At 41.3% G+C, this 135,262-nt stretch overlaps 1 protein-coding gene across 1 annotated transcript; it reads left to right on the top strand.

Moving 5' to 3' along the window:
• The first annotated feature begins 37,583 nt into the window (after nucleotides 1-37,583).
• On the top strand, nucleotides 37,584-125,215 carry RXFP2 (relaxin family peptide receptor 2). Its single transcript, XM_062583008.1, is given in 18 exon segments — nucleotides 37,584-37,672; nucleotides 109,777-109,848; nucleotides 110,857-110,928; nucleotides 112,193-112,212; nucleotides 112,215-112,263; nucleotides 112,358-112,423; nucleotides 115,180-115,187; nucleotides 116,764-116,833; nucleotides 118,789-118,933; nucleotides 118,935-119,019; nucleotides 120,583-120,639; nucleotides 120,642-120,684; nucleotides 120,686-120,712; nucleotides 121,266-121,437; nucleotides 121,439-121,520; nucleotides 123,024-123,198; nucleotides 123,200-123,240; nucleotides 125,037-125,215. Coding segments are annotated over 18 exon segments (1,452 nt in total).
• Nucleotides 125,216-135,262: the final 10,047 nt, after the last annotated feature.

Raw genomic sequence — 135,262 nt, 5'->3', positions numbered from 1 at the left:
AAATTCACAAGTCATCTTTGTAACAGGCAAATTAAAATGGAACTGCTCAGGGTTCCATTTTCCAGGAAGTTCTACAACTGTGATATGAAAAAAATCTGGGAATCATTATGGGCTGTTTAGTGTTGATAACATGGAAAATTAACATGTATTAAGATATTTCTTTCATGGAATTTTCTGGATATTGGGTTGGTTGTTTAATCTGCTTTTAACATCCAAAAAAATTCTTGGAATACTGATGCCTTCAGTATAGTCAGGCATGTAAATGATGAGTAACAGGATATTTGAGCCCCATGATAGAGTGCAATATAATGATGATGGCTATGAATCCAGTTTTTCTTCCTGGAATCTGCAAAGGGCTCAATCATGGAGAACCCAAAAGAACTGAACTTCGTATCTCCTGCTGTAGAAGGAGATTGAACAGACATGAGAGACAGCTTGCCATCTGCATAACTTTTCGTGCAGGACAGCTGTGTTCCAACACTAGCTCTAACGACTGCTTGACTGGAGGGAGGAATCAGAATACGTCATAGCCAGAGGCCCAAGGCTCCGTTCCATTAGATTCCCCAAAACTAAGGACTATCATAATGGGCTACTGTGAAGTGCCTCCAAAGCCAGTAATGCCACATCATTAACAAAGCAAAATAAAACAACAAAAAAAAAGGCACAGAAAATAGCAAGAGGTTAGCTTTCTTGACACTATTACACTCTTGAAGACTACTGTTTACAGGATCCTGTGGTAATAAGAATAATAGAATTAATAGAATTGCTATACAGGTATCTTGTTCAACATAGAACAAATTCACCTCACCAATCACAGTAAGGATGATATCATTAAGTAATCATTTAATTCAGTAAAGAAATAGATGTGATATTAGTTTGTAGGTATCTAATTTTTCTATTTAAATTTGTTTCATGTTGTGTAGGGTACATACAGAGACTAGCTTTATTCATACAGTGATAACTGGCATGGAAGTAGCTACTTGATGATTTAATTTGTCCACTGAGAAAAAAAAAGTTCCCACTTTTCAAATCTCAGACTGTGGTTTAAAGGAAAAGACCTATGGACCTAATGACCCATGGGACCAGAGGAGGTAGAGAAAAGTGAACTCTGTTTTTGCATCTAGGTCCTTATGTTCAGTTCCTTAACTCCCATTTGTTCATTTGTGTCTTTGTTAGTCAGGAGGCAGTACTGCCTCTGCTGAAGCTGGCCAAAGAGATCTCATCAGATTTACTAGAACCTGCATGTAAATGGCAAGAATAGAACAGCTTTGGTGGAGTGTCTGTAGACTGGTTACTCCTGAACACTAGGGAAAAAGATACCTCAGAAATAATGTCTTTAAAGATGGAAAGGTAAGTGGACATAATTCAGTTGTGTACAGAGGCCAAAAGGATTTACTATCAAAAAAGGAAGAAATGTTTTGGAAGACAAGTTATGGAGAGTAGTAAGATATTACATCCACAGAGTGTCATGAAACATTTTCTATGGAATATATGTGGGCATACTGTTTTTTGTAAGATAAGCAAAATAAGTGTTAAGCTATTTCTAGTAAATTAAAATACCAGTGCTAGTTTAAGTCTGAAGGCTTAAGAGCCAACTTTTATGCAGAACAACTCCAAGAATCACACGGAATCTCAGAATTACAGAATGGTTGAGGTTGATCTAGAGATCATCTAGTCCAATCCTACTGCTCAAGCAGGGTCACCTAGAGCACGTTAGACAGGATCGCGTCCAGGTGAGTTTTTAATATCTCTAGAGGAGACTCCACAGCCTCTCTGGGCAACTTGTTCCAGTGCTCTGTCACCCTCACAGTAAACAAGTTCTTCCTCATGTTCAGACGTAACTTCCTGTGGTTCAGTTTGTACCTGTTGTCTATTGTCCTATCACTTGGTGCCACTGAGAAGAGTCTGGCCTCATTCTCTTGACAGCTTTCGTCAGAGGAGAGATGCTCCAGTCCCTTCATCATCTTAGCAGCCTTCCACTGGACTCAGTCCAGTAGTTCCATGTCTCTCTTGTACTGGAGAGCCCAGAATCAGACACAGTATTCCAGATGAGGCCTCACCAGGGCTGAGCTGAGGGGCAGGATCACCCCCCTCAACCTGGCAACACTCGTCCTAGTGCACCCCAGGATATCATCGGCCTTCCTGGCCACGAAAGCACATTGCTGGCTCATGTTAACTTGTTGCCCACCAGAACTCTCAGATTCTTCTCCACAGAGCTGCTTTCCAGCAGGTCAGCCCCCAGCTAGTGCATGGGGTGTTTTCCTCCCTAGGTGCAGGACCCTGCACTTGCCTTTGCTGAACTTCATGATCTTCCTCTCTGCTTGTTGAGGTCACTCTGAATGGCAGCACAGCCCTCAGGTGTGTCAACCACTCCTCCCAGCTTGGGATCATCAGCAAACTTGCTGAGGAGGTGCTCTGTTCCTTCATCCAGGTCACTAATGAGTTAAGCTGAACAAGACTGGCCCCAATACTGAGCCCTGGGGGACACTGCTAGCTACAGGCCTCCAACTAGACTCCACGCCACTGATGATAACGACCCTCTGAGCTCTGCCTTTCAGCCAGTTCTCAAGCCACCTCACTGTCCACTCATCTAACCCGCACTTCCAGAGCTTCTCTAGGAGGATGTTATGGGAGACAGTGTCAAAGGCCTTGCTGAAGTCAAGGTACACAACAACCACTGCTCTCCCCTCATCTACCCAGCCAGTCTTTCCATCAGAGAAGGCTATCAGATTGGTGAAGCATGGTTTCCCCTTGGTGAATCCATGCTGGCTACTCTTGATCACCCTCTTTTCCTCCACGTCTGGAGATGACATCCAGAATGAGCTGTTCCATCACCTTTCCAGGGTTGGAGGTGAGGCTGACTGGCCTATAGTTGCCTGGGTCCTCCTCCTTGCCCTCCTTGAAGGCTGGAGTGACATTGGCTTTCTTCCAGTTCTCAGGCACCTGTCCAGTTCTCCAGGACTTTTCAAAGATGATGGAGAGTGGCCTGGCAACAACATCCGCTAGTCCCCTCAGCCCTCTGGGTGCATCCCATCAGGGCCCATGGATTTATGGGTGTCAAGTTCGCTTAGAAGATTTCTAACCCAATCCTCCTTGACAAGGTAAAATCTTCCATTCTCCAGACTTTCTCTCTTGTCTCCAGTGTCTGGGATTCCTGAGGGCTGGCCTCAGCAGTAAAAACTAAAGCAAAAAAGGCAAAGGAAGTAAAAAGTAATAAATCATTAATATTTTACAGACTTGAATCATAAATATAATAAAAATCTGGAATGTAAGCAGTTTATTAATTGTCAAAATAAAAAGACAGTAAAAATTTTCTACATCAAAAATTATTGTGTATCTTCAATTAGTCTGAGTCTGCTTCTGCTGTATTTTTATCAAACAGCTGCAGCTTTGTAGGAACATCTATTGCTCGTTGCCAAGGGACAAAGTATTAAGATCCTTTTTCTTTTTGTGTGAAAGCAGTTATGGAGTGGGCTGGTAAGTGCTATTGTGTATTTGTATAGTGATATCAAGTCACCATTTACAATTTCTAAAAGTAAAGCAATCAACATGGAGGGTTACCGTAGGCACCATCCATGAGGCTAATGTAAGATTTCGCCTTTACCATATATAGTCACTCAGGACAAAGACATTTTCTTTCATTTCTATCTTTACTCTAAGGTGATTTAAACATGTTTACCTTCTAAGAAGATGCCCTGAAAACTCCCTACACTACAGGACATTGTGGAGTGGGACTTTTCCAGTGTCTTCTCCTGATAGTGTCTGAGTGTCTGCTAGTGGCTACCTAAGCTTTTCACTTAGGAGTATGAACCTTGCAGAGGTGGGAGAATTCAAATCTCTTCTGTGAACATGGTACAGGTAAATGTACCTTTGCTCAGGCTGAATATTCTAATCACTGGTCTATGGAGTAGGAGTAAACTACCATTTCTTTTTCTTCAGAATTTAGTCTAATACTATTATCCAGGACATTTCCTTAGATAGTTTAAAGTAAAATAAATAAAACACTAAAAGCTCATGGATCCCCACCTCTCTCCTCTCAGCTGAGTGTCCTATCATTTCAGAAAGAAAGAAGCTCAGATTACTGCATGCTAAGTGCCTTAATCTCTGTGACTTTACTTGCTGCCTGAACCCAGAGTGGGTTTTGGCAGGACAGACCAGGGCTTGTTTTGGCCTGTGCAATTGAGGCATCTTCAGGTGAAAGACGTGTTTCTCCTGAGTTGCAGGAGAGATAAAGTACAAGTAATTATAAACCCTCTAGTTTTGGAGGCAAATGGAATTACTCAGGTCTAACTGAAAAGCACTTAAATAAATATCTTTATGAGAGAGAAAACTTCAGCCTGTTGCAATGAAAAGATGTAAAAAGCTGAAATAAGACGTCAAAGCTTCTCATAGCCAACGTTATGACTGAAGTTCTCAGCCATCCTTGACAATTATTCCTGAAATTCCTTTTGCAATACAACTGAAGACCATGGTCAAAAACTAAAGGGATGGGCCATATGAGTTTTGGGGGATGCATTGGATGTTTATTGGATTGCAGTCTTGATAGCTTCCAGATGAAGGCCTAATCAGTCTGTTTACACTGAAGTGCGTCCAAGATCCTTGTAGCAGGAACTCATGTGCTAGGTCTAGTTCCACTGGGCCAGGCAGGCACTGCATGCCATCTTCACAGAAGGGTCATATGGCTGTATCTGGCACCTGCTCCCCAAAGCCCAGGAGAATGGCAAGAAATGCAGGACCAGATGGGGGCCTTAAGGAGCTCTTGCTGCTCTTGCTTCAAGTCAGTTAACTGTCTGTTCCCTGGCTAGTAATGTACCAAAATGTTAGTAAGGAATATGATGTTAAGTAGATTTGGGGAATAACTCGTGTTGGGACAAGCTCAACTATAGCTCAGGAGGCATTAATAGCTTTGCTTATTGAGTATTGTTGGTCACAAGTGTTGATGGGCAATATTGGTCATTCACAAGTCATTCGTTCAAATGATTTCTTAAGACTAACAATCTCACATATGTTTTCCTGTTCAAAACCTTGTGTTTGTTAACAAGAATGGTTGTGTTCGTTGCAGATGTTTCTTTCAGGGATCCCTTCACAGAGTTGCCTGGTTCTTTTCTGGAATCACTGGAATGAATTAAGAACTCTGATGCAGCCAACACTGTTACCTCTGCCTCACTCTGCCTAGTCATGTAGCTCCACCGAGAAGCTCTCAGTCTATCGCTTGTCTTATAAGTCAAGTTAATAATTTATTCTTATGCTTTCCATTGTGGTTTGTCTACACTGGAGCTTTCCTATTGATGGATTGTGTGTTAAACAAGATGTTTGTTATCTTACAAAAGTTAGTGCTGGAATAACTTTATGCTTAATAAACAGTGAAATGTATTTTTAACCCATAAAATATGGATAGTCATCCCATAATTACCAAGTTAATATCTTCTTGTGAGAGATTCTGTCAAGTTCATTTCGAAAGCCTGAAAAAGCTTGAAAGTCCTAGTAGAATAAAACATGATTTTGCTTTACAGCAGCTGGCTTGCCTCCATCATGGTTTGCCACCTGGTCAACTAAGTGTTATAATTAGCATTTTAACAATTGCGTGTTTCAGAAGCCTGTAATTGTCCTGCCACTCTTTCAAAAATCAATAAAATATTTGTTGCCCTTCCAACATCCTCATAGTGGCTGGTTATAATTAATGTTTTCATGTTTTTTTGTTAGCAATACAGCCACTTCATTATTAAAATCTTTCAAGCTTCTTGAGTGAATATCTTGTAAAGTCAGGTTGGTTACAATGGACTGCTTAATGTAGTTTATGGCTTTATGGGCAAACATAACAAAAGCACAGCTCTTCTTAGAAAGCGCTACTCAAACACCAAAACACTCCATGCACTGAGAAAAGTAAGCATTTACTGCAGAATAGTCAGATAGAGGGACTGAATAGATCCAAATGAGAGATAAATGTGGCCTGGCTCATTGCATTGTCATTGCCTACCTCATGTATGAAGGGCTAGTGAATAGAAACATTAAATGTAATTAAATGAATCAGATTCCTATGGTCCCTTGAGTCTTGTGCTTGTCAACACTCATTTAAAGAAGAAAATAATAGCTTATTTTCTGTTTTAAAAAAGTAATTTTTACTTTAAAAAGTAAAATTTACAGGGCTCATTTGGTGTTGTTTTTAAAAATAGCAAGAAAGAATATGAAGCATTATAAAGATCAGTAGACCTATGAAGCAGCTTTTGTTCAATGAAAGAATAGGCCAGAATCATCCATCTGAAAAGGCATGAGAGGGAATAGAAATCTGTCTAATTATGAATCATGCAGAAAGCGGGAATGGGGAGTGATCATTCTCTCATAATCAAAGTACTAAGAAATACACAGAAAACTCATCGAAGCATTTTCAAAACAGAGGAAAGTACTTTTTCCACAGCACAAATCTAAACTGTCACCCTTGCTGGTGTAAGCTGTGGAGAGACTGAAAGTATAAAAAGATTTAAAAGGGATTTGTACAAATTCACAGAGGAAAGGTCCACTAATGGCTAATAAAACAATGTTTTTCTAGCCTATGCATTACAAATAGGAGTTATGGTCTGATATCCCAAAGGCCGTATTTGAGGATAGAGTGCTTTGAGGTCAGCCTGCTCCAAAGTATAACTAGAAACGCCAGATAATCTGCTGTAGGGCAGGGTTGAACCTGAATTGTTTCAGTATCTTATATTTCAGAGGAATAATTTATGCCTTTCCCTCACTTGGCTTATTTCCAAGATCCTCAGACGGGGCACCATAACTCCACATGCCTCCACCTGGACAAAACAGTTCTATTTCCCAGATCTGCTGAATGTGGGAGGGAGAAACTCCATTCCCTCCTGCCAGTTGTGCTCACAGAGCATTCAGGGAGGACTCGCAATCCAAACCTGTCCTCCCTCACAGCTTATGAAATATGTTCATCTTTTGTGAGATTCCTAATCAGCAGCTGGCAGAAGCCTGGTAGCCACCGCACACACATACTTAACTGATCTACATTCTCTTCCTGGTGCAGGAAGGTCTAGGTCTCCCTAATGGGACCTTCATCTCCATTCTTTTTTGTTGTCTGCTAGGGCTATAGGACTAATTTCTTTCTGTGGGTGATCTCCGCAGATCATCCTCCATCCTCTTTAAAGGTCCCCCTCATTCCACAGTTCTCATGTTTCAGAGGGGCTGATGTCTGCCATAGCAGCCTACTTTGATCTTCTGGGGTCCTGCTCACTGTCACAGTTATTCATGAAGGTGAACTCCTAGTAGCAACTGTTTCTGCTGAACATACGTTAAAAATGATGGCAGACCATCCCTAGCAATCTTCCTCAGCAGGAATTCACTTCAGACATCTTAGGCTCTTCCCATGTTTATGCCAGATTTTCTTTCAAACTAGGTATTCAGATGACCTGTTATTTTATTTTATTTTTTTTCCCTTAACTTCATGCCATCCAGACTGAGATTCTGCAAACCTTGGATTCCAAGAAAGCTCTATCTTTTAGATCTCTAGGGCCAAACCTCTTAGACATACTCCAGAATTCATTTTGGTAGCCTTTCTAGGCTACATCTTACTTCCAGACATCCTCAGATGAGCTAGCAAGAACTACTGCGTCCTCAAATACTTTGGCAGTTCAGAAGTGTCCAGGAATCATGTTGGGTTTGGCAAAGCTGTGCCAAACTTCCCTGTAAGACTGCAAAGGTCTCCTTTCAGATTGCTAATACAGGAGCAGGCACTGCCTGTTATCATTCAGAGTATAAAGGTTATTCAGATGGTCACCCAAAACCAGAAAAAGAAGTGAGAACAGTTCTTTGAATTGTAAAATTTATAAAGATTCCCTTTCCATTCTTTCATCCCTCTGTGCTTTTTAACACTATGAATTTTCTGGCTTTGCAGGTTGAAAGGAATGGGCACAGGGCACACTTTAGCCTCCATCTCTGGTTGATAGCAAATATTCTTGGACGTCTTTATGCAAACAGCAGCTCAGCACAGCTCTGGCCAATACAGTTTCAGGGCACCTTCTGTGTACCATCTACAGATATCTGTAGAGCAATATTGTTACTGATTCCTAGTCTGGCTGCACACATCCTATAAAACATGAATTTACATGTAAATTATCATTCAGACAATGGCAATAATTTTAAGTGATATCTTCTCCCCAGGACTCTTGGTGACCTTTAATACATTGCAATTCATGCCATAATACAGTTTAAAGCTAGTACTAAAATCACAGAAAACTGGCAGAAATGAGAGAAGCAGCTATGTGGGAATACAGTCAGTATTCCCTTCAGTCAGTACAGTGCTGCGATTATCTAAACACTGCTCTGAGCAACTTGTGGCTTGAAAGCTGAGGCTCTAAGTGGGAAGTATCTTGGTCTTGTCTATAATTTGCAGTGGTCCTGTCTAATTTTCACTTGCATATGGCAGAAACTCTAACTTTGTAGATCCTGCAAAGTCCCTTTAACGATGGAGCCATGTCATTTCTATGTGTTTCTTCTGTGTGAACTGATCCTTCATGTTTTACTCACCTCTTTGGGAGAGTCATGGCTCTTTCTCAAGAGAACAGTACTCAGCATTTTCATAAAATCACAGAATCACAGAGTAGCTGGGGTTGGAAGGGATCTCTGGAGACCATCTAGTCCAACCTCCCTGCTCAAACAGGGCCACCTACAGCATGCTGCCCAGGGCCATGTCCAGTTGGGTTTTGGATATTCTGAAGGGTGGAGGTTCCACAACTTGCCAGTGTGCAATCACCATCACAGTAAAGCAGTGTTGTCTTAAGTTTAAACAGAATTTCCTGTATTTCAGTTTTGGCCCATTGCTTCTTGTCCTGTCCACTAAGAAGACTCTGGCTCTGTCTTCTTTGTACTCTCCCATCAGATTAAATATCTGATAAATATAAACACTGATAAGATCCCCACGGATAAGATCCCCTCTCTGAGAGATCTCTGAAGCTGCCAAGCATTGGTCCAGACCCAGTTTATTTTTACTTATTCTCCAAGTTCTTCTTAACCTTTCAAGATGACCCCATGCTCTTTCCTTACAACCTATTTACACTTTTTAAACAACTCCAGCAGTGCTAGACATTTGCTGCATAGTGAGAAACCAGAGGGAAGAATTAGCATTAAGGGCGATATGTCAGACAATTCAGAGTTAACAGACTACTGGTTTTTTAAAAAATAAGTATGTGTGTCCCAGCAGTTCCTGTCAGAGGCAGCCCAAAACCTTCATGAGCCCCTGGCCTGCAGGGCTCATTCTACCTATTAACATCTCTAGGTCAGATTGTCTGCTGAGATGCCCCATTTCTATTCTCTTTGACGTTGGTGATGGGAACCAAACCAGCCACTTCACCATCCTTGCAGCCTTGCTGCCATTGCTGCATCTTCCAATAAAGCTGGAAGCTGCTGAACTACTCAAGCTCGTTGCTATGCTGGGATCCTGCACCCAGCAGCTTTCCACAGGATGGGTTATCTGTCACCCATTCCCCCACAGGAAGCATCTCAGGCTATCTGCATCATTTACCTCAAATCACTGCTCAGCACATCTCTCCTCTCACCTCACTTCCCTGCTTGCTTTTGCCTCCAGCCACTCTTCCAGCATACCTAGCACTCCAGATCTGTACTTCAGTCTCCCAGGATTGTCAATGAATTACACCGTGCATTCCTTGCATTCCTTTCACTCCACTAGCAACTAATTGGCCAGTTACAGCTGTGATCTGCAGGTTTTACATCTTTTGTTCTGTGAAGGACAGTCTGCTTTCAATTAAAACTCAGTATCTAGCACAAGAATTTTGTTACTTTCTTCGTAGGGATGACATTGCTTGGAGGGTAGAGGAATATTGGAGGGACTCCCTGGCACTCCGGAAGGAAATGATTTCTTCTGGTCTGTGATTTCCATGACACTCCTACCCCATTTCTTCCAGCACACAGGTGATCCATTCATAAACGTGCACACTTCTCTGTTTTGGTTATTTGCTGGTCGGACTGAGACTTCTCCATAATTGAACTTCTTTACAGGCACAAAGAATGGGAGAAAAGGGTTTGCTGGTAAAGGTGAGTACCTTAGGAGTTGGAGCAGACAGTTCAAGGCATCTAAACAGAATCAAAAAGCATACTGTTACAGTCAGACATCTCTCAATATTCACAAGAACCTACTTCCACAATGAAGAAGAAAATGTATTGCTTCAGTAATGATTGCCCAAGATAGGACTGACAGAGCAATTTACTCTTCAGAGCACTTCAGCAGCAGCCAATTAGCTAAATGGCAGCACCACTGCTGAGTGCAGTAAAACCTGCAGAGAGGTCCCTAATTACTGCCCTCTTGAAAGGAGCCACTCTCTAGTGTTGTCTCTCCTGAGCTCCCTGTCAGCCTGCAGAGGATTTACTGATTGCTGATTGTAAGAGACAGGCGTTTTTCAGTTGGGCTGAGCAGAGAAAAGATTCTCACTGGAAGTATTTAAAGAGATAATATAATTATGATTGGTTTTTAGTCAGCTCTCAGGGATATGACCTATGGGTGATAACTCTGAGAAGACAATCTTAAAGCTGTTAGAACTCGTAAGATATGAATATTGTCTTTCTGAGGGTCTTCTGACCTTCATAAAAAAGTCCCATTCTCCATTAAATTCTCCTGACTAGTGAAAAAAAAAGCTATTAACAGCAGATTTCCAGATAACCATGCTATAGTCTCCTCTCCCATCTGCAAATAAATAAAAACTCAAAATTCAGTGGCAGTCTCTATAGCGAGTGAGCCCAGAGAGAATTTATAAATCTGTGTGCTTTCACCCTACCTTTGTATGTTTTACATAGTGGTCACCATTAAGAGTCCTTATTTATAGGTAGCTGCTCCTCAGCATCCCACTACCACTGGAGTGGGAAATAATGGTGCAACATAAGTGAGCATGCAGTTGATTTACACTGTCCCATATAATGTTTTCAGATGTGCTTAATGCCTTTGTTTACCCTAATCGCAAGTCCTCTAATTAGCAAGGCTGAAATTCTCCAAAAGGATCCAGGCATTTAAGTTCAAGGCTTAAACTCCACAACTGCAACTATTTCTATCCAGAGTACTGAGGCACCCAGGTCCCCATTACCAAGAACAACCAGAAGGTCCTCAGCTGTGCAGGTGCAGGGATGGTGCTGCCTTTTAGCCCTCCACTAGGATTTACAGGCAAGGTACTTTTCCATTTACTGATGGTGCTACAATATGCTCATGAACTCTGTCCAGAAAACAAAGCTTTCTCCATGTTACCCAAGAGCATAGTGGTGAGAGCATTACCCAGAAGACAACAAGCATTCTGAGAGCCATCTAAACTCGTGCATATGAGGTGGATTGAGAACTAACTGAACGGCAAAGCTCAGAGGGTCGTCAGTGGTGTGTATTCTAGCTGAAGGCCTGTGGCTAGTGGTGTCCCCCAGGGCTCAGTACTGGGGCCCATCCTGTTCAACTTCTTCATCAGCGACCTGGATGAGGGGATGGAGTGCCTCCTCAGCAAGTTTGCTGACGATGCGAAACTGGGAGGAGTGGCTGAGACACCAGAGGGCTGTGCTGCCAGTCAGAGAGACCTGGACAGGCTGGAGAGTTGGGTGGAGGGGACTCTCATGTAGTTCAGCAAGGGCAAGTGCAGAGTCCTGCACCTAGGGAAAAATAACCCTAGGCACCAGTACAAGCTGGGGGCTGACCTTCTGGAGAGCAGCTCTGCAGAGAAGGACCTGGGAGTGCTGGTGGATGACAAGTTGACCATCAGCCAGCAATGTGCCCTTGTGGCCAGGAAGGCCAATGGTCTCCCGGGGTGCATTAGGAAAAGTGTTGCCAGCAGGTGGAGGGAGGTGATCCTGCCCCTCTACTCAGCCATGGGGAGGCCACATCTCGAGTATCGTGTCCAGTTCTGGGCTCCCCGCTACAAAAGAGACATAGAGCTACTGGAGAGAGTCCAGTGTAGGGCTACCAAGATGATCAGAGGGCTGGAGAATCTGCCCTGTTAGGAACAGCTGCGAGAGCTGGGCCTGTTTAGCCTGGGGAAGAAAAGACTTAGGGGCGATCTTATCAATGTGGGACAAACTCTTTTCGTTGTCCCATGTCCCAGGACAAGAGGCAATGGGCAGAAATTGAAGCACAGGAAGTTCTGCCTGAATGTGAGGGGGAATTTCTTCCCTGTGAGAGTGACGGAGCATTGGCACAGGTTGCCCAGAGAGGTTGTGGAGTCTCCTTCTCTGGAGATCTTCAAGGCCCGCCTGGATGCAACCCTGTGTACCATGCTCTTGGTGACCCTGCAGAGCAGGGGTGTTGGACTAGATGATCTCCAGAGGTCCCTTCCAACTTTACTGATTCTGTGATTCATGTCATTAACCTTTAAGAGGGAACTCTCTGTGCTATCTCGAGCCACTAGAAAACTGTGTTAAATTCTTACAGCAGTTTTGGAGAGTTTGCTATTGAAAATCCCAGCTCTCCCTATCTGCTTGCTGAGCAGCTGCCTGATCTGCTGAGACAAAGAAAGGAAGGAGGTCCACACATAGATGACAATTTTCCTACTCTGATGAAGTTGTTTAGCAGAACTATGTTTGGATTGCTGTGGGCATAGAATATCTCTCTTCTGTAGAGAATCATTTCGTATTACAGTAACCGAAAGACCAAAGTAAAGAAATTAATGTGATGTTCATTTGTGAGTGCCTACATTGTACGCATTGTAAGTAATGTTGCAGGATGATCTCAATTCTGCCTTTATGATTTTTTTTTAAATGCACTTTCTGCAATGCATCTAATGGAAGAACTATTGTATGAACGGGAACAGGTTGTATTAGACAAATACAAATCACATCTGAGCTGACTGAGTCATCTTCCATGATCCCTTGAGGGTACAACTAATTGTTCAAGAAGTGCATACTCAAATTTTGCATAAGTGCCTTCTTCCTACTAAAATTATCAAATATGTTTAAAAATCCATTAAGGAGGATACAAATAGCTTAAAATTACTTTATACATTTTAAATTTAAATATTTTCAAGATAGGTTCAATACAATAATCTGAAAATACTTTATTATTCAAGACTGTACTGCTGCCCTCACAGAAACCAGTGAAAATGTTATTGACTTCTTGGGAGCAGAACTGACCCTTTTGCTGACCAACATACGTCCTTCACAGGCAGCACCAGTCTACTTGCCTTCAGTTAGCACTGCCTTGGGAAGGTGTTCAAGCACCTGGCTGTGCAAGGACCTGTTCCCATGATCACAAGTCACATCAGGTTTTTCCCATATGTCGTAGCACATGCATCTTCCCCACATGTCTCAGTCAGCACAAACAGTTATTTTGGAGCAGTTTTGGGGCATCACAGTAACTCATAGCTGAGTTGTCACAGCTTGATGTGGTTTCACAAACCATTTGCTAAGGTAATTCTGAACAGCAGTGCCTTTAAAACTGTCTGATTGCAGACAAAACCAACATAAAGCATAACTTTAATCGTTTACTAGAAAAGTGTATTGAATAGTAAATTATGACTGTCTGTTTTTCCTAGCAGCACAAAACAGGAATTTCAAATAGTAAGCTATTAAATAATGTGCATTATAATCTTTGCTAGACAAGCACCTCGGATCTTTTTCTTTATAAATAGAGGAGATAAAAAAAAAAAAAAGATTACTCATGGAGAAGATGGCACAACATTTTTTTATTTCTCTGAATATTTGTTGAGGACTGCATGTAAGCCCTGACAGATAGGCAGGGCAAAGTATTCTGTAAACAAAACAGAAGTGAATTAACCTGGTGGGATTTCTTCATAGGTGTGCTACAAATCTCCAGACATTTCATTGGTCCTGCAGGACTAATTGCAAGCCTGTCAACTCCTCCTAAACACTTCTTTAAATTTGCATACCAGCAGGCTCTCAGAACCAGTACTGCTTAATAAAATCCCATGGTGTATAAGACTCTTAGAAGCTCTTTGTCATGTAATCTTATTTGACTTCCCTCCCAAAATAAACTCTATTTTTTCCTTTTTTTTTTCAAAGTTTTTTTCCCCTACAGCTTGTTTTTCACCTAATGAAACTAACATTCAAGCAGAGATTTGCCAGGGAGGTTGAGGAGACCACAGTCACGCATCCCACCTCTGACCAGCCTGGAGTGTGCTTTGTATCAGTAAGTAGGTCACACAGTTGCACAGCCTTCTTACTGAGACCAAGGCTATCTGCGAAGCAGAAAATGCCCAGAGCATCTCTGATCTATTCTCTCACTCTCTCCGCTTGTCACTGTTGCCATTCTTTACTATCCACTCAGATGCCAGCATATTTTACTTCATTTTGCTTCCACCAAGAAAATAGCTGTGCTATCACTTGACAGCAATGAGCTAAAGAAACACCCCAGGTATGCTGAGTATCAGTGCTTCTAGTTGCCCCTGTTGCAAATAATACTCTGAAAAACAAAATGTGATATTTTCTTGCATAAAAGTCATCAGCCATCTTAGCAACACCTTTGCATATCTGCTTTCTATATTTTTAATAGCCACATCCCTTACCTAATGTCGTGGTCCTTGTACATAAGTGCTGAATGCATTTAGAGTTTGGTCTAAGTGTCATGGTGAAGGATTAATTATAAACCCATGGTGAACACACTTGAAGTGGAACAGCTTTATAGGAGAAGGCAGAGTTCAGAGCTATAAAAATTCAGTGAAGAAGAGGATGGTATGCAGCATGTTCAACACCAGCCCACAATTACCATTTTGTCATTAATCAGTTCCTCATATCCCTATCAATAGTGCAGCTGTATTGTGTCTCTATGAAACTGGAAAAAAAAATTCTCCATGGCCAATTTCCTGGGAAATCAGCTTTTTTTCCCTCTTTGCTATGAGTCTCCAGCTGAAGGCACCAAACAACTGTCTTAGGAGTGCTGAAAGGATGGGGAGATCCCCAGGGGTGCTCTGCTCAGGCTCGAGCCTGTGTAAGACCAGCTTTACCTGGTGCCCACACTGAGGAGTGCTGGGACGGAGTGATGAGAAAACTAGGGCTTGCTCCAGCCTTTTGTTCAGACCCCAGCCTGCGCCAACCCTATGCTGGCACGGACAAGCCAACAACCACGATCTGCATCTGCAATAGCCGGGGCAGAGGAGCTGTCTGCTAGGCAGCTCTCAGGAGAAGGCCAAAGCTGTGTGTCACAACGGTAAGTGGGACGCATGCACAGCCTGGACCCCGTATATACATATAGCATCCAGCTACTGGAACCCTATAGCCATTTGTTGGCCCCACGGAGCTGGGTCCAGGGGAATGTTTAGTTTCTACCGGTTCCCTATCCTGTGCCAGCACCACCCATAACGCCCTGAGTATATGAAGTATATCCACTCATTGCTGGATATTTTGGCTTTCCCCATTTTGCTGCACACCCAAAGCAGCACCTGAAGGATTTCAGAGACCCTTTACTAACTGACTTTTGTTACTCAATCATATCACTTTTGAAAAGTGCTTTGCTCCATTTCAGCAGATGATGCTAGAGCAAGTTTCAGATTCCTCACAGTGAGAGGACTCGTTCCCTGTGGGCATGCAAAGCCCCTTTGCCCACATTGAGAGAAGAAATGGATATTTCATTTTTGTTCTTGAATATAAAACCTTCAAAAGCCCCTTTCCAAAAACACCTTCTTTCCCACTCCGATTTTTCTTTCCAGCTCTGTGTATTTCCTTAACTGAGTTTAACTGAAATTTATAGTTCTCTTATTAGGACTGTCACACTTCAGACATGTGAAGAGTTTACCTTCTGTAACTTATTTGTTTTTATCTGCTTAAACAATAAAGATACTAAAGCAATAAGGATACTAAAGCAAGGTTTCCAATTGCCATGAGACATTGAAAATTGGTGTGTTAGTACCTTCTCATCCCTGCTACAGTAGTCCCTCCTTAGAAGTAAGAGGTACTCAAAGGTACTGGAAATTACAGGGTCTTATTATTACAGAAATATGTAGATTGCTTGAAAGTAAGATCATAGATATCTAAAGCTGAACATCAGAAAGCAAAACAATTTTAGTTGAATATGGGTCTCCATTTTATTTTCTGGCCACTGGAGCAATTTGTAGCCTTCGAAAGCTATGTATTTGGTTAATGTAAATTTTATTTCTGCTTGACTACTATATGTGATACATGAGTACTTAGTACTTGTTTGGTACATATATATGTGCATATACATATTAGCATATAATTGCATGGCTCCTGCAAAAAAGCTTTGCAAGAGGCATATTTTACGAAACTCACAGAGAGGCACATTTTATCACAGATGCATTTTGGCTGATAAACATATTTTAAACAGAGCTCCTTACATCAGCTTTGCCAATTCTTATTTGTTAATAAATTTGTCTTTGAGAATTGAAACAAACGAAGTGTAGGTAAATGAAAACCCACATGAAATAAAGTGTCAGCAACTGAGTCATAAAACAATGTACTGAAACCCATTAGTAGTAATTCTAGATATAGCTTTCTGTCCGAAGGGAAGTAGATTAAAATATTTGTAAAGGTTAAAAAAGAAGATATTCCTCTTGATTGAAATTCAAGATTCAAAGCCAAGGTGAATTGCTGCTTTCAAAGGAAAAAAGGAAGATAGATGAATGTTACAGCGGCAGTTGGGCAGAAGACAGGGCTGGTCTTATCTCACATGATTAATGTGAGGTTGTTTGCCACAGACAGCAACATAACTGCCTTGTGGCCTAGGGTAAACTAAAAGCAGATTCTGAAGCTGGGTAAGGCTCCAACAGAAACATCTCTAAGTTCAAGCCTATCATTAGGGCTTTTATTTCAGATCCCAGAAGCACTCTCTGTTTGGCTCTGCTCCTAAAGGCCAATACAAACTAAGCTCTCAGAAATGGAAATGTCTGCAAATGTAGTATTTGAATAACAACTTCCAATTTTTAGCAAGATAAAGGAAATGAACACAGCAATCTGAACTACTTGAGGAAGTATTCCTGAAACCTAGTTTATGCTGTTGAATATCCCTGCTAGCTGGCTTTACTTAAAGCACTTGGAGTTATTTTGTACCAACTCTTTTATCAACTAATGGAAAGCAGAATATGTATGACCTGATGGTTTCAGAGTCCTTTCTCTTTCTGCAGAATATCATTCAGGCTTTGGAAAGTATTATACAGTCCCTTTTATTAACCATTGGGATAGACTTTCATGTGAATGAAGTGGATTTCAGAGCAGTTCCTTGTGTTTTCTCCTCATTTTGATAATCTGAATAAGGGCAAGAGATATTTGCTTAAATACTGTGTTCAGAAAAACTTTCTTACCTTACTTGAAAGTCCAAGCTGGTAAGTATACAGAGATCTCCTTTGCAGGTTGGGCTGGACCAAATCCAAACCTCTAAAGGTCACTGAGCTTTTTGTAGGGTTATCAAATAATCTGTAACTTCTGCATTTTTGTAGTAAAAAGTCTAGTAATGACACCTTGTGCATGGCAGGGTTATAAACATCTGTGCCTCTGGACTCTGACACCATACATCAGTCTGTGCAATTCATGTCAAGATACAGTTCCTCCCAGGGCCCTTCTGGGGACCAATCCTTCCACTGCTTACTGCTTACTTAAGCAATTGTTTAGCCTCAGTGTTGACTGAGAAAATACAACAGAAAGTTACTGATTTTCAGTGAGCCATCAGCCAAAATACAGTGTCTTGGTGTGCAAAACTGAACAGATTGGAACCTTTGTCTTTTTAAAATGAGACCCTGCCCAAAAAGCTCCCTTTGGTAGCTCCACCATTACAGTGTAAGGGTTTTTTCTACAACTTTACATAGTGCTTTCTTGCTGTTTTCTGTCTCTTGATGTGCTTCTGACACGTATTTTGCACTGACACACTATTATGAGCTGCTCAGCTCTGTTTCTGCATTATAATTAGATTCCCAGTGGGAAACTCTTTGACTGAATGCGTTGATACTGCATATGGTCTAGTTCATGAGGTAGAGCGAGGTAGATTTCACTGATAAAAGCCATAACTGGCATTATATTTTGCCCTTGTTAGTCCAAATATATCCAAAATCGTCACTTTCCAATGAGTAGGACTCAGTGAATGTGTAAACACTCTTCTCAAGCAGCCAGAAAACTAAGCCAATCAGGCTAATTATTAGGAGCCAGCCTAGCTCTCAGTGACCAGAGTCACAGGGCTCAAAGAAACAGATGGAGCTGAGTTTTGGACTGTAAAACTATAAAGCCATTGATTTGTATCAGCACATTGCTTAGCTGCACTGAATCCCACTAGGCTCTTGAGATCTTAGGATTACACCTACAGAGACCACAGAATGGTTGAGACTGGAAGGGGCCTCTGGAGATCATCTAGTCCAACACCCCAGCTCAAGCAGGGTCACCTAGGACATATTGCACAGGATCGCGTCCAGGTAGGTTTTGAATATCTCCAGAGAAGGAGACTCCACAACCTCCCTGTGCAACCTGTTCCAATGCTCTGTCACCCTCACAGTAAACAAAGTTTTTCCCCATGTTCAGATGGAATTTCCTGTGTTTCAGCTTGTGCCCATTGCCCCTTGTCCTGTCACTGGGCACCACTGAGAATCCTCTCTACACCCTTCCTTCAGATACATACACAGATCGGTAAGATCCACACTAAGTCTTCTCTTCTCAAGGCTAAACAGGCCCAGTTCTCTCAGTGTTTTCTCAAAGGAGAGATGTTCCAGTCCTGTCATCATCTTCGTAGCCCTACGCTGGACTCTCCAGTAGCTCCGTTTCTCTCTTACACTGAAGAGCTCAGATTCAGACACAGTACTCCAGATGGGGTCTCACCAGGGCTGAGCAGATCGGCAGGATCACCTCTGTCAACCTGCTGGCAACACTCCTCCGAATGCAGCCCAGGATATCATTGGCTTTCTTGGCCACAAGGGCACATTCCTGACTCATGTTCAACCTGCTGTGCAGCAGGACACTCAGGTCCTTCTCTGCAGAGCTGCTTTCCAGAAGGTCAGCCCCCAGCCTTTACTGGGTTATTTCTCCCGAGGTGCAGGAGCCTGCACTTGCCCTTGCTGAACTTCATGAGATTCCCCTCTGCCCAACTCTCCAGCCGGTCCAGGTCTCCCTGAATGGCAGCACAGCCCTCAGGTGTATCAACAACGTCTCACAGTTTGGTATCATCAGCATCAGAGCTGCAGAGACTCTCTGTCCCTTCATCCAGGTCATTGATGAGTAAGTTGAGCAATACTAAACCCAGTATTGACCCCTGGGGATACTGACAGCAGGGGACAGAAGAATCATCTCCCTGTTATCTCCATGCCCAGGTAGGCAAGATCGGGGGCATGGGGTCCACAGCCCTCTGGCATGTTCCAGCTTCTTTGTCCCCACCACAAGTTTGGGTCCTCCCACCCTCCTGAACCTCCCACTTGCCCAACACGAGAAGGCTTCTTCAGCAGCCTTGCCAAGTGGGACACCCCCAGCCTGCCTTTACAGATGAGAAAGCTCTAGAACTGTTGTTGGTGGGCTAAACAACTACTGTTGCCAAACAGTCCCAAGGAGAAGAAGTTCTAGAGCTTTACAGGCAGCGGGGGACAGCCCTTGTTAGCCTCAGAGCAGTGTGACAGGAAACAGGAAATCCTTGAAGACAGTTGTCTACCTTCTCTTTGATCTAGATAGGATCTGAACTAGAGGTGTATCAATAAAAGATGGTTGAATTTCTATAGTCAACATCCAGGAAAGCAGACAAGGGTGGCAATTTCAGCATTTAGACACCAGGATTGAAAGCTCCTGCCGACTCGAGGAGATTCATCCCAAACATTTTAGCCTGAGTAATGGTCCCCTGCCAAGTCATTTGGCTTAGGATCCACCAACATGACTCCCCTCGTGACTCCCTCTACAGTACAGTACAGGTACAGTATCAACCTGGTCTGATAGTAGTGACCTTGAGAGGGGGAGACACAGCATGCAACAGAGGAGCATGCGCTTGGGACGATCAGAGGTGGGGCACATGCTGTTGCTGGAGATACCAGCGCCATAAACAACTCACCACTGGACAGTTAGTTAAAGACCTGGAGACCTGGACCTGGAGAAGACTCTTCTTCAGGTTAACAAAGAGAACAAAGAAGAAGTTTCTAACCCATGTAAAAAGCACCACAGAGTCATACATACATCCAATCGTGTAATGGGGAGCTGCAGAGCAGTGAAAAAAGAGGAAGGTGTAAAAGGGTGCTAGCAGACATATCCGAATGAGGCAAAGGGGATCCTAGCGTGAGGAAGAAAGCATCGGCAGGACTATTCGAGTCCTGCAGTGAAAGGACTCCAGGTGCTACCAACTCGCTGGTGCGCCTTTCCCACGACCACCTCTTGACTGAAAGCCCCAACCTTTGCAGCCAGAGGAGCAGGGGAAGGGTGAGACAGAAAGGGGTAGAACCTGAGCACTGTGTGTAGCCCTGCTTTGAAGGGTATTATTATCGTAGGATTCTCATTCTTGGCGCTTTGGTCTAGAAGGAGCAATGCTTGGCCGCGGAAGGACTTCATACGCAATCTGGGGAGAGCCCACTTGACCTGACTGACTGCTGCACTAGCTCCTAAAAGCCCTACCACTCCCCCTTTTCTAACTTTTGCTTTTCATTCAAGCTTTGACTTGAAATTGCCAATCAAACAATAAAAAATTAAAATATTCTAGGAGACAGTTTGCAGTAGGTTATTCCTGTAAACAGAACGAGGAGGAGGCACGACATCTGAAACACCTAGGTAGGGCGTTTTTGGAGAACATCAGCCTGACGACAAAGAAAGAGTCTGGGGCGTGCAGGTTACACTGTGCAGTCCCATGGGCAGCAAAAATCATTTAGTTCTTTGTTTATTCAAGGGTTCGTTCTAAGTCGGGATCGGATCTGGCGAAAACACAAAGATTTCAGCTGCCTGCTTCTTCTGTGGCGTTTTTGGACTGACAAAGTCTGGCATTAGGCTTGCAAAGCAGACCCTTACCTGTAAGCTGGGGCAAGAAGACAGCTGTTTGTCAAATTTCTCGGCAAGTAATACATGGACAGGGTAATGCTGGGGGAAGAAGGGACAGGCGCCTCTCTCTGAGCAGCCCACAGCTTTGACTCCCACCTTGAATGTGCGTGGTGGTGGTCACAGTGGAGTCAGCGTCACCCTGGGGCCGCGGTGCATCACAGTGCGGGTCTGCGACAGCCCGGCGGCGGTGCCGTGTCACAGTGGCGGCGGGTGGCACGGGTGGCCCCGGTGGTACCAAAAGGGTGGCGGGGCACGGGCAGCCCCAGGCTGGAGGCAGCACCTCCGGGCATGGGACAGGTGTGGGCAGGGAGGTGGCACTGCCCCACGCAGGGCCCAGCCTGGGGCGCTGTTCCTGCCCCGCGGGGCTCCTGGGCCGTGGCCCTGCTGCCCTGGGGCCTGCCCCGCCGCGGTGCCTGTGATGGGCGGGCAGGCGGCGAGAGGCAGTGCCGGGGCCCGGGTCGAAGAGCCCCAGGGTCGGGCAGGAGGGGGCTTGCGCGGGGCTGTCGTGGCGGCAGGAGCGGGGCCCCGCGGCGCAGGGTGCTGGGGCTGTGCTGCGGAGTCACCCGGGCCCCGCTGCTCCCCCAGAGTCACAGCAGCAGTGTCTGCAGTGCAGACCCCGGCGTGGCTGCGGCAGGGCTTTCCCGGAGCGCTCGCGTCAACCCGTGTGCAGTGCACCATGAAGCGCAAGGCACCCGCCTCGACGGAGGAGGGTGAGAGCAGAGGGAGCCGGGAGGCGCCGGCAGCCCGGGGCCAGGCGAAGGCCCTGAGGGGCGGCGGGTGCGTGGCTGCCCGCGGTGCTGGGGAGGCGGGAGCTGCGCAGCCTCCCTGGGGCAGGGCTGCGCTCTGCTGCGCTCCAGGTGTGGGGTGCAGGCAGGGCCATGTGGGGAGGGAGGGCTGTGCGGGGAGGAAAGGCCGCCGGCGGCCAGGGCTGGCCGGGAGCGAGGGGCCGCGGGAAGGGGCGAGAGGGGCCGGAAGAGGCAAGGTGAAGGCGAGGGCAGGTCGCCCGTGCAGGCCGTGGCAGGAGCCTCCTTTGGGTCAGCGTGGGGCTGTCGGGGAGGCGTGGGGCGCAGTGGGTTTGGGCAGCCAGGAGAGAGCAGGCCCTGGCGGCAGGAGGCCTCCCGGAGCCTTTGCCAGGCCCCAGCGAGGTGCTCAGCGGCTGCGGCCTCGGCTCTTGCCCGGCAGCCTGTGTGCTGTGTCGCCGGGCCGACTCGGACCCCGACCTCTACGGGCAGAAGAGGCAGAAGGATGGTGTCTGCGCCCACGAGAATTGCCTGGTGAGTCTCGCTGCGCTGCCTCCAGCGCTGCCCCGCTGCCCCAGCCCAGCAGCCTGCCATTTCCCTGCCAGCTGGGCACAGTGGGGCCTGGCTCAGCGCCTGCGGGAAATGCCAGCCCAGGAGCGCTGTGGGCGCCAGCTCCTCCTCCACACCTGCGGCATCGCCTGGGGTCCCTTGGCTGCGCTCTGCTCAAGCTCTCCTCGCCTGCCCCAGCATGGCGGGTGCTCCGCTCGGCAAGGCCCGGCTGGCCAGCGCTGACAGCAGGATGATGCCCCAGCCCCTCGCCTCGGCACTCTCCACCCGGGCCTTGCCAGCCCGCAGCACAGCGCGGCCGCCAACCTCCCCAAGTCGCCCTGACCTGGCGAGCTCCGAGACTTTTCTGCTTTTCAGTATCTTGCGAGCGGGCTCCCAGTGAGATGGCGCGATGACCTGGGAGCTGATGAGTTCCTCCCAGCGGATATCAGGCAGGCCGTGAAGCGCGCAACTCGGAAGGTGAAGAGCTAGCAGGGGCGTGGGGAGCTTTGGGCCACCGTGGGCTTGTGCGGGCTCCGGCCATGCCTTGGGAAGGAAATCCGGGGCTTTTCCATCAGCTCCGGGCAACACTGCCACAAGTGCCTGGAGCTGCAGAGGGGCTGTAGCAGAAGCAGAACCATGCGCTGCCAAGGTGGCTCTGCAGCGCGCAAGGACCTCAGCAGCGGCCAGAGCCCTGGTGACTTCCCAAAGGTGAGTGAAGGGCAGGCCTTGGGGGCCCGAGCGTGTCTCTGATAGGGGGCTGCTGTGCTCGTTGCAGGTCTGCTACGTCTGTGGTGAGCGGGGGGCCACTGTGATGTGCAGGCAGAAGGGCTGCAAGCGCAGCTTCCACTTCCCCTGTGGCTGCGAAGTTGGCTGTGTGTCGCAGTTCTCCGGGCAGTACCGGTAAGAGCTGAGGAGCTGAGAAGCCTCGTGCTGCGGCGCCTCTGCCTCCTTGGGCCTGCAGCTAGCACTGGTCCCTGGGAGCAGGGGCTGCCTTCCTTGCTCTGGGCTGGAAAAGCACTGCCCTAGGCAGCCAGCTCTCTGCAGGAGAGATCCCCACCTCAGTCGGCGTGAGCACGCCAGGGCCCGTCTCAGAGGGGTGATGCTCAGGCCTGGGCCAGAACGTGATGCTGGAGCCCACTGTGGTGGGTGGATGATTCTGTGGGGGAGGAAGGGGCTGAGAAGAGAGACAGCCCCCCCCCTGCCTGAGGAGCAGCCAGCCTCAAAGGCGCCAATTTGGGGTTGTCTTGTCCGCAAGGGTGGAAGCAGTCCGCTGGTGCTGACCTTGTGCCCTTCTCCCCAACTCTTCCGGCCAGGTCCTTCTGCCGGGAACATCGCCCAGAGCAAAGAGTACAGGCACAGCAGGATGGCGAAACCTCCTGTCTCATCTGCCTGGAGCCTGTGGAGGAAAAGCTATCCTACCACACGATGGTGTGCCCCGCATGCACGCACGCGTGGTTCCATCGGGGCTGCATCCAGGTGGGAGAGGCCCTTGCTGCCTGCCTCTGGCAGGGCAGGTGCCCAGCAGGGAGCAGTGTCCTGCTCACACTGCTTGTGACTGTCTTGCAGCAACAGGCTCTGCGCGCTGGGCTGTTCTACTTCCAGTGCCCACAGTGTAAAGACAGGGAGAACCAACCCCATCAGGTTGGTTCTGCGCTGCCCTTGGCCTGTGCCCAGAGGACAGGTGGAGGGCATGAGATTCAGGTTGCGGCAGAGGAGACCCAAAGGTCAGGAGTGTCCAGCAGCCCTTTCCCCGACCCTTGGGGCAGGTGAGGCTCACGACCATCCTTTCTTTGCCCTGCAAGCAGCCCTCCTGGGAGGCAGAAGGTGCCTTTGCAGACCTGTATCAGAGGCACAACAGATGTGATGCTGGCCAGTGCCTCTGCGCAGGAGGCAGAGAACAGGCCGAAGAAGCAGGGTAAATCAACAAAGCAGCAATTTCCCGGTTCCCCACGTGGCGGCAGGTGTCCTCGTGCCGCTCTCAGCAGATGCCAAGAAGGTCCTAGGGAGGTGGGCGGCCTGCCTATGGTGGAGGAGAGAGAGGGCTGACCTTTTGCCATGGGCATGTGGAGCTGCCAGGCCAGGAGGGATGCTGCTGCTGGCAGGCACCAAGTGGTCCTCCAAGGAGCTGAGGCTTTGCCTGGGGCTGTGCTCAGCTTCTTCACCTCCCCAAGGACTCTGGGAGCAAGGATTTTGGCACTCACTCGTGGGGCCAGCTCAGGGGGCTCTGTCAGGCACCCAGGCACCTCGCTCAGGTCACTGTTGCCGGGCTGCCTCGCTGATGTCACTGCCTGCCTGGCCTGCCACAGCCACCTTTGTGTTTGCTTTCCCAGGCCCTGGCACCTGCTCCTCTGCTCCTCCTGTGCTGCTAGGGGCACCCACCGACGCTGCTCCGCCTTGAGAGCCAGCGCAGTCACGTGGGAGTGTGATGAGTGTGCGGGCCTGGGCACTGGTAAGAGGAGAAGGAGGGCCCCCTCAGCCCCACAGCTTCCCCCAAGCCACAGCCAGGGACCTGGGGCCTGAGGGGGTGGGACCAGGCCGGGCTGGGCCACGCCTGCCCCGGGGGCGCTCAGGCTGGGCTTCACAGAGGCTCTCGGCTTCCCAGAGGGCACCGTTCTGGCCTCTCCTGCCCTGGGTGTTTGGGGATGTGCTGCTGACCTTCCTGCCTCTCCTTACAGCCGCCAGCACACAGCCGGAGATGGCCAGCTCCAGCAGCAGCAGCAGCATCCTCCAGCTCTGCAGCTCCGGAGAGCCGCAGCCAGGCTGGCCAGACTGGGCCAGAGCGAAGGCCTGGCCGCTTGCGGTTACAGCAGCGCTCACAACACCCTTACAGGCGGCCCTGAAGAGCCAGCGCTGCCCCGGCCCAACCACGCGGCTTCTCGTCAGCTCTGCAGCTGGAGCCTGGGGAACACTGGTCCCAGCCCCCACCAGCGGTAGTGCCTGGGCCTTGCTGTGTTTGCCTGGCCTGTGTCCAGCAGTCCTGCTGCGTGGCCTCATGCGGGAGGGATGCCATCTTCCAGCCACGGGGAACCATGCTGTGTCTGCCTCTCAGTAAAGAGAACTGTATTCTGGTCTTGTGGCAAGAGCTATGGCCTTCTTGAAGTTACAAGGGAGATGTGATGACAAAAGTCCACTTTGTCCTAGCGTTTCGATTGCCGTAGAGCTGTGCTGTACACAGTAGCTCCCTGGGGCACCAAAGTGCTTCGTGGCCGGTGTGGCCCCGGCACTCGGCAGCTAATCTCTGCGTTGAGGAGATGAGGGACTGGTTTGTGGCAATGCAGCACCTGGAGAGCAGGTCGTTCTGCCTGCAGAGGCTGAGAGAGCTGGGCCTGTCCAGGCCGGAGAAGAGAAGGCTCTGGGGCATGCCCGCATACCAGCACGGAGATGAGAAGGCTCTGGGGCATGCCCGCATACTAGCAGCTCATTCTTGCCTTCGGTTATGTGGTGGGCTTTTGCACGTGCCTAGGAGCCACATGCCCCCTCCGAGCACAGGCAAAAATACAGCTGCTTTGGGGAAATGAGTTCCAGGCGTATTACACAGGTGGGATCCCTGAGGTCGAGGGTAGCAAATGCACGGTGGGCTAAGGGCCGTATTCCCCCTGTGTCTCACACATACATCAGGCTCTTCCTCAAGTCCAAGTTGTCTGGCACAGCCATGCAAGACCTCTCTTGATTCAGCCCATTCCCACTGCTGTACCTCTCCATTTAATCAAACCGGTGCTCTATCCCCAGGAATTCCTCTGACTAAGGGGGTGCCCCAGCAGCTGGCAGATGATCCAAGTGGCCTGCAGAGAAACCTACCGCAGGGATGACTGGCTAAAGAGAAATGTCTCTGAGAAGGCCAGGAAAAAAGGAGAGAGTGGGAGGGCTCGCAAGAGCGTGAGCAAACCGCACTTTCTCCTATGAATAAAGTGAGGGCATACCTGTCTCTCAGTTCTGTGCTGAGTGCTATGTGCAGACCCTATGTTCACTAGAAGAACTTTTTCCATTCTTCAGGAGCCTTTAGATCTTTAGATGCACATGTGTTGACTGCAAGTGACTCTTAAGCTAAGAGCTTTGCATAGGAGGAGAGTATAGGCAGAAGCAGTGTAAGTCACCAAAGCAGCAGTTTCCCAGCTTTTCACATAGTGGCAGGTGCCCTGCTTCCAGTCTCAGCCAAGCACATGGAGGTCTTAATGAGGTGGGTGGCCTACCTCCAGTGGAGGAGGCTGATAGAAAGGACCAGCCCTCTGCCATGGGCATGTGGAGCTGCCAGGCCCAGAGGGATGCCCTTCCGAAGCATAGAATCACAGAATGGTCGTTGTTGTTGTAAGGGACCTCTGAAGATCACTTAGTCCAATGCCTCCTGCTGAAGCAGTGTCACCTAGAGCACATAGCACAGAATTGTGTTCAAATGGCTTTTGAATATCTCCGAGGTAAGAGACTCCACAACCTCTCTGGGCAACTTGTTTCAGTGCTCTGTCACCCTCACAGTAACAAGTTTTTCCTCATATTCAGACGGGACTTCTTTTATTTCAAATTGTGCCTGTTGCCTTTCCTCCTGTCACTGTGCACCACTGAGAGTGTAGCCCCATCCTCTTTCCTTCAAGATACATACACACTTTGATACACTGATAACCCTCAACCTTCTCTCCAGGCTAAGGAGGCCCTGCTCTCTCAGCCTTTCCACAGAGGAGAGATGCTCCAGACCCTTCATCACCTTAGTAGCCCGCTACTGGGCTCACTCCATTAGTTCCACATCTCTTTTGTAATGAGAAGCCCAGAACTAGACACAGTACTTGAGATGAGGCCTCAGCAGGGCTGAGGAGAGGGGCAGGATCACCTCCCTCGACATGCTGGCAACACTCTTCCTAATACAGCCCAGGAGACCATTGGCCTTCTTGGCCACAAGGGCACATTGCTGGCTGATGGTCAACTTGTCATCCACCAGCACTCCCAGGTCCTTCTCTGCAGAGCTCCTTTCCAGCAAGTCAGCCCCCAGCCTGTATTGGTGCATTAGGTTACTCCTCCCTGGGTACAGAAACTTCATGAGATTCCTCTCTGCCCATCTCTCTAGCCTGTTGAGGTCCTTCCCTCTGAATTGCAGCACAGCCTTCTGGTGTGTCAGCCACTCCTCCCAGCTTGGTATCATCAGCAAACTTGTTGAGGAGGCACTCTGTCCCTTCATTCAGGTCATTGATGAAGAAGCTGAACAAGACTGGCCCCATTACTGTGCCCTGCAGGACAGCACTAGCAACAGACCTCCAACTAGACTCTGTGCTGTTGACCCTCTGAGCCATCTGCCATTCAGCCAGTTCTCAATCTACCTCACTGACCGCTCATCTAACTTATACTTTCTGAGCTTACCTATGAGGATGTTATGGGAGACAATGTCAAAAGCCTTGCTGAAGTTATCAATGCTTTGCAGCATTTCCTGCTTTAAAGCTCTCCTTACCAGGTTAGCCAGCCTCTTGGAAAAGATGCATGTGCCCCATTTAGTGAGATAGGTCCCATCTCTCCCAATCATTTGGGAATCTTCAAGAAGGGTCTCATGTTCACAGAGACCAAACCTCTGTTGCCAACACCCAAGGCACAGACAGTTGTTAGAGCATCCATCTATTTCTCCTCCCATCCTTTCCCTTCAGTGGAAGGATCAAGGAGAAAATGACCTGGGATCCCAGACCCCTGACCACCATCCCCAGAGTCTGAAATCCCATTTGATACTTTCCAAGTTACCCTTGGTGATATAATTGGTACCCTCATGGGAAAGCAGCAGGAGGTAATAGCCAGACATATGGACAACCCTCAGTGGCCTTTCCATGACATCTCAGATCTGGACCCCCAGCAGGCAGCAAACCACTCTAGACAAGAGGTCAGATCAGCAGATGAGTGCCTCTGTCCCCCGCAGAAAGGAGTCACCCACAACAATCACTCTTCACTTCTTCCAGGTGTTTTTACATAGCACAGGGTCCATCAGCTCATTTGCTTCACTTGAAGCTCCACCTCCATTTGGAGGGCATTGAACCTGTTCATCAACTGCAAGCCTTCAAGAGGAGCAAGAGTCTTTCTCTTCATACAAAGAGTGAAGAGTTTCCAGCCTTCATCGTCTACAGAGTCATGACTTACTGTTCCACACAGCACAGAGTCAACCTGCACCTCCACTGCTGTAGGGGAGTTGAGACTCTTGAAGCTGTAGGGTCTCTGAGAATATCCTATCTATCTCACTCATGTTCTCAGATGCTACACAGCCTGATTACTTCCTCCCATAACTCCTTTACCTTGCAACACAACTCATCAACATCAGCACACCTACAGAAAAGTTGACTGTCAGACCCAGCCTCACAGAGAGGCCACAGGCACTCCCAGCAGCCTGAGACCTGCGGGGCTGTATTAGTGCCTTTGCCTAGTTCTCCTAGCCTGTCCACAGTAAGTACCCTCCAGTTCCTCAAGGATCCCCAGAAACTTCCCACAATTTCCAGCAAGGTTCTAAGCAGAGCCCAGACACTACTGCACAAACCACTGCCTCTGATCACTGAGCTCTAGGCCGGAGTCTTCTATAGACCTCTCCCTAGCACAGACCCTAATCAAAGGTCAATTGAAAAAAGGCTCAACTCCCTCTGATCAGAGACAACCAACAGAGCACATCAGCAGCAGCTACACCAAGGTAGAGCTTCCCAGGAGAAGTTAAGGTCTTCTGTAGCTGTTCTTGCCTAGCTCTCCTTACCTGCCCACAGCAAGTTCCTTCCAGTTCCTCTGAGGGTCCCCAGAAAGCCCCCACAACCTCCAACAAGCTTCTCAGAAGTCCTAAGCAGAGCTTAGTTCGCTATATAAACCGCTACCTCTGTTTGCTGCCTTTGTTAGCTGTGCTTTCAATAGAATATTGTATGCTGGTTTACATGTTTTATTGTTTTTTTTCTGAACTGTGAGTCTTTCTTAAGCTAGTTAAGACAGATATTCAGAACCAAGTTTGCCTCTGTTCTCGACAAGGGCTTAAAGTTCTTTAAGAACTGCAGTCAGTGTTTTCTCCCTGAAGGTGAACTGAGCAAAGCAAGAAAAGCAGAGCAGACAGTGGGTCTTGACACACAAGGCATGTTGTCCTTCATCTGAATTTGTGCAGTTCTGAACACTGTCCTCTAGCAAAGGCTTTAGTTAGCTGATGTCTCCACTTTGCTGATATCAGCACCATTGGCACATGTGTTTTTTTCCAGAGACTGGCTGAGGAGGTCTTTGTGAGAATCTTCCCTTGGAAACATTGCCTATGAGCAGGTTTTGTTAACATGTCACTTTCATAAGGAATAAATGGATAGGAATGACTAAAGTCTAACATATTTGCTTTTATTTGCATTAAATCATTGCATTTAATTAATAGGTTATTTGGTTTGGTTACTGGGGAGCTTTTTGGCACATGCATGAAACAACTGATTAAGTTAGGGCGATACCGGTTCTGTTTCTGTTAGCGGAGTCAGTTCTGTGGGGCAGGACAGTTTGTCTGATCCTAGGTCCATGGAGTTAATCTCATGCCCACACACCCCGGCAGCCCTGGCCCCTACGCCCTCTGCAGAGTGGGGAAGCAGGTGGGAATGCAGACAAGAAAGTTGAAGAGAGACCTTCAAGAAAAGGCAGACCAGCCTGTGAGGTCAGGTACAAAGAGCTCTTTTAAGGAGAGGGAGATCACAGTGCTGCTGTGACTGAAACCTGATTTTGGAAGGGCCTTCTGTGGAGTTCATGCACCAGCTGGCTTTGGTGGTCCAGGTGTGGGATGTGTCTGTCCACATGGCACGTACCCAGTGTCAGAGGAGCTGTGCAATGTGGCATCGCTTGGAAGAGTCTCACATATCTTCACATGCAGGGACGTGCACTTATGATCCCCCCACCCCTTCTGATTAGTTAAAAATTTTCTTCTATAGTTGAACAGCAAAGGGAGTCCGTTAGTTTTAAATCATGTTAAAACATTACTTATGGAAGCCAAGGGTCTGTTCACATTTAAAGCAGGGAGAGGCTCTAGAATTTGATTTTTTTTCTTCTGGACAAGTCTAAAATTGGCTAATACCTGTTTCTCATACATACTGGCTAAAAAAATCTCAGATTCCTCACATTTGACTTAATTTGATTAAATATGCTCCTACTGGCATGAATTGCAAATTCTACTTGAACTCAATTATTTTAAATATAAGCCACAGTCCTTGTTCAAAGTGGATATGCTATATTAGGGAAGAGATGTTTATTCTCCTAAGCCCGTGGTTTCATTCACATGCACAGGTCTGGCTTTTCACATGGTGAGAATTACCATGCTGCTCTGGTCCAGAGCAGTTGGTACTTTTGCTGCCCTGTGGTGAAAGGAAACCAAGGAGGTTGTTCACCTGTGCCCGCAGGAGTGCTTGGTGAAGTAGGATTATATCATTTTCATATTTTCCTGGGAACAGGAAGACGGACAAGTTTAGCTGCTGGACATGCCTTTCGTTCTTCTTCACTTGTTTTTTTTCCCTATCTTAATCTCCTTTACCTCCCTTCCTTCCTAATCCTGAAGCAGGATCCCAGAAAAAGGGACAAAAGGTTGGTTAATATAAGCAAGCATGAAAAGAGCCCTAGAGATACTGCTCTTCATTTGAGAAGAAGGGCGAAGAGCCTTCTCAGGGGCATGAAATACAGAAATATGCTGAGAGAAGGTGGGAGAAGGAGAAGAGGAAGAAATAATAAGTGGAAAAGGTATTTCGGGCCTTGGGCAGATATGAGAGGTGAAGACACAGAGGAAGATGGTGTGGAAATGAAGGGGTATCTGCTTATTGTGGAGGAGAGGACTGGTGAGATGAAGGAAGGGCAGAGGCAGGGTGATGAGAATGAGGAGACTGTAATTTTGGAGTCCTGGTAGAAGCTGGAGCCCCTCATACAATTAAGCAGCACTCTCTCCAAATGTGTTACTATCTCAGTACGAACTTCTAGCTTTGGGGAACCAGAGCATATTCCTGTTAAAAATGCATAGGGGCTGGAAACTGCATTCATCACAGAGAAAGGATGGTGTAGGAAGACGGAAGAAGCTAAGGAAAACCCCACACAAAACTGTGTGTGGTCACAGGGCCATGATCTCATTGCAATCAAAGAGACGTGGGATAGCTCACATGACTGGAATGCTGCCATGGATGGATATGCGCTTTTAGGAGAGACAGGCCAGGAAGGCGAGGTGGTGGTGCTGCTCTTTATGTGAGAGAGTAACTGGAATGCATTGAGCTCTGCCTAGGTGGGGAGGAGGAAGAGGCAGTTGAGAGCTTATGGGTAAAGATCAAAGGGCAGGCTAGCATGGGGGGCTAGCTGTTGTGGGTGTCTACTACAGGCCACCTGACCAGGAAGAGAAAGTTGATGAGGCCTTCAACAGACGGCTAGAGGTAGCCTCACGATCACAGGCCCTGGTTCTCCTGGGGGACTTCAACCACCTTGACATCTGCTGGAGAGACAGTACAGCAAGGCAGAAACAGTCCAGGAGGCTCCTGAAATGCATTGGTGATAACTTCTTGTCACAAATGGTGGAGGAGCCTACCAGGAAGGGTGTCCTGCTGGACCTTGTCCTTACCAACAGAGAGGGACTGGTTAGAGATGTGAAGGTTGCGGGCAGCCTTGGCTGCCGTGACCATGAGATGGTGGAGTTCAGGATCCAGCAGGAAAAAACGAAGGCAACAAGCATGACTGCAACTCTGGACTTCCGGAGAGCAGACTTTGGGCTCTTCAGAGACCTGCTTGGAGGAATCCCATGGGTAAAGGCCCTAGAAGGAAGGGGGGTCCAGGAGAGCTGGCTAGTACTCAAGCATCACTTCCTGCAAGCTCAAGAGCGGTGCATCCCTATGAGTAACAAGTGCAGCCAAAGGGGCAGGAGAGCTGCATGGGTGAGCAGGGAGCTCCTGGCCAAGTTCAGACAGAAGAGGAAAGTACACAGAATGTGGAAGAGGGGACAGGCTACTTGGGAGAATTATAGGAATGCAGTCAGACAAGGGATACAGAGAAGGCAGAATTACTGAATGCCTTCTTTGCTTCAGTCTTCACTGCTAAGGGCAGCCCTCAGGAATCCCAGAGCCTGGACGTGAGGGAGAAAGTCTGGAGAAAGGAAGACTTTCCTTTGGTTGAGGAGGATAGGATTAGAGACCTTCTGGGCAGGCTAGACATCCACAAATGCATGGGCCCTGATGGGATACACCCACGGGTACTGAGGGAGCTGGCGGATATTGTTGCCAGGCCGCTCTCCATCATCTTTGAAAGGTCGTGGAGAACTGGAGAGGTGCCTGAGGACTGGAAGAAAGGCAATGTCATTCCAGTCTTCAAGAAGGGCAAGAAGGAGGACCCAGGCAACTATAAGCCAGTCAGCCTCACCTCCATCCCTGCAAAGGTGATAGTACAGCTCATTCTGGATGTCATCTCCAGGCCTATGGAGGAAAAGAAGGTGATCAGGAGTCGCCAGCATGGATTCACCAAGGGGAAATCCTGCTTCACCAATCTGATAGCCTTCTCTGATGGCATGACTGGCTGGGTAGATGAGGGGAGAGCAGCGGACGATGTGTACCTTGACTTCAGCAAGGCTTTTGACACTGTCTCCCATAACATCCTCCCAGAGAAGCTCAGGAAGTGTGGGTTAGATGAGTGGACAGTGAGGTGGATTGGGAACTGGCTGAAAGGCAGAGCTCAGAGGGTCGTCATCCGTGACGTAGAGTCTAGTTGGAGGCCTGTGGCTAGTGGCATCCCCCTGGGCTCAGTTCTGGGTCCCATCCTGTTCAACTTCTCCATCAATGATCTGGATGAGGGGATGGAGTGCCTCCTCAGCAAGTTTGCTGACGATTCCAAGCTAGGAGGAGTGACTGATTCACCAGAGGGCTGTGCTGCCATTCAGAGAGACCTGGACAGGCTGGAGAGTTGGGTGGAGAGGAACCTCCTGAGGTTCAACAAGGACGAATGCAGAGTCCTGCATCTAGGGAAAAATAACCTAATGCACCAGTACAAGGTGGGGGCTGATCTTCTGGAGAGCAGCTCTGCAGAGAAGGACCTGGGAGTGCTGGTGGATGACAAGTTGACCATCAGCCAGCAATGTGCCCTTGTGGCCAAGAAGGCCAATGATCTCCTGGGGTGCATTAGGAAGAGTGTTGCTAGCAGGTGGAGGGAGGTGATCCTGCCCCTCCACTCAGCCCTGGTGAGGCCTCATCTCAAGTACTGTGTCCAGTTCTGGGCTTCCTACTAAAAGAGAGATGTGGAGCTATTGGAGAGAGTCCAGCTTAGGGCTACAAAGATGATCAGAGGGTTGGAGCATCTGCCCTGTGAGGAATGGCTGCGAGAGCTGGGCCTGTTCAACCTGGGGAAGAGAAGACTTAGGTACTTACCTGAAGGGAGGGTGTCAAGCGGATGGGGACAAACTCTTTTCAGTTGTCCTGTGTGACAGGACAAGAGGCAATGGGCAGAAATTGAAGCACAGGAAGTTCCGCCTGAGGAACGTGAGGGGGAATTTCTTCCCTGTGAGAGTGACGGAGCACTGGCACAGGTTGCCCAGAGAGGTTGTGGAGTCTCCTCTGGAGATCTTCAAGGCCCGCCTGGATGCAACCCTGCCTAACATGCTCTATGTGACCCTGCTGAGCGTTAGGTTGGACTAGATGATCTCCAGAGGTCCCTTCCAACCTTACTGATTCTACGATTCTATGATTGTGGATCAGGCCCTGCATGCCAGCAGGCGCATTGCCTGTCTCTGGAGCTGACTGGGAGATCTTCCCCCCCAAATCTAGCTAAGATTCTGGACTAGTTCCAGAGTGGTTTAGCCTCAGACACAATCAAAGTTAGTATTTAACCGAATCATCAGAATTTGGGGAGGTTTTTTCTTTTTGAAATCAGTTCAGGAAATGAAGATATTTGGAACAATATCATTTTAAGGAGAGAATGTGTCATTTGAGCAGTCTGATTTTTCAGATTTCTGCCAGGTAATCCAGAGTATTGAATTGGAGTTTTTGCAGGATTTCAGCCACATTCAGAACACTGTCCCATCTTGCCTTCAAACACGAAGTGGTGGAGTGGGGATTTGGTTGTGGAGATGAAAATAAAAGCTCCCTCTCCCTTCCAAATCAGGCAGTCAGATTCAGATTTCTAGCCTTGTCATTTTTCTATTATTTTTTTCCTTCCCTAAACATATGGGATCGCTTACTGCAGAACTCTTTTTATCAGATATGAGCCCTACAGGGCTTTGACCACAAAAATACAATCTAAAAGGAATTTAGTCAATAGGTAAGTGAAATTATGAGTCCACAGTTCAAAGTAACAGTCTAAACTTAAGGAAGCCTCCAGAAAGCAAAAGACTTCATATTTCCTGCTGCAAGACAGAAAAGATCCAGAACTGTTTTAAGTCATGCCAACTCTAATGGTCCCTTGGCAAAGTTACTGCCTGCAACTTTCAATGATATCAGCAGGAGCTGCACACACTTAGCATCTTTGAAGTTCACATCTTTAAGGATACCAGATCAAAAACGTTTCTGCAAATCTATATACTTTGTTCTTTGCTAGATTTTTGATTTTTATTCTTATTTAAACTGCCGTAAATGAAAACTTGGCCTGAGGTTCTTCACCTAGAGTTCAAATAAAGAATAATATTTGATATGAAGTAGGATAGATTTCAGCTGGCTTTCCCAGGGTTGCTTGGCTATGCACTATGAAAAGAATTAACAAGCATTGCTAAATAGGCAAGGGGAAAAGACACTAAAGAATACATCCTTTTTAAATAGCCTCAGTTGAAATAGTTCTTGTAGCTATGCAAAAAAGATACAATATCAGGTAAAACAGGCCCAAAAGTTGTAAAAGGTACCTTACAGGTGCAGATCTTAAAAATCATTAGTTACAGCCTCTTTTGAAAAATTTTATATGACCCATATTTGATTTTATCTTAATAAAATTGCTGCAAAGATTTATTTTACTTTAGAAAAAGAATATATGAGCAATCTAATAAAACAGTTGCCAGTTACTTATGGCTTTGCGTAAATAAGCAATTAAATCTAACCTTTCAAAATGTCTAGTCTAAACTGTGTGAAAGTTTTTCTAATAGTTGAGAGTAATTAAATTCAACACAATTACAAGCCATTAGAAAAGCCCCTAATAATCCTAGTACAGAACTATGCATAATTCTTGCAGGCAAACATAAATGCTGGTATATTTGGGCTTCTGACCTCTGCCATCTTTCCTTGCGCTTATGGCTGAGCATAAAAACAGGCACAGCATGAATTCTTCCATCTGTTTTGACTAATGACTGAGACACAGCTGGGATCAAGAATGCCAAGATGCTCAGCGTTGCAAAGAATGACTCCAATCTTTTATTATTATTCATTAGAGAGCTTTTTCCAGCCTCTTGCTGCAGGTAGAGATGCTGCATATCTCACCCAAAGGGAGCATACAGGCTGAGGCCTGGAAAAGAGCAACTTCCAAGAAGCCTGGGAATCTCTGTCTTACTACATGCAGTCAACATATTCATCCTGGGACTTCCAGCTGCTACATTTCCAGTCCAATCTTTGACTTATATGCCTTGCTGCTCCAAAATGGATTTGTTAGATGCAAACACGCTCATCACATTTCTCTCCTTTCTTTTATTCCTTCCCATAAGTGGGCTTGAGGCAAATTTCAGCTCATACAGGATTTTGCTTCTCTTAAGAGCAGTTCTGAATCTGTTCTCGAGAATGGCAAATCTTTTATCTCAAAGCAGGCCAACAGCAGGCATTGAAAATGGGGGGAAAACACCATTTTGGTAGATATCACAGAATCACAGAGTGGTTGAGGTTGGAAGGAACCTTTGGAGATCATCTAGTCCAACACCCCTGCTAACACAGGGTCACCTAGAGCACACTGCACAGGATAGTGTCCAGGTGGGTTTTGAATATCTCTGGAGGAGGAGACTCCACAACCTCTCTGGGCAACCTGTTCCAGTGCTCTGTCATCCTCACAGTAAGGAAGTTCTTCCTTATAATCAGAAGGAATTTCCTATGTTTCAATCTGTGCCCCTTGCCTCTTGTCCTGTCACTTAGCACCACTGAAAAGAGTTTGTCCCCATCCTCTTGACACCCTCCCTTCAGGTATCTATACACTTTGGTAAGATCCCCTCTCAGTCCTCTCTTTTCCAGACTGAACTGGCCCAGCTCTCACAGCTTTTCCTCATAAATATATATGTCACAGCTTTAATTTAATCCCTATCATTTCATCAGAGTCTTTCAACAGCCTCATGGAGGCAATAAACTGATGAAAAGTCAAACTGGAAAAAGAGCTTAGTGTGGCTGATAGCCAAGAAAGCTCTTCCTCACAATACCAGCCTCATGTTGTATAGGACTAAACAAAGTGGTAATATCAGAATTTATGTGTGGCTATTGCATAAAGAAGCCATATGATTTCCTTCAACCACAAGCTCGTGTTTGTATGCTGTGTAATGCAAGGTTTTGAATCAGACAACTAAGCACCTGTTATTCAAGTAAGTGAGATAAAGTTTATATTAACATTTGCATTAGCTCAGCAGGTAAAAATGCAGAAAAGAAACAAGTATGCCAGTTCTTGAAACCTTGAACAAACCAGAAGAGACACTTCAGACGTGAAGTAGGGTGTGTGTGCCCAAAATCTTCTTTATTCTTCCAATTCTGTCAAATGTTTCATTGAAATAAATTTATTTCTTCCTACCAAATTTTGATTCCCTTATTCTTCAATAATGAGATCTGCAACAGTACTGGCTATTAATAGTTCATTTATGCATCATCCTATATGTGAGCTACAAGATGGTTAGACCTAGACCTTCTCCTACAGTAAGCTCTTCATGAAAGACTGAAAGTTTTAAACTCCCAAACCCCCAAAATTACTTGAATAAAAATCAAAATCTTTTAAAATAAAAATCTGTATGTCTAGGTCAGATGGACTGAATTAAAATATTTATTTTGTATTATATATATGTGTATGTATATAAGATGAAATCTCCCCGTCCCAAAGGGCAAGCTCTTGTTTCCAGCTCACTCACTGTCTGAAAGACTCCATACTCTGCCCAGTCCCCTCTGGGCCCCAGATGTATTCTTTTTCATTGCTTCATGCGGCAATCCCCTACTTGCAGGATCCCTTGGTCATTGAATCCCACTCTCTGGAATAGGCATGATATGGCTCCCAGAAAAAACACAATCTCCTCCAGCCTGGCACAAGCAACCAGTTGTCCTACAAGAAAATGGCTCAAAGGAAGAACAAATAAGTTGTCCATCATACCTGCTCCATAACAACCTAAAAAAAAAAAAAAAAAAAGGTTTGATGCCAAGTAAGACTGAAACAAAAGCACTAACAATTTTTTTTTCTCCTGAAACAGACTAGGTTTCTGAAATGAAATACAGTTTGGACTACAGTTCTTCTGTGAATCAGGCATTTGTAACCGCAATGAACCCGTCAATGGAGTCCCTTTTACAGACTCTTGGATTCCTGAGAGTCCCAACACAGGAACCAGGGAGTCTGAAAATTAGGACAAGGTATTCCCTGGCTTTGGGGACACTCCAGGATTTTTTATAAACTCTACTTCACTACAAAGCAGCCCACAAATTTCTTCTTTTCATTTGCATGATTAAAAAAATTCTCACTTTTTATTTTAATTCCTATTACAAGTCCTGAGTCAGCTAAACTTTTAACAATTTTTACTTTGTTGATATTTTTGAATTCCAAAGTGGTGTTTGTAAAATCACTTCATATTCTATTCTGAGATGAATATTAACCTGGTTCTGTAATATTCACCTACATTCAGAAATTGCAGCTCTGTTTTTACAAGCTTTTATCCCTTGCTTGAGATACACATTCCAAATTTTATCTGTATTTTTGACTTTAAAAAATGTCAAGTTTTCTCTGCATTCAAGACTTTAAGCCATCTGTCCACTTGACCGGACTAAGTAGGTATTTACATTTCTCAGGATATTCCCTTTTGAATCAAGCTTGCTTTATTCCATAATAGTAAATACAAAGAAAACTCAGAATGGGTCTTTGAAGATATAAAATTATTTTGAAAAAGTGGAAATTACAGCCACTATGTATTTGATAAGTATCTTGTCTTTCTACGTTGTTGAAAGAGAAAAAACTCATCAAATTAAATAAGAATCAATTTAAATCATTACTATTTAAAAAGTACTGTTACCTCAAAGTAAACATAGTGGCTGTAATTTCCACTTTTTTCAAAATAATTTTATGCCTTTATTAAATTCAAGATTTATTGTAAGATGAATTCTAAAGAAGATGACGAATGGCCCTGTATTCCTCTACAAGATTACTTAGAATATTGTAACAAATCCACAGCCAAGCACAATACATACATAATCCTTCTTTTACCCTCTAACCACTCAAAAGGCTACATGGTCACTGGGAGAGAGCTCCCATTCTCTTGCCAAATACCGCTGGTCTCGTCTAGAAGAACAAGAGTGTTCACAACATGTTGGGTTACTGAATTACAGACATGAAAGAACTGCCTCTGAATGAGGAATTGGCAAAGACATGCCTCCTGTAAGCAATAGCTTCGATGATGTGGTGGGCCCTTGGGAGACACTGTGTTTCCCCTCCATGTGGGAAGTAGCAAATTCTGACTGTAAGTGCAGTCATATTGGAAGATAGGTGAAATTAGCCCAATCTAGCTACCTGCTTAGATTTTGTTCATATATTCTTAAAAAAGTAAAATATCAAACTGAAATAATTAAGACCTGTTAAAAATATTCAGACATGCCCCACTGGCTTTAACACCTTTTGAAGGACAGAGCCTGATTTTTTCCAAGCTACTGCAGAACATAATAATCTCAGAAGATGAAAAAATACATTGTGCAGAAAAATTTTCTTCCCATAAGGCAATCTCAGAATGTGATGCTTCAGGTCCTCAAAATAATGTGTGCAAAATCCATTTTCCTCATAAGCTGAGAACTGCCCACTCCTGGTGGAGGGAGGAAGGACTGTATGGGAGGAATTCTAGTTGGAGAATGATGAAATTGTTGCTTAACTGTTTAATTGAGTAAAATTAACCTAAAATTCTTCTGCTGCAGAATGAAAAATGAAGATAAGTTGCATTTTTAGAGCTACCTAAAGATACAAAACTTCTCTGTAGAAACTGATGACAGAAGAGACAGTGAATCTGCAGTAATGCATATTATTTCGTCAAAATAAGCAATTTATTGATGGTCTCTCAATGCATTTTTTTTCCTGAGGTCAAAGTGGGAAAACATCTACTATTAGCTTAGAATGAACTCTGCTCATGGTTGAGGGATTTTTGTTTTCTCTTTGTTATGTGTTTGTAGGTAAACATATGACTAAACAATGTCAAATCTTTGTTTTAACTTACCTTTTAATTAGTGTGTCATAAAACACAAACATATAGGATTGGACTGTTCTAACTGCAAAATTGTATCATAAAGTAATATTTATTACCTTCTGAAAGCGAAATTGTATTCAGACACTGAAAAAGCCTCTTCACCTTTCCCACCTTCATCCTTTATGAGGAACTTAACTGCAATAGGACAGTCTTATTAAAATAGAAAAATACCTAGTGGCAGCTGGCAAGTATTTTAAATTTTTGTAAAATTCCAGATGGAGAGAGAACCATCTAGTGGGGAAGTGTCTCACTTTGTGTCTTATACCTGTTTAAGGTGAACATTCGTTTACTCCATACTCTATGCTCATTGCAGTGAAATTGCCTGGAAGGTAGGAGCTTTGTAATTATCTTGCTCTTCTCCCCAAGTGGCCTAGCTGAGCCAGCTTCAAAAGTGTTTTCTTCTTTCCCTTCTCCAGGGACTGGAGGCAAATGCCAGTGATGTTGCTGTTATGTGCAAAGCCCAGGGTGGCTGTGGGAACTCGTGCCTGCCTGTGAGCCTAAGCCTGTGAACTGGCACTGTTGACATGTAAGAGGAAAGGGTTGCTGCCTCTTATTTCAAAAGCAATGCAGGTATGGCCATCATGAAGTGATACTTTTCTACCCGGAGCATGAGGAGTGGGGTCTGGCTGCACCACAGCACCCAGTAAGCCATAGTCCTGTATTTCCCTGGGGTCTGCAGTGAAGAAGGAGCACCACTGGCAGCCAGGCACAGAGTGTGAGGACAAGCAAGGCAGGAGACCACAGCAAGCAGACAGCAGCAGCAAAAATCTCCTATTTTAGGGCATGAGGCATAGACATCTCTTGCATTAAATATTCATCATGAGATGCCTCGTAGAGCTACAGTTAGTGGCAAGTAACTTTTGATTCTATGATGATATCAGGGTGCTTTGGATTGGGAAGGGAGAAAAGCAGGAGCTAGTCCCACGCTGAGAGGTATTTGACTACTGCTGGGAGGCCAGGGTATAACAGCCAGATTGGTGTATGTTTGCTTTGTTCTTTGTCAGAGATACTGAGAACAGTGATTTATTTATGGCTTCTGGGTAATTCTTTGCAGTGGAGGTTGACATACCTTGTACACCTCTGCTGAGAAGTGTATCTCATCTTGCTATCATATATTAAAAACTCATAGTTGTAAATTGATGGATGTTCTGCAAGTATTGATTTTTTCTCCCATGACAAAATGCAGTGGCAGGCAGGTTCTGTTCTTTCATTGAGCTCTTTAGAGTTGGGTGAACATTTCATTTTTTTAATTTTGATTCACAACCTGCGGAGTAATAATGTAACTGAAACAATACAAATGTAAGACTTCATCTTGGCTGCAGAAACATTAAAAAGAAACTCAGATGAAAGGTCTCTTGATTGGGAGCATATTTCTTGCAGGAGCAGACATTTTTCTAGCTGTTGTTCCAAGAGATGTTGTTACACGTACATGCCAAAAATTTATGACAGCTGCTAGACAGCTGTCACAGTATTTGGATTTTGGATATGACAACGCAGTATGATTTTTATTTTGATCTGTTCAAAACAAGTAACATCCTGCAATAGTACAGCATATAAATAATTCAGCTGTTTAGAGAATTTTATACACAAAAATGGAAATGTTTCATTTAACACCACTTTTTAATTTGAAGTAAGACTAACTATCCGCTTTTAAGATTCCTGGCTCTAATCCAATATATTTTGCTTTTCTGTGTCTCTCTTTCTTCATAAATGTTGAATACAGGATTTTTCCTCCAGGAGACATTGTCTGTTGTATTGATGTTGACAAAAACAAGCTCTGTGATAATTTTTAATTACATGAAAAGAATGGTCCTTCCCTCTTCTTTATTGCTGCAACTTCCTCCAACATTCACTGTATGACATTAGATGAAAAAAAAATCATTCTGTGGTAGAAATACAGGATTATTATCAAAAAATATTAGTTCTCTTTGTGTTTTCTAATAGTTTTCATTATACCTCAGCAATGCAGATAATCAGTATTTACCAATGCTGCAAGATAGATGAGTTTTAATTTTTTAATACTTAGGTTTTCAGACTCTTAAATAGTAGACACTATATTTAGTCAAAATATGCTTCCCATCAGTGTCTACAGGTATTACTTTGTCATTCTGATGGCAATCTTCTTTGAATGACAAAGTAATCAAACACTCCCAAGATGCCTGATGATGTTAACAGACATGCTCACATATCTCCAATGGAAGTGGTTCAAATAGTTATTGTCACCTGGAGGCTACTGCCTCCAGAGCTGAAGACATCAGAAGTGATTTTACAAGTACTCTAGGCTGCTTCAAAGCAAAATAACTATAAATTAACTTAAATAATTGAAATCACCTTCAGCCTTAGAGGTCAGGAAGCATTGGGATAAGGTGAAAACTGCTAAAAGGCAAGCTAAATTATACACTGAAAATATATTACATTTTCTTTACACTTTAATGAATGAAAAGCACTTCCTGAATCATATGAATTAAAAGGGAAAAGAAAAGATGCACAGTTGCCATTCAGTGAGAGTGGGGAGGCTCTCTGAAAACAATCTAGTCAAGGTTTCTAACGAAAAATGTAAATTGCCTTTGATTTTGGTGGGATAGGTTTTGAGTATGATGGTAAAGGCAGGATGAATAGTCAGAATGAGACTATGGAAACAGAAATCTGAGGAAGGAATAAAAATCATGGTTCAGCTTGATGACGAGGTGCATCATTCTGGATAGTGAAATGAATTAGCTTTGGAATTGTAGGTTTCCCAGGCACCACAGAGCATTGGTCTACAGTGAGGTTTGAGTGTGGCATGAGTTTAAGGTGAATTAATAGGTTACACTCTAGGGTACTGCACATACGCTACAGATAAGAAGGGAAGCAATAACTCTTTAAGTATACAGATAGCAAGGGAAGCAGTAATTCTTTAGGAGCACACACGTCCAGATTGATGCCTATGTGGTGCAAGTCTAAGGATCATAACCTGCCATTCCGTGTGGGTTCTGCACACCAAGTATTTCAGCAGCTGGAATAATTGATGGGCAGACACGCTCCTGTCTCCTCACCAATCTTCCACTGTTTACCCACTACAGAAAGGTGACTAGGAAAGTCAGACAGGTGACTGAAAGCACAGTTTGCTGTTAATGTTGATTTTGAAACAGCTTCAGTCATTACTTACTTGCCAATTACACTGATCAGTTACATTAAAGGTGAGTAAGCCTGCTAGTCATGCATGTTATTTCTTTTCCATAATCTCAATGGAAAGTCTGTCAGCTATACAAGTTATCCAAAGCACTCAGACTCTTCCTAGGAGTTTTGCCATTATTTCAGAAGTTATACTGGTATTAAATGATAGGCCATGGAGAATATTAAATTTGCTACTAGAGAAAAAAACAATGGGCAGAAAATGAAGACAGTTGCTAAATCAATTTACTAGATCTAAAAGAGAAAAATGCACCAACAAATGCCTTTTGTGATGTTAATAAAGTCCCACTCCATAGGCTTTTACAATTATATTGCAAAGACATAAGTACCAACTTACTGGTATAATGGACTCACTGAGGTACATCATATATATACTAAACAACTGAGACTTGTAATCCTGCAAATTCTCTTCATGCCAAATGCATAACTGATAGTGAAGAAGATCTTCCTGCTGGATCGCTAGTCCAGCATGCAGCATATCTTGAAGCAGAAAGACCCACCAGCACATCTCAATCATCCTATTTACTAACACAAATCTTAGTTTGATCCCTGCTTTTTGTCAGACTCCCGCAAAGTCTGTCTAACTGATTCAGAAATCATAGAATAGCTGAGATTGGAAGGGACCTCTGAAGATCATCTAGTCCAACACCCCTGCTCAAGTAAAGTCACCTAGAGCACATTGCTCATGAGTTTATCCAGTCAGATTTTGAATATCTCTAGAGAAGGAGACTCCACAACCTCTCTGGGCAACCTGTTCCAGTTTTCAATCACTTCCACAGTAAAGAAATATTTTCTTATTTTTAAATGGAATTACCTGTGTTTCAGTTTGTGACTTCTTGTCCTGTCTCTGGGCACCACTGAGAAGAGTCTGGTCACAATCTCCCATCACATATTTATACACATTGGTAAGATACCCCTCAGTCTTTTTTTTCCCTGGCTATACAGTTCCAGCTCTCTAAATCTCTCATCATATAAGAGAATGCTCCAGTCCCTTACTCATCTTTGTGGCCCTTCACTGGGCTTGCTCCAGTATGCCCATATCTCATTGTACTGAGGAGCACAGCAGAGGATCCAGCACTCCAGGTGTGGCTTCACCAGGGCTGAGAAGAGGGGGAGGATCACCTCACCTGATCTGCTGGCAACGCTCTTCCTAATGCAGTTTAAGATACCACTGGCCTCCTTTGCCATGAGGCTCATTTTCAACTTGTTGTCCACCAGGACCCTGAGGTCTTTCTCTACAAAGCTGTTTTCCAGTCAGTTAGCCCCCAGCATGTACTGGTGCATGGGGTTATTGCTCCCCATGTGCAGGACTTCACATTTCCCTTTGCTGAACTTCATGAGGTTCCTTTCTGCCCATTACTCCAGCCTGTTGAGGTCCCTTCAAATGGCAGCACATCTGAACATGTTCTCGTCCCATCATCCAATTTGTTAATGAAGTTGTTCAACAATATTAGACCAAGTACCAACCCATGGGGTACACCAATAGTAATCGACATCTGCCTGGACTTTGTGCTGCTGATCACAACACTTTCATCTTAGCACTTCAGCCAGTTTTCAGTGCATCTCAGTTGCACCTACCTAGCCCATACCTCATCAACTTGTCTTTGAAAATGTTTTGCGAATCAGTGTGAAAAACCTTACTAAAGTTGAGATAAACAGCATCTGCTGCTCTCTCCTCATTTAATAAGTTGGTCATCTCATTGTAGAAGGCTATTAGGTTAGCCAGGCATAATTTCCCCTTCATAAATCCATGCTGAGTTCTCCTGGTCACCTTCTTGTCTTTCATATGTTTGGAAATGGTTTGCAGGATTATTCGATCCATCACATTCCCAGGGAATGAGATGAGCTGACTGGCCTGTAGTTTCTCAGATTCTTCTTGCCCTTTGTTGAGATAGGGGTGACATCTGTTCTCTTCCAGTCCTCACAAACCTCCCCTAATCACCATAGCCTTTCAAAGATAATTGAGAGTGACATTGTCCAGCTCCCTCAGCACTTGCGAGTGCATCCCGTCAGGGCCCAGGGGCTTGTGTATGTCCAATTTAAGTGTTCCCTAACCTGATCTTCCTCCACCTGATCTTGCTCCAGACTTTCCCATTGGTCTCATGTAGCCACTGGCCCCTGAAGGCTGGTCATACCAGTAATGACTGAGGCAAAGATAGCATTCAGTGCCTCAGCCTTTTATGTATTCTGTGTCACTAAGTCCACTGCCCCACTCAGCAGCAAGTCCATATTTTTCTTAGTCTTCCATTTGGTTCTAACATACCTGCAGAAGCTCTTCTTGTTGCCCTCCATATTCATCTACAGATTCAACTCCAGCTGAGCTTTGGCTTTCCTAACCCTATCCCTGCACACTTCAACAGTATTGTGGTCTTTCTCCTGGACAACTGGACCTGACTTCCATCTCTTGTGTGCTTCCTGTTTATGTTTCAATATTTGTCAGGAACTTGTTCAACCATGGAGAACCCTTCCACCTTTGCTTGACATTCTTCACATGGAGATGGACCATTCTTGAGCTTGGGGAGGTGATCTTTGAAAATCAGTCAACACTCCTGGATCTCTCTTCTTTCCAGGGCTGTATTTGTGTTCAATAAAATCCTCTTTCTGCATAGAATTGTGCCAGTTACTTTCACAAAAGTGAGATGTGTCTTTCCCCCTCCTCCTTATTCTTTTTCAAAGCTGGAAACTGTCTTCTAAATTGCAAAGGTAACTTTCTGGTTTACACTTCCTTGCCCTGGAAGGGGAAATAGGGTACATGTTCAGTCTCAAGAGGTCTTCGTGTACACTTCCTGAGCAAGCTCTTTTTAATAATGTACAACCCTAGCAGAAACCCTCCTCCTTCCTCAGACACTCTTTCAGCATGTTTACTCCAGTGAATAATTCCGTTGTTAATAACAGAGCATTTCCATTCTCATTAGGAACAGATGGCTGGGAGTAACAGCTACATGATAGAAGGAAGCTCCGCTTGTGACAATATGTAACTTTGATTCCTAATTTAGGGGATGTTCTGATTAAATTTTGCCTTTTCAAAATTATGAGTGTTTTTTATTTTTAGATTAAATTCTAAACTGCGTCTCTGGTCAATATTAAAATGTCATTTTGTCAACTACTCAACTGGATTCAAGAGTCTCACTTCTCCGTGGTTCTCACGGACCAGCACTGTGTTCTTAAATTGTGTCCATATTGTAATACAGGGAGATAAATATTGCACTAAAATGAGAAGTAAGAAAATGGAGAATAATAATAGAATTTATTTGACTATAAAGAATTAAAATAATAAAGCTAGATGCAGACTGCACAGATCACTCTTAATCGCCTTTCTCTTTCTTCCTTCTGCTCAGTTTTTCATGAGCGTAGGTACTGCCTACCTCCAGCTGCCAAGAGAGCTTCATGCTATTCATAGGAGCAACTATTGATTTCAGGATCATAGAAGATTGATCACTGCTGAGTCAATATGTGGGACTTAGGTACTAAAATTAAATTTAAGGAGGTTTCAAGCAACCTGCAATGTTACTAGTGAAAAGCAATATTTTGTTTGTAATTTTCAGGTGATCATTTTTATCTATACAAAGTTTGTTTTCACTTGTGTCATTCCCAGAGAAGAGTTGTTTTTGGTCTTTTATGTTGGCTGAGATATACATGCATTTTATATGTATTTCAGTCTTTTTTCCAGTAATGAAGAACAAGTCAAAATGTGTGCTTTGTAGCTGAAAGAAGAGATGCTTTCAACTACTGTCCTAATCTAAAGAAATGAGTAGAACAGTTTTCTTTTTAAAAAAATGCAGTTTTTACAAAAAATGTTTTCACTTTCTTACCAACATACATTTCAATTATATTTTAAAAGACGAAAGTCAAATTTTCAGTTACTGATTTTAATGGCAAAATGTCCATTTTTACATTGTTTTTCTTGATTTAGTCATATTATATTCAAATAGCAATTTTAAAACACTACTTTCAACATTATCTGTAACATTTTAATGCAATCTTAATACTAAGAGAATAATCAACATGACTGAAAATAAGAAAGTCATCATTAGTCAAAACAAAACCTTTCCTTGGTGCTAAACTGAAATGTCCATGGAATAAAAAATCCACAGAATACTTAAGTTCCTTCTCAGATTCAGAATTAGAAAAACGCCATTTTCTGCAGATAGCAAATTTAACTTTGACCAGTTTTTGTGATAGCATGAGAAGTGAGAAGACAGGTCTCATTTCCCAGAGTCTTTAATTAGTCCCTGGGACTCCACGGCAAATACTTGTGTCTCATCTGAGAAATGGAATTGCTGACCTCACTCTAAAATTTCACTCTAAAATTCACATTAAAGTTATCCTGAGTCTTCACATCAGTTACCCTGAGTCTAGATCCCTGAGACCTTGCAGACAAGGGCAGAGAGCATGAGCTCACAACTCTGTAGGAAACCAGTATATGAAATAGCAGACAGCTAACTCACAATAAGGAAACGCACTGAAGCTATCTAGTACTGAGATATCTATGTATCTATGACTGCTTCAGGAGGAGAGCATATGTAAGTGGGGTCTTAGAGCATTAACTAAAAGTTCAGAAAATGACCTTTGCAAATAAAATAGAAATGTAACATCTCAAAGCCTTAGAAAGGAAATTTGCTACACACAGCTTTTTAGTAAGCAGGGAAAGGAGCAGCACTGAACTTCCTGGAAATGCTAGATAAGCAGAGGCCTGCAGATAATACAAACATTGATGTGTGTGTAACATTTGTAATTATATTTGAAAGTGGCAGACCAGGAGGACTGTCCGGGGTATCTGGACAGTCAGTCCACTCCAACTACTTCTACTGCCTGCAATGCCAAGGCAAAGGAGCCCAGGCAAGCTAAACAGAAGGAAGAGTTTACTAAGGGTTTCTTGAAAAGCTTGACATTAACAAGGTCTTTGGCATAGTTCCCATAACATCCTTCTAACCAAAGTAGAGAGATATGGACAAGATGAGTGGGAGTATTTAGACTCCAGTTATCTTCATCTTTGAAGATACTCATAATTTGGCTGGACAAGGCCCTGAGTAACCTTACTTTGATACTATTCCTACTTTGTGTTGATGGTGGGACCAGACCAATGCCAAAGATCCCTTCTAACCTAAAACAGGTTATGACTTTCAAAAGGACAAAAATACTCCATATAATAGTATCTCTCATTTGTGGCGAGGCTGCAGCAGAGCTCTCACTGATTTTTCTCAGAATCCAGTTCCAGAACTACAAATTGCTAGAGTTTGGTCTCTGTTTGGAGAGCTCTTTCAGAATCGCTTGTCCACTTACCACATAAACTTGAATATTTCATTATCTGAACTGCTCTCCTGTACCCTCATGATGAATTTGGCCTAAAGAAAAAGGCAGCATAAGAAGTCATTTTCAGAGAAGACATGTTTGGTGGCAGCACATACGATCTTTTGATTTTAGGGCACAAGTTCAGATGTGACTGTCAGTGGGAAATATGAGATTTTCTTGGTAGTCCACGTGGTGAGTCAGTTCAATTTCTTACTTCCTCATTAGTCTTGTTTGGTGTAATGTGCCCTTCTGTATCGTGCCCCTGCACTTCCCAACAGCCCATGCCCTGCTGCACCAGATTTGAGCTGTGCCCACTCCTGCTCTGTGTGCATGCATGTCTGCAAAGGGGGAGACGAAAAGAAAAAAAATGCAAGAGAAGTAATTGGTTTTTTAATAACATGTATTTTATTTAGCAAAGTTTCTGTTATACTGACTTGAAACTAAGCGTCATTTCTTCCAGCATTTGAAGGATTGTGAATGAAGCTTGAATATCAAATATAGCCTAGACCCTCTCAGAGAAGTAGGCATCAAAGTCTACAACATAGTTCCACAGGCTTATTTAAATACAGAGAAAACCTTACTCTTGAATGCCCTCACTGTAATATCAAGTCTACTTGTAATAGCAGAAAAATGGAGACAGTTCTTAAAGGTTAAAATGTAACCTTTAAGAAAGCATAAAAACAAGTAGAAGATTGTCTGCAAGTACTCTCCGTGTTCTCAAGACAATGTGTTTGCAGATTGCATAGGTTAAGAGGACCTACGTGTGGAAATCAGTGCTTTGTGGGCTTCTTTCTGATACAATCTACTCTCCTATTGCCAGAGTAGTCAGCAAAATGGCTTAAAAAGTTCTTATGGAGAACTTCTCATCAGAAAACTGTAGTTTGGATATAGTGAAAGGTTTTTCGCAGAAACAATGTAAAAAGAAAAAAGTCGAAACAGTATTTTAACTGTCTTCGCTTTAAAATGCAACAATTGCTGTGTCGTTAGTGTTCATTTATGTTTATACACAAATTATATATATATCATTTAGTATTGGATTTAATATTATATGAATGTGAGATGATTTCTGTTTTGATCCAACTTGTCAGTGAAAGGTTTTTGTGTTATAAAAAGAAATACTTAGTCCAACTATTATATTTTTGAACTTTTATTCTTTGGAAACAGGAAATTCAGCTTTGCATTCGGATGTGGAAGAAAACCAGCCAAGAATAGTCAAGAAGAAAACAGTATTTTTATGTGGAAGGTAATGCCTGTTTTCTGATTAGTTCTAGTAAGGTGATGGAGACTGAGTCTATGTCAGCTATGTCACCAGTGTAAGTCTATGTTGTCCTAATGGCATTTAATTGTCCTGATCCTTCTATTGTGGGTACCACATGCTGCCAGCCTCTGAGGAGCATCTTCTCTCCTGCTTATTCTTGGTGATGATAGCTTCCTTTTTATTGTTGTCTCATTTTATCCCTAGAGATTCTTATTGCCTTCCTCTTCCCTATTGTTTGAACTCAATTGCAGATCAAAGCTAAGAAAAATGGCCTTTCCCCCAAGATTTCAGCTCTTCTTCTCTCCCCCTCCCTTGTTTCTTCTTCTTCCTTTCTGCCTCCTACAACTTTCATCCCACTCCCCTGTGTGAATTTCCTCCAGCCCTCCTCACACACTCTGCACACCTTCTGCTGCCTTGGGTAACTTACTGACCATCCCTACTCCTTCCATCACCTTTGAGTTCTTTGCCCCTTTTTCTACAGCTACATCACCCTGACTGATCCCCTGCTTAGGCTCTTCCTCAGCATCTGGTGCTAGGGCTCACATATGTTTAATCATTGACTTAAGCTCATGACCCCTGTGTCAGTCTTTCCCATCAGGCCCTGTCTGTTCCCTATTTGCTCATCCATCTCTGGGTTATAATCCCAAATGGGGCTGTTAAATCCAAATATAATATAAGCTCCACAAACTTTACAGAACATAGATGAACACTGTAAGTATAGCTGATAAGGGAGTAGAAGGATTTGTTCCTTTTTAAAGAAAGAATGGATTTCTTGCTCCCAATCAGTTTTTCCCTAAAATCCACCAAGAAGCTGCGTGAATAAAAATTTGTATGAGAAATTTAGGTGATTCAGCCAGTGGATTAGACCTCAAATTCATTCATGCACAAAGCCCTAGGGCCAGAATTTTGAAAAGATCTCTGGAAGACATAAGCTCAAAACACAATGAGGCTATCCTGCTGCCTAACTACACACGTTTACAAAAGAAGAAAGTTCCTTGAGCAGCTCATGACAGTACTTCCTACAAAGAAGGTTTTTTTAGATGACTGTGGGTAGAATTTGACAGCAATAGCTAGCTTTTCTAAAAGCTATTTCTTTGATACAGAAATTCTCACTCAGTTCTTCTCACTCTGCATGAGAAAAGCAATTGTTACTATACAAGATGGGTAATATAAACTTTGATCTCAGGCTCAAACAATACCAATGATAACACTGTAAGCTATTCCTGTAGCATTAGTGCCATGATGGTGAACCCTTGATTTTTGCTAGAATTTAATAATTTAGGATATACTTCTTGCAAAGCAAGCAATGCTGCTGAAGTGGAAGTAGCTAGCTATAGACCATTTGCTATTCTTCAAACTTCCAAAGCCATTTACATATTACATGCCATTAATCATCCTATGAGTGAATTTTTCTCTTAAATTTGGCAAAAAAAATCAAGAGCCGTAGCTTTCTAGTGGAAAAGTTGTTAGCTGCTATACTCCATCATTGTTCTCCTGACTTTTTCTTGAGGTTTTTATTACTTGGAAAAAAAGATTGAAAAGCTAATTACAGTTTATTATATGTTGGTTCAGGACCAGAAAACAACACTTATGAACTTTAGGATGTGTAAGGTAGTCAGTAGCTTTTTTTTTTTCTAACTTTCATCATGTGAATTTTGTGAAGTTTTTTTTCCTTCTAATGATGCTAATGATGCCAATTCCTGCTGAGCTTTGTTCAAGTAAAGCTGTTTTGATGTGTACCCAGAAGAATATTAAAATCAAGTGTAAAGGTTTATAAACACAAATTCACCTTTACCTGATTCTAGGAATGGACTGAGTAGGAAGGAGCAGGTGGTTTGTGTGTGAATAAAACTTTGAAGAAATGAGATCTAGGCACTGAGTAGAGAGGGCAAGAGACAGGGAGGAAGGACAATGACTGCAACTCAGTGAGTTAGTGAGCAATTAGTTATAAAGTGGTGACCTTATAGGAGCCAGGAAGCTCATCTGAAGCCAAGTTAAAGAGATTTTAAGCATAAAATTCAAAGGAGAAACAGACACAGTGGTTGTTACTGAAATTGTTCATCAAGCTTGCTTGCTGCACTAGCCAGAGAATTGCAGAATTGCACCATGTATTTATGCCACATGTGTTAGAGATTTAACAAAAGCAAGTCAGATTGGCATCAGAAGAGAGGAGGGATGAGCGAAAAGGCATTCTGGGAGGTGATTTACGCTACCTGTGGCCTGAGTTGGCTTCTGGAGACGCCACGTTCCATTGATTTTTTTATTGAGCTCAGTCTTCCTAAACTCTGTATGTTCAGTACTGAGCTCTTACAACTCAGTTATTTGTAAAATGCAGTACAAACACCATATTGGCAGAAAGTAATTACTGTAACAGAATTCCTCAGTCAAAACCCACTCTGTGATACACGGATGGTCTCTCATACCTGTGTCCCCAGTGCTGCTGGGAGCTATCAGTTGTGCCAGGCTGACTGCATCTCTCTGACTTCAGAGGCTGTTTATCAGCAGCAGTGGCAGTAGATGCTTAAAAATATTTCATTTTAATCTGGATATGACAAGAGCTTTTGCAGCTCAGCCGTCAGATAAATAATTTTCTCTAAGGATTTTACTGTCACCTCAGCTGTGTTTTTGATCATCAGTGGACAACCACTGCGTCACCTGCTGTATTTGTTTGGTAGTAAAGACAAATAAATGAATTTGCATCCTCTCAAATGGACTCTTTCACGTTCTGCTGTGTAATTCTCCCTCCTCCTGTACAGATTGAGCTCTGCAGGCTCAGAGCAAAAAAAAAATCACATCTCCCTACCTTTACAGAGAAGTCAAATCTAGAGTAGAAGAGGAGACCAGGGTGAGACAGCTTTGCAATTTGGTTGATACTCTGTTGGGGTCAGCAGAGAATGGCACCTGCCTGGTTGGTATTAAAGCCAGCAAATCTGTTGATTTGGTATTACATATTATGCTGTGACAACCATTTCAAGTGGCTCTTCCTTGCTGGATAGATATTTATGGGAGTATCCCATTCTAGCAGTCTTCCTGCCACTGGGACTTATAGCCCAGAGTCAGCTATCAGACCTCTCCTCTTTCTCCCCAGTGCGTAAGTCCCCAGATTCACTGAGTTCAACCTAATTTATACACTGTAAAAATGTGTTATAAGGTATGTGAATTCATTTCATTATATCTCTGTCAATCATGTATGGCTCATTTGAACTTCTTTTAAAATAACCTCTGATCTTCCCAGTCTTTTGGTACTGAAGTTCCTTCAAGAGCCCATCTATTTTCTAGATTTTTTTCTAGATTTTTTGTGCTATTGCTAAGTTGAAAACAATAAGGTGAAAACAGTAATAAAAAGTTCTGAACAAAGTTCTAACAAAATTCATACTGTGTGTCTGCTCTTTTGTTCTTTTGTTTTGACTTCTGTCCAGCATTTGCTCAGTCATTTAGAGTAACTTCTGCTATTACAGTAAAGTGTAAGGACTGGCAGTAGTTACAATCCCTCTGAAAAACAGTATTTCTGTTGCAGGGAAGGCTTTATATACCAGGCTGCATGATCACGTAACTCTCTGTATCACGTAAGTTCTCTAGTAGGCGTACAGAGAGGCCGAGAGGTATGACAAAGCAGAAAGTTATTGCAGGTTAGTAAAATCAGTGAGACTATAAGAGTGATAATTTTATTCACTGGCAGAGAAACAGTTTTTTCCTTTTTACTATAGTATGTTTGTGACTTAGTATGCTAGCAATATGCATATGTGATGCAAAAAATATTGTTGAAAAAAAATGTATTCCATAGCTGAAAGCAGGTTACATGGCTATTAAAGGATCCTTATTTAGCTTTTCTTTCCTAACAAACATACATGGTCATAAAATGTGCGTGATATACCGAAGTGAACTTCTCTTGTTTGTGTCCATTTCTCATGCATCTCTCATCCTTGGACACACTGGCCATTGCCTAGCAGTACTTCTGATAGGCTGCAATCAGGTTTTGCCTCCTGCAGAGAGAAGTACTGTGACTGATTTTCCTTTCTTTGCCTGTTACAAAGTGTAAGCCTCTGTATTTACCATGTCAGCAGATTTTCTAGTGCAAGACACGGCAACAAAAACGGGCCTCTAGAGGAATATAATAAGACAGTCAACTTCTATGTTCACCGTACGTTTGTATATACCCTGCCACTCTTCATGCCCTCTTACTGATGGCCTTAGAGGGCTAAATATTAATTCATCTGAGCTCCTCGGCAGGTTTGCTATTCATTGCATGCATAAAGCAAGTTTGATTTGATGACTGAGACAGGTTCCTGTATCAGATGCCAGAATTTGACCCAAAAATCTTGGTTCCTGTTGCTGTTCTCTTCCTCTCTGAGGAGAAATACAAATGTACTTAAATTCCCCTGGAATCTTTTTTTTTTTTTTTTTTTTTCCCTACAGAATTCAGATAAATCACTGTAAAGTAACACTCACCCATATTCCTGAAAAAATGTTATACAAGTTGAAATCCTGATATTCCTCAAATTCCTAACAATTCTGAGAAGTGACATGAACACAATTTTATGAAGTATAAGCAGTTTTCTGATCAAAGGAGTTTTACATTGGAAACTGCCACCACATTCCACTCTCCTGTTTGTGTATCTTCTCCTCGATATAAGTGAGTCAGGGAGTTCATTAAAGTAAGGTTCTTATTTGGCAGAATTTATACTTACTGTTTTAAGTTATAATTTCTAACCATAAAACTACATGCATTAGCATCAACCCCAGTATCATTATGAAGACAAATGTGTTGATTATGTCTGCAAGTTCAGGCTGTTTCAGCAGAGCAAAACAATTGTTGTCTCTGTTCTTGCGAGTGTGTTTCTGAGGAAACAATCCCTTGCTCTCTGGACTCTACTAACAGCGCCAACTAGATCTCCACTCACTGGCATGGAAGCTTAGACTCCTTGCTCACATGTAGCCCACAATGTACACACACAAAAATTTAGGTGGTTTATCCTAAAGGTCATTCCCCGTCCACCTGGCTTAAGGAAAAACAAGAGTATCAGTGAGCTACTATCATTGGCTGAGATGATTGGTAGTAAAAGCTGGCAGAACAAAAGGCTATTCCTAGGTTAATGAAGTTACAGCGCTTTTGAAAGACAGGTGAGAAAAATATAACTTTGTACATACATACTGCATCTAGCCTTAACTGTATAAAAAGAGAGTTTTAAGCTAGTCATTAGGGTTACATCTTAGTAAGAAAAGAGAGAGACAGATAGAAGAGTGGAAGAGAGGAGGGGAGGAAAGGAAAGAGTATCATTAATGTCATCTTAGAAGAATTAGTGTTACAGCTTTATGGACTGAATTGATAGACTGCAGTGAGAACTTTGTTAACAGGCAAAGAATCCCATCTAGATGTGTGACAGCTTTTCCCACTGTATGTGGAAAACTCTGGGTTTCTAGATTATTGCTATTTCTGGAGACATGTTGGAGCAAAAAATTGGAATTCTTTAGAAAATAATGGGATTCACTGACTGCTGGAAACTATTCAATTTTAAAATTCTTCCACTGAAGAAGAATCAGCATTTTTTATGTATTAGATGATTAGAGTCTCTACATATCTAGTCAAGATCTTAAGGTAATTAAATCTGAAAACCAAAAAACATGAAGTGTACAGCTGAGGAACAATGTTTTCTTTCCTAAAAAGATCACTTCTAAAATCAATATATCTCAAAAGGTTATTGACTAAATCTTGGTAGGTTTTCTTGTCCTTTCATGAGCATGTCATATGATATCATTATAACTCACATGACTGGAATGCTGCCATGGATGGGTATGTGCTATTTAGGAGAGACAGGCCAGGAAAGCGAGGTGGTGGCGCTGCTCTTTATGTGAGAGAGCAACTGGAATGCATTGAGCTCTGCCTAGGTGGGGAGGAGGAAGAGGCAGTTGAGAGCTTATGGGTAAAGATCAAAGGGCAGGCTAGCATGGGGGACACTGTTGTGGGTGCCTACTACAGGCCACCTGACCAGGAAGAGAAAGTTGATGAGGCCTTCAACAGACAGCTGGAGGTAGCCTCATGATCACAGGCCCTGGTTCTCCTGGGGGACTTCAACCACCCTGACATCTGCTGGAGGGACAATACAGCAAGGCACAAACAGTCCAGGAGGCTCCTGCAATGCAGTGGTGACAACTTCTTGTCGCAAATGGTGGAGGAGCCTACAAGGAAGGGTGTCCTGCTGGACGTTGTCCTTACCAACAGAGAGGGACTGGTTAGAGATGTGAACGTTGCAGGCAGCCTTGGCTGCCGTGACCATGAGATGGTGGAGTTCAGGATCCAGCGGGAAAGAACGAAGGCAACAAGCATGACTGCAACCCTGGACTTCCGGAGAGCAGACTTTGGGCTCTTCAGAGACATACTTGGAGGAATCCCATGGGTAAAGGCCCTAGAAGGGAGGGGGGTCCAGGAGAGCTGGCTAGTACTCAAGCATCACTTCCTGCAAGCTCAAGAGCGGTGCATCCCTATGAGTAACAAGTGCAGCAAAAGGGGCAGGAGAGCTGCATGGGTTAGCAGGGAGCTCCTGGCCAAATTCAGACAGAAGAAGAAAATACACAGAATGTGGAAGAGGGGACAGGCTACTTGGGAGAATTGTAGGAATGCAGTCAGAGAATGCAGAGATGCAGTGAGGAAGGCTAAGGCTTGTTTGGAATTGAGTCTTGCAAGGGATGTCAACAGGAAGGGCTTCTTCAAATACATCAGCAGCAAGAGGAGGACCAGGGAAAATGTGGGCCTGCTACTGAATGGGGCAGGGGCCCTGGTGACAAGGGATACACAGAAGGCAGAATTACTGAATCCCTTCTTTGCATCAGTCTTCACTGCTAAGGGCAGCCCTCAGGAATCCTGCAGCCTGGACGTGAGGGAGAAAGCCCGGAGAAGGGAAGACTTTCCTTTGGTTGAGGAGGAAAGGATTAGAGACCTTCTGGGCAGGCTAGACATCCACAAATGCATGGGCCCTGATGGGATACACCCACGGGTACTGAGGGAACTGGCGGATATTGTTGCCAGGCCGCTCTCCATCATCTTTGAAAGGTCGTGGAGAACTGGAGAGGTGCCTGAGGACTGGAAGAAAGCCAATGTCATTCCAGTCTTCAAGAAGGGCAAGAAGGAGGACCCAGGCAACTATAGGCCAGTCAGCCTCACCTCCATCTCTGCAAAGGTGATGGAACAGCTCATTCTGTATGTCATCTCCAGGCCTATGCAGGAAAAGAAGGTGATCAGGAGTCGCCAGCATGGATTCACCAAGGGGAAATCCTGCTTCACCAATCTGATAGCCTTCTCTGATGGAATGACTGGCTGGGTAGATGAGGGGAGAGCAGCGGACGATGTGTACCTTGACTTCAGCAAGGCTTTTGACACTGTCTCCCATAACATCCTCCCAGAGAAGCTCTGGAAGTGTGGGTTAGACGAGTGGACAGTGAGGTGGCTTGAGACCTGGCTGAAAGGCAGAGCTCAGAGGGTCATCATCAGTGGCGTGGAGTCTAGTTGGAGGCCTATGGCTAGTGGCGTCCCCCTGAGCTCAGTACTGGGTCCCATCCTGTTCAACTTCTCCATCAATGATCTGGATGAGGGGATGGAGTGCCTCCTCAGCAAGTTTGCCGACGATTCCAAGCTGGGAGGAGTGGCTGACACACCCGAGAACTGTGCTGCCATTCAGAGAGACCTGGACAGGCTGGAGAGCTGGGCAGAGAGGAACCTCACGAGGTTCAACAAGGGCAAGTGCAGAGTACTGCGTCTAAGGGAAAATAATGCTAGGCACCAGTACAAGCTGGGGGCTGATCTGCTGGAGAGCAGCTCTGCAGAGAAGGACCAGGGAGTGCTGGTGGATGACAGATTGACCATTAGCCAGCAGTGTGCCCTAGTGGCCAAGAAGGCCAATGGTCTGCTTGGGTGCATTGGGAAGAGTGTTGCCAGCAGGTCGAGGGAGGTGATCCTGCTCCTCTACTCAGCCCTGGTGAGGCCTCATCTCGAGTACTGTGTCCAGTTCTGGGCTCCCCACCACAAGAGAGACATGGAGCTACTGGAGAGAGTCCAGAGTAGAGCTACAAAGATGATCAGAGGGCTGGAGCATCTGCTCTGTGAGGAATGGCTGCGAGAGCTGGGCCTGTTTAGGCTGGAGAAGGGAAGACTGAGGGGGGATCTTATCAATGTGTGCAAGTACCTGAAGGGAGGGTGTTAAGGGGATGGGGACAAACTCTTTTCAGTTCTCCCGTGTGACAGGACAAGAGGCAATGGGCAGAAATTGAAGCACAGCAAGTTCCGCCTGACCGTGAGGGGGAATTTCTTCCCTATGAGAGTGACGGAGCACTGGCACAGGTTGTCCAGAGAGGTTGTGGAGTCTCCTTCTCTGGAGATCTTCAAGGCCCGCCTGGATGCAACCCTGTCTGCCATGCTCTAGGTGACCCTGCTGAGCGGGGAGGTTGGACTAGATGATCTCCAGAGGTCCCTTCCAAGCTTACTGATTCTGTGATTCTGTGATTCTATGATTATATGATTCTATGATCATGCTTTTTTAAGACTTGAGTTATTACAACAAGTTATTTAAAAGCCATACAGCCTGCTGCCAATTACAGCAGCCACTGAAGATTAAAGAATAATTTTAGCAGTTGTACACTCCCTAATGAGAATTTGAGACCTGGAGAGGAGGAAGGAAACAACTTTTTTCTCAGAATTTTTCATTATGTAATGTTTTTATTATAGAATATCTGCTGGAGCCCTCCCTAAAGAAGACTAGACACCAAGTGTTTGGAACAGCAACATATTTAAAAACTCTTTCAGAACTCACTGTCTTGTCCATAAAATGCATTGTATCAGCTATTCTAGAAATCTGAGATGCTTACACATGAACTAGACTGAGAAGGGAACAGTTGTTTATTCATCCAAACAGTCAGATCTGTCTGACATATGAGTGATCACAGAGAGAGCGTAGGAAGCACAGGCATTAATCAAAACTATTCAGAGTTGCAGGAAATATCATGGAAGTAGAAATTATTGCTACTGCCACCTGTCACTTTCATTCCTTCCAATCAGATATGCGAAGAAACAGCTGTAAAAATAAAATTTAAATACCTATGGTAAATCTAAACCTGACTGAGGTAAATAAAATAGCTACTTCTGTCTATTATTTAAATTGTTAGCTGGGAAATTGCCCATAATTTGTTGGAATTGCTGCAAATGGGTTTGAAGTTAAACTGAACCACAGATTCAACTAGAGAAAAAAAGGGACAATCACTTCTTGCTGAATCTGTGCTAGAGTTCATCGACTCTATGTCCATCCATTGACTGGCCACAACAGGGGAATTCCAACCTAGATGTAGCTTCAGTGGAAACCACCAGCAACTGGTATTTCCTCATATGCAATTACAAGTACCTCAGCCGCCTTCTCATTTGGGGTCAGTCATCTAGTAACTGTTTTACAGTTTGGTCTCCCATTCAGGTAAGTTCATCCTGATCATCCAAGATCATTCTGAGCCTGATCTTCATCATTTTTACAGTAATGCCTCCATATAGATATTTCCAAGTTTGCTGTGGATTTGCATCATTTACATGAAAGGACACCAGTCCTAGTGATATCACTTTGCCAGGGAATATGTCTCTAGATGTCTGTTTGTACATAAATCTGTATTTGAAATAGTCCCTGAACAGTCCCTCTTTCTCCACCACAATTTAGACTCTCAGGCATTTTGTGAAGAATGAATTATCTTGGCAGCAGCAAGGATCAGACCCATGGCTTTCAAGTCCTGCAGGTGCACAGCTTTCTCAGTGCCAGCAATCTAATATGCACACAATCACCCCGTTCTCCTAAACTGAAAGAAAAAAAAAAAAGGTAATTCTCTGGACATTTTGACTTATGGTCAAGAAAAATGATTCAAAAAGATTTTTGGCATTAAACTTTGATGTAAGCATAGCTACAGAAAATGAACAGAAAATGACTGTGAAACCAGTCAAAGCACATTTATTTACTATAAATATTTCTTGAAAATATTCTGTGGTATTCATCCATCAAATGTTTCTGAACTTGAAAGGATCTGTGACAGGAAGAGTGAAGTGCAAGAGATTACCAATCACTGTAAAGTGAGGTTAGAAAATATAATCAGGATAGCTCAAATTCTTTGCATGTAAAAAAGGTTATTCATATTTTCTACATTTTCTGGGAATGTCCTTGATGATGATTTTTATTCTATTTGGGTGCTGTTTGTTAGTCCCCTGGTTTCTGCAAGCAACATGGAAATCTGCAGTGAGGAAAGTGATACTTGTAGCAGTAAAGATTAAACTCCTCTTGACTGTTGCTGGTCCCTGCTTTACCAACTTACGTTATTCCTCTTGAGTGTTTGTTTCAGGGGGTGATTGCAATTTTCATTATATTCTCACCTGTCATACATCTATGTCATCTTATAACAGAATTACAAGGTCAGCTTTCTCCACTATCTGAGTACCACAATTCCAGTTTGGATACTGGTTAGCTGACTGGTAGAATGGTTTAGGGGCTCGATCGCGAGAGACACAAGGCTAGTTAATATATATATTTATTAACAATTAGATAAAAAGGAGCAATATTACCAATGCAGGAGGGTTCCCTGTAGCTCCCGTGATGGCCAGTGAGAGAGATGGCAGGGCAGCCCTGAGCATGGCTCCGCTGTGAGGAATATCAAGGGGCACTATAAGAGGTTCTTATGTACTATACACATGCGCGGTACACATACTGAGTTGCATATTGAGTCACCGCTAATCCCAGTTCAAAGCCCAGATGCAGCACGGCACCAGGTGGGCACAGGCCCAGATGAGTGACCACAGCTATGGGTCAACATGCCCTGTTGATGCTCCTTTCCTCATGGAATGCTCTGGCTAGCTTCCATTGCCTGTCTCCTCAACATTCTTCTGTACTTTCCCATACACTGACTAGCTAAATATCAATAAAAAATTAACAAATAAATAACAATTAACCTTTTTTCTCACTTTATCTAATTTTTATTCCTACAATCTGCTCATACTTTACACTTTATGTCAATTATTTTTTAAGCTGTCATTATTTGTTTCTTGTGTCATCACTTAAGGATTAATCATTTCGCAAATCACTCTCCATCAGTGGCAGTAGCTCCAGTAATTATTCATAGGATTTATAGCCTTACTTCCCACATGCAGTTTGCTCTTCACTTTGTCCCCATTGGTGAAGTCATGCTCTGTCACAGGTCAGTGGCAGCCCTGGAAATGTTTCTGAGAGAAACCGGCTGCTAGTCCATGTGCTGCTCTCCCTGAGTCTTCTTACAAAGATTTTACAGGCTGTCGCTGGGCTAGTGACACAAAATCAGGCATTAATGAAGACGAGGAAGTGACAGCAGGCTCTCAAAGATGTCTCCTCTAGCCACCAGAAGGTTCTAGATACATCTAAGCAGACAACTCTACTGCCCCTCTGTACAACCAGGTTGTGTCCCTCAGTCATGTCCTGTGATGGGACATGCTGAAATGGTTCTCAAGATGAGGGTCAGGCCTTGGGTGCATGAAGGTGCCTGTTAAGTGGAGAGCTCTGGTAGGGTTGCAGGAACTTGGTCATTTAATGATTTGTGAATGTTTTATAATGTTCTGAAGGTTTGCAGACCCCCAGATGTTTTATTGATAGACCTTAAGCATGTAAACATGCTTACATTTACAGTATCTGGGACTGATAGGATATGTTTGTTCAACAATTTTTTAAAATTGCTATCACTTACTAGATGCCCCCAAGGACATAACACTACAGAATCTACATACAGTATTAGTGAGGAGTCTTATACTTGGTTAACCTTGAAAGGCATTAAAATAGAATCATCTTTTTCTATCTGTTTTATGCTCTTTCATTTGACAAACACTGAGGCTTCCTTTAATAGAGCTTGAGGTTTCCATAGTTTCTTTCTTTTCCTCCTCCTTCTGTGCAATAAATCAATATTATAGTAATGTCAGACTATAACAGCCCTGGAAACTGCATTGAGAAGTGAAGAAAATAGCAAATTTACTTTTTCTCATGACCTGGAGGATTCAGTTGCAAGCTGGATTGAAATGCTGGCAGTAGAAACTTAAAGCAACGAAAATTTAATCAAAAGGTTGTTTCAGTTGCATAATAAAAATAAACTAGAGATAGTAATTTGGAAGATGAAACATCTGTTGGCTTTTGCAGAAGCAAACACTTCATGCTTAGAAACGTTGTGCTGTTTTACAAATTTTACCCGACACAGGAACTCTCCTGCTTCCCCGGTCCCACACGTCAGGATGGCAAGCAGAGTTGAAATTTTGATCTCCCTTTGTACCCTGAGATCTGTTCCACCACCTATAGTCCACAGGGGATTTATACAGAGATTGACGTTGCATCCAAGATATTCAGCCTAGGACATCTATTGATCTCCATAGTACATTTATAGTCACAGAGTTATATTTCTCACGCTAAAGTCTTAAGTTTTTCGAAAGGTTTAGAAGGATTCAACATTAATATTTACTTAAGTTTGCTGGCTTGTCTTACTAAAGGCCAATCACCATAAACCCAAAGGGCTTGGGAGGCTCAGAGGACCTATGATAGGTGGGGAACCGCAGTAACCCACACAGTAGAGATGGAGCCCACCGCCCCAGCTGCTTCCTGAGCCCATCCCCTGCGAATGAGTCAGCTGCTGTTCCTGGTGGTGACAAAAAGGGTCAAGCAAAAGACACTCCCTCCACAGAAAGCCACAAAAATAAAGAAATTATTGCCTTGAGGAGTATAGGGCTTATTCTGGGATGCAGTGGGAAAAGAATTGGAGATCGTATAAAACTATTAGTTAGTGACAGTGAGAGAGAAAAGCCCCTGAGTCCTGAAGTCCATTGGATCCTGCAACCTCTAACAAAATTGAACAACTAAAATCTACATATATTTAAGAATGTTCTCTGTGCATTACAATTTTTCATCAATTTCATATCAAAGCAATGAATATAAATTTAGAAAGCTTCTTAATCAAAGACAGTGTTGGTGAACACATTTCATTTGATATGTTAGTCTACAGTAGTTTGTATGCTAAGAATATCATATTGAGAGTAGTTTTAAAGTTAATCAGATATTTTTACTTTTGAACATAACACTGATTGCCTATTTATAACTTCAGTTTGGGGTCTGCAAAAGAACTAAAAGAAAATCTTCATTGTATTTTCATGTACATTTCAACTATAAGAAAGATGGAAGCTGACTATATGATTGTAAAATTGTATATTCTGTTTGTAACTCACTGTCAGAATGAGGTGGTGTTACATTCTCCACGACTACAAGAAACATCTTGCTGTAATGTTTTAAGTCACCTTTGTAAAACTGAATCATATTCCTCCCTGATGTGCCTGTTAAAGACAAAAATTCATCTTTTGTTCCGCATTTTTTGAAATAAAGTGAGTGAATTCACAGATGTACAAGACACAGATACTACACACAAAATCAGGTTACTGAGTTTATGAAGTGGCTGCTGTCCACTTTCCTGATAATATACAGTTATTATCTCTATTTGCCAAGATACTTTTGTCACTTAGAGATGAAATTTGCTTTACATTTTCTGACAAATGGATTTAAATACCTTCCTTTTACTATTTTAGCTCTAAGTCTTTCAAAATCTGAAGGTGTTTTTAAAAGCCTGTAGAAGACTTTAATTGTTTCTTTTAACACATCACACTCCTCAGTTTTCTCCTCTAAAGTTTGTATCAACATGAAGGACTTGTTATTTACATAACAACTCTGTCTTGTTTGCAGTTATGTCATCTTATGACTCAAGTGGGTGGGTGCCCTGTTATTTTGTGTGAATAATGTTTTTGAGACTTGAAGCTAAGAAAAGAATATTTGCACAGATTTTCTTTGTTTGTCATTACACTGACCCAGGATTCCTTTGATTAGAAGTGAAGAAATTGCCAGTATTTCCCTGACTGTAGTGTGTTCTTGGATTTTGATGGTAGCAACCAGGAAAACCCACTGTTGTGGGCATATGTCAAGTCTTGATTGCTATACACCTAAGCCAAACATCAAAAAGAGCCTTTTTTCTTGTTCTGTTGTGAATCCTCTGCTATTAGAATAGCATCACTTGCTACATGAATAAGATGAGAAATACAGGGAAAATATTACAAAGAATGCACAGAAATTTAATTTTTAGCAAGCACTGAATATACTGCAAGAACAAGAGAAGCATATATATTTCTTCCTGGTACGCTCCCAGCCTCCTGTTTTCAGCTCCAGGGATTCCCAAGCCAGATTTGGTTTTGTATTGTCCCTCCACTAGTAACTTTGCACCAAAAATTAGGCAACTCCTGGAAGTCCATGAAAATTTGCTGCTTCACCGACAACTTCAAGAAGCTGATGACTGTATAAATGGTTTGCTATTTCTCTCCTGTCTGTGCTTTCCCTTCCAGTGCTCTGGAAGACATTCCTTTATTAAGCACTGCCTCTTAAGGCAAGGGCGTGGGTCAAGCCCACATTTAGTTTGAAAAACAAAAATACATAACATATCTATACCCAGCTTGTTGCCCCTGTGGTTTGAAATTTTGTATGTTTTTATGATTTAGCAGCATCACTTAGTTTGACATGACTTGCAGATATACATGTGCTAAATCTGAGTTTGCATTATCAATCATGACAATACTATAGTATTTGTACCTTAAAATTCGTCCTTCTCACAATTTATTTTTTCCTTTTTTTTAACTAGAAATTTCTTATATGTTATGCCTGACCTTTTTGACTTCCTTTTGATGACCCAGTCTCACAAACTAGCATCAACCGTATTTTCCCCATCCTTGTCATGAACTCGTCCCCTTTTGATTGGTTTCAGAGTACAAGTTCATAAGGTAACCAACACTCTTCAGAAAATAAATATTTATAAAAAGAAGAAATTACATATATTTGTGCCCAAATATAAGATTTCTTTGTCAGCAGAAGTCCCCTGCTTTCAGGACAATCCTGTCTAATGGATTGTCCCAAGGCTGGAGATTTTACAGCTTCTAAACTCCCAGTAATCCTGCTAAAAGTTGGGCGACCTGGGAATCTGACTGGCTTGGTCAGCTGGAAGACCCAGTTTCCTCAACCAGTTAAAGTTAGCTTCATGCAGCCACATGTGCAAAGTACAGCTGCAAATTCTAGTCTAGTTCACTTATCCACTGCTATTTAGTAAGAGCAGCAATGAAACAACAAACAAAGAAGTCAAATTTCATTATTGTCTTCCAGAAAACCTTGCAAATGTATTTTGTTCCAAAATATATATAATTTGGACTTTTCAGAACAATACATTGCACCATCTCAGCTTTACAAAAATTGCTTTTACAATATTTCAGGGAAAAGAGGTGGAGAATCAGTCACAAGTTGGCAAATGGTTGCAAAAGCATCTGAAAATTGCTTTTAAACTAACAGAAGTTAGCTCTTCCTGGCTAGCTCTGTCATGTGTGTACCTTCAGTTGTCTGCAGTAATGGCATGCATGTCTAAGTCACTATCCCCTACAGTCAGTGGTGTGAAATGCACACTTTTTATGGCATAATCTATCTGACCTGTTAGATGTCCCCATGAGGACAAGAGGAATTGTGCTCTGGATGTGCCTATTTCTTTTCACTAATCATAAAGCAGTCAGAGGTGATCTGCAAATGCAGACATTCACATTTAGTTAGGTGAATTTCACCATCATTTGCCACATTCAGCCCATGCCCTGACCTTAGCATTTTAACAGTCATTCCCAAACAAAAGGACCGTGACATATCAAAATGGCTCTTAATCTTATCTTTGCCTTCAATACAGAGCAGTAACAATAAAAGTGTGCTATCTTATACATGGTAGGCTCTAAGCGTGCTACAGTCCATTTATTTGGGGAGTAATGCTACGTTTGTTTATAGAATAGCCAGAAGATCTATTTCAGATTTCCCCAGAAGCTTCCTACTTCCTTATCTGCAATATTGTAAATCTGTAAAGCTCTATATAGAATACAATACAATAAAAATAAAGACTATTTAAATTACTACAACAAGGAGCAACAATGAGAGGGAAAGTGATGGTTTTAAAGTGATGTTTCATCACTTTAATGCGAAATTTGCAGGGAAACTTGAGCTAAGGGGCAGGTAGGTGTGATCGGGAGGGCAGCTGAAAGCTATTTCTGGCAACTGAAACATTTGCCTCAGTTCTCAACCAGTGGTGCCTGTTCCTACTCATCACTACTACTCAGTTCAAAGGAACTGCCAAACCTACCTGAACTTACTTGGCTGCCCTTCCTGTACATATCCCATAATTATGGGAACTAGAGGACTTCTGAGTATGAGAGAGTGATTTTCTTTGTTTCTGAAGCATGCAGCAGAGAGTGGCCAGAATATCAGTGCAACAAATTCACACCGCAGAACTGACATGAACAATGAAATGATTTAAAGTTTGAAAAATACATGACAGGTTGCAAGATGTGCCTATTTGATACCAATAGATCTTAAATGAGTATTTAAAATTGAGTGCTTTTGAGAGCACGATCATAGCACTGTTAAAAGGCTTTGCTAAATCTCTATTTTAGCTGTAAGCATTTTCATTTAATTTAGATTTGGACTTGAACCAAAAATCTAGCATTCAGTTTTGCAAGACTTAAATTTCAATTCCTTTTTCTTTGGACTTCAGTGGCCCTCTGACCATTCATATCAGCTAATAGAAGTCAGCTTTGGCTAAACTGTAGTGGATTATTTATTTTTGATAAGTCTTAACTTTTTTTTTTTTTTTTTTTTTTTTAACTGACTAATCTAGTAATTCAAAGCAAAGACCAACCATATCTGTCTGTCTATAGCAGTCTACCTGGAATGCAAAAATCACCATAGCACTATGTCACAGAAGAAGGTGTTTCTTAGTTAACATTCAGCAACAGGCAGAAGAATTTAAGAGTTTACTCAAGTCTTCACCAGAGATTACATTTGTGTGCTTTATATTCACTTTTCCTTCAAGCTCAGACGATTCAGGACTCTAATAAAATATGTGGTGATGTTAATGAGAGTTTTTGTATTATACAATGGTATTTCTGAAATCTTGGCTCTTAAAATGTCTGTCATAAAACACATAGAGTACAAAGGCTATGTCTGTGTGGCCAGAATAATTAGAATTGCATAATGATGAATATAAATAGAAAACACTTTTTCGTTCATTACAACTACTAAACAATCCTCCAGTCATTCCTGAAACATTAAGACAAACACAAAACAGCTCACACAATGTTTGCAAATAGAATGAATAAAGAAGCTAATCATATGATCCAAATAAATGTACATTAGGATTCAAACCCTGCTTTTTACCCCTTTTCGGTATAATTGATTAGATGTAATACTAATAGTATCAAGGAGCTAATAAAGAAGCTAAGTAAAACATTTCCTGTAGGAAAGTGGGATCTTACTGAAATTTTCTATTAGGAAGAATTTGCTTTCTGTAGAAATTTATATCAGAAAAGTCCAAATGACATATTATCTGCATAAATCTTTGTTTCCATCTTAAGTATTTCAGAATCCAAGGGTCATAATCCAGTTCCTGCCTTGATTCAGTTTTCCTTTATGGGCCCACAACATGCTCAGCCCCCATGGCATCAGACTTGTCATAGTCCCTCCCTCACCAAGATGTACTGTGGAGGCAAGACTACAGGTTTCTTGAGACTCTAATGCACCTGGAAGGATGTGCTGCGGGAGGAAAATAAGTTCTCATGAGAACTCATGAGTTCCTGAGCAATGACAGCAATGACTCCCAGAAGGCAATGGGCTGAGTCTAGAGGATGCAAAGATGTTTTCTAAAACAGAAAATGTAAAAAAGTAGGTGTTTTGATATTTCATATTTGAAAACAATCAAACTTTTACTCCATTAAAAAAATCTGTATTTTGATTTTTGTGACAGAAATTTGAATATAAAAATATTGATATGTCCCATACAATGGACAGCTGGAAAGGAAAGGGCTAATCTATTGCAATGGTATCTTTGTTGTAACATTGAGGATATTTGCTAGGAATATGACTTCTGAGACCTAGAGAAAATCTTTGTAAAAGAAAACTGAATGAGAAACAGCCTTGCTCTTTCCCTTCTTATTCCCATTATTTCTTCTAAGTTGAATGTGGGCAAGCTGGAGTATCAAAAACTGGTATACAAAGCTAGCATTGACAGCTGTACCTGTGCTGTACCTTGCACTTCTGTTGCCAGGAAAAGCGAATACTGAAAAGAACAAAAAAGTAATAAAGTTCATTCCATGGGAACTATTGGGGTAATAGAAGCAACTGCACTGAAGCAGTCTATACACAGGTACAAGCAGAGCCATTGGGTTGGAGCTACAGGCAGCTGCAGTGAGGACAAGGGAGGACGTCAGAGGCACAACTATAATGACATATTACCTAGGTGGCATAACAAATGAAACTAATGAAGAGGCAAAGGGGATCCAGCTCTGTTTCTGTAAATAACTATAAATTGATTATAAGCTAATTTCTTCAGCTATGGCCTAGGCACCACTTCTCAATTAGCTTAACCATATGGGAAGCTTGATGCATCTGTGTTATTCTACTGCTTAGCTCATTTGGAGAAAGAATACAGTCTGACACAGATGATAAATTTCTCAACAGGCTCAGTTTTCATTAATTTTTGTTTTTAACTTACCTAGCAGGTTGCACTGTAAAATCTCAGAAAATTTATTCAGCTATCAAAGGAATATCAATACTGTTTGGGGAAGGACACGTTTTATTTCTCACACACAAAAGAGAGAATGAATTCCTACTTTAAGTGAAAAACAGCATTGAGATTTATAAATCTGTAAAACTTACCAATGGAGTCACAGTACTACTTCCATAGTAATCTGAGGTTGATGGTAAACAGCCAAGATTTATTCTTGGAAGAAGCTGAGCTGAAAATGTCCAGATATTTTTGCTGAACAAGTCAAAGCCATTTTCCTCTGGAGTATATGATCTACACATAAACAGTCTCATTTTATTATGTCTTTTTTTTTTCATTTTGTACTCTCACTTGTACCTTGTAATCATATTGTGAAATAAAACTACAGAAACTCTATGTTCCTCATAGGACTGTTATTTGCCACCATCCCATTCTCATCACAACAAGGTGCTGTGACAGGTATACAAATCTTTAGGAGAAAGATTGCTAAGAGAAGACAGCTTCATTTCTCTGAAACTCACACCAAGAATCACATTAGATGACCGTAATACTTCTTATGTTTTTCCACATAAAAGCTGCTGTGTTTCTTGGTTACCAAATGGCAGATTGGCTTCAGGACGTTCTACATCCGTTGCCAATGAAAGCAGACCAAAAAATGAAAATAACAGCTTCATGTTACAGCCATTCCTTTTGTTTGGCCAATATGGAACAGATGCAGCTATTGATTTCAAGACTATGTGTCCTCATATGCATGTTTCAGCATCTCACCATACTCAGCATCCACTGTAAACCACCTCCCTCCAAAGATGGAAGCAGCTCTTCAGAAATCACAGCCTTAGTTATTAGACTGCATTTCTGACTGTTCTACAAATTGGAGGGGGGTTATGGTCTTTTCAAGAGGAAGAACAGTTTGCCTTCTTAGCAGTCTGACTGCCACATGAATTTGATGCCTGTGAATCTCTGACTGTGGGTCTCAGTGGGGCAGAAGGAGGGCCAAACAATTAGAAAAGCATTTAAAGCTCTGGTGTGTCTTGTTGATTCAATCTGCAATAATTCAAATTGTTCTTGCTAAACAGATGAGATAAAATCCTCTGAATCAGCAGGAGATTGTCTACCAATTTTCTTGTCATCAGGATCTGGTCCATAGCCCACAGTCAGTGCTTTATAAAATAATAAAACAGCGGTGGCAACATGATATCTTTTGTACAATGAATAATACTGGTATTGACCACCGCTGTAACTTATCATGCCTGGCATGCTTCTGACATTTGCTCATTGACGTACTCTGTTGGCAAAAACAGAATATTGATCAGTCATTATCATGGGAATTTTCAGAAAATCTTATTGGCATAAAATGCAGCATATTCTTGCGTTCAAAGCCATGGAAAACAGAAAGAGCGCAAACACAGAATAAAATAACTTACATCTCATACATACCCAGGAGAGGAAGTTTCTCTGCAATTATCTCATTATCATAAAAAATCACTCAACTGTAGAAACAAAATGAAATAGCTAGGAATAGATAAAAAATCTAGTTCCTTATATGTATATATTAAATTAATTTAAAATTTTCCATTTTTTCTCCTTTCCATCCTCTGATGAATATGACAGACTTATCTTCATAGGACTTTTCAAAGGGCTTCACCTGAGTTTAAATTTCAGGTCTAATAGATCCAAAACCTTCTTAAGTGCTAATAAGTTTCGTCGGAACTTTCTACAAAGAGGTGCTGTGTGAAAATACAGTACAGCAAGAGCTAAAATACACTGAAAATATATAAAACAGTAAACAGAATGGAGTACTGTGACTAACCTTTCATAGAATCATAGAATCAGTAAGGTTGGAAGGGACCTCTGGAGATCATCTAGTCCAACCTCCCCGCTCAGCAGGGTCACCTAGAGCATGGCAGACAGGTGGGCCTTGAAGATCTCCAGAGAAGGAGACTCCACAACCTCTCTGGGCAACCTGTGCCAGTGCTCCGTCACTCTCACAGGGAAGAGATTCCCCCTCATGGTCAGGCGGAACTTGCTGTGCTTCAATTTCTGCCCATTGCCTCTTGTCCTGTCACATGGGACAACTGAAAAGGGTTTGTCCCTATCCCCTTGACACCCTCCCTTCAGGTACTTGTACACATTGATAAGATCCCCCCTCAGGCTTCTCTTCCCCAGCCTAAACAGGCCCAGCTCTCGCAGCCGTTCCTCAGAGGGCAGGTGCTCCAGCCCTCTGATCATCTTTGTAGCCCTACGCTGGACTCTCTGCAGTAGCTCCATGTCTCTGTTGTAGTGGGGAGCCCAGAACTGGACACAGTACTCAAGATGAGGCCTCACCAGGGCTGAGTAGAGGAGCAGGATCAACTCCCTCGACCTGCTAGCAACAATCTTCCTAATGCACCGAGCAGACCATTGGCGTTCTTGGCCACTAGGGCACACTGCTGGCTAATGGTCAATTTGTCATCCACCAGCATTCCCAGGTCCTTCTCTGCAGAGCTGCTCTCCAGAAGGTCAGCCCCCAGCTTGTACTGGTGCCTAGCGTTATTTTTCCCTAGGTGCAGGACCCTGCACTTGCCCTTGTTGAACCTCGTGAGGTTCCTCTCCACCCAACTCTCCAGCCTGTCCAGGTCTCTCTGAATGGCAGCACAGTTCTCGGGTGTGTCAGCCACTCCTCCCAGCTTGGAATCGTCGGCAAACTTGCTGAGGAGGCACTCCATCCCCTCATCCAGATCATTGATGGAGAAGTTGAACAGGATGGGACCCAGTACTGAGCTCAGGGGGACGCCACTAGCCATAGGCCTCCAACTAGACTCCACGCCACTGATGATGACCCTCTGAGCTCTGCCTTTCAGCCAGGTCTCAAGCCACCTCACTGTCCACTCGTCTAACCCACACTTCCAGAGCTTCTCTGGGAGGATGTTATGGGAGACAGTGTCAAAAGCCTTGCTGAAGTCAAGGTACACATCGTCCGCTGCTCTCCCCTCATCTACCCAGCCAGTCATTCCATCAGAGAAGGCTATCAGATTGGTGAAGCAGGATTTCCCCTTGGTGAATCCATGCTGGCGACTCCTGATCACCTTCTTTTCCTGCATAGGCCTGGAGATGACATACAGAATGAGCTGTTCCATCACCTTTGCAGGGATGGAGGTGAGGCTGACTGGCTTATAGTTGCCTGGGTCCTCCTTCTTGCCCTTCTTGAAGACTGGAGTGACATTGCCTTTCTTCCAGTCCTCAGGCATCTTTCCAGTTCTCCACGACCTTTCAAAGATGATGGAGAGCGGCCTGGCAACAATATCCGGCAGCTGCCTCAGTACGCGTGGGTGTATCCCATCAGGGCCCATGCATTTGTGGATGTCTAGCCTGCCCAGAAGGTCTCTAATCCTATCCTCCTCAACCAAAGGAAAGTCTTCCTTTCTCCAGACTTTCTCCCTCACGTCCAGGCTGCAGGATTTCAGAGGACTGCCCTTAGCAGTGAAGGCTTTAAGTAAGAAGTTCTAGTAGCTGAGTAAATTTGAGTAGTTATATCATAATATTATGGATTTTAGAGTAAAATCATTACCTTTTCCCAAGTTCTAAGACTTGACCCAGCAGAGATACAGAGCCATTGCCAAGATATGCTATACTGGCTGCAACTGTCACTGTACTATTTCTATACTAAATAAAAAAGGGTCTTTTTTAGGTGTCCATATAAGGAATATGCTTTTGTTTGTGTTTCAGTAGGATGTTTTCTTGAAAGAAAAACCTGCCATAAGCTTTTTTTATGTGGTAGAGGGATCCTCTGAAACAGGGAGAAGGATCACCAGTAGAAAATAAGAGAAAATACAGACTGCAATTGGGTGATATTTAAATGGGACTCTATGGGTGTAAGGCTCCTTTTTAAGTAATCTAGAGCAGATACAATTTCTGTAGACAATTCCCATTAGTAATAGAGAAGGTAAGATGAAGCACAAGAAACATGCACCATGTACCAAATTGAAAGAATGAGAGCTTTGGTAGCATCCAGGCTTTATCAAAGCTTTGAGCTGGAAAGACAAAATGCTCAACCTGACCAATTTTTTAAAAGCATATAAAATGTTTCAAACATTTCTGAAATATCTTTTAGAGATTACCTTTTATTATTGCAATCATAAAACAAGAAATTAAAAGAAGCAGTAGATCAGTCCAGTTCACTTGTCATAACACATTTGTTTGAGGCAAACATTTTTAGGGTTTATCTATTCTAGTAAAAGTAGGGATCTTACGAGACTTTTTCCTGCGTACAGAAGATTTCTCCTGTTTGTAACAGACCTTGATAAAAACAGTGTTTTCCTTGATGTTCAATGTACACTTATTTTTTGTTATTTTTTTGCATTACATAAAAATCTATATCTCCTTATTTTTATTATGCATTGCCTTAATTTTTTCTATTCTTTTTATGATTCAGCTACTTCTCAATTATTTTGTGTTTCCTGGTCTGGCCAGTAGTTCTGCACCTTTTACCTCATAATGCAGAAACAACTGTTACTAGAGAAAAGACCAGTAGTTTTCCACACAGAAAGCCTACTACAGAAAAAGGTGAAAAAAAAAAAAAAAAAAAAAAAAAAACAGAATATTTGCAATTACTAGATTTTGATGTTTATGAACAATATACAACTAGCTGGAACATTACTCTTGGCTAAGTACTTTCACTGATATGATTGATACGTTCATTGATAGCTTCTCACAGTATATCCAGATGGCTGCAACAATCAATGTTGTGCTAAGAATATATCCCAGAGCTTCAATATAGCAGTGATGATATGATGTATCAAGACAGCACAGGCAGCCCTGGCATTCTCTGTGGAGCAAATACAGGCGTATTACTGAACTCAAGCCAAGGCCCTGTAGCAAAGCCTACCAGTGGGTGCTGTCATACTTTTCTTATTTTTACTTTTTGAAGATGAGAATGAAATTTGCAACCTGATCCTCCTGTGTCCCCTAAGTCTCTACTACTCTTTTCTTTAATTGTCTCTTCTAACTATTGCCTTTTATGATATTGCCTATCTTCTCATCTTTGAGAAATGGTGGGAAAGGAAGGCTTACTTTTTTTTCAAAGTGGCAGATTGTTAACTCCTTACTCCTGCAATTAGGCAGAGTGCAGCTGTTTGTGGTAGTGCTTCTGCAGGGCTTGCACTCTGCCCCTGAGGAGTGGGCATGCTCCTTACCCATCTTCCCTTTTCCTCCTCACCACCCTTGTTTACATGTAATGCTCTCCTACTCAGTCGCTCTTCATACAGACAGGCAATGTTTTTAGGAAAGTGTTTCCCTCTGTCTTTCCTTATGAAATGCACAGAACATTTCTGAATGCTTTGGATAAGCAATATTACTGTTTGTGTGTAACTTCAGGACACAGACTGTGATCATTTACTATTCAGTATTTGTATCATTTTTCTGATTGATGAGCAGGGTTGGTGACCAGTCCCTCAAACCATTAAGATACAGTCTTATTCCCATTGAAATAAAGTTACTGATGTCAACAGTGCAGGGTCAAAAGCACTCTATAATGTTGTATTTGAGCTGAATGATCTACTCAGATTTATGAAACACAGTAAAAAATATTCTATAAAAATACAAAGCAGTTCTTTAAGGATCTGAGAGCTCTGGTTTTGATCAATTCCTCAAAATAATAAGATGAAACTTTGGATAATATAGGAAATATGCTGTTCCCTTGGGTGGATATAACATCCCCATTCTTAACTAATGCCTTTCTAAATCAGTGATAGGAGAAAAAGGATCTATTTTTGCTCCCTATAGTAATAGGTGCCCTCTTCAGTGACCACTGAAATGAATGAGTCACATAAGAAAGGTAGGCTTTGAAGTAAACCTTGGTGATGAAACTCACTGGCTCTAGGAGGTTTGCTGCTGGTTTTGTTTTCTCCTGACTGGATGCAGAAAGAAACGATTTATTTCTTTAGATTGAAAGAATTAAAAACACTAAAAGGATTAACTAAAGACCATTCCTATTAGACATAGCAAATTGTTTTGAGAGAAATAGTGAGGAGTTATTATTATATATTATTATATATTATTAAAATAGAAGCAAAAGCTCCTTGTTTCGGATACTGAATAAACAGCAGTAATGTATGTTCATATTCCACATACATATCTCACTCTAAGTAATTATAACAAAGTCAAAAGACCCTAAGTCCTTTGTGCAAGCAGTGCACAGAGAATTGTACAGAGAATTAAAATGTACGTAAGAACATCTTACAGCATATTTGCCAAAGACAAAAAGGAAAAAATATATATATATATTTCTCCTAGTTTCTCAGAAGTCATTCCTTCATCTTCCTGGATTAGCTGTCTGCCAGTCTGAAATTTTGGGTCCACCTGAGGAGGCCCCATGTGAACTTTTCGGCAGTTTGCCACAAGCCTTCTCCTAGCCACAGCAGATGGGAAGCTGTAGAGAAGCTCCATGCTGCAGCCCCACAAAATGCCCTGGGAGATCTGGTTGGGATAGCCAAAAAAAAAAAAAAAAAAAAAAGTGCTATATGAAAGAATCGCCACTTGAAAGGTGACAATCTATGCAAATGAAAAATATTTCTTTGAATCTTTGTGATTTTGACAGATGGACATAGTATTAACCAAACTACCAAAAATAACATGCATGACTTAAGGACTTTCACTGCCAAATATCATTCCTTCAGGCTGGCACAGTAATATTACAGTCCTTTTTCATGGGAAAGGTGTTCGCTTTTTCCCCACACTTCATTATCATTAGAAGCAGAACATGGTCTGGCTCAACCACAACAAAAGTACCTTCACAAAGCAAACATGCGAGATTTCAGCCTGAATAGTGAATGCTGAAAAAGTTAAAAATAATGACTTTATCAGAAAGGGAAGGTTTGAGAAAATTTAATTAGGAGTTTCTTAATATTCTGCAGAAAAATAAGAACCTAGGACAGAGAACTTACTTATAAGTCATTAGCTATGAATAACATTGACATAGCTACCTGTCTTTTCACATTTATGTTTCAAATTTCTGTCTTGACCCAAGCTGTCAGGGCTCTGCTAGAGGCACCTTGGTCCTGTTCAGTTCAACTAGCCTTTGAAATCACTGTCATTTATCAAAGTAACCTAATCTTCCCCAGTTCATCTGTCCCTTTCTCTCCATATTGGCTGAGGAAAGATAGAGCAGCTCTTCTTCTTCATCCATTTGCCTGCTCTGGCTCTCAGCTGGAAGTCCCCTCCCAAGGGCCGGAGATGGAGGGGTATATCAAGGAGAGAAAGGTAGAAAGCCCTGGAGCACCCACCCCTCCTGTTGCTGTGGGTCTGTCTCTGGCCTCCCTAGTTCCACCACTGCAGCATATTGATACTCAGAGAATAGAACTGCCCTGCAAATGTAGCTTCCTTTCTTCTATATGGAAGTGTCATCAACTGCCTGAGAAATCTTGTTGAAGATGTAACTCGTAGGCCATGAAAGTCAATCTCAGTAGAAGTCATTGGCACTGCAAAAGCCATCGCCTTTGTGGGGCTGCTTAGCTCAGATGGTAGAGAAATGGAATCTGATCTGTCGCTTGGAGACATTTTATACTTGTTTTCCTCAGTCCAAAATAACAAATCACTACTACATTTTCTCATGCAGTTTTGTGCATGGAAAAACATAAAAATAACCTGTAATGGAGCTATATTTAAGATTTCCAGATACATTTTCCAGATCTGTTTGGAAGTACATGTGGATAGGACAGTGACTGTGTTACTAAACTTCAGTAATGTTGACCCAAGTACAATTAAACATGTCATAAACAATGTAACAAATTATGTCAAAAGACTCTTTGGAATTTGTTTTGCAAAGACAGCACAGCATCAAAGCAAATCTTTAAAAAGTGCTTTATCTTAGTAAATGTACATCATGTGAGTTATTTCCAAATCTGTTGTTGTCATTTGCTACTTACACTTGTAGAATTTCATCTCTCTCACTTTTCATTCCTATTCTCTATGGTGCCCACTGTCAGCAGACTGGGCTGAGTAGCACTGCTAACTCAGGCAATATGCTTTTATCTATACAATCATAACTGTCTAACAGCCTATGTTGAGATCTTTGCTTGGATCTTTATCCAAGTGGCTGAACACTGCATTTGGTACTCAGTGTGGCAAGTTGGAAATATAGTATTTTGTAATTTGCTGTAGTTAACACAATTCATTTTATTGCTAGCATGTTATGGAGGTACCATGTGGGTGGCAGTGGGTGTCCTATAAAATACTAGGTAAAACATCATGTTCAATATCATCATCAATAATATTTATTCATTAATATTCTACCTGGTTGAAAGAATAGCATACAAGCTTGAGAGCACAAATTTGAGACATCAGAAGCATTTCAGAGGACAGAATAAAATCCTCAAATTATCTAAATTGTAGAAGCGGTCTGAAATAAAAAAGTCCCACAATGAGGATAAAAAAATCAAAGGCAGAAATACAAAATATAGAAGCGCTGGCAAACCATGAACACTACAAGAAACAGCTGTAGATGCTTTAGTGGATCACAAAATCTTAACAGTATGCTCTTCCTGCAGAAAGTGGTAAATGAAGTTCTGGGTTTCCAAGATGCATTAATAAGAATATTGTATGTGGATCATGGGAGTATTTTCTAAAAGTAATTGGCATGGGTCAAGTGTTAGCTGGAATGCAATGATCAGTTTGGGTCACCACACTTGGGGTAAATGTGGGAGCTCTAGGAGAAAATCCCAAAGACAGTAAAAGAGTAGTCCAAAGTATAGAAAACATGAACTGTAAGAGTAAATCCAATTAACTGAGCTTGTATAACCTGGAAAAGAATGAATTAAGAGAGGTTTTTGTAGATCTTCCTGTAAAAAGAGTATATGCATCTATTCTCCATGTGTACCAAAGCAAGAAGAAAAAATAATCAGCATAATTTTCAAAAATGAAAATATGAGGTAGATATCAGTAAAATATTTCTGTTTTTAAGACCAGCATAAAAGAAAGTGTTAATAGGCATTAACAGCCTTTACAAGAGGTAGTAAGATCTCCAGCCCTGGATGATTTTGGCTTAGCCAAGTATCCCTCAGAGAAGATGTAGGTTTACTTGATCATCGAAGCATAAACAAGGACTATTTTAGATCTCTTTCACTCTATATCTTTGTGATTTCTCCGATTTGATAAAGCAATGGTAATTTTAACACTGGCTTTGTGCTATGATCTGCCAGGTGGATTTAGTGCTAGAACACAGTCCCTTTGACATTGTCTGTGCAAGTTCTTCTCTCAGCCATGCAGAATTTAGCCAAGAGAGCTGACCTAGTTTACATATTCAGCATGGTATGCTTTTGCCTGTTTTAAAGATGAATCTGTTTCTAGTCATTTGCTGTTAAAATCTATCAACGTAATTCCAACTGCCCCTTTTAAATAAGAGTAACATTTTTATTAGCCTTTTCAACATTTCTGACCTTAATTTCCAAACCAAACATTTTTCTGATCTTTCTGGCACTAGTAAAATGAGGTCCTAGTTCATCCTAAAGTCTATGCTCAGATGTACTGTTTCACATTAGTTGTTGATGTTTTCGTCTCTTTCTTTCCCCTTGCCATCCCTAGTCATTCATCCCTGCTAGGAGAGATTTGCTTCCTCAGTTGCTGGGTGTTTTAGAACTGTATCTGTGATATTTGTTTGTTGAAGCTTGATCATTTTAATATCAGAGCTGGAGAATAGACACACAAAAATAATCAGCACAGCTAGGAGGGAGCAGATACAGATAGCTTTGGTGGGGGAAGGGTTCACTTGTGCAGCTCATGGAATAGTAACATGTAGCCATTGCTTTGGCTACTAGTAAAACAATATGCCAGCTATTTCTTTTTTCTCCAGAAAATGGTTGCTAGATGTTCTCTTTTCTCCAGTTGCCAGGTAATTTCTGTCTAGTATTTAATTCAATTTATCAGTTCCTTGTAAAATTATTCATTGCAGTAAATTCTGCAGTAAGAAATTCACATTTCAGTGGATAGGGATTTATATACCTAGTGCATTGTGCAGTGAGTGACCTACAAAATGGCAAATAGTTTAGTTAGCTGTGTGGTGGCCTTCTTCTGTTTTACATATTGGTTTATGTACATTTCAGAAAATTATTTTATTGCCTGCCACAAACTTAATGAATATGTCATATTGCTCCAACACAATTTTGGATGTAAGATTGCTTTATGGAGGGAAATGATTCAATTTTTCTTTCCGAGCTCTTGAAACTTAAGAGACCATGCTATAAATATTGTGGATAGCTTGATAAAGAATCTACTCTGACATAATATCTATAAAATGTGCCTTATTTTGATGTTTCTGATAAATCATCACAGAGTACTCTTCTTTCTTTTTCTCTCTTTTATGAGAATACTTGTTCAACAGCACAGCTTTGGAATTTGGAAGTGAACTGTACTGAACTATACTGAACTGAGCTGAGATTCATCATAAGTATACAAGCAAATTGTGAAAAAAAAAGAAAATGAGGTATAGCACATTAGAATATATTTTCAGGGGAAAGGTATGAAAACCTCCTGACCACACATAATCACAATGCCTCTGAAAATCCCAGAGTCTCACAGAATCACAGGATTACAGAATGGTTGAGGTTGGAAGGGACCTTTGGAGATCATCCAGTTCAACTCCCCTGCTCAAGCAGGATCACCTACAGTATGTTAGACAGGATCATATCCAGGCGGGTTTTAAATATCTCCAGAGAAGGAGACTCCACAACCTCTCTGGGCAACCTGTGCCAGTGCTCCGTCACTCTCACAGTGAGGAAATTCCCCCTCACGTTCCTCAGGCAGAACTTCCTGTGGTTCAGTCTCTGCCCATTGCCTCTTGTCCCGTCACATGGGACAACTGAAAAGAGTTTGGCCTCGTCCCCTTGACACCCTCCCTTCAGGTACTTGTACACATTGATAAGATCCCCCCTCAGGCTTCTCTTCCCCAGGCTGAAGAGGCCCAGCTCTCGCAGCCTTTCCTCATAGGGCAGGTGCTCCAGCCCTCTGATCATCTTTGTAGCCCTACGCTGGACTCTCTCCAGTAGCTCCATGTCTCTGTTGTAGTGGGGAGCCCAGAACTGGACACAGTACTCGAGATGAAGCCTCACCAGGGCTGAGTAGAGGAGCAGGATCACCTCCCTCCACCTGCTGGCAACACTCTCCCTAATGCACCCCAGGAGACCATTGGCCTTCTTGGCCACTAGGGCACACTGCTGGCTAATGGTCAATTTGTCATCCACCAGCATTCCCAGGTCCTTCTCTGCAGAACTGCTCTCCAGAAGGTCAGCCCCCAGCTTGTACTGGTGCCTAGCATTATTTTTCCCTAGGTGCAGGACTCTGCACTTGCCCTTGTTGAACCTCGTGAGGTTCCTCTCCACCCAACTCTCCAGCCTGTCCAGGTCTCTCTGAATGGCAGCACAGCCCTCGGGTGTGTCAGCCACTCCTCCTAGCTTGGAATCGTTGGCAAACTTGCTGAGGAGGCACTCCATCCCCTCATACAGGTCATTGATGAAAAAGTTGAACATGATGGGACCCCGTACTGAGCCCAGAGGGATGCCACTAGCCACAGGCCTTCAGCTAGACTCTACCCTGCTGATCACAACCCTCTGAGCTCTGCCCTTCATCCAATCTCAAATATTAATTAACATGCTTATTGTCTTTAAGCACCTCCTGTTTACTTCAAGCCAGTTAGGTTGCTCTATCTAATAGTCTTTTCATTTCTTCTTCTGGCAGATTTCAAAATCTTATTTTCCAGTAATCTTTACCGTATGCTACAGGAGACATGTTAATAAAACTTCTTAATCAGGATGGTATTTACATCTGTTCATGTTTCACAGTCACTGAAGTTTAGCTATGGAGTCATCCATGTCTACTTAATAATAACAAAACTCAAAAAGCGTAACGCTTTTCTTGCGCAAGAGACACATTCATGTAACTGAAGTTTTCAGTGGCTCTAGAAATACAGCCAGAGATTCAATCTGAGTCATTGTCAGAACGAAGCAGAGGTTGAAGGAAGAACTCAGAGTGGAGACCTAAGGCAAGCATGGTGCCTCTGGGAGCACTGGAGAGCACCCAGGCAGGGCTTACAGGGAGAACCTCTTGCAATCTGCCTTCACACAAACATCAGCTCATGCCAGGCAATGCGCAGGGTATCATAAGGTCTGACACACTGATACACTGGCAAGAAACAAATTCTGATTGCAAGAAAGTGGCACGTATCTACTAATTGCAGCAGAATTTTCAGAGTAGATAGTTCCTAATCCTTAATGGAACATCTCCACAGGTTTTGGCCTTAGACTTCTGGAAAAAACAGACAATCCTTTATTGCCTCTCATTAAAAACTCAATGGCATTTTGCACACATGGTTACTATATTCTTCTTCTAGAAGGTAATGTATTCTTCTCTTAGAAGCTCTGTATGTTTTTCTATGAAGTTCTGTATCCTCTTTTCTATAAGCCAGCTAGCTCTTGAATGGAGTGGCTCTGAACCTCTTCACCAAACAAAGAGAGACCAAAGGCAAATGGAGATCAGATACCCAAAATTAGTTGCTGGAGCAATCTTAAAACAGCAAAACATCGTTTTGCATTATTGCCTATTGTCTGGGAAAGACTTTCAGCTGACAAGCGATACTGCCACTGGCCAAGACAAATATGTGTCTGAACAGTAAAAAATGATGCCTTGGCAGTTTTTCTTTAAACAAAGCATGCCTTTTTATCTGCCAGAAGAAAGCAGATATATATCCAAGGAGTGAGAGTGGGGCTAAAATTAAAATGGAGAACTTGACTGAAAAAGCACAGAATTCATTTACCTCCAGATTTTGCTATCATAAACAAACACACTTCATGATTTCTCCTTTATTGTAATATTGAGACAGTTAATTTTTCTCTTTTCTGTTATAATTCTTACCACCCTTTTCACTATGAAAATTACCAAGTATACAGACTATAAGTAGTTGAAAAGGGTTGCATATCAGTGTTGTTATATTACTCCATGAGAAAGCACCATTAAAATGCCATATGTCTTGGTAATGACTATTAACTTCAAGTAATTCTTGAAGGAGAAAAAAATTTGTGCTGCATCACTTCTGTAGCCTTCCTCTGTCTATTCAGGCTGTTAATTTGAAAGACATGAGATCATCTTTTTACTCTTCTAATACATTTGGAATGCACAACCAAAGATTTCTTCGTAGAAGGTAACTCATTTTTAGATATAAAACAGAAGTAAGTAGCTAATGTGACATTCCCAAGCCAATAAGGATAGTAGTTAATCAAATTACTAAACTAGAAGAGGAAGAAATCATGAGGCTTTTGAGATTCTAATGAAAGGAGACAATGCCAGGTTTGTTTTACATAAGCACATACAAAAAGAAAGAGAATTTAAGCATGCAAACTGACACATCCAAAGAAATTTTGGTATACGTCAATGTTAAGTTTGACAAATCAGAAAACTTCCCTTACATGTCAGTCATTTACTGTGGCAGAGTTCCTTTCTAATGGAAGTGAGAGAAAAAAACAAACATTTAAATGTGAACTCTAACATTATCTCTAGCTTGCATCTAATTTTACAAGACAAAAACATGTTTAATTATGTGCTTGGTATGTAAATATTTGTCAAAGACTTGTGGAGTTAGGAAAACATGACATAAGAAGAGGGAATGTATTGTGCTGAGAGGAATGACATGTAGAGGACTTTAGATGTAGTGGTTTTGAATTACTGCTCTTCTGAGGCCCACAAAGAACAATGAATTTGAAAACAGCCAAAGACTTGCTAGGAGCTGGAGAATTGCAATAGTTATTTTTGCAAACCCCCTAAACAAACCCCCTGCTGATAACCTTTTCACTGGCATTTCTTGAACATCTACTTCTTGTTTCTATCAAAACATAAAAAATGCAGATTACCTACTAATTTCCTATATTGTAAAGGAAAAATGGGGACAAGAACATGGGGATAACTCACTTCTAAAGAGCAGGGGTTTGAGCTTTATTAAGTATGTTTCTAAACATCAAACCAAAAGGCATATGGTTCAAAGACTCTACACAGGATATTCTGGACGACTGCCCACTTTGAAAGATAAGTAACTTTGAGACCTTCTGAAGGCCTAATAGATCTCATCTATGAATTTATTTTAAAGTCAGCCTCACAGTCTCAGTCCACCTAATGTTAAAACAAGTAGCTATTTCTTCTATTCATGATAAGGCACTTGTTACTGAGGAAATGGAAAGCAAAATTAAAAATAATCTTATAGGAATGGTATGCTAACTTGGCAGGCACAAAGTGTAATGAATTCACTTTATTCAGTATGTTACTGCCAACCATGCAAGTACAGCATACCTTCTCCCTTCCCAGTCTCCTTCCACACCCAATATGGACATCTCATCCCTCCTCTGTATGGACTTTTCTTTCAGTCACATCTCCTTTTGAATATGCTTCTTCTCAGCACAATGCCTGAGGAGTAGTCATCGCTGGTGGAGCATTCTCCTGTTGGGTTACAGCTGTGAAGTTACAACATTCATAAGCAGGATTTGCTCATTTTTGCGTAGAAGGACATGATTCTTCAACTACAGGTGATTTGAGTGCTCATTTGGAAGCAAAAGAAACTGGGTTTTGCTCCCAGATTGTTTATGTATTTTATCCAATTCCTATTGCAGCAGAAAGTTCTGAGAATAAGAATAGCTACCACACTGGGGGTCTCATGTGTTAGTACCTGCCCCTGCTACCCCTCGCTCTTTGCCTTCATTTCATTCCACAGAGGACTTTGAATTTCTCCATGTAGAGAAGCATGATTTCATAAGAAACATGGAGGTTAGCCTTCATACAGTAAATCAACCAGTATGCAAGAATGCAATGCTCTGTATTGTTATCTGATACATTTCTGGTCTGTGCCAGCTATCAGTCTCCTGATTCTCAGACACAGCTAGGGTGTTCAAGCATCTAACAGTGCAGGTACCGTTCCAAGTAGGCAATTTGGACACCATTGCCCTGTTAAAACAGTTTACAGTTTTAACAAATTTTACTAGCACAGATGTGGGGCAGTTTGCATTAGTTGGACTCAGTACTCAAGAACATTGCTGAGGTCTTTTTGATTTGCTTATAGAGACACGGCTGGAAACTGCCTGGCCTACTAAAACCAATAGCCTTGTGATTCAACACACTTGTGAGAGCAGTAGGTGTCAATCCTTGCATGCTGAGGAGCAAACTGAATAGAGGCCTTCTCCTTCTGATGTGCATGTGTTAAGGAATAGCCCATCACGTAAAAGGAGTTCACTGCTCTTATTCCACCTCTAGCTAGATTTTGAAAGAGAAAGTTCAGTTAATTGAAAGATACACTATAAGTGTCTCTCTGCAGAATAGCAGAAGCCTGATGAACAGAGATGCTTCAATGTGTCTGAAATAAAGTGCTCAGAGACTGGGGGGCCACTGAGGTTCAAATGTTCTTCTGTTCTCTGCATATCCTTTCGGAAGCTGCCTGCTAATCACATTGACTTCAAGTGTGAGTTAGTGAGCTCCATATGTTAAAAGCTTGTGATTGTCATCTGAGGAAGTCCAAATTTCCTTAAAATCTGTATAAAGCACTAAGAAAGGGTGTCTGGATTTCCCTCTGGAAGGCTGGATGCATCTATGTTAAGTGCTGTACTGTATAATTTCTGGGTGCATAAGACAGAGCTACTGAGGCCAGCCTAAATGTTAAAGCATAGCTATTTAGGACCTTCATCAATCTGTACTTCCTTGAAAAGAACCAGAGAAATTTCCTTGACAAATGTCTAAGGCCAGCACTGACACTTAGAGTCTATAAAGTTTTACGTCCGACAGATACCAACGTCCTTCATCAGGTATATCAACACCACGTATCAGCAAGAGCTCTGGATAGTCAGAATGTAGGCAGAACAAGTTTAAATCTCTAAAAGCAAAATAATATATTCGCTGCTAGAGTCAACCATACAGTTTGTTTTGATTACCCGTTGTGTTAATTTGGCTGATCAATTTAGCTTATTGATTAAGTTTTAATTGTAAACTCTATATTGTCTTTGCACTATTACTTCTTTAATTTGGCTTCTTCAAGTGTCTGCTGACTTGCTTATTCTTTATTTAAAATCCAGGAAAAAGTAAGCTGATCTAGCTCATGCTGATTTAGTCAAGCCACAATGTGGATCAAAATTTGGAAAGCACAAGTAACCTCAGGGTAAACGGTCTTCCTTGTTTGGTTCTATTTACAAATAAAATACAAGTTGTGTGGAGTTTCTTTGTACTCGTTTAAAAAAAAAAAAAAAAAAAAAAAAAAAAAGCCTTATTACTATATTTACCAGTGTAAAATATTTTCTGCTAATATTTTATTTCCATTTTGTATTCCCTAGGGACTTTGTGAGTTATGTACAGTTACTCAGAAATTTTGGTAGTTTTCAAATTAATGTGTTTTTAGAGCATTTAGTGTGATATATTTGTACACAATTATGTTTTAAATCTATGTACATGGGTCTCGTGCTAAATCTTTCAATAATTCTTTGAATATTTCTTATCTTTGACTTACTGTCACAAATGCTTTGGCTTATTACCATATTCCTTAAAAATTTTCTCTCAAGTGTTGTATTGATTGTATTTCTCATCCCTCTCTAACTCACAAATTTTAATATTTCATGTTCATTCTTATTTCAACAAATGTTAGCAGTAATGCATGCCAATTTATTTTTTAATAATATCTTTCTAATTTTCATTAAATACCCTCTAAGCAGCTAACTAGTTTATGCAAAATTTGGAGGAGAATTGCCGTGATTCAGATGAGCTGCTTCTACCCCAAACTCAGCAATAAAAAAAAAACAAACAAACAAAAAAAAAAAAACTTTAATTGCAGCAATTCAGCCTTTAACCACAAGACGAAAGTTTGTTCTTCCATGTGTGACCATTTCCCCAATGTTAGGGTTGGAATTCACTTCACCTAACCTTGGTGATGTATTTTAAAAATCTCTTTTAATTTTTCACAAGAATTTCAGCATTGAGTTTTCTCTGTTCTCCGACTCTGTCCATTTTTCTTTTGGCTTCTTGCATGCCAACTGCACAGTATAATACACTGAGTATGGCATAAGCCTTAACAGGCAATTACCAAGAGCAGGAGGTACATTATTAGGGAGGGCATCTTTCTCCTTGAATAGTCGTAGACCAACTATCAAACAAATCTATTGTAACACAAGCATATTTTGAATATTTCTACATCATGTGGAATTCCCCTTGTGTGTGTGTGGCGGGGGGGGGGGGGGGGCGGATTCCAGCAAGTAACTTTGCTTTTGACATTACATCTCTGGTTATCAGTAAACCTGTGCTTGTGTATATTCATGTATTCACTGGACACTGAATGTGAGGGGGAATTTCTTCCCTGTGAGAGTGCCGGAGCACTGGCACAGGTTGCCCAGAGAGATTGTGCAGTCTCCTTCTCTGCAGATCTTCAAGGCCCGCCTGGATGCAACCCTGTCTACCACGCTCTAGGTGACCCTGCTGAGCGGGGAGGTTGGACTAGATGATCTCCAGAGGTCCCTTCCAACCTTACCCATTCTGTGATTCTATGACACCGCTTCATAGGCTCCTCAAGACAAAGCAGGTACACAAGCAAAGCCTGAAACTGGAGCTGCAGCACCATCTATGCCAGGCCACGGAAACTACTCTTTATAAGACTGCACATAATCAGCTCTGACTACAAATGAGGTATGACATGATACATATGGGATGCACAGGATTGATAGAGCAGAGCATAGTTTTACTTGTTTATGTATCACATAAAATTAAACAAAAATTAAAAATCCAGTTCTTAGATACTGGGCACATCTTGTTAGGGATCCCCAGACATCAGACCTGGTCAAGAAAATCTGTACATGTCTAGCAACATTTTAAGGCTCCATATCCCCCTGCCGTTTTGCAGATATTCCCGGCTCACATACCACAGTCTGCTCACACCTTCTACTGACAGCTATGAAAAAAGCAACAAGTCTTTGGAGGCCTAAACTAGTTCTTTTCTTTGTCCATGGAAATACCAACATCAGCATAGGCTTAATATTTACTCCAGCTAGCTGCCCCCTTCCTGGAGCTTCCTAGGGAGGGAGCTAACTACTTGCAGCTCTAGGAGCATGACAGATGATCTGTGGATATACCTGTGCCATCCAGTCTGTTCTCCTCGCTATTGCTGACCAGCTTCCCAGGAAAGTCCTCCATCTTCCATACTCCTTACTTCTTAAAGGGAGTAAAGTCTCTGACATACCTGGGCGCAGCCATTATCCAGCTCACACCTGGGACAGCCCAAATCTTGTTCAGATATTGGGCCATCCCCAACTTTGCCAGCATTCCTCTGCTGCTTCATAGCTTCTCATGTTTCGTCTCTAACACTATTCTCCCCCTTTCTACCCCCCCCTTCCAGCTTTATATGAACTAGGGGAGATAGCAGTAAATGAGCAGCAAGGTGCCTACATCCAGTGATACAAAAAATGGTATTGTTTTACTCATCACTAACAAAGCCTAGTTAAAAAACCTTATCCTTATCAAGCAGCCTGGTAACACAACAGTTAATTAAAGAACAAAAGATTTATCAGGGATTTGCAGATACTGCTAATTACTAACAACAGCTGTGCTTCTTGCCTGAATGTCTCTGTTTGAATGTAGACAAGCCAAGCTAACAGTGCAGCTTTGAACACAAATGTCTCTATTGTCTGAAGCCTCAGCTCAGGTCTCTGACACACTGCTTGATCAAACACAGGAAAATGCTCTGAGCAGGACCTAGAGGCCATTTAAGTATTATCATGGCATAAGTTTACTCTGCCAGGATGCATTTTTTGCTACAGTTGAGCCAGGCAGCTGTTGTTTCTTGCTGTCAGGGCCAGCTTAAGCAGTATCAGATTCTCCCCATCACTTACCTTCACCCTCATGCTGACCTCTCTGTTGTATTGGCAAAGCAATTTGTAGGCTGTGTGCCATTTGGAATAGGAAACCTGCCTGACTCCTTTGTTGCCCATCTATTTTTCAGCTGGTTCACTGCTCAGCTACACAAATACTAGTGTAGTCCCAACAGAAGAGGCAGCCAGAGGGATCATAAAAAGTATACATGGAGAAGAGCTCTCAAACTGCTCCAGCCCAAAGATCTAAGCAACAGCAACAGCCTGATCTGAGAGAGTACTCTAGGCCCTGTGAGCACAAGCGCGCAGCACAAAAGTGTTCTCATAATACCAGGAACACAACACAGTTGCACATAAATCAAAACCAAAGGAACAGTGAATTTTCTTCCTGCCAGCACAGTGTGTGCAGATGCTGGTGCAGCTACATTTCATATGTGATGCTTTCGTAACCCAGATATTGAGTGTTCACTGCCAACAATTCATCTCTAAGCTTTGCTGAATGCTTGTTCTGAAAACAGCCAAATGGACAGGCTACACCACGGCTTCTTCTCAGAATTCAGTGTTTGACTGAAGTGTAATGAAGCTGACACGTTCAAAAATTTTGTGTTTGAGCAATGTACCTACTACAGTCTATGAAAGAATGAGCAGTGTAATATATAATGCTATGAGAAAGCTAAGGAAAGATTAGAAGGGTTCCCCTTCACCTCCCCAACCTCCCAGAACTGCTATTTGAAATACCAGCTAAGGAGATATAGCACTACACATATTTGGTGGATGTGCCATGCTCAAGACAACTAATTTATCATACACCCTGTTACATATAAGTAAATTATGTCATTCCTTATACAAATTATATAGCAGTTATCCACAGCTATCTTGGAAAAAAAATACCGAAAAAATAAGAAAAGAAACCATCTAACTCTGAGATTACACATTAAGAATTCCTGCTGCTTGACAATAACCCATAGAAAACCACTTTAGATGTCAGTCTTTAATGGAGCCCTCTCATATCCTCAGTTTCATTCAGATTCAAGTCCTCCATGGAGTTTCTGGATGCACTCAACAGAAATCAAGTCAAGATCAATATCTGAAAAAAATTGTGCTACTGCCTTTAAAAAATGTCTCAAGGCTTCCAGAAATATAGTTAACATGACTTGGCAGGGAGGATTAGATATTAGTTAGATATTAGTGATAAGATGAACAAGTTAAGTTGGTCCAGTAGGTATATGATGAGCTAACAGTTGAAGACACCAATATGAAGTGATAACTAGAAAGACCAGAAACTGAGCAGTGACCCCCCTATGCTACCAGAGAGAGAAAAGATGTAAATAGGAGTTCAAGGATAGCTGCAGGATTTTTTTTTTTTTTTTTTTTTTTTTTTTTTTTGACTTTGCTTTTTGCTAATAAAGATACAGGCTCTTTCAGGGGTACAGGGATAAAGAAACTGCCAGAGTGCAAAGTGACATAATACTAGACTGTGAAATAAATGGAAAAAATTGTGGAGAAAATTGACACTGAAATGCTAGCACATTCGCCAATCTATTCTAAAGACAGGTTTATTAATGTCTTTCAGGACTTTTTTGGATTTTTCCTCTTGACATAGTCCTTCACAGACATCTCTGCTCTTGCAGCTTGCATTAGGAGCTGCCATGCCAAAGCTACTGAGCTGGGTACAGCTCGCAAGCAAGTCAGGTGCCACAGTCCATCCTGCCTGAGCACAGGAGAAAGCAGGTCAGCAGGGACTCTGCAGCCAGCATTGCCCTGGAGCCACCGGGATGAAGTAGAGGGACGCTGGAAAGCCACTGCCACCTCCCGTCTACAAACTGAGGATAAAACCATAAAGGAGAACAGGGAGCTTGTAGCTTTACACGGGTTATGGGAGTATTTAGTTTTCAACATAGCCTGAGATACAGGTTTCAGATATCACTGGATATCTGAAAGGATGAGAAGGGCTGAGCTCACCCACCTGGTCCTAGCTCCATTCCCCGGCCGAGGCTACCACTCTCACTGGACACTGAGCAGTGGCTCGAATAAACTGATCCAGGTCAGCCGCAAGAGCCAATTTTGGCAGCCTGGCCCATGGCTCCTGCAGGGAGCTCTCGCAAGCAGCTCAGCCATCAGCGAGGAGGGGCAGACAGCCTTGCACCACCGAAGCCAAGGGCCTTCCCAGCAATACCACCATTTTCACTCCCTTTGAGGACAGCATCTTTAGCCAACTGCACGCACTTCTGTTCTGCAGGGACTTTGAAATGTTTACCCACGGAGGTGAACAGAGGGCTGACTCACTGACAGCAACCAAATGAATCATTCATAACAAAACCCTGAACATCATTGCATTGATTCCTCCTTTCAAGCTAGGTGACAGCTCTAATTCCTCACGTTATACTTTTCCACAATTCTGGTGAAGTTTTATGCATAGGATTGTCACAAACATTACTGCAAAGATCTATATAGAATATTGGAAATTCAGATTGGGAGCACCATGAAGACCGGGTGGGACTGCCTCTCATTCCTGACCTAAGACGGCATCCTTATCTTATGCATTTTTGAGCATACAGGTACATAAATTCAAGAGCATTCGTTTTTGTTTTAATAACAGTGTTTAACATTAGCTGCGAGCTCCTCTCTTGGTGCGATCCGCGAGGGAGGCTGGTGCCGAGGCCTCAAGCAGAGCAGCGCCGCTGGGGAAGGTTCTAGAAGATGCCGGAAGGGGCATGCTCCGAGCCCGGGGGCGAGGCACCTTTCCCAGCAGGGGCTAGTTTGTCTCTCCGGAAGAGATCAGTAGGAGAGGGAGAGGGGATAAAGAACATTTTTTGTGTGAAATGTCCTTTTTAAACAGCAGGCGGCGCTGCTCGCCTCAGGAGCCTGGGCAGGGGCTGAGGGGGGCTGAGTAACCAGCCTGGGGTAGAGGGCAGTCATGTTCCCTGGGGCCTCCGCCTCTCAGCGGCAGAGCTCATCTTTTACATTAACGATATTTTTAGAATTGATGTTTCCCTCCAGTTTCTCATGTAGGTTATCCCTCATGTTATTTTAGGTCCTCTTTGGCCACTTCTGTTCGAGGAGAGGTTACCCACAAAGACACCAGTGCTGGAGATGGCCTGGCCACGGCCTCACTGTGCCTGGCAGGGCTGCTACGCCATCTTCTGTGTGCTGCCATCTGCCCTGGCAGGGAACAAAAGCTACCTCTGCAAGAGACTTATAAAGAGACTTTGAACCTGAATGTTATCAGGTAAACTTGCAAGAATTAGGAAGGTCTAATGTGAAACAGCAGTGAGGAATATTCCAGGTTATTCTCAAAATTGCTACTGGAAAAGGAGATGTGGTAAATGCATCCCAAAGATGCGCTTTATATGCAGGGGAGGGAGTCAGATATATATCTGAAAATTGGTGGGATAGACAGAATTTTTAACATTCACATATATCACAGGTGATTTTTCAGGTGACCTGTCAGAGTTCAGGGCTTGACTTCTAATTGGTTTTCAACTTCATACCAACAAAGCACTGGTGTTCTTAATCAAAAGCAAATAGATTTTTTTCCCCCCAAAGTCATGTGTAGCTAAAACTCTGATTTCATGACCTGAATACAAATTACAAAGATAATAGACTTGGCAGTACAATTTTCCCCATACATTTATTATCTCATTCAACAGAGAGACACTGCAGTGTCAACATGGAGAAGCAAAGCAAATTTTCAAACATGCCACCATCATTAGCAGCTACAAGGGAAAAAGAGAAAAGACGGATGGCAGCAATTACCATGACATATCATTTGTCTCTTTGATTGGATGGGACAGTGCAGGTGACATCCTGTCTAATCCTTCTCCTGTCAAAAATGGTAGAAGACTTGATAGCATGAAGGCCCTAATGCCCTTCTCACATTTTTACACAGCATTACTCTGGTACAGCAGGAGGCTTAATTGCTAAGATTCAGATGCAGTTGATGATCTAGAAAAACATTTATCGTTTGCAGACTGTAGAGCCCCCAAAAGTCTTTGAGGCAATTGTCATGGGATACTCAGTGACTCTGGAAGCATGCATGCACACACACGCGCGCATACACACACACATGCACACACACACACACCTCTCCAGGTGATTATGAACAGATGTACCAGGCCTGCTGAGAGTCTTAAGCTTACAATAATTCAAGAAAAAGAAAAAGCTTTCTGTTATCAGCTTGCACTAAGTTGTATACTGACATAGCTTTTACATTTGGCAAGACAGTGGTTGAAAAATACATAAGCATTTTGCATCCTTTTGTTGAATTACGCTTTTTCACACATGTAAGTGGCGAATCGTATTAGTAATGCCAATGCGTATTTCTTCAGTCAGTTATGAGAAAGAGGTTAGAAGCAACACAGCACCAAACTATAGACTAAATTAAGGGTCTACTGAAGGGCAGTTATGTCCAATTTGCCATACCACTGTAAGCAGTGATCTTATTATCAATGATGTATATGAATTCTAGAGATTTCCTTTGTATTGAATGCATGCCATACTGCACATCATCTAGCAAGTCTAAACATGCAGTGTGAAGCTTTGGAACTTACCACTGTTCCACGAGTGAGTCCTCAGCCAGCACAGTATAGCCGTGCTGGGACAATTCACTTCTACAGTGTAAACTCCAGAGGGCTGGTGCCCTTGCTGTATGTTGAAACGGAGGAAGGAATAAACAACTGAAGAAGACAGGGAAAACATTTTTCAAGCGTTATTCCTTAAACAGTGGTATACAACTTCAAACACAGCGATGCTGCTGTTATTAGCGAGGAATTGCATTAAGGAATCTTGCTGGCAAGCAGCAGTTCGACCTGAAATGAGTCAGGTTGTGGGGCAATGCCATATTAATATCAAAATAAAATGCAGCACAGAAAACAGCAACAGTTTCAAGAAACAGGGCTTCAGTTTACTGTGACTACACCTGTTTCCAGTTACAAAAGACTACACATTAGAAAATATCAACTACTCTGTGTTTAGGTGATACTCTTATGGCTTTCTTGGATACACTAGAAATGAAATTCATCTTGAACATGCACATGCAGCATGCTCTTTTTTTATATTGTCATTTTCATTTTTAATTGAATAAGATTTTTTTTCCTATTTCCATTAATTGAGGCCTCAAACACCTCCATCACAGTCAGTGAACCCAGCCATTTCAGCATTCAAAAGAGTCAGAGATTTCAATTGTTCCCTTGCCTTCAAATGCTTTGTATAGAATTTTGTCTTGTCTTTCATGGAAATGATGACTTGGTGATCTGGCCTACTGTGGCAGCTAAACAGTTAGCTGAGCATATTACTGACTTCTTAGAAGAAAGGGTTCCCCCCAGTTGAAAATGATGAACAATAATTAAATTTTACTTTCCTTAGAAATCACTTATATCTATGTCATATTCAGCATTGAGTTATTCTACTTTCCCATTTACTTAAAACAACAATGTATTGGGGGTTTCAAGAACTTGTATTAGATAAGTACAACTACAATTGAATTGAGTTAAACAACCTGGTTTTTAAGAGACGTGGCTCAGCCTATAATAAGGCATGAAAACATTACAGTTATTGTCCCTGCAAGTGCAAAGAATTGTTAAAATGGTAAACCAAGCAAATGCAGACATCATCATCTCATAGCCTATCTGAGGCCAGTCCAGTACTATTTGAATAGAAGTATCTGATGACAGCACTGTGGAATGTCTCTTACACAAGGAGGGCTGACCTGATAGCTCATTCATCAACTCAGAAAACTTTATATTAGAAATGTTGCAGGTAGGATTTTACAGGTAAAACGTGGATTTTTCTAAAATGATGTAGCTCCCTAGGAAAATAATTATTCTCTACAAGCCTGCTAGTATACTGAAAGTGTTGCAGGGTTGGCTGGGGGCGGAGGGGGGGGGAAAGCTGATGTTACAAGGCAGAAGAAAAATGCCAAATAAGATATAGATGTCAAAAATTACTTCAGGAGAATGGCAGTAAGAGTACTGAATACCAGATGTCAAAATCCATTTATTTGGTTTATCCAGTGGGATTAGCTGAATAGCTGGTTGGTAACTCAGTACTTGAATAGGGCCAGAAAAAAATGAATGAAATGTCAGAAAAATTTATATTTGCCAATATGAAGAGAAATAGTAGGAGAAATCACATGAGTTCAGTTGTCTTCTCAGATAGTTGACAATGATGGAACCTGACAATACTGTTAGGACAGTTCAAAACTATGTGCTTTAAATGTGCTGTTCATGCTTTGCAGATATCTGATGCTACCTATTACTATCTGCTGTTCAGAAGAACCACAGGATGAAGAGACAGAGACAGAGAGACAGAGGATACAGAGGTTTTCAAGGGAAACTTTGAAAATCACAGCAAGACCAGGACTAAAAACAATATTCCTATTCCGAAAGGTTTTTAGTTTGCATTGGTTTCTTTTTCAGTTTTGATCAAAAATTCTATTCTGGAGCCAAGAAAGATTTCCTAACATAAATTTAGTTGAATAAATATTTAGCTGACACAAATCTGAGAAAAAAAAGATTCACCAGTTGCAAATGAACAGTTTTGATGCTTTCCCTTAAAAAAACCCTAACAAGCATGGTGATGGGTCTACAGTACTGTCTAAGAGTGGGATTTTTGTTTTTATTTGGGGTTGTCTGTGGCTTGGCAGTAGAGAACAGAGGAAGCATCTGTTTTATATTTTTATAAGATTGAAACAGGTATAGAAATATTTCTCCATGTGACTATAGAACCCCTGTCCTGATGCCAGTTTTTAATTAGCCAACAGAGTATCATCAGAAATGTACAGCTGTTCCTCACAGCCTGATGAGAAATAGCAGTGACTCCAACCGAGCAACATTCAAACATCACTAAACGGATGCAAAAATGTCAGAAGACTGGCCTGAAGTAATGAGTTTCCATTTTCATTTTTTTAATCCTATCTTGGAGGTCTGTTTCCTCAGGAGGAATCTCGTGTTTATTTCAGGGATTCAATAAAAAATGTCTAACATTCACGGGGGACCTCCTCCTTTCTATTTTACCAAGGTTCTTCCTCAACATCTTACGCTCCTGAGCATCCCTTTACAATTTCACCACCAGGGGCATCTCAGTTATTGTTTGGAAACAAGAGACTCCTGCCAGAGCAATACACTGCCTTTACTCCAGTATCCTTTCTTGGCCTTACTTTCGCTCAACCTCTCCTGCTGGTGGGCTCAGTTCTGTCATGCTCTGTCTATACCTGGGAACACTGATGTAATACTGAGCTTGTTGACAGTAAAAATGATGGATGCCCTTTCTTCTGGATTCCTGTTCTTTACTTCCAATTAGCTCAGTTTTTGTATCTCCCTTCTCCAATTTGAGACAATGCATAGCTTCGACCATCTTACTCAATTATCTGTGCTGGCAGTAGACATGGACTGCTGTCCTTGCTACTGAGCCTGCCAGCAGTACTCTGTACAGTCTAGATGATCCTGTGAGTGGGGAGAGGCTTCCTATTCACAGCAACCTTTTTTGATTTCAGCCCACACCTTTCCATACCTTTGGAGTGTAGTTTAGGAACTGTTGGCTCAAAAGCCATGTCCCTGTGTTTTTGGGCAGTCTTATGTTGCTTTTTCACACCCCTGTCTGAACAGTAGTTGACAGGATTGGAAGTAAATGTCTATTCAATCCTCAATAGCCATTTTTCCTTGCTCCCTGCATGTTCTGCTGGACATGTCAGCAACTTCAAAAGGGGAAAAGGGAGATTATGTAAAATTGAGAAGTGTTGGTAGTGATGAGAATCTAGGCAAAGTAAAAAAAAATCCTAAAAGGGTTGAAGCTTCTGTGGAAGTCCCCTGTGCACAGACTGCTTATTTCACCTGTGCAGAGACCAGCATGTATCTGCTGCATGTATCTTCTAGATAATACTCTACCACTGCTCAAAAATGCAACTCAGTAAGTACATGAGCTCAAGTATAGCCAGGTTCTTCTGTACTGAGTTCTGAGGCAGAGTTCTATATCACGACAGCAATATCAACTGTGACCTTCTTTAATAGGTATTTGCCCTTTTCATCACTAGTGTGATGGTAAGCAGGGGTATAAAAGATTCCTAGGGATTTCATCAGTCTCACCCGTACCATGGACATGGTGTTATCACTCTTACTAATGTAAATGACACATCTCTGAAGGCCTATATTTTTGTATGTGATCTGTAACAGAGGTCCCAAAAGAAAGTGAGAAGCAGTGTGGCTCTTTTCCTCTGTAGCTAGTGACTTGTAGCTACACACTCTGGCAACTTGCTGTGTATACTCTAAGAATGGGATGATAAGAACCAACAAAGACATTTACCAGTGTTATTTCATTTTTTTCCATGGGATACCTAAATGGGTCTGCATGATTACTACTATCTATTACACGTCATTTCCATGTGCTGAATCTAAATATTGCCATTTACCCCTCTCAGACTAGGAATTCTTCAAGTAACAGAGGTGTGTGTGGGGTGGGGCGTATATTATTCAGGAAACAGAGCCAAACAGTGCCAAGACACACATGTGAATTTACCGTGTGGCTAAAAGCCGTTAGACCTTTCCACCAACTTTTGCTTCATGCATCTGCCTTCCATATTGCAAAGTTGGCAAATGTACAAATTTGCTTCTGCTGTCTCAGAAATGGCAGAAAATCTGCAGTGCTATATTGTAGTAAGAAAAATGTGCATATGTGCTGGGTACTGCTTCCACTTTCATTCACCTCCCATTCTACGTTGCAGTGTGTTGTGATCTCAGATGAGGCAACAGCCCACTGCAAAGTTCCTTCTCTCCATTCTGCTCTTCCCATTGATCTAATTGATATCAGATCTGCATCTATACCTGTTTTTTAAGTGGGCTATACTAAAACATTTGTAGTTATCATATGATGCATATTAGAAGGGGCTAAATGCTCTTTGGTCAGTCCTCATCAGGTCTACTCACATTCTGGAAGCAACAGATGTAGATGTGTGTTGGATGAGTAGGCCTATGAGTTACTAGGAACAGGAGGATAGATGGCATATTCAGACAGAAATGGGCTTATTCTTTTAGCATTGGTACAACACAAAGGCATTGATCTGGATAAATTTTCCCTTCAGCTCCTGCTAGGAGAACACTGCACATGAGGGCATATGGCACAGATGACTTTAGATACCTGCTCCTCTACTTCTCTTGCTGACACTGCCAGACCATACGTTAGTTAAGTGTAAGAGGTGGATGCATGACAGTGCTCTCCTCCTACAAGCAGGCAACCATCCCCAGGATATTCCTGGGCTGGCGCAACTTAACACAAACAGGAAGAAACCCAACACCAAGACTAGGGCACAGAAGCTGGCTCTGTTCCTCGATTTTGCCTCAGAGTGTGTTTTCAGTTCACCTAGAGAACGATTCGGAGCAATACAACCAGTTTTTTATGTACCTTCTCTTATGTCAGATTGAGTTACCTTTTTTTTTTTTTTTTTAATTCAGCATAGAGAGATCCTAACATTTATAAAATATCCTCCATCATGAGCTGGGATGGTAAATGTATCCCAGATACTACTATTATTGAAGTCTTGTATGAGTATCCCTCTGTATTTTAATTGTTGGCTGCTTTGCATAGATGTGAATGGCAGTCTTGTAATTTGTGCAGTGGACCACTTTTACAATTTGTATTTCCTTGCCTCTGTTTTGGGAGATTTTTGCATTCCTGGTGTTAACCCATTTATTCTCAAGTATACTAGATAAAAGCAATCAATAATTTCTGGTGAGATATTATGCAAATGCATTGTTGTCTTTATGCATTTGCTTTCCCCTTTTAAATCAAAACACATCATGGAAGAACATGGAGCCACTAGTCACACATATTAATTAAGTACACTGAAAACTTATATAAAATGACAATGCTATAGCAATGTGTCTGGCCTATTTAATTTTAAATGCAGATAGTGGTGTAGGGAAAGATCTTCTGGATGTTTGTAGTATCCTCTCTTGGGAGAAAAAAAAAAAAAAAAAAGATTTCCTTAAGTGAGGGGAACATATAATATAAAGCTAGCGCAATATGAGGCAGAAAAAGTGTAAGCTTTTCAGAATAATAATTAGGGCAAAAAAGGTAATAATCCTTGTTTGAGAAATTCTCATTTCAGAAATCACCCTTGGAGACAAGTAACTGGATTCTGTGGTTACCAACTTTATGCAATATTTAATTATATGCTTAAACATTTGGATGACTAAATGACTGTATATGACTGTATGACTAAAATCAAAATGTACTCCCAGCTGCCAAATAATAATAGCAAGCTGTTTAGAGATTTTCTTCTCCATTACAAAGACAATTTACAATTACTAGAAAAGAGATACCTACTATATCCCCAAATTATCCTGTCAGAAATCATGCTTGCATCCAGTAAAATTAAAATCTCTTGCACTCTTTTTTCAGACACAACCTGTAATAATCCAGAAGCCCAACAAAACTGTTACTGTGGTTTAAATAATTGCTAACAACCTGATGGATGACAAGAGACTTTTTGCTTAGAGCTGGTAAGCAGCAGGCTGCGAGCATGCTCTATGGCATACATAGCTGAACTGGAGATTTCTTCATGAGAGCAGCTACTAAGGTGTCCAGAGCTTTAGTATCACTCAATGGCCGTAAACATACTGTTACTCCTCTCTCAGTCTTTGTAACTTCAGACTGTCTACATTGCTATTCTGCTCCATCTTGTTGTTCTGTTAGAAATCAAAGGTAAGACCACTTCCTTCTTAATTCTTTGTAAGTCTTTTGGGATCAGTAAGGAATTTTTATTTACAGTAAGAAATCAGTAAGGAGTTTCATTTACAGTAAGGGAGCTGTAGAGAATTTTCACTTACATGATTTTGTAAAACACAATTCTAGAAAAAAAATACTTAGATGAAAGAAACTTGATTTCATGAAATGACTGCATTGTCCAATAAGATTACTGTAAATTTTGATGAAATGGAATTAATCAAAGGCAAGACTAAATGACAAATTAATTCTTTCTGAAAAAATACTTTAATGAAGCATTACTGTGAAGAGTGAGTTTCATACCACTAGCATAATGAATTTTCTACATATTTTGTGAAAAAATAAATGTTTAATTTAGCAACTGAGTTTTCATAGATATTAATTCACTATTTCGCCAATTGCAGCAAAATTTGTGATAATTTGGCCGTGAAATCCTTTCAGCATAAGCACACTAAAAATTAGAAGTATACATTTGAGAAAGAATTTTGAATGTCAGAAGTAATTGCCTAAAACTTTGCTTCTATGAGAAAAGTTCTTTTCTCATAGAAACATTACTTTAATAATAACATGCAAGTAGAAGCATCAGTATTTCATTTAAACAAAATTTTATCATTCTTGAATTATTACAAAAAAATGAGTAAATGGTTCTTACTGTAATTAGCTCATGAATGGTAATTTCTCTACTTGTGAAAAGTTCTTTAGTTAAACAGTTTTTAAAAATAAAATATTAATAAAGAATATATATAATAAATTAATAGTGTGATTAATGAAGAATGTAGAATGTGTAACAGCACATTTTTCATTACACAGATCAATATATTCTTTCATCATCAGAAGCTTGATAAGCAGAAACAAAAGTTTGAAATAATTTATTAACGAAACATCTCTTATTATCTTGCCTATTTACAAATCATCAAATATATGCTTATTTATTTATTATTGTACTAGAGAAAATGAGAATATCCAGCTTGCTGTTCTTTCGAATTGCTTTTGCCATAAATAAAGCTGCAGACAAGCAAATAGCTGCATTACTGAGAGCTCAATATTTCTTAAAAACTCTCCAGTCAATAATAAATGAGTACTGAATGTGGGCTGTTTAGCCCTTACTAGATACATACTCTAAAATTCCTAGCACAAATGTATGATTCCACTTTAAAAGAGTGGAAAATATTAATTGATGATAAATGCTGTTGATGTTTGAGTGGCTGGTCAGCCTTAAAAATGCACCCTTAGAATTTAGTGCTTGTAAATTGATGAGACATTAAAAAATGGTATTTTACTGCCCTCTAATGGCTGGCGATAAACAACTCTGGTTTGCATCTTTCACGCCCCAAAAGCTCTCTGCACTGTGACACAAAGTGTTCCAGCCAAAAGGAAAACTTCACAGAAGGCTCTTGAGCATGCCAGTACCTGTGGAAAGTAGTTGCACCACATCCAAGGCATGCTGGGGAAACGAAACCGGGGTGCTACCGAGCGAGAAGAGATCAGAGCCCTAACTTTGTCATGCTTTGTCATGCAGAACTGTGTCTAAGATGTCAGCACCTGAGCAAGTGTTATCTGCCTGAACTGATGAGACACTCAGGATGATCTTCTGTTGTAATTGTGAGAATAGATATCTTTAACACTGATTTCAGGCTCTTTTTTATCACTGCCTAGAGATTCTATGCTTGACAAATTTAAAGATAAAATATTTAAGCACCATTTTTAAGCTTTTTCTTTCTTTGATGAACTGCTGTTCACAGCAGCTATAGGACTTCTTCAGCGAGCAACTGCTTCTCAATGTCAGGAAGGGATTTACAGTCTAGACCTTAATAATTATGCAATATATTATGGTTAAGTAATAATACCATTACTGATGCAGGCTAATGATGGGTTGTATTGTCAGTCTGGTAATAAACAACTGGCTATTATAAATGTAACAATGAACCATTTTTTTAAGTGTCATACATCCACTGAGCATAAATTATAATGTGACTCACCTTTCCACTAGGGGAAAAAAGTAACCTGGTAAAGGCTCAATTTATTTCAAAAAGAGGTTCGTCATGTTGGTTTTCTGTGGAGCGCTGAGATGAAGTCTGCCACTGTAGTAAATGTCAGAACCCTAAGGCAAGTATGTTTTAGATTAATATGCAATTAGATGACTAGAGCCAATTTATGCAGACTGTATAAAATTCACAAATGGGCAATATCTAAATTACATTATCATTTCAGTCCTGCTTACTGTTCAGGCCATTACATGGACAATCAAAAAGTAATTTTCAAAATTCTGTGACACAAGAAATTCTAGCAGTCATCAAACATCATTTTAACCAGTAATTTGAATCTATGGAGTTGTTTTTTCCAATGAAAATTTGATACAAAAACAAGTCTTTCTTTCCCTCACTAAGGAAATATATTGGGGGGGGGGGAGATATTCATGAAAACTTAGATTTATGCACAAATAAATATTTTTTGTGTGTTTCAGTGTGTGTCTGCATTGAAACAGGATCCAGAAATGTGAGAATTTCTCTCTTCATTTTTCAATTTTTTAAGTCAATCTCACAGGTTTATAATTCATTTTTATCGCTTGATTGTTTTCCTTCTTTTCCCCTCTGCCTCTTCTTATACATTCCTTCCTGAGTAGTTTGTGAACTTAATGATAGCTGGCTCTCAAGATATGGTATTTCAATGATTTTGAAGCTGAGTGAAGCACTGACCTGTCTGCTCTCACTGTCACCTTGGAGAAGTGACAATGGGATCAGAAAAGAGTCTGTTGTCATCTGAAATGTGCCTTAATTACGTCTGTTACAACAGCTCAAAGCTATTAACAAGGTGTTCTCACAGTACAAATTTTAGCCTTTGCTGAAATGTCTGGATCTGTCTTACTGCACCAGAGAGCTTTAGCAGAACTTGGACATTTGCAGAAAATGTTTCAGTGTTTTTGCTTTAATCAAAACTGTTTTTAAAACCACAACCGCTGAAATACACCATATATTTTGCTTGCACTTATACTAAATTTTCACTGAATTTACAGACTTGTTCCATTAAAGAATACTGAATAACAATGACATTTTCGAGAACTGTGCACGTGTTGTTTGAACCTCACTGAGCCTCAATGGTGTGTAACATGGTTTCTCAGAAATTTGAGATGAGATTAGAGAGTAGGGACAACTCAATCATGGGCAGAAATCTGAAGACTGAATTTTATCACATAGTGAATGAAAACTGCTTTTATGGTATTATTGCTCTGAAAGAGAAGCTGCTGCTTTTATCTGTGTATATTCATCAACCAAAGTGCTGTCTGTGGGGCAGTAAATCAAGAGTCTTACAGAATGGCTCCAGACACTACTTCAGACACTGATGAGAATGCATGTGGGTATCCAACAGATGACACAACCGTTTGTGTGTGATCTTTAATGGAAAGTGTGTTAGGAACAACTGCATCTATCAGAGTTCTGTAACTACACTATGCTTAACAAAAGAGCAGATTAAGACAAGTTAAAATGAGTTTGGGGATTCAAAGAGAAAACTAACAGAGCAAGCCCTTTCTGTTTGAGTACTAGCTGGTATCTTGTTTACAAGGGCAATTAAATGAATACTGAGAATGAAGAGAGGCTCAGGATTAATTTTCAGCTCCACTACTACACATTCATTCTGTTGTAGCTTTACTTTTCTTGAGAATTAATGGATACATTCGGTTCTTTTGAAACTGGCTGTCAAGCCGCACTGAACATATATGTGAACTTTGAAAGAATGTTTCATAACAGTGCTTTTTCTATTTCTGAATTAATACAGAAAGAAAGGTTTTTCCAGTGCCAAAATACCTTGTGACTTAATTACAGAGCATGGGGCCTTCCCTTAGTTACCGATCTCTATAAACTCTGGCTTTAAACTGCCCTTCAGTTTGGTAGAAGACTGTCTTTCTAGTATACATTTCACCTGGGAACCAGTCATAGTGAACTGAGTTTTATGGTATGCTTCTCTAGAAATGCATCAGTAGAGTCATTCATAAACAATTGCTGCTGTTTTATTTTGTTTCCCCCTCTGTTTTATGTAATTAATCTATTTCAATGTCGTGATTTGTCAATGTCATTTGTCATGACAATTTCATGATTTGCCTCCCCTGCCTTCACCCGGCCTCTGGCTGAGCCTATTCTGCCTATTGGGAAGATTGTTGCACTCTGCTGGGTAAGAAAGAAAACAGACAGTGTTTAAAGGCATGTCCCACACAGACTCCAGTGGTGAAATTTCTGTGGAATCCTGGCCACATTAACCTCTGCTGGTGGACAGTGGATAATCATAGAATCATAGAATCATAGAATCAGTAAGGTTGGAAGGGACCTCTGGAGATCATCTAGTCCAACCTCCCCACTCAGCAGGGTCACCTACAGCATGGTAGACAGGGTTGCATCCAGGCAGGCCTTGAAGATCTCCAGAGAAGCAGACTCCACAACCTCTCTGGGCAACCTGTGCCAGTGCTCCGTCACTCTCACAGGGAAGAAATTCCCCCCCACGTTCAGGCAGAACTTCCTGTGCTTCAATTTCTGCCCATTGCCTCTTGTCCTGTCACATGGGACAGCTGAAAAGAGTTTGTCCCTGTCCCCTTGACACCCTTCCTTCAGGTACTTGTACACATTGATAAGATCCCCCCTCAGCCTTCTCTTTCCCAGGCTGAAGAGGCCCAGCTCTCGCAGCCGTTCCTCATAGGGCAGGTGCTCCAGCCCTCTGATCATCCTTGTAGCCCTACGCTGGACTCTCTCCAGTAGCTCCATGTCTCTCTTGTGGTGGGGAGCCCAGAACTGGACACAGTACTCGAGATGAGGCCTCACCAGGGTTGAGTAGAAGAGCAGGATCATCTCCCTCCACCTGCTGACAACAATCTTCCCAATGCACCCCAGGAGATCATTGACCTTCCTGGCCACAAGGGCACACTGCTGGCTAATGGTCAATTTGTCATCCACCAGCATTCCCAGGTCCTTCTCTGCAGAGCTGCTCTCCAGAAGGTCAGCCCCCAGCTTGTACTGGTGCCTAAGGTTATTTTTCCCTAGGTGCAGGACCCTGCACTTGCCCTTGTTGAACCTCAGGAGGTTCCTCTCCACCCAACTCTCCAGCCTGTCCAGGTCTCTCTGAATGGCAGCACAGTCCTCTGGTGTGTCAGCCACTCCTCCCAGCTTGGAATCGTCAGCAAACTTGCTGAGGAGGCACTCCATCCCCTCATCCAGGTCACTGATGGAGAAGTTGAACAGGATGGGACCCAGTACTGAGCCCTGGGGAACTCCACTAGCCACAGGCCTCCAGCTAGACTCCACGCCACTGACGACGACCCTCTGAGCTCTGCCTTTCAGTCAGTTCTCAAGCCACCTCACTGTCCACTCATCTAACCCACACTTCCTGAGCTTCCCTAGGAGGATGTTATGGGAGACAATGTCAAAAGCCTTGCTGAAGTCAAGGTACACAATGTCCACTGCTCTCCCCTCATCTACCCAGCCAGTCATTCCATCAGAGAAGGCTATCAGATTGGTGAAGCAGGATTTCCCCTTGGTGAATCCATGCTGGTGACTCCTGATCACCCATATCTGTGTGGGGAAACTTTCAAAGTGAGTGCACTGAGTCCTGTAGATAAGTAAGGGTATGTCATAAAGCTCTCTACTAGTGAAAGGACGAATTTTTATTATACTGTGATTTCAAGTGTTGTAAGACACTTTGTGTAGACAAATGCACCCTCAAACCAAAAGGGCAAGGAGTAAGTCAGAGCAACAAGACCACTCTCCTTTTTGGCTAATAAATGATCCCTATTTTGGTGCATGGTCCCCCTCCATTACATTTGACTTCTCTTGTGACTCTACAACATGTTGGATCAGAAGCTAATGTGTCAACTCTACTGTCTCCTGCTCTCAGTCTTCCGTTGCCACCCACTTCCTAGTGAAATTACAGTTCTTTCACTCCTTGTACTAGATATCTCAAATCCACTCCATATGCTTCTTTCCTTCTTCATTACTATTATCTCTAAACTACTAACTTGGTATGTGTTCATTTGTTTTGATGACTTTTCTCTGTTTACCATTTGCCTATGTTTAGCTCCAAACCACACCCCGGTGTACCAACAAAGGTTGGTATTCTGCCAGTCTATTCAAAATAAATTTCCATGCTTTATAAATTTTAACTGATTCCCTCTCTAATCTCATATAACTTGGAAAATTGCCAGTTAATTCAGCTTTTTCAGTCATGATATGTTCTCATTATTTTCCATTGTTTTGTCTGAAGTTTGAGGTCTCGATGTGTATTCGTTCATTGAGTTCGGTGCAATCAAATGCGCAGGTGTATACACACACACACACACACAAACACACATACACATATACTTTTATATATATATAAATATGTATGTATGTACATTAAGGACATATTGTTTTTCACTTACTTACACTTATCTAGCTAGTACTCTGCTTATGGAGAGCAGGATTTAAAATTTAATTTATCTTTTACTTGCTTTCACTATATGCAAAGCACTGTGGTCCCAGGATGTGCAGCATCAGTGTTTATAGCCTTCCTGATAAGTGAACCTTACTAAGGTAATTCTGGATTTTTTTTTTTTTTTTTTTTTTTTTTTTGCATCTAGATGTTCGATGTCTTTCTATGAAGAAATCTCAAAATGACACTCCATCTGATCAGAAGTGCTTGGCTACTGATACGTAAGAGATAAAATCAAGAAATCTTTCATTCCTTTTCCTAGGTTCCAGAACATTGCAGCTGCATGGAAACAGAACTAGAATGTACTGCTGTTAATTTAAAGTCTGCTCCACTTGTTTCAAGTAATGTAACTCTCCTGTAGGAAGAGTTCCCTCTGCTCTCAGATCTAAAACTGCTTTAGAAACAAAGAGATGGCTGAACGCACTCTGCATACCTCTAAACTACTAAATATGGACCATCTGCTTTCAGAGATTGTGGAATGGGCCAACCCACTGTAAACGTGTACTAGATGATTTAAGGATGCAGTGAATGCTGCGAGTGCTTTGCTACAAGGTTCATTTTAGGGCAGGATTCATCTGACCTAATATATGTGTCAACAATGTAGACCAGTCATCTAATACAGGTCATGTGAATTGCACACAGAACATGTTTACTTCTGTCCTCCAAAGAGAATTTGGAGTGTTAGCTAAGATGTGGCTATTTGTACTGCAGGTGTTTACAAATAGGTGGGTTGAATGCTGTTCTTCAGGTTTGTCATTTCTGTTGCTTAAAGTCTGTCAGCCCCAGGCCACTCACTAAAGATCACTGTTTGCAGCTAGAAGTTGGGTAATGGGCAACCACCAAAATTTACTGAAGTTACCGAAGAGAGAATTTCAGGATTATTCATTCTTAACAATGACTGACAGCTTGCTATTTCATGTTGCCAGCTCCTGTTTTATAAGTTGTCAAAATTTACATAAGGCTGAATACTTCTTAGTTTGAGAAATTCTCAACGATATATCTGGATGACAGAAGCAAGGAGAATATTTAAAACAGTAGTACTTGAAATTTGCTGGCCTTCAGCTAGCTTGTTCAACTGTCAATAGCCAAAAGGGAGGACTGTCTTCTCTCAGCTAACCCTGTGGGGGCACTCAAGCCTGCATTCAGGATTTGAACAAGAAGAACCGATGATGGGGAAGCTGAGCTTACCCAGGCTTCACAGGCAATGTAATGCACCCAAAGTCCTTTGCAGGCTCTGACCTTCTGTCAGATGCATCTGGATCTGAAGTCAAATTTTTGAAAGTTGCAACACTAACCAGTTAAGACCTAGAGTTAATTTATCAGTTTCCATTTTTTTTAGATTACTTATACATAACCAGATCCATTTTCTTCCAGATTAATTTTTCATCAAGTATACAGAAGTGAATAAAATACAAGTATCTTGACAGTTTATTAAAATATTGCATGGGTACCAGCACATGTGGAATGCATACAATCAACACACAGTCACTTGGGTGATCACCTTTATAACTGTATAGCACAGCAATTGCTTTTGAAATTGATGTTTGATCATGTTGGTCTCCCCTCTACCCAAATGTGCACAGATGCAGGCAGTTTTGTAAGCAATACATAGAGATCTGGTCTCCCCCCTGTCACAGAAAAATAAGTAAGGAGAAGATAAGCTTGTCTAATAAGTAATACTGCCATTTTGTGGTGATACTACAACTTACTGTTTTAGAAGGTTAAATAATGCAACCTTTTCAATTCTTTCCTTTTTTTTTTTTTAAGTGCTAGGCTACCATGGAAACTGATTGCAAAATTATGCAATAAGCTGTAAACATTGCAAGTTCTCCTTTATAGTCAATCCTCTCATAGACCACGGGTACATTTTTTCAAGATGGGTGGTGTCTTCTGTGTTCTTTATATAGTAAGATGGCCTTTTTATTGGAATTTGACTTGGAGAGCTTTCAAGTTAGCTTTCTCTAAGTTCCTGTAGGAACTAGTCTGTCCTTCATGAAGTTACAAAGAAGGGAAACATTTGTATATATCACATTGTGAGGTAAAATGAACTGTGTTCTGTTTAAACACAGTTGATAATAAAAAATCAATGTGCTCTGTACTTGGCATCTCTCGGATAAATTCTTATAGTATTAAGGCACACATACAAAACTATCAGGTACGTAATCTATATGAAAAAACAATGACAGCTCCAAGAATAAGAATTCATATACCAGGCGTAAAATAAATCCTCACATATCCTATAAGTACACAATATCTGAATTTAGCTCTTGATTCCTATTCGATGATATATGCCTTTATAAGACAGTTGCTAATGACAGCTCAAGCTGCTTTCCCCAGAACAGATTAGTAACCTTCAAGATATAATGTATTATTTGAAGAATGGGCAAGAACCAAATGGGAAAATCAAATGTGCTAGAACCAATTTTATTTAATCAAAGTATATATGCCACTAATTTTCAGCTGAGGTGCATCACCAGGTGCAAGCTATCTTAATATAAATGTGCTAAGAAGGATAACTGTTCTCAATTCAAAATAATATGCCTGTAGCCTGGAATAGTATTGGCTTTTCTCGTCAGCCTTCAGCGCTTTCTATTTTATATCTTCTTTTTATACTCTATGATCTTCTATTCCAAAACTGTAATCAAGAAATGGGAAATGACACACCCTGGAGACAGACACATAGAGAACAGCTTCAGAAGAAGTCATTAGAATGTTCTGTTCTGGTGGAAAATACTGAATCTGACTTCCATGGTGTTACACCAGGCATTAATTTAGTAGTGCTCTTAAAATGGCAGAAGGGGATAAATGTGGGATTATGAAACATCTGCAATTATAAAAAGTTAATGAAACATGATTACCTTGTCCTTCTTGCCTTATCTATACCATATTTCTACAGCATAATTGCATTTAAAAAATATCAAGGAAAGCATTCTTTGGACTATACAGGCTTCAGAAGTTGTGATTACAATATTTCTTTATTTTGCCTTTTCATACCAATTTGTAGGGTACTTTGCCTGTACGGTATCACAGAGGAAACATCCTTCCACAAAAAGAGTGAATTGCATCTACACTTCTCCTTTCAAACGCTCATTCAATCACTATTCAGCATAATCCTCTAGCTTGAGATGTATGTTAGAAGTGAGCACTTCCCAGATTTTTACACCTACTGTCACTCTATTGTACTTTGGGACAAAGACAAATCACTGAATTTCTTTTCATATCATTATTCTCCCATCATAAACTTTCTTTAGTATGTTTACCTGACGGACCCTGAGCAGTCGATACTCACAAAGCATATTGACCATTTTTTTTATATCATTATTAAGCACTGTTTCTCAAAATCCAGGTACCTCTACTACTTCCAGCAGCTCATACAAACTCAGTGTCTTTGAAAATCAGGCTAATTTTTCAGGTTCCTTACCAAGTTTTGAACAAAAAATAGTTATTGGCATTTTGAGAGATTAGTGTATGTAAACATAAAGTATTGCTATTATGTCTTACTCTAAAAAGGATATGTTTAAGACCTAGGAAAAGGTTGTTCATTGAATCATAGCAAAAACCCTGTGCAGCCCAAAACTATTCATAAAAGGACATTTTTCTAATGCTTTACCCACTATCATTGGTTCAGGGAAGAGGAGATGAAAACTTTTTTGTCTTTAATGATCCAATGAGTCTGCTGTCTCAGCCAAGCTTCTGCCAGGCAGTGGCTGTCATTGCAGCTGGCTCCAGCAGCCAACAGACCAGACTCCGCAGAGCCAGCACTGAAACAAATGCAGGAGGAGCTTCCCACCCTTGCCTGCTCCCACAAGAAATAGTGAAGAAGGAGATAGGGTGTGGAGGAAACCCACAGTGTTAGTACTGAGAATGTAAATCATTCAATGAACAACTTTTTTCAAGTTAGTCAATTTAGTATCTTTCTCAGTCATTCAACATAATCATTGCTTATAAATAAAAGACATTAATAAGCCAGCATGAAAAGATAATTTCCTGTGCTTTGATTTGTTACTGTCAACTTAAGAAATCTTTTTTCTTGTGTAGCTTCTATAAAATCTCAATTTACCTCAAATTTTAAAGTAATATAACTAAATCTAATCCCAGCTGCTTTTCTCAAAAGCTTATATTTTTATCTTTGTTATACTTGCATATTTTGTTATAAAGTATGATAAAAAGTCTTGTTTTATAATCATATTTTACTTTATGAAGGTCAATGATAAGGAATTTGCTTGAGTCTCTTCCCAAGAAAATCTATTCTCAAATGCCTCTAACTAATTGGATGTAAGTAAAATATGCAAAAGTTTGATAAATAAATATCTTTTCTGTGAAGATAAAAATTCCACATTTGCTTATTCTGTTAGACCAAACCACTTTTAAAGGTGTGACAATCTGAAAAGTATAACCTTGAAAATAGGACTCCACTACGTTTCAAATGATGCTCTGAAAAATACCAATTATCTGTCAACCTAAATCTTTAGAGCTGCTTCTTGTTCTCATGACTCTCATGTTTAGCAAAATTCTGTCTTTCACTTTAGTTTTCCAATGGAAAGAACATCAGTTACTGCAATGGACATACGTTACAATGGACTAGTATATAAATATATGTTGAAATCCCACCTGGAACAATTGTATCAGAACTTTCTTCAGATGGAATAGGGAGTACCAAGAATTCAAAATGTCAATGTTGACATTTCTAAATAACGGCAGGTACCAGGATATGCACATGAAGGTACATATCATATGTAAGAGCATACTAGTGTAATACCTGGGGAAATCACAAAAAGCTTGTGGACAATTGCCTTTTTATCAGTCATAATATATACCCAAGTTCTTGAGAATCTATTCTGCCCTAAGAGCTTCCTCCAAACAGACACGAACAAACTGTGCTACTTGAATTAGCTTTCCCCCCCCCAAAAAAAGTCTTTGCATCAGAAGTAGCAACAATGTAACGTTCTTTTATATATCATAGAATCATAGAAGGGACCTCTGGAGATCATCTAGTTCAACCTCCCTGCTCAAGCAGTGTCACCTAGAGCACGTTAGACAGGGTTGCATCCAGGCAGGCCTTGAAGATCTCCAGAGAAGCAGACTCCACAACCTCTCTGGGCAACCTGTGCCAGTGCTCCGTCACTCTCACAGGGAAGAAATTCCCCCTCACGGTCAGGTGGAACTTCCTGTGTTTCAGTCTCTGCCCATTGCCTCTTGTCCTGTCACACGGGACAACTGAAAAGAGTTTGTCCCCGTCCCCTTGACACCCTCCCTTCAGGTACTTGTACACGTTGATAAGATCCCCCCTCAGTCTTCTCTTCCCCATGCTGAAGAGGCCCAGCTCTCGCAGCCGTTCCTCATAGGGCAGGTGCTCCAGCCCTCTGATCATCCTTGTAGCCCTACACTGGACTCTCTCCAGTAGCTCCATGTCTCTGTTGCAGTGGGGAGCCCAGAACTGGACACAGTACTTGAGATGAGGCCTCACCAGGGCTGAGTAGAGGCACAGGATCACATTCTAAGAAAAAGAACAAAAAATTAAATGTAAAATCTCCACTTAATGATCTCTATTTTTCCCAATATGCAGACTACACTTAAGAAATGCCACAGGTATTGGCCTGTTATTGCTGAAATAGGGGGACAATGGGACAGGAGGAAGGAATGGGTTGGTGAGCTGGGCCATAAACAGAAACAAAATTACAACAAAGGAAAAGGCATAATTTGCTTTGTTTGATATTTACCTTCATGTTCAGAATCTAGGTAATAAATTAGGGATAATTTGGGAAGAAATAAATAAAGGAAAATCCAAAAAACCAAGATGAACCCAGAGCTTAAATTCCCTCTTTTGAAATTATTATACAACCTGTGAATAAAACCACTTTGCCTATTGTTATTTAGGGATTTTGAAAGCAATCATACTAAGATCTTAACTAATACCACTTTCCTGGAATGTGATGTGCTCGCTGTATTGTAAGTAAAAAAATTATATAAAAATAAACAATAAAAATCTTTTCAATATGTGTGACTCACAAGGCTCAACACAGCATTTGTCTCAGTTGCAGTCTAATCAAAATAGCTCAGCTTTTGTCAATGAGGTATTCTTTATAATTATTTAAATTTTTGTATGGAACTTCTTGGCAACTATCATGATATCACTTGTTCCCACAAACAAAATAGTCACTATGTATTATTTCTGCCTTGTGATCAGATTGCAAGATGTTTTTAAACACCGCTAAGTCCTTTTACTTGCATTCTGGTCACAAAGCAGAAACAATAAGAGAGTGCCTATATCTCAACTTGCAGATTTGTTGTTGTTGTTGTTGAATTAGTACACACTCCTTCAGAGTGTGTTTTCCCCGTGTAGGAAACTTGAGCAAAAAATCTTGTTCCCGATAAAATTAAATATATATGGTAATATAATTCAATCTTTTTAAAATTTAGCTATATCCTTGTATAATTACACATGACAGGATAAATAGAGGTTGAAAGAGGATCATGAAGAAAGAATTCTGCAGATTAAGAAATACAAAATATTCCCTTGTGTTATACACATGATGTTTTATTGGTGAGGAAACAGAGTTCCCTGGAGTAGGACTTTATGAAACTCAGCCAGAACAAAAGCAGAAAAATCTAAATTTGAACATGTAAAATTTCTGTCTAGACAGCAAATCAAATGATGGCCTTTAATCAAATAAAATTCCCTACTACTCTTTTACTTGTTCCTTATTACTTATTGCTTACTTTTAATTAAAGTTCAGGAAAGTTCTACTTAACTACTTAGCCCTGTGTAGGTTTCTTTTACATTGACTGCAATAATAGACCCTGTTACAGCTTGTAAAAATTAACTAGGGTCCTACGTAACTTCTAATACAACTAGGAAAAGTAAAAAGCTAAGCAGTCATACCAAAACATGAAATTAGTACTCTATATTAAAGTGAATCAATAAATACTTATTCTAATATATATTTTATTTTACAGGTTTCTTTGTGGAACTCAAATTCACTTTGTGCCTGCCAATACCTTTTCCTCATTAAAAGATTTGGGTGAATTGTGAGTTTTCTAAAATCTATTTTTATATTATAGAGGTTGAGCTATTACATATCTGTGAGTGTATTTTACCTTTCCTGTTAAATCTGGGCCAAGAAACCATGCAGAATCACAGGCACAAGGCCAGAAATATACTGGCCAAGGGGGAGCTATAGGTAGTAGTAGGAGGACAGCAATGAGGAGAGAAGAACCTTATAGTTCTAAGACCTCCTGGTTTTTACAACAGACACAATCCAAAATGCATGGGCTGAAAAACAAGGTCTCTCTGCATCCAAGTGAGTATCAGACTGCCTCCCTTCTGGGAACATGGTTTTTCCACACCAGCTTCATTTGGGTCCTCTGGAGCCAATACTACATTTTTAACTTCATTTAGATCACTCGCTGTGGATACCTAGATTCCCTGTACAGCTTACAGAGGGTATAGGGCACCCATGCATCCCTGCTGTGCTTTGCAGGTGAACCAATCTCTTCCCAGCAGCTCTCTGGGGAACTTAGGCACCTCTTTTAAGATTTGAGACTACCACTTCCCCCCAAGGGATAAGCATGTGTGCATTAGCTTCATCTGCATATAGAGTAGTCACACAGCATCTGGGGTTTGGTTACCTCGTTTTCTGGCATGACATGTTTAGGCAGAAACATGAAACGGCTGCAGAAGGTGTAGAAACCTGAAAAAGAAGAGAAAGTTTAGAGGAAAAGGGGAGCTGTCAGTGACTACAATGATATAAAGGACTGAAACAGGGTATTACTAGCTGTTGAAGGAGGGTGATGACTAATATGCGTTGTTAAAGGCACTGATTTGCTGAGTGAAAACTCCCAGGAAATGAACAGATCGTTCACTAATGCCAATCTTCAGTGCTGAATTTACCGAGGGATTTTTGATGAGATTTTTGTTTTGTTTTTCCATATTCTACCTATATTAAATGTGAAAACTTCACATCTATGTAATTAGGACTTGCTTCATCTCACCTCTCAACAATGATTAAGTTCATAAATTATAGAGGAACCCTCAGGCAACCAGGTTCCCAAATTAGATACCTCAGCTGAATTAGTTATGATGAATCAGAGCTAAAAGATCCATGTCTAGCAATCACCAAACCACCGAAGATCATTTTTATGCTATTAAAATGTTAAATAAGGTAGCTTGCCTCCTTGACTATAAAAATAGATACAATTTGTATCTTAGAGTTCTTCAAGTTTGTGTTTTGAAATGGATGAGTGGAACACTGATAGTGAAACTGATTGCTTTTGTTCTCTGTATTTCTCCAAGGGATCTGTTCAGCAACTTGATACAGATTTACCACATTACGTTTTTAAAGACTTGAAGTATTTACAAAAGCTGTAAGTTATAAATGACAGTCCTTCATTGAGTTTTAGGCTATAACATACTCTACCTTTTTTTCTTGAAGTAAGAAGCAGTTCTGGTTTCTTTTAGCAACTTACCTTTCAATCCACTTTCTCACCTCTATGAGGATCAGTTTGGAAATCTTCAGCAACTTCAGTTATTGTAAGTAAAAACTGAAATGTTTTACTAACATAGTACACTAAATAATATCAGGCATATGAAGACATGTAAAGTATTGATCATCATTCTATGAGAGGCTGGACATACCTTTAATTTCTATTCTTACAGGAGTGCTCAACACACTGAGGCAGCAGGCCCAAATGCACAAATTACAGCCATATAGTTCACTAAGTTTTACTGTTGTTCGCAACTGGTGAGCCCAGGAGCAATCAAAATGCATTAAAAGAGCACAAATTGTATAACAAACACAGATAGGGTACTTGGGCAGATGAAGAGGACATAAATAAATAGTAACAAGTAGTTTAGAACCTCAGTGAACTTTTATTTGAGGTGGTTCATAAAATAATGACTTTACAGGACTGATAATTCAGCCCCTTTATTTTTTTAAACTTAAGTATTTTTACATAAAGCTTGAATTCAAAAGTTTTCTTGTTTCTTCTTTAATTTGGATCTTTCTGGTGACTCTCTAGTACATGTGTGTGGCTCCCTGTGAAGATTCACACTCATCTAAAAGAGCATCTTCTAAATTCACTGGATTCAGTGTTGAAAAGCAAGAGTATATCATCTTTTTTAAGATTGTCATCCCGTGCTATATTGCTTTTTCTTGAAAATCTGTCCGAAGGAAGAACCAAATGTTGTTTTTAAATACCTGAGCTTCAATTCACTCTACTTTTTATTAAGTAAAAGACAAACAACTTAATTTAATATGAATGTTCAACATGTTCTTTGAGCAAAAGTCAAGTTTTCATTGGAAATTATCAGATAATTAAAAATGGGGCTAATATTATGCATAAATTGTTCTTAACAGCTTTCCTGCAATACATTGTTTGCTATTTTTCTCCTGTGCCACACAGTGAAAAACACTGATGGTGTTTAAGTACATGAGGAACTCAATACATAGGGCATTCTGCTCCTCTTTGTAGACTCCTATATGTAAGTGCCCAAGGGTAGCAAGGTGAACAAGGTGTCTTAGGTTCCCGTTATAGTAAGAGAAATTTAGGAGACCAGCTCAGTGCCACAGGCCAGATGTCTGCTGTGTGAGATCCTGAAGGTATTTTATCTGACCTCCAGCTGCCAGTCCAGAAAGGCTTTGGTCTCTCATAGGTCCTGTGTCATATCTGCCTGCCCACATAGGCATCTCAGATACCATAGAACATTTCAAATAATACTAGACATCTATGATCAGGTAAGTGAATCAAACTCTAGTCAAAACAGTCTGGAGAGTGATTCAGCTAACTAAAAGCCAATCTACACTGGGATGAATTGTTCTCCAGATCTCACTGACCGTGTTGACCATTGGCTTGTTCAGATGCCCACATGTAGGTGCCTGGTGTCATTTGAGGTTCCCTTGAATATTGATCCTGCTTGGCCAACTGCTGTTCCTCCAGGAGGCCACAGGTTTCTCCTAAGTCCTATGTTGCACCAGCCAGCTCCTCATGGATGTCTCAAATACTCCAAAAACTCAAATTATTGATACATAACAGAATCAACCATGTGGAACCTGCACCAGCTTAAATTTTCCTTTCAGATTCTTTTTGAAGTGCATTACAGCCTTTTGTCTCATTATTATTCACAGAATTAATGCAGCAAATGTAACTGTAATCAAAGAGAGTAATCATAAGACAGGACATTGTTTTGAAATATGGACGGGATGTGCTCTGCTTCTATATAAACCTTGACCAGCTAGGAAAACTGCAGTTATTTTTAAGCTGAGAGCATATTAACTGTGATAGGTATGTTACTGCCAATGTAATAGTACCACCTGCCTGCCTGTCAAAATGATTGTCTGACTGGCATATTCAGTTCACAACACACAATACAGGAGCAAAGAATATAAGACAGACATAGTGTCAGCATCCAAAAAAATCTAACTGGGCTAGAATTAACTAGGACAAAGGGAACTCAATAATCATTCATTTTTGCAGAAGCCATGTTAACAAGATGACAGGCATTTTTATTTCATGAGATAGATATTATATAATCCCAAACCAGAATTTTTACAGACAAAATCCCATGAAAAAAAGTAAAACAATGTCACTTGGCTTAGGGCAGAACAGGAGCCAAACCAAATCTCAATCTAATCCTCAAAGAAAATCTGAAATTCTTGTGTGATAGAATCTCCCCTGTAGGTTCCTAGAACTGAAACAAACAACTTATCAGTTTCTCTAACTACGGTGACAAGAGCCTTAAGTAAGTAACCTTAATTTCATAAGGTGTCTTCAGTGGGTGCGAGGAATAGCTGAGGCAGGAATATTTACCAGGACTTTTTGACCTATAGACAAGTCAAAGAATAGAAAAATAGGAAATAGAGGAATTCCTGGTCTTGGACTCATTTCAAATGTATGTCTGCCCTATGGCCAAAGTTTTTCCGAGGTTATAGCTTGGAGTTTAATCTTTTCTTATGTCTGACATGAGCAGTCCTATGATCTTCTTGACACAGTGATAACAATAACACTGTTTTGGTTGTAAGGCCTTGCTAGATGCTACATGCATTGTCACAATTGTCACAGACTCCTTGCAGTGTTGTTTCTAGTATTCACAAACGCAGAAGTTGTTACTCATTTCCTCTATTAGTGCCTTTAAGTTCAGCCTTTCCTTTATCATCCTACCAGACTAAGGTGTTTTTCCCATATTTGGAATTGTGGATATATTTTCTTTAGAATGGGTTACTTTTCTTCTTTCACCACATTCATTCCAAATAAATCAACAATCTGTGTCTCGCTTCTAAACAGATCACTTGGCTCTGTAGTTTTGCTTTTTTTTATTTGTGATAACTCCCTTTTCTAAAATTTGATCAAAGTATATCATTTATACACTCTCTTGCCATTGCTGTGAATCAGTTACAGGTTATGCCAGCAGCATCTTATGAATAGAACAGCTAGGTTTTTCTTACTCCTTTTACTAGAACCTCTTTGACAGGATTTCAATTCCTGTCCACACTTCTAGTATTTCATGCACTTTTTTTTTCTGAAATATCATCAGTGCAGATAAAACAACCTCTTGAAAAGTTATTGTCCAGCTGGAGGCATGTACACTATAATGGACATACTCAATATAGTAGGTTTCTATATGCATTTTCATCTGTCAGGTGGCTATAGGTCACTTTGCTTATTCTTTGCCTGTTTGCACTACAGCTAATCAAATAATCTATTCAAATGGCTTCTTTGTTTTTTCCATTAAATTAAAAAACATTAAAAAATGTTTTGTTGCTGTTTCTGGCCTTACTGAGTTTGTGAAGCCTCACAACACATGCACATTCCTGACACTGAATTTGTTGACTGAACCTCTTTTGGGATGTTGCAGAATGAAGATTGCTTTCAAACACTTCAGGAAGCCCTTACTGAATATATTCAAGTACACAAAGTGTCTTTTCATGGCTCTGTCACCATTAGGATTTTTATCAAGTTGAATGCTTTTAAGGCCAAAGGTATTGGTTTTGCTTGCATGCATTTAATAGAAAATATTACAAAGACCTTTTATTTTTACTGATATTTAATAGCGTATTTCCCTGTATGGAGTGTGTGTCCTTCCTAGTCAGCAAGTCCCGTTGAAGTCCTTGTCACAGGCAGGAGGAGGGCTATATTTCTCCAGTATTTTTTCATTGTTGTCTTTAACTGCCATTAGCATTTCCTCAGGATCTACTCAGATAGTGATAAACACCCATTTCTGTCCTGTTCTTGTTTGCATTACAGCAAAACAGAAACCAAAACCCTGTGTAACTTTCCACTTACAGGTGCCCTCTGGTTGCCTGCCTTGCACCTTTACAACCTGTTCTTTTTGTCTGGCATGCTACATTGGCAAAGTGGATTGCCTCATGGCGCTCCATACTAACATTACTGAGTGCTCCTCATTTCTCAGCATTTCTCTCGCTTTGTTTAAGGCAGTTTATAACCGCCATGAACATGCCACATCTGCCCTTTATTAAGTTCTTCTGTTCTTTTTGTGCTTCTCTGGCACTCTTGGGAGTTGTGAGCAGCTGAGCTCAGCACCTGAGGAAAGAGACCAAAAGACTGCCTCTGCAACTCACTTCTTGTGTTTCTGTTAATAGGTATTGCATTGGTTGTTGAATATCATAACTAAAAAGGGAGTTCAGGATGAATGCATATCCCTATGACACAATCTTTCATTAAAAAGCTCTATATGATGGAAAGTAGTAGGATCATTCTTACTGAATATACATGGATTTTGCCATAAAGGAGTTTCTTTGAAACCTGATTTAAGAAAAATACTTGTTTGTGTAATTTCGGAAGTGATAACCACAGAAAGCCCTGTTTCATATAATTTGTTTATAAATCATGACATTACATATTTTCCAGACCTGGAAATGATCAAGATTCCAAATATAAATACAGGAACGTTTCAACATATGAAGAACCTCTTCCACATGTTCATATACAGAATAAAAGAAGACATCATAATATTCTTACCATTTAAAAATGTGTGAAACAGTTCTAATGTGTTGCTTTTCCATACTACATCAGCTGGGAGCCCAATTTCTTCAACAATAGATCAAGTGTTTCACTATTTTAAAGAAACAGGAGAAAGGAAACATGCCCCTCATTTAGTTTTCTCATTTCTACATTGCATCACATTACTTCTTTTTCTGCCCATTGCACACTTTTGTTCTGAATGAAAGAATAAATGCAGCTCTGCTCACTTGTTTGGAGATACTGTAGCCTTAAGGCTAGCATGCAGAAGTGGAAAATCTCATTCAAGAGCACCAAAAATGGGAAATGACTTTAGAAATAGAAAAGTGCTTATATTTTGGACACGAGTAAAAGCCACATGGGTTTATAGAGAAGATAAAATGTGTGCCACATAGCCATTTTACTTTGCTGTCATAAAACATACCTTGTTCCTTCATAATATACCACAGCAACCTGTCAGTAATACAGGGTGCCTCTGAACTTTAGTCCCTGATTTAAGTGTCGGCAACACTGTATACTCAAATGTCTTTCATCTGTATAAAAGAGTAGTTAAAAGGTCATTCTTGATGATAAATCTTAAGGCTTTTTTTTTTTTTTTTTTTTTTTTTTTTTTGGATTTTGGTCTTCAGTATAGAATCACTTCCAAATATAAATATTTACTTCTTCTACACAATGAATAAGCATCCTGATCAACTGTGCAGTGCTCTTTCTGACTTTATTTCTAAAGAGTTCATATTATACTCTGTTTTCCATTCTTTACTACTTCTTGAAAAATAAAAAATAAATCAGCTCCTGTCCATACCTTTATGTACCAGCAGAGGGTGGATAAAATCAATAGGTCCACACCAATATGCAAAATTTGATATATAATTGTTTACATATTTCAATTGTAATTATATCACATTTGAATTTTATTTGCAGATCAACCCTTCATATTTTTATTTTCTGATATTCTTTTTTATTATTCATCAGCACCATTTCACAAATAAAATGAGAAGGTTTTGAACTATAAATAAATACAAGAATGTGGTTAACTATTTGATTTTTGATTCTTTTTTTGTATTGAGTCATTATGTACATTATGAGTGAGTCATTATGCAACAGTTTCCCAATATAAAAATGCATCATTTATAGACAGGTTTAATGTTAGACATCGTTAAATCCAAGTACTCAGGCAACACTAAACTATGTGTTTAAACCTTGCAGAAATCAATGGGATGTAAAGATACATTTTAAAAGAACCATGTTCTTGCAGGCTTTACTGTATCAGAGCCTTTCTATCCTGTCCCACAAGTCTTTATGAATGCACTTCCACTGAAACAGAGGACTATACTCAAATAATGTTCAGGGAATTAAGATACTTAAAATCTGATACACTGAGATCCTTAAATGTTCATTACCACAATCCACAGACATTCCACAATCTGTTAATGTAAGCAAAATCCTTCTGCCAAGGGGTGATAAAAGATCTGCTTCTTAAGCACCTTAGCATGAAGCACAGCAGCCTGAACACGTCAACAACAAATTGAGGGTAGCAAAGTCATTAAAAGGCTGGTGAAAACAAAACTGACCATTCCTCTCATGTCAGGGATCAACCAACAGGAATACCTTACTTATGTATTACACTGATGTAAAGGAAATTAGAGGCAGTTGCAACCACAACTATTATAGCTAAGTCTCATTATTAGGGACCAAAAGGATATGAGCTGCTATAAACCTCCTAAGCTCTTCCTTAATAAATCCTCCCTTAATTAAATGCCTCTCACAACATACCTATTATACGAGACACTAGGAATGGTTTTGTTAAAGTTTCTTCTGTTCCAATTCCTTGCATGTGATCACATAATTGATATATAACTGTGAATTGGCTTGTATTTGAGCAGCTGTATAACATGTTCATTTCTTTACTTTCAGCTGCTTCAGAAAGTTTCAGTATTACTCCTATGCTCTCCATGTGCAAATATGCACACCATTAATGGGTGGTATTTCATCATTTGAGGACCTCTTGTCTAACCATGTTCTGAGAGTATCTGTGTGGGTCATAGCTTGTATTATGTGTTTTTGGAAATCTTTTTATTATTGGAATGAGATCATTTATCAAAGCAGAAAACAAGACACATACCTTGTCTATCAGAATTTTGTGTTGTAAGCATATACTAAAGGGATATATAATAAATTGATGAGCATATAATACTTTATATGCTCCAATATTATGTATTATATAATATGTATAGTATAATATATAACATAATATTGTGTATATCCCATTGTCTTCAATCTGCATTATAGATAAAAATGTAAGTGAATATACTGATATCAAAATTTTAATAAGTAAAACATTATTATCTACTTTTGCACCATTGTCTTATATTCTAAATGAAAAGGAGTGTAAAAGAACTAAGGTGGTTCAGTTCCTTGACTTCAGGTATTTAAGATGTATACAAAGAACCTACCAAGCTTAAACATTTTATTTTATTAATTATTACTGTTCATTTTACATTAAAGATTATGCCCAAGCTAGTTATCACTAGACTACTTACTGTTTGTATTTATTGTATGATGTGTCAAATCATCATATTCTTTTTTGACACATTAGCTAATAAATCCTTCTGTGATTTTTGAATTGAATATTTAATAATTATCCAGAAAATGCAGTTACTTCCAAATGGTTGCACAGTATTTTGTCCAGCAGTCCTTTTCAGATTAAGAGCCCTGGAACCAATAACAAAGAAAACCAAATTCAGACTTGCTGTGACCAAGTCATACTTCATTGCAAGTTCCTGATGTGATAGCGTGATGCTGTTCTCTGACGATTAACCCTTTAAAAAGATATGGGACCTATTACTACTTCCAGGTTAATATCTCTCTCTTGGTTCAAGTAGGTCAAGCCTATAAGCTCTACTTTCTGACTGTATGTTAACTTCATTCAGGAAATGTTTTATTTTGCCTGATTTAAGATGCTTACAGTGCTGATGTGTATATATGAATTAGTCACCTTGAGCTCTCTTTATAGTCAGTGGAAGATGCAATTTATCTAAGAAAGATTTTTAAAATAGGTCAAATGAATTATGTCCCAAAGGTATTTAGTGATTTCACTAACTGAAAACAGACAAAGCATGACTGGATCAGATCCTAAGCTGTGTAAATAGCTGAAGTCAGGTAAAATAAATTCACCTTGTTAGTAGATACATATTGCGGACATGTGAAATCAGAAGAGGTGAATCCCTGGCAAGGTGTCTGAAATCTTCTGTGTATTTATTATAGTGCAGTTCTCCTGCACTCTGCCTGAGACTCCTCCAGTTTGCTCTCACCTTTCTGCCACTGCAGTGTCTGAACCATGAGCATTGCCCGCACTCTGCTGCAGGAGTGCTCCAGGGCTGCACGTTTATGTGCCAAACGTAGCCAGTGAAGGGGGTCAGCACTCTGCTGTCTACAAAAGCTGCAGTGCTGGCTACAGCCAGGGACTTTAACCCCAAATTATTGCATGCTCATGGAAGTCCGATTAGGCAACACTTCCTCTCCCCACATCCTCACATCAGCCTCCACTCTCCTATCCCTGACCAGGGGACACCTAGCCCCACAGCACATGACTTACAGGGTTAACTTATTTTTGTATACCTGACAGAGTTTACATAGCACTGAAGTATACTATACCTGAAGCATTTCATTGCTATTTTCAGTAAACTGTGTAATCTGTTTCTTAAATAGGTGCTGACTGTCTAATGGGAGTGTATTTGCTCTTCACTGGAGTTTTTGACATTAAATACATGGAGAGTATAAAAAATACGCTGTGCTGTGGATGGAAAGTTTACCTGTCTACAGAGGTCTGTGTCCTTTTGTTCACAGAATCATAGAATCATAGAATCACAGAATCAGTAAGGTCGGAAGGGACCTCTGGAGATCATCTAGTCCAACCTCCCTGCTCAGTAGGGTCACCTAGAGCATGGTAGACAGGGTTGCATCCAGGCAGGCCTTGAAGATCTCCAGACAAGCAGAGTCCACAACCTCTTTGGGCAACCTGGTCCAGTGCTCCGACACTCTCACAGGGAAGAAATTCCCCCTCACATTTAGGTGGAACTTCCTATGCTTCAATTTCTGCCCATTGCCTCTTGTCCTGTCACACGGGACAACTGAAAAGAGTTTGTCCCTGTCCCCTTGACACCCTCCCTTCACGTATTTGTACACATTGATAAGATTCCCCCCTCAGGCTTCTCTTCCCCAGGCTGAAGAGGCCCAGCTCTCGCAGCCATTCCTCATAGGGCAGATGCTCCAACCCTCTGATCATCCTTGTAGCTCTGGACTCTCTGCAGTAGCTCCATGTCTCTCCTGTACTGGTGAGCCCAGAACTGGACACAGTACTCGAGATGAGGCCTCACCAGGGCTGAGTAGAGGGGCCAGACATATCTGACCTTGGAAAAGTATTTAGTGATTGTCTTTCCCTTCAGTAATATCTGTCCTGGAAAGCAGCAGACAATAGTGATTCTTCTATCTATATGGATTGCTGGATTTTTCATAGCAATAATCCCATTTTGGGATGAGGACATTTTTGGAAATTAGAAATCAGAAAAACAGTGTTTGTTACCTATTGAATTCTGATTGAATAGAAGAAACTGGAGGCAGTGGACATTCTCTTGGTATTTTTCTTGGTAAGTTCAATTTTTATCAGGTTATTTTTTTATCAGGTTATACTCATTACACCATTACTGTTCATATTGTAACACTTCTTTTCAAAGGCACACAACAAGACCGCAGCCTCATCTGCTAAGTGCTTGCTGCACAGACACTGACAAGGTCATATAAAGAGTTTAGCACCTAATTTTAACAAAACACAAGTGAGTGTAACAAAGAAGAGGAGAAGACATTGAAGAGAATTTGGATAACAACAGTGAGTTCATGCAATTATTTAGCTGAATTATGTGCACAACAAAATGACTTAAAAACTTCTCATTTTAAAAAAATCAGTAAAATCAGCAGCCTTCAGCTAACACTCGGAATTGTCTTTATTGTGTAGCAGCAAACTGAGATAATGTAACTAATACAGGATAAAACTGTAAAGCACAGTTTTATGTGCATTATAGTGGCACAGTATAATGACTGATCAAATATATAAAGTAAACTGGCAATAAGCACAGTAAAAAGCAGGAACTCCAGCCTGAAATATGTATGAACTGGTTATATTCAGCTTCACAGCAAAAACTGAGCATTACTCAAACTGCTACAAAATGATCTTCTCTCTGACTTGTTTTTGCTGAGCCCTGTGGGTTATGTAGCCAATACATACACATTTAACCATTATTGCTGGGTTTGTCTCTTGATATCAGAAAGGCAAAAATCCCTACATACCAAAAGATAAAACTGGTTTTTGTTTAGAATTGTACTGAATAGAAAGTAAAAAAGGCAATACCTATGTCAAATGAGATTCAAGTAGCAATTTCTGTTATACTTTTCAGTTTGTTTTGTTTATTTTCATCCATACTTCTAAGTAACGGTCTGTTCTGAGGTGCTAGGATTTTGTCATAAATGGCTTCTCCAATAGCTCCTAGCTATTTATTGAAGACCATTTTATATTTAACAAATGGGAGCTGCCATTTGATGAACGGTTGAAAGTCCTATTCTGAAACACAATGTAGGGAGATTCTTAAAACTCAAGTTGCACAGCTCACTTTGCATATATTCTTTCACTAGTAATTTGGGAGGGCTATTTTTACAAAACTGAAGAAGCCAATCTGATATTACCTTATGCTTCAGATGGGTTTGTCACTTTGATAGGGAATGTGTGATTCTTTTATTACTATGAGAGAGTCTTACAGGAACTTTTTGTTTCAGATTCATTGCAGCATTGCTAGTCAGGAGATCAGCTCTCTGTAGAACCATGAGCCCACCCACACTGTGTATTAACTGTTTCTATAGTAACTTCTTACAACGTATTCACATCTCACTGTGTAACAGATGGGAACACGTGGCGTGTGAGTAGGCTGTGTGACTCTTGACAATATTCAGGATTCACTTCTAACATAAAATTGGTATCTATTAATGTTTATTGGTAAAAATTATAATAAAATTACAGAAGAGAATGAAACAGAAAAGTGGTGGGAGAAAGAGGAGAGAAGAAATATCATTCTAATGCCTTTTGCTTTGTTTCCCCACAGATGTGAACCTGCTAGTCTTCATTATAATAGTGTTTTCATACATCAGCATGTTTTGTTCTGCTCAAAAAACTGCCCTTCAGACATCAGAACGAGGAAGTCACATTTGCAGGGATGTTGTTGTTGCCAATTGTTTCTTTTTTATAGTATTCACTGATGCCATCTGCTGGATTCCTGTCTGTCATTAGAATCTTCTCCTTATTCCAATTGGAAATTCTAGGTAACGCTGTCTAAGAGTGTGGGTTTTTTATTTTATTTTGTTAAAGATTAAGTTTAAACCAAACCGATTCTGCCAGCAGAATTCCAGCTAACCATGGGTGACAGGGGAGAGGAAGTGTTGCCCAAAATATTTAACTCTCCTCCATTCTGAAACTGAGCTTTAAAGTACATGCATATCACCCGAAATCCACGTGTGTATGTGAGAATGGGCACATGTTATCCACTGAAGAGGTTTTCCTCTGCTACAGCTGCAAAATCTCCTTGTATTATATATGAGTAAGTCTGTTAGTTTGACAATTTGGAAAAAAAATATATATATATAAAGAGGGTTTTTAAGCAACCCATATTCCATGATCGTAAGCACAGTCAGTGATTTCCAGGGGGTCCTGAGGAGGCCACAGGCCCTCCCTACTCCCGCAGGCAGGACACACTCTCAGCTCACTCTGACAGTGGAGAAGTTGTGTAAAATCACAGCTCTCCATCACTGCTCGGCCTATGTACAGCCCGGCAGCTGCTAAGTGATAACACTGTAACAAAGGCATCTTGCTTTCCTGTTATAACTCTAGAAAATATATATCTCATGTTTGTAGAAAATTAGGTAAATAATTCCCCATAATATATGGAAAGCATTAATGTAATACATTGTCAATTATTTAAAGTAAAACCAATTTACCCTCATTAGTAGCACAGAATTCTATTTGTGTACCCAGGTGAAAGAGATTAAATAGCAGTTAAAAATAAAACATGACTGTTATGAGAGTGTTCAGATCCTCTCGAGTACTGTGTCCAGTTCTGGGCTCCCCACTACAACAGAGACATGGAGCTACTGCAGAGAGTCCAGCGTAGAGCTACAAGGATGATCAGAGGGCTGGAGCATCTGCCCTATGAGGAACAGCTGCGAGAGCTGGGCCTCTTCAGCATGGGGAAGAGAAGGCTGAGGGGGGATCTTATCAATGTGTACAAGTACCTGAAGGGAGGGTGTCAAGGGGACAGGGACAAACTCTTTTCAGTTGTCCCGTGTGACAGGACAAGAGGCAATGGGCAGAGACTGAACCACAGGAAGTTCCACCTGACCGTGAGGGGGAATTTCTTCCCTGTGAGAGTGACAGAGCACTGGCACAGGTTGCCCAGAGAGGTTGTGGAGTCTCCTTCTCTGGAGTTCTTCAAGGCCCACCTGGATGCAACCCTGTCTGCCATGCTGTAGGTGACCCTGCTTGAGCAGGGAGGTTGGACTAGATGATCTCCAGAGGTCCCTTCCAACCTCACTGATCTATAATTCTATGATTCTATGTACCACTATGGCCGGAGATGCCTAGGCCCTATACACTGCTCAGTCCAAGGCCTTCTGAGCAAGTAACTTTTCTCCTTGGTGCTCCAGTTTCCCCTTGGTGACATAAGAATAATGACTGCTCTTTGTAAGGCATTTTGAAATCTACTGAGGACAATGGCCATGTAAGAAATAGGTTTTACTGAAGTATGGAATTTGAATTTATGTTAAATACAATCATAAAGAGGGATAGACTTTAGCTCACGTTTAGTGCTTTTATTGAATTCCAGTAGACAGAACAAAAGACATACTCTGATCAACAAAAAAGTTCCTTTTTTCCCCTTCTCATGAAAACCTGTTGCGACCTTAATGAAAAACACAATGAGTAATGTTGAATTCAAACCCCTTTCTTGTAAAAATGATATTATGGTAGAATTCTGCAGAAATAACAGAAAGCAAAGGCTTTACATGTTTTTTTCTTTAGCATTCCTACAAAAGAACATACTAAATGTCTTACATTTTTTTCCTAGACACTGTCACTTCCCAGATAGCGATATTTGTTCTGCCAATAAACAGTGCCTTGAACCCCATTCTCTATACTCTCACAACTACTTTCTTTAAGGAGAATTTAAAGCAGTCACTGAACAGACATCAAAGCAGGGAAGTTTTCAAAAATGACAAAAAAAACTTGGCCACTTTAGTCCTTTAGGCAAATGATTCCCTCATCCACAGCTCTTCATTAAAGCCTGTATTTTTTAAAAAATAATTCCTGAGGATGATACTAACTCTTATCAATCTCTGAGTGGTTGTTTCTCAGCAAGATCATGGAAACTGGACCTAATTGCATTACAGCTGTGTTAGTCCCTGAGATTTATACGTAGTGTATTTTCGGCCATTATCTTCTCTGTATTCATCTTCCTGGAAAATAAAATGACAACTGTTACATTTATCATGTGAGATTTATGCTATAGTTTGCAACACAGGCAAACGGTGCACTTCAGCTGAAAACAATGATACTTTTGTACTATTCATGCAGCTTCCCCAGAGGGTCAGTATACCTGTACTTGCCAAGATACAGTCTTCTTAACATATATTAGGTTAAGGCAAATGACATTTCAAGAGCATCTGTCTCATTACGACTCTACTACCAATTTCAGGATATATCCTTGTGGAGAAGTATTTCTCCTAAGGTTGAAAGTTCCTGGGAGAAAAGCCCAGAACATTCTACGCAGCATGAAAATCTGTATTAAACCTGTAGGATTTAACATGTGGGCTCTGCAGAGGTGAATGTCTCTTTGTGCACATAAAGTCACTGCTCAGAACTGCAAGACTTGAGTAGTGTTGTTATAATTTTTTTAAGGTACTAAAAGTCAAGTGAAACTTCCTGTGCAAGCAACAGAACCCAGACTGAAATAAAAATTAAATAATGAAACTCTCAGAATGATCCTTGAAAGCAGTCAATTCAGTTTTCATTGCATCAGTTTTTACCAAGCATAGGCATGCTGGCAGCATGGGTAAGTGTGTGTTTGGGGGACCATTTATGGGACTCGAGCACTTTCAAGGAAGAACAATTCACCTTTATTAGTTATAACCATCTCAGCCATATTTCAGCTTATAACATGAGCTGCTGAACTACTACAAAGAAAAGATTCAAGATTTTAGAAAAAGAGTAAAGCAAAACATTCAGCAAACTTTAACTTTTTCTTTAATATTTACTAAAGTTAGCATTATTAAAGGTTTTAGAAACTCTACTACATGGATCATTCTGAAGTGTTATCAGACAGAGTTCAGTGCAATGAAGCTCAAGAAAGAGAGCATAACCGCAATGTATATGGATATATCACTGAAAATAACAAAGAGACTGAAGAGTTAACATTTCTGAGCTGAGATGAAAAAAATGAATATGTGCTTAAGGCCCACCCAGACTGTGAAATAAAATGGATACGTCTGAAGGCAGCAGATCAAGCCCAATAATAAGGTGACTGTACTGTGGCAATGAGCCCACCTTTGAGGTTTCCACCTAAGCATTCCCACAGAACACATTTCAGCCTGGGATTCCGCCTGATGAAATCTAAATTGGCCTTTATGCATCTGAAGATCCCAGATAATGACAAAGACCATTTACTTTCCAGTACTGCCTAACACATTTGGCTCCCTAATTCACTAGACACCATCCAAATTGGCCTGAATGTTGTCCAGGGCCTTCTGGGTTCAGCCTTTACCCGGCAATGGCAGAGCAGGGCTCCAAGGAGATACAGCAGCTTGCAGATTCATAGTGGTGGTTTTCTCTCATAGTCATGCAGGTGAAATTGGTTCTGGCTGCCCTAAATGCTATAGAAAAGTCCTCAACAGAGGCAGCAGCACTTTGGATATGCTCATGCTATTACAGCATGGATATCCCACGGAAGGAGCAAAGCAGTGCCTCTGCTGGTGCCATAGAAAGGATGGTTGCATGCTGAAGTCAGAGGAGAGCACCCCAACTAGGCTGCTGTGCTGCCTGAGATACATATTGCCTCTGCAAATGGAGGTGCTACCAGCTACGGATCAGCCAGATTTCTTGTGGTTGCCCTGGGGAGCACTGTAGAGGCAAGTCCCACCCCCACATCCACACTCCTGGCATCCCAACTCTTGCCCTTCTGGAGCAAGCCGAGGGCATTTCACTGGAAAAAAATAGTGTGAAAGAAAAGAGAAATTGGTCTTTAACACACTTCTCAGGGCATATTCTGTAGAATAACGTAGACATAATGATGATGTTTTCCTCATCTCAACAAAATCTTCATTTAAAAACAACTGTTCTTTCTCTTGAACTTCGAGTTAAAGTTATCTAGCCCTGGAGCTCCATCCAGGCTTGAACTGTATCACTGTTGGGATCTTGAGATCTGAAGGAACAGAAGGATACTTTTCCACACCCATTGGTAATCTGTTCCAACAGATTTCTAAAGTACGCCAACTATTAAAAATAAGTAAATTAATTCAAGTTTGTGTTTCCTGTGTTTCCACTTGCAGTAATTAAATTTCCTATGAATGTGAAAGACTAAAAATGTGTCAAAAGCATAATTCTCATTATTGAAGCTTTATTTCATTTAGTATATTAAATGTTAAGGGTGTTTAAAAATTGTTTGCTTTTTGCAACACTTTTTTATAGGTTGTGAAACTTGATGGCCATGTTCTCCTCTGATAAAATGTGAAAAATGAAAGACAAACACTTAAAAGAAAACAAAAGGAGAAGTTATACACAGAATCACACAACTGAACAAGTTTTCTGATTGCCCATTTTGCCAGACTGTTGAGGTCCCTCTGAATAGCAGCACAACCATCTGGTGTATCAACCACTTTTCCCTGTCTTGTACCATCTGCAAATTTGCTGAGGATGAACTTTGTCCCATCGTCCATGTCATTAACAAAGATGTTAAACAGTACTGATCTCTGCAGTACACTAATGGTGATTGGCCTCCAGCTAGACTTCGTGCTGCTGATCACAACCCTCTGATCCTGGGAGTTCAGTCCCTTTTCAATCCACTTCACTGACCACTTATGTGGTCCATATTCCACCTGTTTGTATATGAGGATCTTATCGGAGATATTTCTGAAAGCCTTACTAAAGTCAAGATAAACAACATCTACTGCTCTGCCATCATCCACCAATCCATTGTACAAAGCTATTGGGTTGGTTAAGCCCTCCATAAATCCTTGCTAACTCCCCAATCACCTTCTTGTCCTTCATATGTGGGGAAATGGTTTCCAGGATTAGTTCCTTCATCACCTTCCTAGGGACGTATGTGAGGCTGACTGGCCTGTAGTTCCCTGGATCCTCCTTCTTGACTTTCTTGAAGACAGGGGTGACATTTGCTTCCTTCCTCCCCTCATGTGAGCTCACACAATTTCTTAGTGCATAAAATATTATGTGGGGCTAAGAAGATTGGTAGAATTTTTTTCCTTTCTAACTGTAACTCTTTATAAATTTTCCATGCCTTTTTGTCTACTTTTTAATTAAAAAGAAAAAAAAATAGAACAAAAAGCTGTGCCTGAGCAAATATTGTTCATATAATCACCCACCATGAAGAACTGAAAGGAGAGTTGCCTCTGTACTGTGTTAAATATTTTTACTCTATTGTTCCTGGCATGTGTTTAACAAGCAAATAGAAAAACCTAATGGCTGGCTTCAGAAAAAAAAATGTTTTTGACAAATCACAGTGGTGAATAAAATCATTTCTTGTCCTTCCCAATCAATAAGTGATCAAAGACAATGAAACAGAGGAGCAAGAACTGAATACAAATGGTGAAAATGCCAACTGCAGTTCAATTGACTGCAACATACAGAAGTTTTTTAAGGGTCTGTGTTATGAGCTCAGTAGAAGCAAAGAACGATCCCTTGCAGCTTTACCAGAGAATGGTTGATCAACATAACTTTTCAAACCCTGGAAATCCTAACAACTGATACTCAAATGCAGAGCCAGATCTTTTAAATTGTAATCTTATATATTAACTCCCTACTTGAAAGAAAAGATAAAATGGATCAGACAGGACTAGCTGCATGATACAAAACTTTGTCCAGAGGATGATGTATTTTAAAATGGAGATGCTCTTAGATGAATCCATTTTATTCAGTATTTTCAAAGTTTGGTGTTTTTCAGTAAGTATGTGCCCTTAGGATAGTTCTAGTAGACTTTGCATTATTCATTGTTTGTCCAGGATAAAAATATTTAGTTTTCCTACCCTGAACAAAGATTGCTCATGAGGCATACTGTAATATAAACAAAGGTCCTTTCAGGACAACACATGAATAATGGAACAGAAAGTAAAGTCAGTCACCTTCCTGTCTGCATAAATCTACAAAATGTACTTTGGTATGATAGATGATGGTGGTGGATTGAATGCTGAACCACATCTCTGCATTCAAATACGCAGATGCCTTAAATAAATTATGTCTCAGAAGAGAGACTCTTAATTCTAAAGAATTATTGCACCAAAAACATGTTCATGACTTAGGCTGCTTTTTCTTATTACTCTATTCTTTAGAAATCAATAATATCAATAGTTTCTAAAAGGTCAAACACAATGTGTTCAGTGGTATGAGTAATATTTCAACATTATTTGTTTTGCAGCCTAAAAAGAAAGAAAAGCATTGAAATAGCCACGGCATATATGGTAAAATGCTGACATGCTGATAGTGCACATCAGTTGACAATTACTTTTTAAACTAATGTATCTGGTTTTGATTCAGTATTCACTAATAAAAGCACAAGTGTGAATAGTAAAAGGGTCTCCTACATAACATGCCTTCTTCCTTAAAAAGAACAGTAAAGCCTAATGATATTTGGGAATTTTGCCTCCACCTAGAGTTTTAGGGATTGTAACCAACACTGCACATCCTGAAGCATGGTGTGACTGAAGCTTGTTATGACACTATCTGTTTCATCATGTTATTGCAGGACAAGAAAGAAAACTAAAGTTAAAGTTTACTGTGAAGGGACAAGAAGCTCTCCTCTTTTGAGGCTTGTTAACTTTTTTTATGCTCCCTGCTTTTTACTGTCTTTTCTCCAGCTGCAATTTATTCCTGTATTGTTTTTCAGCTCTGCTTTGCATGCACTGGTAATAACGTCATGTAACTCAATGAAGTACTACTTCTCAGAAGCTGATATTTTAGGTTCTTTTGCTTTGCTTTTGCTACCATGCATAGAAAGGGACAACAGAATGACAATGGAGGAATTGGCAAGTAAATAATCCTGTTTGTAAAGGTTCACCAAGCAGTACAGCACAGATAAATTAACAAGATGTTCAAGGCAGTTCTGCTGGCTTTGCTACAAGAGCTCTTTAATGGTGCCTCTGACATATGGGAGACCTTCACTGTGAGGGAAAAAGTATCTCAAGAAAGGGGTTCACTTTTAGTAGATAACTTTGCCCTTCATGATAGCACTACTAAAAATAATAGCAATTCCAGTATTTTATTGCGACTTAATGTGTATCATGTACTCTCCCAGAGACTACATCTGTATGTGTGTCTCAGGCATCTCCATGTAGATTGTGCTGAACAAATTTACCATATATCGCATGAGATGCCTATGGGCACTAGAAGTGTACCACCAGGGCTTGTGGCATCCATGACATGTCCTGTTTGACATCAGCTCTATCTCACAGTCCTCATCATGCCCTGGGCTGCCTCCATTACAGCTCCTGCTGTAATCTCTCAGCATTCACACTGATCCCAGCGGTCACCACATGACATACCCACGAAGCTGAGAAGAGAGAGAAAAAGGGGTGCTGAGTGCTTCAAATAGCTCTAGACATTGGCAGAAGCACCATCTGTCACTCCACAATGCCAGATGCATTGTCATGCCACCATAATTGAGACCAGCCACAGTTTGGGTCAGGCCTTTCCCAACACATTGTGAGTATGGCCAAAGGTTATCCAAGGGCTAGCAGGCAAAGGGAAGAGCCTGGAAATTTATTTCAGAAACTGGCATAAGCAGTATAACAAGACTGTAGACACAGCCAGTAAGAGATTTTTGTTTGTTTGTTTGTTTGTTTGTTTTTACATCAGTCAGCAGCAGTTAGTCATGCAGCAAGGAGAGTTCCTGCATACCTATTGAAAGGGTAACAGAGCTGTGACTGCAGTGTGACATCCTTGAGCACGGCAGGAATTCAAGGTTCTTTGCCATAGTCCGGCTTCTCTGCACAGGACCGTGCTGGTCAGGAACAGCTCCCCAAGGACTGCTTACTGTTTTGCTTTGCAACAGAGGTAGTACTAAATTTAAAAGCATCAGAGGCATTTGGATTATGAACAATTATCAACTGTAACAGACTAGAAGAAACTAAACTACAGGCAGGGAGTTATTTTTAAAGATACAATAGATAATTTAAGCACAGAAAAGTTATTGAATATTGCATTTATCAGCATCATTATAGTGAAAAGTGTTAATGATACCAATCTCATAAATCTCCTACATACAGCCACTCAGACCGAAACCTGCTTTTCACCCCAACAGCTACTGAGGGAATAATGTCTGGGTAGTGTTCATTGTCAGACCATGCAAATATTTTCTGAAGATTCGTTTTATTGTAGAATAGTTATTCAAATGCAAAGAGTTCCTCAGCTTCACTTTTGGAGTTTGAGTGGTCCTAAATGAGCTATTTAGAGCTAGGAAGTTTCCCAGATGCATGGGATGAGATGGGAACAGGGGTCTCCAGCTATGAGATTCTATGAGAAATTCGAAGTGACAGAGATCCAAAAGTGTGGCTTTTGGTGAAGAAGCAGGAGCGTTTTAAATGAAGTGTCTGTGAAATTTCTGTTACTACTTCCTCTCCTTCAATCTGCTGTGTAGCTTGGGTAAGAAAATAGTTAGAGCAGGTAATGTCAATCCACAGCTGTCTACTACAAAACTGACCCTAAATTCCCTAAAATCAGCTCCACTTAGTGTAAGAGAAATGTTATTCCAGCATTGGAATCACCAAATACAGAAGCTGCAATAACACACTGAAAGAATCTCCAATGTTTCATACCTACAGAATAGTTTACAATTTTGCTTAGGGATATAAAACTTTTCTGCTATATTCTGGGGACTTTTAACATCACTCATGTAAATCAGTTTTGGGCAGGCAGAGAAGCTGGCAGAGAATCAAGACCCATTGCCTCAGAATTTCAGCTCCAGCTCTCTCCCTGGAGGAGTGTCTAGGGCTTTCTGTCTCCAAGTGGTTTTTTTTTTTTTTTTTTTTTTTTTTTTGGAATGGTTTTACTGATCCTTTTTCACAAACATGCATGCAGATTCTCTCATCAGTACACAGCTTCAGCAGATGGGCTATGTAATCAGAAAACATGTCCCAAAAGAATAACTTTGGTCAAGGTGCTTCCTTGCACCCCACCTCCATTCCTCTGTGCTGAAATGCTGTTTGTCCTTCTTGCCCCACCTTCTCAAGCTGTTGCTGCCCTGTGGGCCATCCAGCAGGAATGACAATCACATGTTTTTAATATTATTCAGTCTCATAATACTTCAGGTTCTACTAAACTAAAACGGCTCTTTCAGATCTGTATCTTGCAAAAAATTAGCTACATGATCATTTTTAATTCAGCTCTGCTTGAAAAACCTTACTGAATCTGACGATATAGGCTATCTTATAGAGACAGAATTGACTACTTTTAGACTCCAAATTACAGGCTAATAATGTACGTTCTATTGTGATGCTATGCAAAGGAAAAGATAGCAAAGGAAGAAATTTTACCTAAATCACCTGCCCAGCTTTTTCTTTTAACAGAGACTGCAACAGTCCTCAGCCAATCTAAGAGCCTGGTGCTAAGTTAGCTTCTGCATGGCTAACGTTCAGCCACATCACTGCCCCGATTCAGCTCACCAAACAACCAGATAGGAGCTAGCACTGCTGTAAGGGGAGGCTAGGGGTCAGCAGCCAGCGCTGGGGGACAGCACAGGACACTTGTGGTCACAGATCACATTTAAATCAGCTTACAGAGGTAATGGGAGTACAGTTGGAGATTCATGTAATGCTCTCTGAAGCTACACTAAAGTAAGCTTGATTATTTGTGCTAGTATTTGCAATGGAGGGCAAAAACACGCCAAAGACAAAGGCCTCCCTTCCCCTCAAACCAATGCTCATGAGCACCCAGCAAAGGATGAAGAAAAAACAAGACTGAAAGAAATATTTAACATGAAAATAACTAACATATTTTTCTCCTACATGTTACTCGTCATTTGTAGATCTGAAAGCCATTATTCATGATTTTTTCATAACACCCATAATTTTTCATTCAAATATTCCTGTGCCGCACTATAATTAAAACTGAGTTTTCAGAGAAGATATTTTGACCGAAACAGACTGAAAAAAGCGTTGTCTTTCATCACGTAATCCAAGTGAAATTCAAATAGCAACTAAGCAGGCACAAGTAAATAAAGTTCTTTTTAAGTCTTAGTATTTCAAGTTGACATTAGTAACAGAGTTAAACGGGAAGTTTTATAAAGTAAAAGATTTTATTGACAATGTCCGTTCAAAAGCAGACATGTATTATAGTGTGCATTTTTTCAACAATATTTATAATTATGATTTCTAATGAACACATGGATAGCAGTATCCTCCAAAAGTCATAGAATCATAGAATCGGTAAGGTTGGAAGGGACCTCTGGAGATCATGTAGTCCAACCTCCCCACTCAGCAGAGTCACCTACAGCATGGTAGACAGGGTTGCATCCAGGCGGGCCTTGAAGATCTCCAGAGAAGCAGACTCCACAACCTCTTTGGGCAACCTGTGCCAGTGCTCCAAGTCACTCTCACAGTGAGGAAATTCCCACTCACATTCAGGCAGAACTTCCTGTGTTTCAGTCTCTGCCCATTGCCTCTTGTCCTGTCACATGGGACACCTGAAAAGAGTTTAGCCCCATCCCCTTGACACCCTCCCTTCAGGTACTTGTACACACTGATAAGATCCCCCCTCAGTCTTCTCTTCCCCAGGCTGAAGAGGCCCAGCTCTCGCAGCCGTTCCTCATAGGGCAGATGCTCCAGTCCACTATCATCTTCATAGCCCTCTACTCGACTCTCTGCAGTAGCTCCATGTCTCTGTTGTAGTGGGGAGCCCAGAACCGGACACAGTACTCGAGATGAGGCCTCAGCAGGGCTGAGTAGAGGGGCAGGTCGAGGGAGGTGATCCTGCTGGCAACACTCTTCCCAATGCACCTAAGCAGACCATTGGCCTTCTTGGCCACAAGGGCACCTTGCTGGCTCTTGGTCAACCTGTCATCCACCAGCACTCCCCGGTCCTTCTCTGCTGAGCTGCTCTCCAGCAGGTCAGATACATATTCACATATATAGTCACATATATATTCCTGGGCTTCTACTTAAACTCAAATCACTGAATTCCCAGTTCAGCTCAAAAGCCTTGAATACAAGTGATGAAAACATTTTCAGTCAGGTTTTTTAAAAATATTTGGGCTTCCTTACAAAATGTCCCCAAAAGCCACATTTTATGACATTATTTTCATGTGTTAATTTAGTAAATGTATGCAAGCTTTAGGGTTTTTTTTTTTTTAGGAATAAGTTCAACTTTTGACAAACAAAATTACTAGTGAAGCAGTACATGAACCGCAGTTAATTTCCAAACTATTTATTAATCTATTAATCTAAGCAGTTTTTTAATTTTGTTTCCGAAACCATGTCCTCAGTCACCATGGGTGGGCAGACCCAACTCATTAGAAATGGGGTTCAGAACTGGGTCAAGGCTTTTTGTGAGCAAGAGTTGTGCTCACTCAAAGGAATATTATTTGTGGTTTCAAAAAGCCAAATCAAGAAGAAATAAAATGGAAAAAAAATTTACATGCATCATTATTACTATTGCCACAAATATTTAAATCAAACTATAAATATGCTTAAAGATAGTGTCCCCACTGAACAGTCCATAATCTAACATAAAGGAATTTTTAGTATTAATGTTCTAGGGTAAAAATATCACTGGTAGATTTAGCTGTCTGGGGTTCTGCTTTGAAATATGTATATGTCTGGCACTATTGATTGAACTTCTCTAGGAACTGGCTCATCTTTGATTTTCCCAAGAGTGTCACATTGAGTATATTTACATTTGGACCTTTTAGACCCAGACTTTGCTCTCAGCATGTAGATTGGCATAAAATGTCATATTTTTATAATGCTAAGACCCTCAAACTACATATGAAATTTATTTGTCTAATTTTCACCTGTTAACTAGGAAGATGTATGAATAATACAGAGCAGTATATAGCTCCTAGTTACTGATCTGCTC

This window comes from Rhea pennata, chromosome 1 (assembly GCF_028389875.1).
Source record: "Rhea pennata isolate bPtePen1 chromosome 1, bPtePen1.pri, whole genome shotgun sequence".
NCBI classification, from domain to species: domain Eukaryota; kingdom Metazoa; phylum Chordata; class Aves; order Rheiformes; family Rheidae; genus Rhea; species Rhea pennata.
This window is presented reverse-complemented; position numbering and strand designations above follow the sequence as displayed.